Below are 131,806 nucleotides of genomic sequence, written 5' to 3'. Positions count from 1 at the left end.
TCTCCTCTGTACACTTGCGTGTATCCTCCAACCTACACAAAGCAAAAACATCTCTTCATTTATTTATTTTTTACTTAACTGACAGCCACAATAAAATAAGCGAAACAAAATCATTGATAGGAGTAGGATATTTATGAGATTAAACTAGAATTAATTGGGAGAAGAAAAACAAAGTAAAAATTGGAGTGGTGTAAGAAAAAGAAAAAAAAAAAAACTACCTCCCCTTCGAGGTACCAAGGATGCCACTCGGTTTTAACTTGAAGTTTCATCTTATTAATAGAATACTGAGTTGAAGTAACCGGTACCCTCGCATCTGTATCACCGCTGAAATTACAGGCAATGAAGATTTCCCGTTAGAAAGCAGGAAATCTTCAGAGATGTTGCAAAAATGGCAGTGGCTACAAATTAATTATGAAAATCTTACTTGCCTTTTGCCATTAACAAAACTTACGAAGTCTCATTGAAACTAATATATTAGTGTTGCTATTATCAAGTTAGGACAATATTACACTAACAATAATGAGAGATTGAAAACAGGAACAAAAAACACTTTATAATTATGATAATTATATATAAACTCATGATTACTTTACCTAAATATCCACACTCGAAGACCGTTTACCATGAGCTCTTGCAGTAGAGGAATAATTGTTGAAGGGCTATCTGACCAACTTGTTATGATATCACTACAAGGTTCCCAATCATGAGTGAGCTTGGTTACATTGGCATGCATGGCTTCTTGGACATCAGGTCGATTAAGATAAGCATACACGTAATAATCACTGCAGGGATCGAAGTTCACCAGCTGCCACACAAAATAATTTAGTGAATTAGAATTCTGAATGGAAGCAAAATCGGAGGGTTATTTGGTATGATTTATGAGATTTAGTAGAAGAGATATCGCAATTCCAATGAAAATATATTTAGCAAAATTATTAGTATAAATATATAGATAAATTTAACATTAAAGCATCAATATAATGAAGAAATATTTTGATAATTACTTACAGAATGTTTCTTGGGCTTTGCTGTGGTACTCTTATGAAAGCATGATGGAGCATAGATGTTGTATATATCGATATGAGAACTATCCTTTCTTACTTCATCTACTGCTTCATTGCACTCATCAGACTGAGGTGTTGCATTGAATGAGAAATTGCAATGTGTTCGTACTTTATGAACCAACTCATCTGAAATTATAGCATGGCTTCCTAAATAGTCATACATTCCTATTCTATCAGTTTCAGGGTTGATTACTGCATTCCCAATCTGCAATTTCCACAAGAGAATGCACCTTATAGTTAATATGTAGCCAACAATTTGCATTAGTGAGATGCATATTACTTGTTTTTTTCAAGTCCCATAAGATTTTCTTCTTCTTTTTTCTCAATTTCTTACAGCATCACTGTAAATGATTCCAGCAAACAATCTTCTACCACAAAAAATGGAATGTGGGCTGCCTCTGCCACATCGGGACCAAAGAACACCCCGGCCTGTCCATATCTATCTAGCTTTGCTTTGCATAAACCCAATGATGATCATGCCTAACATGTGCAAGTCACAAGTTCCAATCATATTGTAATTATTAAAAGAAAACACTAGCTGTTTACAAGTTGGCAACCTACTTTGTCTATTAGTATGTTAAATTCAAATTGAAAGGTAGAAATAGAACCAAATTGATTAGTCACATGCTTATATTTTTCAAAATATATAATTTATCGACGGATTGAGAGAGAAATGCACGTACAAGAATTCCTTTGAGATTGATAATGGTCTTCATGGCCTTCTTGTTATGGTATATAATAGTGTGAGCAAGTTCAGGCACATAATGTCCTGCATAGCTTTCACCTGATATGTAGAATTCTCTATCTTTGTACTCAGAAAACCTCTCCAGCCAGTTCACTAAGAACACATAATTATCTTCAGCTGTTCTCTTGTCTCCACTTTTCTCGTAATCTGATGTTGTGTTCGAGTATGAAAACCCCACTCCCGCAGGAGATTCAAGAAACAAAACATTTGCAGCTGGAAAAGAAAACCAATTATTTGTCACTTTAATTTACACATCTGATGTAAGTAGTAATAAACTAACACTCATTTATAAAAGTTGAAAACTTATACCGTAATTCCATGAGTATCTGTTTTTATAAAGTTTTTTGCCATCACTATATACTCGAAATGGTCCAAGTTCTTGCATTGCACTGTATGCCAGAGATGAACAACCAGGGCCTACAATAAAAGGAGTTCTTGTGTTAGAACTCTTATTAAGTTATTTGGCAAATGGAGTTGTTTTAATGGAGGAAGTCCCTGTGTCCATTTGGAATGTACTTCAAAATGATATTCTCTCTTTCCTCCGCCAATGAATGTTGCTGGCGCTATCCAAACAGACATCAAACTCTATCTTTTTATATACACACACATTGGTTAATTAGTTTTTGGAATAATGTTAGAGTACATTTTTATATTTTTAAAACAAAAAATTCAAGAAAACATGCCCATTCATGGTTTTCATCTCTTACATTTGGAAATAAAGATCAAGAGAAACAAAATAATGTATTATCTCCACTCCATTAATATTGATTTTTTTTTTCGTAAATATTAAGAAAATACTAAATGGTCCATTAATCAGTGTTATCTTTAATATATAATTTTTAATTTCATCCTCCCAATTGAATGATTATTAATAAGAAATGTAAAGTTATTTATGGATTAAATTTTGGTTTGTGCTATAAATTGCCTCGCGAAGGTGTCAAAATTCATCGTACAAGATGTGACTCGATTAAATGAATAAATAAATTGATCGTATGTGATCACTTGACGCAGCCCTATCCACTAATATTGAAGTAATTCTTCCTGAAGATTACTAAGATGATGATTTTGTTGACTATTGCGAAGGAAAAGTTTGGCGGCTCAAGCATTCTTTGTTGAAGCGTCAAACAGAGAAAGAGGGAGGCATTCTGTATAAAAGATTTTAGCAAATATATAGTAACTAAACACATCAGAAATTGACATTAAATCTCATGAAGTCATTGTCGAGTAGAGTGCAGATATATATTTGGTGGTCTTTAGGTTTGCGGTAAGACGATGTTTTCAGAATGGCTTTCTGATAACACAGACAGATCGACAAAGTCAGGAGCTACCTAAGGTACATATCTGCAGTAGTGATCCGACAGCCATATCCCCGGCCTTCACCGTTGAATGAGGCCAATATTTATTTATGTTGTACACCTCATCATTGTCTTCATTCTGACCAGAGGGATCGTCCATATCTGTCGCCGTTTGTGAAATCTAATTGTTTGAAGGTTTCTGGAAACCCCCCTCAGACCTGTCAGCGTCGCCGGCTGATTTCTCATTCTTCTACCGTTGGATTAACTCGAATTTTGGGTATGTTGTGTGTCTCTATAGTTCCCACATCCTGACCAGAGAGATCGTTCATATTTGAATCCACTAGAGCAATCTTACCGTTCGAAGATTTCTGGACAAACCACTCTCGGAACAGTCAGAGCCGCCAGCCTATTTCTCCCTTTTCTACCGTTGGATCAATCTGAGTTTTGGATATGTAATGCATATGGTTGCATTACACATTCGGAACGGTGGAGATGAGATGAAACCCTTCCAGCAAAGTGTTATGCACGTTAAACGGTGGCTCGTCAATCTCGGGTCAGTTTTGGTCTAACTCGGATCTAGAGAGATCCAACCGTTAACTTGAGCTGATATTTGGATATATGCTGCATAAGATGTGTTTTTACCTTAATATAGTTGGGATTTATTATTGTTTGAATTATTAGTGAGTAATTGTTGTTTGAAGCTCTGCCCAGAATCTGTCATGGAAATGCCTTGAAAGCCATGACAGATTCTGGGCAGAACTTCAAACAGCAATTACTCACTAACAAATTCAAACAACAACAAATCCCAACGATACTAAGGTAAACACACATCTTATGCAGCATATATCCAAATATCAGCTCAAGTTAACGGTTGGATCTCCCTAGATCCGAGTTAGACCAAAACTGACCCGAGATTGACGAGCCACCGTTTAACGTGCATAACACTTTGCTGGAAGGGTTTCATCTCATCTCCACCGTTCCGAATGTGTAATGCATTACATATGCATTACATATCCAAAACTCAGATTGATCCAACGGTAGAAAAGGAAGAAATAGGTTGGCGGCTTTGATTGTTCCGAGAGTGGTTTGTCCAGAAATCTTCAAACAATAAGATTTCTCTAGTGGATTCAAATATGAACGATCTCTCTGGTCAAGATATAGGAACTATAGAGACACATAACATAACTAAAAGTCGAGTTGATCCAACGGTAGAAGAATGAGAAATCAGCCAACGACGCTGACAGGTCTGAGGGGGGTTTCCCGAAACCTTCAAACAATTAGATTTTGCAAACGGTGACAGATATGAACGATCCCTCCAGTCAGAATGAAGACAATGATGAAGTGCACAATATAACCAAATATTGGCCTCATCCAACGGTGAACGCCGGTGATATGGCTATCGGAGCACTACTACAGATATGTACCTTAGGACCAGGTCTTCCAGAAAAGGTGCTCTGGACCAGGTCTTCCAGATATGGCTCTCCTTTAATCCCTCTTGATGATGAAACCTGGATATATCTACATGTTCGGTTGCTTGGAAAAGAGCAGCACTGTCAACGTTAGAATTTCCCTCCAACTAGGGCTTGTAGAGATGGCCAAGTGCTTCACTTTGCCTCATGCCAGCTTCGATTTGGGCAACAGAACAAGAAACAATAAGAAAGAAAACGAGAGGCAAACATGGGTTACTTTCCATGGTGTTTCTTTTTGCTACTCCCGTAACGCTATAAGAAAAAAAGAAATCACCTACGTTCACCACCTCAAGAGCTGTTGGGGGAGTTTTATACTTGCAAAAAGCTCACTACGAAGCCAGCAATGCCCCTGGATCAGAACATGAAATTTATATTATTATGTAATCATTGCCGCACTTAATTTTACAAATTCAGACTCAGGACGCAGGGAAAAGAATATCGAACTCGGAAAAGTCCAAATGCTTGAAATTAATGTAAATGAGATCTACGAAGGATTTTAATTGCAAATAAAAAAATAAATGTGTGTATTTAATAAATAAATCGATTCAAATACAATAAATTCTTCAAAATTACATGTTGGTTGTACCAATAATTTTTCATTTTTTCCCCCTAGCCACAACAATCATGTTATATATGTCCCTTGTGTTCCCAATTAGCAATATGAGGATACGAATCAAGGTTGTTAAAATCACGATTTTAACATGGCACGGAAAGCCGCACACAAACTCGGATCGTAAAAACGGATCGTAAAATTATCAGCTTGCCTTTTGACTTGATTATCATTCAATTTCAGATTGCACATTACAAATACCAAGTCATTCATTTTTTTCTGATGCAAACGATTTCTTCGTTTTGTATGAACCTAAATAAACAATTCAAATTTATAAGATTTTTATCAAATATTTTAATATTTAAAATAAAAAACAAAAAAAAACTCACCATTTCAAATGCACTCCAATTACGCTCACATCCAGATGAAGTACAAGTCAAGCTTAGAACTCGGATTGCAAACCTTTGTAATTCTGGACATTCATCCCCATAAGAATCCCACCATTGAGCTGGAGTTTTTTTATCTCTTGTTGTCTTGGCAGCGTTAATGCCAAACAACCCTTTTGCATCCTTGAATGATTCAAGTTGTAAGTCAATTTTGCACCTTTCATTTGCATTAGGCACCATCCTTTCTAAGCATTGATATAATCCAATTTTAATGTTGGCATTAACCTTAAAATTGGGATTATAATGATAATGAGGATTCAAATAATAAGTTGTTGCATGTAAGGGTCTTTGGAGTTGAAGTTCCCATCTTGCATCAACAATATTCCATATAGGTATATAACTATATATAAAAAAAACAATAAAAATATCATTACAATATAGGAATATCTCAATTGGAAAACATTCATATTAATAGATGACAATATTTGAAATAAAAATTAGCAAGATATATACTTTTTTTTCACAGAACCAAAATTCACTTGTATCTTCTCTTTTGCTTCATCCATTACTTTATATATAAAACCCATAGCTGGTTTCTCATCAGAATCAACTAATCGAAGAACTTTAATTAGAGGAAATGATGCCTTAATACATATAGTAACATCATGCCAAAACCTGCTGTCCAAAACACAATTTTGAATTCGTTTCCCTTCTTCTATTCTTGCAAACCTGCATGAACTCCACTGGTTGGAAGTAAACATATTCATTAGCTGTACTTTATGATCATTCAAACATCCTAGAGTCAAATATGCAATAGCAAACCGAGTGGCAGCAGGCCTAATCAAATCCCTTCCTTTCGTAAAGTGCCTTAGCATGGAAATAAGAATGGTTCTTGAATAAATATATGAGGTGATTCTCCTTCCCTTAGCAATAGTTACTTGATGAACCTCTAACTTCTTCTCAAAATCTTCTAATATCAAGTCAATACAATGGGCAGCACATGGTGTCCAAAACAAACTCCTCCTTTTTTTCATTAATAATTGTCTCGCTGCCTTATAATTTGCAGCATTATCGGTGACTACTTGGACAACATTTTCCTTCCCAATCCTCTCCACAATGGCATCTAACATCTTAAATACCTTATCAGCAGTCTTGGACATATTAGAAGTATCCACCGATGACAAAAAAAAAAACTGTCCCTTTAGGATTGTTAACCAAAAAATTACAAATACAACGTCTTTTTTTATCTGTCCATCCATCAGACATTATTGAACAACCTGTTTTTTTTTTCATTCTAGCTTGTACTCCTCAAGCAATTTCATTGTTTGATCCACTTCTTGCTTCAAATACTTCTCTCTAATATCATAGTAGGATGGAGGCTTGAAACCTGGCCCATGCTTTGCAACCATTTCAAGTGTCTTAATAAACTCAGGGTTTTTTTACACAATTAAATGGAATTGCACTAGTGTAGAAAAACCTAGCAATTTGTCGATATGCTTCTTCTCTAATATCCTTTTTTAGCAATTGATTTAGAGTTGTTTGTGTACTTCCACTCCCACTAACTACTTTCTTTCCTTTGTCCTTGGAGCTAATTTCTTTTATTTCATCATCATCATCATCATCATCATTTCCACTTTATTGAAGGGCCTTTCTTTTCTTTTCAGTTGCCTCTAGATTTTTCACCAATACACCTAAAATCATATGCTTAACATTTTCTTGCACTTCCTGACATGGCTCAACATCCTTATGAGTGCAAGCCAAATGCTGTTTGAAACGAAATATACCTCCACTAATAATTTTTTGACAATACTTGCACAAAACTTTTCTAGAATTTTTATTAACATCTATCCCATGCTGCCATCCCACATCAAGTCTATTACCAGAAGCATTTTTTCTAGATGCCATAAGTTCAACAATTCAAGAATCAATTCAAATCAGCCCTGTAATCAATCCAAACATTTTATGATTATAATTAATTTTGATATTAAACATCCAGCTATAAAAAAAATAATAATACTGCATTCAAAAACTAATACTGAATTCATAAACATTTTAGATAATACTGCATTAAAAAAAAAACTAATACTGCATTCAGAAACTAATATTGCATTCATCTAAAACTAATTAAAATCAGTAAACTAGTTAACAATTTTAAGAAGTAAAACACGGAATCCAAAACATAAAATGACAGAATATAACTCATGACTTACGTTTTTCTTCTCCAAATAATTTATTTGTTGTTTGTAGTGTTTTCCTCTCTGTCCCGTAAGCTCTGAAAAATAAACAAACCATCAATGATTGAATTTATGGTTAGATTTGGAATTGCCCAATGCTTTCTCATACAATTTAATTCAAAACAACAAATAGGGCCATAACCAAAATTTACTAAGTCAAAATTGATGTTTCACCTCAAGAATATTGGCACAGATTGTCGCAACAACAGACTTGTTTAACAGATGCATGGACTTGTTTAACAAACTTCGGTATCAGTTGAGAATAATGGAATGTGTTGGGTTGTGCCTTAGCCAACCTTCCTATTTATATAGAGGCAGCAGAACACTGCAGTAACTGTAATGATTACAACATCCTATATTAGAATCCTATTCTGATAGATACATGAGTAATTGTAATGATTACAACATCCTATATTAGAATCCTATTCTGATATATACATGAGTAACTGTAATGATTACAACATACTATATTAGAATCATATTCTATAATATGCCCCCTTAAGTTGAGGGTGGGGGATCAACTCGAAGCTTGAATCGAAAAGCCGTAAAAGATGCAACAGGAAGCAGTTTAGTGAAGACATTGGCAAGTTGATCCCGAGAGGGAACAAAACGAATTTGAATTTCTTTCTTAGCAACACGGTCACGGACAAAGTGATAATCCACTTCAACATGCTTAGTACGAGCATGGAAGATAGGATTCGCTGAGAGATAGGTAGCACCAAGATTATCACACCAAATGGTAGGGGTAGAGACTGAGGGAACCTGTAAATCTGTTAACAAGTATTGAAGCCAAATGACTTAAGTTGTACCATCAGCAAGGGCTTTATACTCGGCCTCAGTAGAGGAGCGAGCAACAATGCATTGCTTACCGGATTTCCAAGAAATCGATGTCTAACCAAAAAAGACAAGATAACCGCTCGTAGACTTGCAATCATCAATACTACTCGCCTAATCTGCATTTGTAAAGCCATGTAGAGCAAAAGAGGAGCCTCGAGTGATATGGAAACCATAAGATGTCGTACCTTTAAGATAGCGTAAAATACGTTTGACAGCGGCCCAATGAGAATCTATAGGAGCATGTATAAACTGACAGACTCTGTTAACAGCAAAGCATATATCTGGACCGGTGAAAGTAAGATATTGAAGAGCACCCACGATTTGACGAAATCGTGTAGGATCAGAGAATGAATGATCCGATAATAAAATGACTTTCGAAAGGGAGACTGGAGTATCAACTGGTTTGCAAGAAGTCATACCAGCTCGGGTGAGGATGTCAAGAATATATTTATTTTGACGCAACATTAAACCCATACTGTTAGACTGAACTTCAATACCCAGAAAGTAGTGAACAACACCTAAGTCACGAAGCTTGAACTTAGAGCTAAGTAACTGTATAAGGTGATGGAGCATAGCAGAGTTGCTACCCGTGAGCAGAATATCATCAACATACACCAGGAGATAAAAGATATTAGTACCATCAGATAAGATAAACAGGGAGGTGTCAACCTTGAAAGCTCAAAAACCGATGGAGAGCAAAAAATCACTTAGACGAGTGTACCATGCTCCCGGTGCCTGTTTCAAACCATACAATGATTTATGCAATCTGCATACATGAGATGGAAGAGAAGAGTCAACAAAACCTGGAGGCTGTTTCATGTAGACCTCTTTAGTAAGAACACCATTGAGGAAGGCATTATGAATATCAAGCTGATGAATCTTCCAATTTTGCAAAACTGCGATAGAGAAAACCAATCGGACAGTGGCTTGTTTAATAACTAGACTGAAGGTTTTAGAATAATCAATACCTTCCTGCTGGGTAAAACCTCTAGCAACAAGGCGCGCTTTATAGTGCTCAATACTACCATCAACACGATGTTTGATCTGATATACCCATTTACTGCCAACAACGTTCATCGAAGGATGAAATGGAACCAAAGACCAAGTGTGATTTTCACATAAAGTGGGGATCTCATCACACATAGCATTATGCCAAACTGCATATCGGTCAGCATCAGAGAATGCAAAAGGCTCAGAAGAGGGAGAATACAATACTCGTGTGGAGGTAGTAGTAGCGGCAGCGGAAGCAACCAGATTAGCTGTCTTCGGCTGCCGCGGTCTAAGAGTCATAGGATGTTTGCTGTGTGCTAGTGGAGACACAGGGGAAGACAGTTGTAACGAGGAGACCTGTGGCAGTTGATAAGAAGACAAATCAACCATAAGTTGCAGACCAGCGGGAGAGGATGATAAAGAAGCAGCGTCAAGCACAGGACTGTCAGCAGAGGAGGGGCTGGAGGTAAAGACTGAAGCTGAAGGAGTGCTGGCCAAGGAGGGCGAAGCAGAGGAGAGACTAGAAAGTGCCCCAAGACCATGAGGAAAGGAGACCAATTGACGATCTAAACTTGCATCATAAGGGTTAGATAAACAAGCATGGGATGATGGCCAAGGGATGGGTGGAGGTTGTGGTCGGGTGGCTGTTTGGAGTGGCAAAGCAGAGTGTTGTGGGCTGTTTGGGTGGCTAGTGAAAGTGGGTGGCGGTGAGTGGTTTAGCAAATTTGGGAGGGTGACAGTAGCGGGTGGGGTGGGGGTTGTGGTGGAGACCTTTGCAATCTGTTCAGAATTATCAAATGGAAACACATGTTCATGGAAGCGGACATGACGGGAAATATAAATACGATGAGATGCAATGTCAAGACATCGATAACCAAGATGTGAGGAACTATATATAAAAAAAAAACACATGGAGAGGAACGAAAATCCAATTTATGATTATTATATGGACGCAGAAAAGGAAAACAAAGACACCCAAAGGTACGTAAAAAATGATAATCAGGAGACCATTGAAATAAACAATCAAACGGAGAGTGATGGGCAAGAATAGGAGTAGGCATGTGATTTATAAGATAAACAGAGGTTTCAAAAGCATAATTCCATAATCGAAAAGGTGCTTTACATTGCCCTAAAAGAGTAAGACCTGTTTCCACAATATGCATATGACGACGCTCTAATGTTCCATTTTGTTCATGAGTGTGGGACAAATCAGACGATGATGAATACCAATGGTCTAAAAAATATGGATAGTTTTCGGTATTCACCGCCCCAATCAGTTTGAACTTATTTTATTTTTAATGAAAATTGACGTTCGACAAGAGTCTGAAATTGATGAAAAACAGAATAAACATCAGACTTGGCAACGAGAGGATAATACCATACATATTTAGTATAAGCATCAACAAAGATAACAAAATAACAATAGCCATCTGAAGAAAAAAGAGGAGCAGGGCCCCATACATCACTAAAAATTAATTCAAGTGGAGCAGAAGTTTTGTGACCAGTAGGTCCTAAAGACAAACGCAATGATTTTCCTAAAGGACAACTTTGACATTGAAAATTAAGACATTTGTTGTTACAAATGATCTTATTTTTTTAGATTAACAATTGAAAAATACGTGAAGTAGGATGACCTAGCCGACGATGCCATAAATCGGCAGAGGCAGAAGTGCAGGGAGACCAATAGGCTTGAGGAACTGACGTGACGGAAGACTTGGTCAGGGCATGGAGACCATCGTTACTCTGACCTGAGAGAAGGACTTCATGGGTGTTGAAATCCTTGACATAAAACACACGAGGGTGAAATTCAAAATAAACATTATTATCAAGACAAACTTTCTGAACACAGAGCAGAGGTTTTGTGATTGCAGGAACATGAAGAACATTAGATAAGGTGAAAGAACGATCTGGTGTATATATTTTTGTATGACCAAGATGAGATATAGGAAGGCCCTTACCAACATGTAAATTATCATTACCAAGATACAGTTCTGAAGCAGTCAAGGTGGCAAGATCAGGTGTGACGTGTTGATTGGCACCGGTATCTGGAAACCAATCAACAGAACCGGTTGAGGAGAGATTGCGCTGCACCAGGTTGGCAGTAGGTTGTTGGCCATAACCTCGCTGCTGGAATTGAGGGCAATGGAAAGCTGTATGGCCGAAATTCTGACACAGTTGGTAGCATGTATTTTGCCCCCTATTGCGCTGCCAAGAGCCCTGCCTATTGTCACCAAAGGAGGACTTTTGGAAGCTGCAGTGATCAGTTCTGGAGCTAGCAAATCGTTTGCCTCTGCTATTGGACTGGTTGGGATGCCAGCCACCGTTAAAGCGACCCCTATTGCGGCCAGAATTGCCAAAAGTCTGGCACTGCGCAACAAGAGCAGAAGATGGAATGTTGGGTGTGGGCAGTAGAGGAGCATGTATGGTAGCAGAAGATTTGTGAAGAAATTCATGTGTGAGGAGATGGCTGTGAAGATCTGCATATGATAAAGGTTCAGCCTTGGTAATAAGAATGGTAACTAAGTCTTTAAACTCTCCCCGAAGACCACGAAACTCATATAAATTGAAATCTTCAAGCGAAACTGGCCGACCAGCAGCGGCCAATTCATCAAATAAGGCCTTTGCTTTTTGCGTAAATTGAGTTACTGATTCATCACCCTGTCGAAGATCCTGAAGAGAGCTGTGAAGTTGCATAATACGAGAGTTGGAGGTGGAAGCGAGAGCTCGCTCAAGAGTGCCCCAAGCTAAACAAGAACTTTGACAGCCAATAACAAGATGCAAAACTTCCATAGATATGGATGAAAGAAGAGCACTTAGAATGAGTTGGTCCTGTTGTTTCTAGGTTTGAAAAAACGCATTTACCTGAAGAGAGATACCATTATGGGCAAGAAAATGTGTTGGAGCCATCAACAAAACCAAAAACTCCTTGGCCTAAGAGATAAGGCAGCATCTGCATACACCAATATAAATAATTGGTGTTTGTTAATTTGAGGGAGATGACTTGATGAGTGTGAGAAAGGGAGATAATGCTTGCGGCAACAGAGGCAGCAGACGTGGGCTGCAAGAGGAGGCGTTCACCAGCCATGGTAGAGGAGAATCCATGCGGTGAAGCAGCAAAGAAAAGCAAAGGAGGCGCTGCAAAAGAAGAGGGCTGCACTGTCAGAGAAGAAGAAAGCTGGACTGTTGGTGCTGTAGAATTTGAAGATGTATGTGGTGATTGTTCCATTGAAGAAGGGAGGCTGGGAGAAAAGTAGGTTTAATTTATTTTAGGGTTTTGTGGCTCTGATACCAAGTTGAGAATAATGGAATGTGTTGGGTTGTGCCTTAGCCAACCTTTCTATTTATATAGAGGAAGCAGAACACTATAGTAACTGTAATGATTACAACATCCTATATTAGAATCCTATTCTAATAGATACATGAGTAACTATAATGATTATAACATCCTATGTTAGAATCCTATAACGATTGAATTTATGGTTAGTTTTGGAACTGCCCAATGCTTTCTCATACAATTTAATTCAAAACCACAAATGGGGCCATAACCAAAATTTACTAAGTCAAAACTGATGTTTCACCTCAAGAATATTGGCACAGATTGTTGCAGCAACAGACTTGTTTAACATACGCACAAACTTGTTTAACAAACTTTGGTATCGAAACACTGTTATCAAAACAAATTCACAGACAAATTTAACAAAACGTACTCAAATCAAACATCATAAACAATTAGCAAACACTGTTATCACAAAATAAAAATTGAAGCAGTCGGTGAAAGACCCATTCACAGACCCATGAAAAAATCAAAATTCAAGCAGTCGGTGAGAGACCCATGAAAGACCCATTCACATACTTGTTTTCGGTGAGAAACCCATTCACAGACCCATCAAAAAATCAAAATTCAAGCAGTTGGTGAGAGACCCATGAAAGACCCATTCACATACTTGTTTTCGGTGAGAAACCCATTCACAAACCCATCAAAAAATAAAAAATTTCGGTGAAACAGGGGACATGGACATGTCTGCAATTTGACAAATAAATTACTCTAGACTCTAAATCATGATGCTATTCCCAGAAGGTGAAAAAAGATAAATAGAATAACTTACGATGGCTGGTGGAGACTGGAGACTGGTCACTGGAGAGTCACCGATGTTGTTGTCTGAAATCTGAATCTCACGGTGGCTGGTGAAAAAGAGGGTTGTTCGATTTGTTCCGGTTTTGTGTTGTGTGAATTGTGAAAGATTGAAAAAAGATGAAGAAAGATGAAGATTTTGGTTTTGTTCTGCGTGTTAGTCACACGGTGTGACTGTGTGTATTATGTAATAGTCAATAGGCCAATACTTGCTTGACATGTGGAGATGGAGGGAACAGTGGCGCCCAATTTCTATTTTGTTACAGACACGTAAAATCGGGTGTAAAATAGCGATTTTACGCGATTTCACCCAATTTTAACGATTTTACCTATTTCCGAGTTTTGTGAACGATTTAGCATGTTTAGCCTATATTAACTCGTAAAATCGTAGAATCGCGATTTTAACAACCTTGATACGAATTATTGGATACAATTAACAATCTAAAGTAGTCGGTCTTCATATTCTTCTTGGTCAATTTTCAATTCTAATATTGTTGCCATAAATATTTATATCTAATTTCTAATTATAGAGACTGTAAGGTCCACAAGCTCTTACAAAAAGGATATTCTTTTGCAAGGAACTTGCTAGTTGGGATCGCAATTCTAGGGAAGCTCTGAGGAGAATATTTGTTCTTTTAGGTGCCGTTTGGTAATGCGGTAGGAACTGAGGTGCAGTCAAAACGCAATGTTAAGGTGTTTGGTTACGTTTGAAACGTGGGTTGAAAATGGTGGGACCCATCACCCGTACAGCTGAAGCTGTGGTTAGAAAAAAGTAGCAAGCAGCTGCTGCTGACCACCAGCAACCTCAAGTAAAAAAAATTCACCGACACTTTTCAAACATTAAAAAAACAGCCGTTGGATAATTAAAAAATTGCTACTGCTCTCCCAGCAAAACTCCATTGTTACAATTTATTAATTCCAACGGCCTCACTTCTCAAAAATTCTCCTCCCCTCCTCCCCACTCATCCACTGTCAAAGAATTCAAGTTTCCCTATCTTGCCGTTCACTGTTCAGCATCCTTTCTTCCCACCTAGCAAATCCCTCCTCCATTGTTATCCTTTCTTCCCACCTAGCAAATCCCTCCTCCATTGTTATCCTTTCTTGCCAAGCTCCTGAGCTGGTGAGGTTGCAGCAAAATTGTCCAGCCGTTGCCACTGTGTCCCTCCTCCCTGTCACATAAAAAACAGGGTGAGCTCACAAACAACACTCACGGCAAAAAAAAGCTATCATCTACTGTCAAATAAGAATTGTCCCTTCTGTTTTTCTACCCGAAATGGCTTGCCATGCGACTGATGTTGTAGATCCACATCATATAAAGGTATATCGCCATTTGTTTAATTTTGAAGTTCATCTGCAGCATTTTAATAATTTTCCCGTTTGTATTTCTTCTCACAATTTGTTCGGGATTGTTCATGTTATGCCTGCAGATCCGATTCACTTGAGAGGCAAAATAACAAGGGGACACTGAAATTATTTGGACAAAACGGAGACGGTTATGCAGTAGAGAGTATGTTTTCTGTTAAAATTTTACGCCTCCCTACAGATAATTATAGATATGTATATATGTTTAGGTGTTGTGTATTGTTCTGGGTTACAATATTTATGAATATATTGTGCTGTAAGGATTGTGAATTAAGCATAGCATTCTGCCTGCATTGATGCTGATATGGGAAAAAAAAAAAAAAGCAGGATGTCCTCACGTTCACAAAACAAGGACAAGTTATCCTTACCCACAGGCATAGAGGCATCGCTTTCTTGCCCAACCCCCCCAACCGTGATGATGTTCGTTATTTTATTTTTGTTTCTGTTTTGTTTTTTAAAAGTTAGAAATTGTGATATTGAGTGTCTCCTTGTCCATAGTGAGAACAAATGGACTTATATATCGCTGAGATGGGGATGGAGAAATGTCTGCGTAATATTGTTAATACAGCTTGCTCAAGCTCTTCAAACGAATTTCATATTAGTCTTAAAGAGGCCTTTGCTTGATATACTATCCCGTTCATTAATTGATGGAAGAAGTCCCAGATCATGCATTTTAATTATAGGAAGATGTTTGAATTTCAACTGTTAAATTAAGCTCTTGGAATGGTGCTTCTAGCTGAGAATCTGAGAGAGAGACAGAGAGAGATGGAGAAGATAACATTCTCGTTTTAGGTTTTCCAAAACCTCATTCCAATATTGCCAGTTCGGCTGGAAACTGAGTTAACAGCTAATGGATTTCAATTATAATTATGATGCATGAAGATTTGCAGTATTGATGTGTGCTGTTTGTTGGACACATGCATATGGTATGGAATGGCTAGAATTGTTATATAGAATGGTAATCACTTGTTATAGAATGTTATAATAAGATCAAAAATTGCTCCAGACATACAGCTTTTAATTTTAATTGTTCTTTACCGTAGTACACCATTGCATGTCATATACACTTCCTTCCAATATTACGCAAATGATTAGCATATTATAAAAATGCATGATGTTTGCTTGCAAATATGTTATCCAAATAGGAATGGATAATCCAGAAACTATTGATAAAGCTGCTTGGAATAAAGAAATGTTGCATGTATTTTGTGACCTTTCCATCAAGGCCATCGACATGGGAATGAGACCGAATACGCATTTCGACAAGGCCGGTTGGAAATATTTGCAAACATCTTTCAAAGAAATGACTGGTCACGCATTCACAAAGACACAATTGAAGAACAAATGGGATGGCTGCAAAAAGGATTGGAGGATATGGACGAAGCTCATTTCAGAAACTGGTGTGGGCTGGAGTGCAGAATTAGGGACAATTTCTGCAAGTGATGAGTGGTGGAAAACCAAAATTCAGGTTATTTTGCTGCCTCTTTAATTTTTAATTTCTTTAAATATCAGTTTAGTAATTACCAAAATATTTAGACAAGCTGCATTAAATAATTCAATTTTTTCTGTGTAGGAAATAAGAGGTGCAAAAAAGTTTAGGCACGCCGGTATCGAACCGTCTTTACGGTTGAAGTTCGACAGAATGTTCTCCAACATTGTTGCTACTGGACAGTATGCATGGGCACCATCGGCTGGAATGCGTCGTGATGATAATGTTGGTGTTGCTGAGGATCCAAATGCCAATGACGAACAACCTGATTTGGAAGAAGGAAGCGGTGATTCAGAAGAGGATGGAATTCCAAATTTCACCGATGATGTGTGCAACATGGTTAGAGGGGTTAATATGTCAAGCAGTAGCAACACACGCAGCAGTGGAAAGAGAAAAGCAAGAGAGCTTGACGTTCAAGAAGGGAAAAAAAAAAAGAAATTCTGGAATTGGGATGCAACTACTATCCCGGTTTGATCACATGGTTGACAGCATGTCAAACTGTAGTGATTCCACATCTATATGTAGAGATAAGAAAGGGTGTAGTATTCATGAGGTTATGAATGAGTTACACTCAGTAGAAGGCGTTCAAATTGGTGATGATTTTCATGCGTATGCTACAATGTTCTTGGGTACGAGGAGGAATAGAGAAATGTGGTCAACTATGGGTAGTATTGAAAACAAGATGAAATGGTTGCAAAAAATGTTTACACTGCGTAAGGCACCTTAGCCGGGGAGGTATATATTGATCCCAAATGCATGATTTTATAAATTTGTTGATAATATTATTATCTAAATTGTTATGTAACATGTTTTAAAATGTCTTGACAATTATGTATTTTTGCAGATATCTGAAGATGATAATCGGCCATACTTGTTCGGGATCCTATTTGTAATTTTAACAATTCTCATCTGACATGGAGATGCTATGTGCAAGTTCTATTTTTCGGTTATGGAGCAGTAATATTTGTTATTTTTATGCTAAGGACTGTATATTAAAGTATCGAAAAGTTGTAGTGTTATTCGATACGTGCTACGTATTTGCAATTCAAGACTTTTCTATGTATTTGTAATGCAATATGATGTGGACAATGCTTTTAGAGTTTACGAAATATGCATGCTTTAATGCAACTTGTAGAAAATGCAAACAATTGGTTGTTAAATTATCGACATTAAAAATTGGAATTATAAAGTATAGCGCTCGGAAAAGCCAATCATATATCCATTATAAAAGAAAAATCAGCATTTTCTTGGTTTTAGTTTGGGTTACAAATATAAATTGTAGTCTAGCAGCTTGTTAACTTATTAATTTATATTTCTAATTATACATGTGATGCGCATTACCGGTAAGGGAAAAAAATTATACAAAATATTATACATATTACGACTTCTAGCTTCTCATCCATGGCACCACCCAATTCTGTGAAAATTCTGGAGCTCTGCCAAGTTGCCCCAGCCTGCAGCTCAATCCTTCAAACACTGAGTTCACTCTCCCCCTCACTTTCATAGATATCATTTGGCTCAAATTCCCCCCAGCCGAGAGCATTTTCTTTTATGAACTCATCGAGTCAAGTCCTACTGTTTTCAAATCAATTATCCTTCCAAAACTCAAAAAAATCACTCTCTCATGCGCTAGTCAATTTTCTTCCACTAGCTGGCAATCTCATATGGCCTCAAGATTCTCCTAATCCCATAATCTTATACACTCCAAATGATGCAGTTTCACTAACCATTGCCGAGTCCAGTGCAGAATTCGGTCGTCTCTCGAGCAATGAAATTCGTGAAGCTATCGAGTCACGTCCTTACATACCCGAGTTGTGTATATCTGACACTGGCTTCAGTTCTTGCTCTGCAAATAACATTGTTTCCTAATAAAGGGTTTAGCATAAGCTTCGTTACCCACCATGCAGTTCTTGATGGGAAAACTACGGCCATGTTCATTAAAGCATGGGTTTATATATGCAAACACCAAGAACTTGAAAAAAAATGATCAACCACCCTTGTTGCCTGATGAGTTAATCCCTTCTTTTGATAGGTCAGTTATCAAAGATGTGTAAAATAGTTGAAAAAAAAATGAAAGGATTCAAAATACAATTCACATAGTTAGAGACTGTGATAGAACCACTCCTCCCCTTGCACGCGCACTTCGATTATAGAAGATAAGACGTGACAATGCTCCCTGCACTTGGGTTACAGAAGATAAAAGTAAAGATACAAACAATTGCAAGATTCAAAATATAATTCACATGCAAAAAACAAGCAAGTGGTACACTGCAAAAAACGAATCCTGCACTTGGGTTACTGCAAAAAACGAATCTTGCACTTGGGTTACTGCAAAAAATGAACGAATCCTGCACTTGGGTTACTGAAAAAAACGAATCCTGCACTTGTGCACTTGGGTTACTGCAAAAAACGAATCCTGCACTTGGGTTACTGCAAAAAACGAATCCTGCAATTGGGTTACTGCAAAAAACGAATCCTGCACTTGTGTTACATAAGAGAAAACAGCATAGAAAACGTGACAATGCTCCCTACACTTGGGTTTAAGAAGAGAAAACGTGATAATAGCTGGAACCAAAACGAAAAGGAAAAGAAGAATCAACCTCACATGCACCTGCAATGCATCATCACAAGTCCACCACCGGCAACCAAAAGATAAACATTGGCAAGATAAAGATGGCAGCATGCTGAGACAGAGATGCAGGGGAACACACTCATTGGCGTCAACTGCAGTAGCACCATCATCGGGAGAGAAGCAAGCAACATATTCTGGAGAGTGAGAAGAGCAGGAACAGAGGAACACCATCAGTCAAGTCCACCACCGTTCCCCGCCGTTCCCATCGCCAACCACACCTCGCGCCGCCAAGGGTAACGTTCTCTGTTCTTCACCTTCTCCATCGCTCGCCTGCTGATCACTTTCATCGTCTCCACTGTTCACGTGAAATGTGAACAGTGGACAATGTATATATATACTTTCATTTAACAATTTCTTTCAATATTTTTGTTTAGTGTACATGGGTCATTGTTGTCCTGCAGCATTCAGGAAGCTTGCGTTTACATATCTTGGAATTAAAGAGCATGTCCTTTTCAAATGCATAGAAGATCTCATTCAAAGTCCTGTTATTACCCCAGCAGAGGTCGCACAGCAGCTAAGTAGTAGAATATAATCGTGCAGGTATTACATCAAACATTGTGTTTTATTTGAAAAAAAAAAATTGTTTGACATGATTCAAGTGTTTATTTATCTAGGATTATACATATGGAAGAAGCACGTTTAAATGCACTATTCAATGAAGCTCTTGATAATGATTATGATAATATAATGGATCGTGTTGTTGATCACATTCATTATCGTGGTGATGATGACAACGGTGGGTCGGGAGGGGATGGTGATGATGGTGCAAATGACGACGACGACAATGACGACGATGACAATGACGACGACGATGATGAGAATGATGATAGTGATGATGATGATGAATCATTTTGGAAGCGAGAATTTGATATGAAAAAGTTAGCTGTGTGCACAGCTGGGGCACTAAACATGTATTATGTTAATTATATATATAAAGAACCATGCATGGTTTCTTACAATACAGGCATGCGTTGGTTAACTGAAATTTTACGAGGACATTGGCAACGATGTGTCAACATGTTTAGAATGGACACATCAACTTTGTTGAGCCTATGTAGTGATTTAGAAACAACGTATGGGTTGAAGCCTTCGAGAAGGATGAGTGTGATTGAAAAAGTTGCTATATTTCTATATACAATAGCACTAGGAGCATCGAATAGGGAGGTGCAAGAGCGATTTCAACACTCAGGAGAAACTATTAGTAGATGCATTAAAGAAGTCCTCGAAACCGTATGTTTGTTTGCGGCCGATGTCATAAAACCAGATGACCCGAGTTTTACAAGCACACCACGAGAAATTGCAATGAATCCGAAATATATGCCTCATTTCAAGGTAAGAAAAATATTTGTGTTATTATTGTCAGTATTCAATGCCAAGAAAATTTTATGCATGTTGGCATTATATTATAAATGTTTTTTTTTTTTTCAGAATTGTATTGGTGCTATTGATGGAACACATGTGCGAGCTTGTATATCAACAGAAAATCAAATTCCATTTATTGGAAGAAAAGGTGTTCCGACTCAAAACATAATGGCTGCTTGTAATTTTGACATGCGATTCACGTTTGTGTGGGCAGGATGGGAAGGTAGTGCCCATGATACACGTATTTTTCATGAGGCCATTGAGAATAGAAATATAAACTTCCCTAAACCACCAGAAGGTAGTTATACAACATAACTTGTTATGTACTTATACATAAAAAATTTGGTTTTTATTTACTAATTACATGACGAATTTTGATGTTGTTTCTAATTACAGGTAAATACTATTTGGTTGATGCTGGATATCCAAATAAGTATGGTTATTTAGGTCCGTATAAAGGTGAGAGATATCACTTACAAGATTTTAGGCGTCGTGGACAACCTAGAAATCGGCAAGAAGTTTTTAATCGTGCACATTCATCGCTACGTAATGTCATAGAACGATCTTTTGGAGTATGGAAACAAAGGTGGAGGATTTTACAAAACATGCATGCTTATCCATACAAAATACAAGTAGAATTTGTAGTTGCATCAATGGCACTACATAATTACATTAGAAGAAGATCGCATGATGATGTTGCATTTGCGGAATTTGATCGCAATCCCAGTTATGTACCTGATGACATTTTACCAGATGTTGTGGCACGCCCTGAAAGCATTGGAAACAATAGGCAAAGCAGGATGAATTTCGTACGTGATGGGATTGCAGATAGTTTGATGGAAGAATGAAGCATAATTTATATAACGTCTTCTTTGATTAATGATGTAATAGCAGTACTTAACTCTACAATATTTTATATTGCAAAACAAGAATATTCATATATGTCTTTTATAGTTATTTTTTTACCTCAATTGCAAAAGCTTGCTTGTATGGGATTATAGAACTTTTCATTAACGAACCAGTAATATAATATTTTTTTCATGTTGTAAAAAATTATTGTTGCGACCGGCACACAAAAACGTTCTGAACACGTAGAACAATCCAATTAAAAAAATTTATTATGAAAAAAAAATTTATATTTTTTGGGAACGCAGTTTGCACCGCATAAACGGTTACCAAACACTATAAACTGCTTTTTGTTCAACCTCAATTTCAACCACAGTTTTAACCAAACACATATTTTTCCAAACCAACCTCAACAAAAAGTACTTTTTTTGAAACAGCTTTTTTAAAACCACAACCACAACAGCAACCTCAATACCAAACACACCCTTAGTTACCACAGCATCGACGTAAACCACAGGAACGAGGAAAAAAAAAAACAATAGGTTGTCGTTTTTAGAATTTTAATTAATGATAGTGTTTTAAGTAATTAATAAATTTTATTGACTTAGTCATTATTATTAAACTAATTTAATATATTTAAGTTAATAAACTTAGCTTTTATGATTAAATTAATTAATTTTTTTTTTATTTTTTTTTAAATGTATTTGGTAACTAATATCTTATTTAGTATATAAATATATGGCATGTGATTATGATGAAAAGTATATAATCTTCTCACTATTAGAAATTTTTGTAATTATATATACACACACCTCTCAATTTTTACCACAATTCTTTTTTATACTTTATTAACTAACTCAAGTGAGCAAAAATGATGATTAAAAGATTTGGAGAACTTTTGTTGCATCCAAAAATTCTATAGAATTGTTGTATCGTGGGATAAAAGCGTATTACATGTAAAATTATCCTTATATTAAGGGAGTATTTTTCTTTTTAAAGATATACTATCGATGATTATTAAAAAAAAAATTGTGAGCTACAGTCTCGAACTTCTTTTATATTCTTATTTTTTTCTCATATTTACTTTTAGTTCTAATTATTTTTATTATTTCTATTAGTTTCTAATTTGATATTAAAAAAAAACAAAACAAAATCTTGGTTGCATTTGTTTGTCTAGCTCTTTCCACTTTACTTATTTTTCCTAAAAAATATTGTTTTGTTTGCTTGATTGTTGTTATGGATATTATAAATTCATTATCTAGCAAACTTGAAAGAAAAATTAGTCAAAACTTTGTTGGCAACAACAAATGAGATTTTAGCTTTACTGAATTGAATCTTTTTTCTATTATTCTAAATGGTTATAAAAATAAAAGTGTTGAGAAATCAACTACTTTTAAAAAATCAATTACTTTATTTAAATGGTGCATTTTTCTCTAGTGGCCTAGATGACTCTACTAATAAAGATATTTTATGGCACGAAGAAGAAGTGGAGGAAAACTAGCAAAGAGAAGAAAATTAGGAATTAGGGGGGAAAGCTGATTTTTCTCCAACTTTAATCTCTGATTTCTTGTTGTTCAATGCCTGGAATCCACAACTATTTATAAGAAGTGGAAGAGAGGTGTTTTGTCTTTATTGAGGACCAATCTTGACCCTTGATTCAAGCGAGAAGGATCATAACCATTACTTCAAATGCATCATCATGGTCTATGAAAATGGCTGCAAAAAGGCTGGTCTAGCTGATCTCTTTGGAGCGACAGCTATACAAGCAACCAACCGGCAAGGATTGCACTAGGGTGTAGTACAATGTCAAGCCATCATAGTGTTGTAGGGTTTGTCCGGTTTGATTGAGAGATGAAACATTAAATGCGTTGAAAACGTAGTTATCCAAGCAACTTTTTCGGGTGAAAAGTGAAAAATGATGAACAGCAACCAAATGACTTATCGTCTAGTTTTTTTTTTTATTACTATTTGGTCAAAGCAATGCTATTTTGGTCAAAATGCGTCATTTCATTTAAATGAAATTGCATTGTTTTGGCTTTTAGGGTTTTAATTTAGAAATTTGATCAAAATTCAATTTAGTCCCTCGGCTTTTGATTTCTTTTAATTGCATCCTTAATTGACCCTAAATTTTTAATTTTATACAATTTAATTTGTCTTAGCCGAACTTTAATATCAACCCTGAATTTCAGCGTCTTTTTCATTATGGTTTTTTGTTTTAAATTTATGTAAATTGATCCTGATCAATTGTCCATTAAACTTTTATTTTCTTTAATTTTACCCTTGACTTCCACTGAATTAAATAACCACGAAAGAAAAAGATCGGGTAAACACCATTCTTTACGGGTGAATTTCACAGCCAATCTAACTCAACCACAATCTTGGGACCATAACAGACATGGCGTTTTATATATCATATACCTGGCTTTTGGAGTAAAAGTAACCAGGACACGTTTTACACAAATGAGCACCACTGCACTCATTAGGGCTAGGGCCCAAGGCACATTCATTTATTTTGGGAAAAATGTGAGCAAGCAGTGGGATTCAATGATGTCAAACGTAATATTTTATCCATTGTTGTCCCTGCCTGGAAACTTAGAACATAAAGTCACCGAGAAGCCTACAAGGTTGCGAGTAGCAACAACAACATGGGTCCCCAAGCATTTGGCACATAACCACCAGTAAAAGTTAAAACTTGAAGACTACAGGCACATGGAATAGAATGTGGAGTCAGAATTCCAGAGTGACGACGTTGGCTAAAAGGACGATAACAACACCGTTGGGGCGGCCATTCCCTTCGGTTGCGTTTGGAATGTGGTTATGGTTTGAACACTACCATTGAGAAAACACCAAATTTGCTCCAGTAGTATATACTGTCGGATTGGATGGAAGATATTCTTTGCCGTTCTCAGTCCTATCATCACAACTGAGACACGACATGAGATTAAAAGAGTGCGTATTAAACAGTATAAAAAACTTATGGCATCTATAGGCTATACGATGGCGTTCAAAGTCGTTACTCCTTATAATCCATCCTCGATATTTCGTTCAGTGACACCATTATATATCCAGCCAAGTTCTCCAGAGAAGCTTCTCCCGATAATTGTCAGTGTTGCCCGTCTTCTTTTTGGAAGTTTTCTAGAGGAATAAGCTCTTGTTTGCCAGTGCTTCTCACTGAATATTTCGGATTCAATTTGATTCCTAAGACCACTTTCCATCTGTTCCTGCCCATAAACCGCTGCTGTTAGTAAGGCCCTTCATATCGTATCAGCCTAGTTTGAATGAAATGAACTAAGATACCATATTAAATCAAAAGCAAATGAACTCAAGGGCCAGACCCAGTCGAAGTGACAACATGGGATGTTGAAGCTCTTGGAACCGAAATAGCGAGTCTGACTGTCAGCATCGTCATAGCCCCAAGCCCATGTTGAACCTTCCCTTTTCTTCTGAACTAAAGCAGTTGGACTTTTGTGAACAGGATAGGCATAGAGTAGAGATCCCCAAAATATTCAAGTTAAAAGTCTATATAACGAATTTTGTTTTTGTTTTAAGAAGAAGAAGAAGAATGTATCAGGGAAGGTATGTTATTTTTCTTGGTAATATGTATAAAACAATTTTTTTTACCATACAATTTTACTTCAAAAATTGAACCGAAACTTAGAGGTAAAATAGGAACAATAAGAGCATCAATATATGAAACGAATTGGATGGTTTTATAGCTCAAACAACACTAATTCAGAAATCTTGGGGGTTGAGCTCCTCTATTTAACCAAAATTTAACCCCAAAATTATAATTAAGTCAAACTGCAGTTATATATCATCCTTGGATGATGATATTAGTACACCTGAACGAATTGATTAATTTTCTTGACATAATTACCTTACATGCAAAGAATCCTACAATTGCACGATCGTTGATCAGAGCCCCCCAAAGCCTCGCATCTGCAGTCTTTTGGAGAACTGAATATGCTAAACGTGGCTGCAAAATCAGCTTTGCACTGTAGAGCACCATCTTGTTTGCAGTCTCCGGAGAATGTCCTGCTCATACCGCACCAATAATTTATTCGCCCTACATTTCAGAGAAAACCCAGGTCTGCTATCATTAATCTGAGTCTTCTTTTACTTCGTTACCATGACAAATTTTCTTTAGTACGAGGAAAAATAAAGGGAGAAAAAAAGACGTTCCATTTCTAGTTTCTTGAGAACAAGGTATATGTACCTTGAACAGGGGTGATCAATATAGAAGAAATTGTTAAGACACCAAAAATCAAGAAAAGGATGGCTGGTTTCTTCATCTTTAATCTCTCTAACTTGCCTCAACAAGTGAACGTACGTATAGTTGTTTGCTCGGCTCATTTGACAACAGCAAATCGATCTCCTAACGTGCTCCAATCGGTTATTTATGTAATTTAAGATATTTATATCTTGTTTATGTTATAAATTTTATGAGCGCTGCTGTTTTTAAGTTGCTGATTTAACCTTAAGAGACCAAAAGGAGTTATCGAAAAAGAGACAGAAGGTATGATTAAGAAAAAATAAATAAATGTCAATTTACCTTTATATACAAGAGGCAGTTTGGATATTTAAACGTGGCCCTATTGTATACCTAGCTAGGAAGATCTCTGATTCTAAGCAACGAAATATGCTAGAGCACTTAATTTTTTTCCCAAGTAATTCATGACCGGAGTGACATATCCTAAATAATACATTAAATTAATTAATTACAATAACAATTAAAACATGTAATTAATAACTTTAATTATCTAGCAAAGACTTTGTGATCACTGTGGGGGTTTTTTATACACTTACACACAACAAAAATAATAAATTTAAAATTTTTTTGGGAGTTCAAAGGATCCCTTTAAATAAATATAGAGTTGTTTGGGGTTTATGTGAAGATTATTCTTTTTTTCTTTGAATAATTGCTCCAAAGCTTGAGTTGCTCCAAACTATAAGTCGTTCAATTGTTCAACCTCTAACTATAATCTTCACAAACTACGCTTGAGAAATCTCCTAAATAATTTTAGGGGAGAGAGATTATTATACCTTAGAGTGCTAGTTTTTTTCTTTGTGTTTTAGGTGTTTTTAGGTCTAGAATTATAATACCCTGCATTAATTACATTCTAGTTCTTAATTTTTAAAATTTATTTACAAACAAGTCATACTTTATTAATCATTCCATTTTAATTCCTGACCAATGGTTCTTATATGTGTGACTTTAGGTTACTTAATAAGTTAGTCCAAATATAAATCATATCCTAAATAAAATAAGATTAAATAAATTAAAAAATTTAATTTATTATCAATTTAACAATTGATTGACTTATAGCAATGATTTCACAATCAATATTATTTGAGACAAAATAAAATATTTTTTCTAATTCATGTAAGGTGATGAATCTTTTATTAATTACTCAAATACCTTTATATAGTTTATGTTCTATCATATATCTGCTCATTCATTACTATTTATTAGAACAACGTGTGGTCAAAATCAAAGTATAGCACTCCCTATATAAGATAGCTTAGTAATCTCAAATTTAATAATTATTTACACAACTATCACAAAAGCTTTTTCATATAAATAAGTGATTTATCTATATGAAATTCTCTTATGGGTTAGTTTCATATACATGTTGTTGCTACCTAATTTTTTATCTAATTTTGATAAATTTTCAAAAAAAAAAAACCAGAAATAGCAAAAAACAACAAAAACAAAAAAAAATATGTTTTCGATGTCTTTGTGTCACTTGTAGTGTTTTTTTTTTCCTCTACTCATTCTCATTTGTTAATGACCTTTTTAAATCTACATAGAAGTTACACTTTTTCAAAAAAAATCAAAATACAAAAAATAAGAAAAATCAATATTTACAAGGGACCAATATGAAAAGAAAGAAGTTGAAGGATCAATTTATTTTTTAGCTTACTTAGTCACCAAGTTTGCTTGGGGATCAAACAATTAAAAATAATGAATTCTTTTTTATTTATAAATAGTTGTGTATATATATATAAAGAGAGAGAAATTATATGGAAGCAATTTAAAAAAAAAAAAAATCTTCAGCTCAACATTCTCTCCCCACTCACGAAAAAACACTAGATCCACAAAAAGACCAGTTTCCTTTCCAGTGTTTTCCTTCTCCTACAACCCTAAAACAACCTTCTCCAACCAATTATCGGAGCCAAAGAAATAAAGAACCAACAAGAAAAAACGTGACCACCCTCACTCTTTGAAAAAGAAAAAAAAGACGTGACATTTTGAAGCCAAAGTAATGCAAAATAATTAACCCTCAACTGTTCACCGTAACCATCTTCTCCAGCAAACCTCTCTACACCAGCACCGTGAGCAGCAGCCTTGAGTGACGGCTACACTTCTCTTCATCTATAGCCGTAGTAGCGCAACAACACGACCACGAGTTTCAGCATCAGCAACTCCACGCTCCAGCTTCGCAGCCCAGCCACACTACTAGCAAGAAGACCACTACCCTCTCCGCTTAGAACAGCCCCTTTAAAGTCGTGACCAGCAAGGGCTATTAAGGAAACTAAAGCAATCACAGCAATGCCACCTCCAATATAGCTGTCATCATTTATGTCAATACCATATCTGTGTATTCCCATGATTTTAGGATCAGTTTTTTTCTTTCCGTTACATATCTTTGATTGCCTAAACTTATGGTTTCGGGTTGTATAAAGATATGAAAGATGTATAGAGATAAATGTGCCTTTGTAGCAAGAATAATTACAATAGTTTTTGTATCCGCTTTATGGTACCAGAGCTATAATCTCTAATGAGTTTTTTTTTCTCTCTGTAAAATGGCTGCCATCTCTACACCTACCATTGATTCATCTATCATCACTCTCAATACTGCCACCACCATCAACGCAAAACTCACCCCTTCCACCTTTCCTTAGTGAAGAGCTCAATTTAAAGAATTACTTATCGGTTATGATATTATTGATTTTGTCACCGGTTCAAAAGTATGTCTTGTCATTGATACAACCGACTCTGCCTCCATAGCCGTGAACTCCCACTAGGTTCGCCAAGAAAAACTCATCCTCCATGCCATTCTTGCCTCCACCTCCACAAATATCACCCCACTTCTTACTTCATACAAAACATCTCATGAGACTTGGACAACACTTACCGGCCTTTATGCTGGAAAATCCAGAACACGAACGATGCAGCTCAAGGAAGATTTAACCTTGAGCACTCGTGGAAATCGCACCATTACTGAGTTCCTTCAAGCAATTAAAATGCTTGCTAATGAACTTGTAATCATCGATCATCCAGTTTCAGACGATGATCTAACCCTCTACATCCTTAATGGATTGGGTCCCAAATTTAGAGAAATTACAGCACCCATTTGCGCTCGTGACACCTCTCTGAAATTTGAAGATCTGCATGATCTTCTTGTAGATCATGAAAATTATCTTTGACGGCTGGACACTCAATCAGCAGCCAACTTTATTCCCACTTTAAATTACTCTCATCGGCGAGGAGCGAGGCAGTATAAACCAAGTAGTAAGCCTTTCTTTCCTAAGACTCGAAGCACAAATGGGTCTAGCAAAAAATTGGCCTTCTCCTTCTGGCTATAGGAAATTCAAGCCTAAGTGCCAGTGGTGTGATCAAATGGGCCATACGGCTAAAAATTGCCCAAAAATGCCTTTTGTTGAATTTACTGCAAATTGTGCAGTATCCGCTTAAGAGAAGAAACAAAAGTGGCTGGTTGATTCCGCGGCAACTCATAATATGACCACTGATCTCTCAAAATTGACAATTAATTCTAAATATGATGGTATTGATGATGTGGTTATTAGAGATGGTTCAGGTTTCCCTATGTCTCATATTGGTTCATTATCTATTGCATTGCCTAAACGTGTCTTTCAATTACGTATTACTCTTTGTGTTCCTATAATTCGGAAAAACCTTATTTTTGTTCATCATTTCACCAAACATAATAATGTTTATATTGAATTTCATCCTACTTATTTTTTGGTGAAGGATCGGATCACGAAGGCGACACTACTCAAAGGCAATTAATTATAAAGACGGTGTGTACCCATTTCCAGAAGATCTACCTTCAAAAAATATTGTTGCCTATGCCCATGAACGCATCACCACCAATGGTTGGCACAAAAGACTTGGTCATCCATCATCCAAATTGGTCCATAATTTAATTCACACTTTTTCTTTACCCACAAATAAGAATGAATCCTTATCACTTTGTTCTTCTTGTTCTCAAAATAAAGCCCATCGACAGACTTTTCATAATCATGGCCTCACTAGCACTGCTCTATTGGATTTGATTTATACAGATGTTTGGGGTCTATCCCATGTCGTTGGTATTGATGGCTCTAAATATTATCTTATTTTTATTGATCACTATACCAAATACACTTGGCTTTATCCTATGACTCATACATCAACAGTCCAAACAATTTTTCCGCAATTCAAAAATCTTGTGAAAAATAAATTTAATACCAAAATCAAGAGTCTTTATTTTGACAATGGTGGCGAATATATCGATCTCAAATCCTACCTATCAATTCATGGCATCAGTCATTATACAACTGCTCCCCATACCTCACAAAAAAACGGTATGTCTAAAAGACGTCATCGACACATTGTTGAGACTTGTCTCACCTTACTCACAGATGCTCACATACCCATCTCATACTAGCCATATGCCTTTCAATATGCGACCTACCTCATAAATCGAATGCCCACCTCCACCTTGCACAATAAATCCCCGTTTGAAAAATTGTTTCAACAAACTCCAAATTATCTCAAACTCAAACAATTTGGCTATCTATGTTATCCTTTAACTAGACCTTACAATAAACATAAGCTAGAACCCAAGGCCACACCATGCACATTTGTGGGTTACTCACTCTCTCAAAATGCTTATCTCTATCTTGAGCCAAAAACCAGAAAGTTGTTTCACTCCCGACATGTCTTTTTCCACGAAGGGACTTTCCCTTTTGAGACATCATCCTCCATCAACTCCATGCTCATCTCACCTTCATCGGCAACTAAAGACTCTTCTGTTCCAATTTCCTTGCCACTCATCTCCCTACCTTGTCCTCATCCAACAGAATCTCTAGAACTAGGTACTACTGCCTATCCATCGTCTGCGATTGAATCATCCCCTACATCTCTTCCTTCCCAGGTAAGTACTCCCTGCTCTCCTACTTTACTTTTTAGCCATATTCCTCCATTAAAAGTGTATGTTACCATTGCTTCTGAGCACACTGACGTGCGCACCCACACAATGACAACTCGTTCCATGAATGATATTTACAAACCAAAAAAATCCTTTGTTGTCACAAAACACCCTCTTCCACCTTGCTTGGAACCTACGACTATTTTTGAAGCACTCACTGATTCCAACTAATGCACTTTCATGTCCTCTGAATTGACTGCGTTGATGTCTCACAATACCTAGCATGTAGTTCCACCTCCCCCCCCAATGTAATATTGTTGGCTGTAGTTGAGAAATAATTAGGAGGCTTAACCTAATAGGTTAGCCAACCTTTTCTATATATATGAGTAGGGCAATATACAATAGTAAAGGTGGAGATTACCACATAAGAATATGACTACAATATTTCCTATATAATTACATTCTATAATACGCCCCCTCAAGCTGAGGGTGGAGGATCAACCCGAAGCTTGAATTTAAAAGCAGTAAATGAAGCAGCAGGAAGTGGCTTAGTGAAGACATCGGCAAGTTGATCCTGAGAGGAAATAAAACGAATCTGAATCTCCTTCTTCGCAACTCTATCTCGGACAAAATGATAATCAATCTCAATATGTTTTGTGCGAGCATGAAATATAGGGTTTGCGGACAAATACGTGGCACCAAGGTTGTCACACCAGATAATAGGAGCAGAATGAGTCGGAATCTGAAGATCCGTTAACAAGTACTGAAGCCAGATAACTTCAGCCGTGCCATCGGCTAAGGCTTTGTACTCAGCTTCCGTCGAAGAACGAGCAACAGTGCGTTGCTTACTCGATTTCCATGAAATTGGCGTCTGACCAAAGAACACAAGATAACCACCTGTAGACTTTCTATCCTCAATACTACCTGCCCAATCTGCATCTGTAAAACCGTGTAAAGCAAAGGAAGAGCTGCGAGTAATATGTAAACCATGTGATGCCGTACCACGGAGATAACGCAAGATGCGTTTCACGGCAGCCCAATGGGATTCTGTAGGAGCATGCATAAATTGACAGACCCGGTTAACAGCAAAACAAATATCCGGGCGTGTGAAAGTGAGATATTGGAGAGCACCAACAAGTTGCCGAAAACGAGTAGCATCAGAAAACAATGGATCCGACATAATGGTGGCTTTGGATGCCGAAATAGGAGTATCAACTGGTTTACAGGATAACATACCAGCTCGTGTGAGGATATCAAGTGTATATTTATGTTGACAAAGCATAAGTCCCAGACTAGTACACTGCACTTCAATACCCAAGAAATAATGAACATCACCCAAATCCCGAAGTTTAAATTCGGAGCTCAGTAGCTGAATGAGTCGTTGTAGCAGAGTTCCATTATTACCCGTAAGCAGAATATCATCAACATAAACCAAAAGATAACAAATGTCACTACCAACCGAGAAGATAAACAATGAGGTATCCACTTTAGAAGCACGGAAACCAATGGATAATAGAAAATCATTCAGACGAGTGTACCAAGCCCGCGAAGCCTGTTTTAACCCATATAGAGATTTATGCAATCGACATACATGACCTGGGAGTGCAGAATCAACAAAACCTGGAGGTTGTTTCATGTAAACCTCTTCATCAAGGACTCCATTTAGAAATGCATTATGAATGTCAAGCTGATGAATTTTCCAACCACTCGAAACTGCAATGGAGAACACTAAGCGGACTGTTGCCTGTTTGATAACAGGACTAAAAGTTTCTGAGTAATCAATACCTTCTTGCTGAGTGAAGCCCCTAGCAACCAGGCGCGCCTTATACCTCTCAATGCTACCATCAGATTTGCGTTTAATTTTGTAGACCCATCGGCTACCAACAACATTCATGGACGGATGAAATGGAACTAAAGTCCATGTTCTGTTTGCGCGTAAGGCCTGAATTTCCTCTAGCATAGCATTATGCCACGCCTCATATCTGTTAGCATCAGGAAAAATAAGTGGCTCATGCGAGGGAGGAGAAGATACCCGACTGAAGGAAGCAGCAGAGGTGGCTGCCGTGGTGGTGATCAGCGCTGTCTTGGGCTGTCTCGGACGAAGAACCATGGGGTGTTTAGGAGCAGCGGGACATGGAGTAGCAACACCTGTACCTGGAATGTGCTGAAGAGGATAAGAGGAGAGATCAACATAAAGTTGCAGACCAGGAGGTGAAGCCGGGGAGGTGCGGGGTTGTGCCGCAACTGAATCCTGCAAGTCAGAACCTGTTCCTGCACAATAATCATTGGAAAGACAAGCATGTGGTGAGAGTATGGCTGTGTGGGGTGGTGAGGCAGGGTCGGCTAAATCAACGGGCAGGGGAGCAAGCTGGGGGGTTGCGGCAAGGGGCAAAGGTGAGTTGTGTGTTTTGCCGAGTTGGGAAGGAAGGGGGTTGCAGTGATGGAAGATAGGTAGGTGGAGTGGGGGGAACCGGGGGTGTTGTTACCTGTTCAGACTTTTGAAAAGGAAAGACACATTCATGAAAACGAACATGACGGGAGACATAGACACGACCAGACTCTAAATCAAGACACCGATAACCAAGATGAGACGAGCTATAGCCTAAAAACACACAAGGAGAAGACCAAAAATCTAATTTATGAGCATGATATGGACGTAAAAATGGAAAACAAAGACACCCAAAAGTGCGTAGAAAATTATAATCAGGAGTGCGATGAAACAGACACGCAAAAGGAGATTTATTTTGAAGAACAAGAGTAGGCATGCGATTAATAAGATAGACCGATGATTCCATAGCATAGTTCCAAAAACGCAATGGGGCATTACACTGTCCTAAGAGGGTTAGGCCAGTTTCGACAATATGTCTATGACGACGTTCAACTGTGCCATTTTGTTCATGAGTATGAGGACAAATTAATCGATGATGAATACCAATTGTTTGAAAAAAATGTATTTAATTTACGATATTCACCACCCCAATCAGTTTGAACAGATTTAATTTTAAGAGAAAACTGACGCTCAACAAGTGTCTGAAAACGTTGAAACGTGGAAAATACATCAGATTTCGCAACAAGCGGATAATACCAGATATATTTAGTGTGCGCATCAACAAAGATAACAAAATAACGAAAACCATCAGAAGAAAACATTGGAGCAGGGCCCCAAACATCACTAAAAATTAATTCAAGTGGGGTAGAAGTTTTGTGACCCGTCGGTCGTAATGACAAACGGGATGACTTGCCTAAAGGACATGCTTGACATTGAGTAAAAGATCGTTTAGACGTACAAATAATTTTATTATCAGAAACTAAAAAATTTAGAATGCGAGGAGTTGGATGACCTAAACGACGATGCCACAAGTCGGCAGTCGCGGAAATGCAAGGAGACCAAAAAGCTTGAGGAACTGACGTAGCCGAGGACTCGGAGAGAACATAAAGACCATCATGACTCCGACCAGAAAGAAGAACTTCCTTGGTGACGAGATCCTTCACATAAAACACAGAATCGTGAAATTCAAAATAAACATGATTATCACGACAGAATTTCTGAACAGATAACAACGGTTTGGTAATGTGAGGCACACGAAGAACATTAGTTAATGTAAACAAGCGTTTGGGGGAATATAAAGTAGTATGTCCAACATGGGATATGTCAAGGGCCTTACCATCACCAACATGCAAGAAATCATTACCAAGATAAGGAGCAGAATCAGTTAGAGTTGCAAGATCAGGCGTCACATGTTGATTCGCGCCGGTGTCGGGAAACCAAGTCGTTGCAGCAGAATCATTCGCAACAGCAAGGTGAGCAGAGGGCTGTTGTGTGCTGCTGCGAAACTGATAGCATTGAAGAGCTGAATGGCTAGGAGTGGAACATAATTGGCAGCGGACATGTCCAGACCACTGCCCCTGATTTGGCCGAAAATCTGCAGCAGAGGTGCGCCTGTTCTGCCACTGATTTTGCCTCCAATCTGCAGCGGAGTGACCTCTGTTTGGGGCCTGAAATCGGTTGGTGTTTGAGCACCAATTACCTCTAGAACGTCCCCTGTTTCGGCTGTGATTAGTCATGGCATAATAAGCAGAATTCGGAGGTGTTGGCAGCAATGGTGGCTGCTGCGACAGAGAAGAAGAAGACAGCAGTGATGAAGAGGATGAACCGACAGCCATGGAGTGAAAAGAGTTCTTGTGCAGAAACTCATGGGTAAGGAGATGGCTATGAAGATCAGCATACGATAGCGGTTCAGCCTTGGTCATGAGACTAGTTACCAAGTCTTTGAACTCACCGCGAAGTCCACGAAACACATAGAGATTGAAATCTTCAAGGGACATTGGGCGACCAGCAGCAGCCAATTCGTCAAATAATGATTTGGCTTGCTGCATATACATACTAACCGATGCATCACCTTGCCGAAGGTCTTGAAAGGAGCCATGTAGTTGCATGATCCGAGAATTAGATGGAGAGGCAAGTGCCTTCTCAAGCGTGCGCCAAACACAATGTGAAGTAGAACAATCAACGACAAGATGCAGCACATCCACGGAAAGAGAGGAGAGAAGAGCACTCAAAATAAGTTGATCTTGTTGCTTCCAACGAAGAAAAGAGGGGCTGATGGCAGAAGAAGAATCAGCCGAAGCATCAATCATATGAGATGGAGGACACGGCAAGGAGCCGTCAACAAACTGAAAAACACCTTGACCAAGGAGATATGGCTTCATCTGATTCTCCAATAAAGATAGTTGGTGTTCGTAAGTTTCAACGACACAACATGGTGGGTGTTTGATAGAGGAACCATTGGAGATTGTGTTCCCATAAGAGGCAGAGGAACGGCAGAGCCAGCAGCAGGAAGAGGGCTGGCCGGTGATGATGCATCACCGGTGGAGGGAGAGGTTGGAGCAACGGCAGCAGGAGGAGAGTCCATGGGGGAGAAAATTAGGGCCGGCTGCAAAGAGAGAAAATATTAGGAGGCTCTGATACCAAGTTGAGAAATAATTAGGAGGCTTAACCTAATAGGTTAGCCAACCTTTTCTATATATATGAGTAGGGCAATATACAATAGTAAAGGTGGAGATTACCACATAAGAATATGACTACAATATTTCCTATATAATTACATTCTATAATAGCTGTAAATGGGTGTTCCGGGTCAAAAGGCATGCAGATGGTTTAGTTTATCGGTTTAAGGCTAGATTAGTAGCCAAAGGGTTCCATCAGAGACCAGGCCTGGATTACAAAGAGACGTTCAGTCCAATTGTAAAACCAGTGATAATTCATGTTGTCTTAACCATTGCAATTATGCATTGATGGTCTCTCAAGCAATTAGACGTAAACAATGCTTTTCTTCATGGGCATTACTTACTGAGAAAGTCTATATGCAGCAACCGCCTGGCTTCAAGAGTCTGGAACACCTCCATCACGTTTGTTGTCTTACAAAGGCAATATACTGACTCAAACCAGCACCTCGTGCTTGGTATTCTGCTCTCAAAATGGCCCTCTCAGAATTTGGTTTCGTCAATGCTAAATTTGATTCATCTATTTTTATGTTTTCTAATGGCTTAATACTTGCATATTGTCTTATTTATGTTGATGATTTGATCCTCACTAGAAACAACATGTCATTTGTTGCAAGTATTATTACATAGCTTGGCCAAAAATTCTCCATCAAAGATTTAGGGCCCCTGCTTTTTTTCCTTGGAGTTGAAGTTATCCTTACTGTAGATGGCTTGTTTCTCACTCAGCATCAAAATATTTGCACCTTACTTGCTAAAACCAGTATGGATGGAGCTAAGGATGTCACAACTCCTCTTTCTGTCTCGATTCCTTTAAAGCTGGCAAATGGCTCCCCACCAGTTGATGCCACATAATATCAACGAGTGATTGGTGCATTGCAATACCTCAGCCTAACTCGTCCTAATATCAGTTTTGCATTTAATAAACTTTCACAATTCATGCATCGTCCAACACAGATTCATTGGACCGCCACCAAACGACTGCTGCATTACCTTAAGAACATTATCTTTCATGGCATAAATATCAGGAACACTTCAACTCCGATCTTGACATGTTTCTCGGATGCTAATTAAGGCTGGTTGCTTGGATGATAGGAAATCTACTTTAGCTTATATTATTTTTCTTGGTCCAACCCCTATCTCATGGAGCTCAAAAAAACAACATGTCATTGCTAGGTCATCCATAGAAGCTGAATACAGGGCCTTAGCCACTGCTGCAACAGAGTCCATGTGGCTACTTTCCCTCTTTCACGAGATGAAGTTCTCTTTACTACACTCACCTACACTTCTCTGTGATAATCTGGGAGCCACTCAGTTAAGCTTTAATCCAATACAGCACTCACGCATGAAGCATACTCAAATAGACCTTCACTTTGTGCGTGATTTTGTAGAAAAGAAGCTTCTTCAGGTTCATCATGTTCATACTCATGACCAGCTTGTTGACTTGCTCACTAAGCCGCTGTCTAGACAACGAGCAAATTTTCTACAAGACAAGATCGGCCTAACTGATGGTAGCCCGTTCTTGTGGGGGCGTATTAAGGAAACTAAAGCAAGCACAGCAATTCCACCTCCAATATAGCTGTCACCATTTATGTCAATATCATATCTGTGTATTCCCATGATTTTAGGATCAGTTTTTTTCTTTTCATTACATATATTTGATTGCCTAAACTTATGGTTTCGGGTTGTATAAAGATATGAAAGATTTACAGAGATAAGTGTAGCAAAAATAATTACAATAGTTTTTGTATCCGCTTTAAGGGCAACCACCGAAGACACCATCAACAACCTTTTCATCAACCACAAGCCACGGCCAGCGCTGCCATTATTCATGTCCACTTTTTTTCCAGCTGTAACCTGCATCGGCTTCCTCCCTGGACCAACAATAACTGCTCCAGTAAGCATCGCAGCTCAGCCTTCCTTAGCAGCGTCTCTCAGCTTTTCTTGACAGCAGTAGTGGAAGCTCCTTTTCCCAGCAATGTTATCTCTTTTGCACTGTGGTCTGCCGTCTGCGCTAGCTACTCCTCCTGCACCAGTTACACCATTAGAAACACAACAACCCATGGCAGCCATCCCTTCATATGTCCTCCACTACCAGCGGCAAGAGCACCAAAGTTGCACCTCATCTCCTCCATTTCAGCTGCGAACAACAGCAGCAACGCTTTCATTCATCAACGTAAAACAACTTTTTTTTTTATTCAGCTGCACTGTTAGTTGTTCATAACCTCTACATCTCCTTCCAGTAGCAAGGCCAATACCCACAAACGACAGCAGCAAGGCACACCTCTGCACAGCCACTCGTAAGTCACTTTGTTAGCACCACTGACCTCGCCTCCAGATCCAATAGTACAGCGACTAACGTCTTCCAGCAGTAATGGCTTGAGGAAGAACCAGCAGCTTCAGCAGCACCAGCACAGTAGTTTGATATCACTTCTTTCACAGCTGCCAGCATTCCACACCTTGAACAGGGGCCTTCTTCCTAGCCACCTCCACCATGAACTCCATTACAGTTGAGCAACATATGATGTGAGTCAAAAAAAAGGAGCAGACATCTTTCAAAGAACCATTTCAACCCAATAACTTAAATTATTAGGTGAGATTTCAAAATATAATTTAAATTATTCTGTAACAAACTCACTCAAGTGAAAATCTTTTGAACTTGAAACTTGCACAGGAGCACTCTACTTTGTGCTTGATTTTTTTTATCAAATAAATGAGGATGGTGAGATTCGAACTCGTAATCGCTTGGTTATCAAGGCTCTGATAGCATTTCAAATAATCATCTCAATCCAATAGCTTAAACTGTTAGGTGAGATTCCAGGATATGATTTATATTATTCTCTAACAACATCGAACTTCAACGTAGTAGAGCTCCCTCTAGACAGATTCCTCTATACAGATTCATTTGTGGCACTGCTAGTGGGTATCCAATAGGAGATGTAGTAGTTTTATATACTATAAAACTTTCTTCCACCGGTAGCAGTACTAAAACACAGTAGTAGGGAAAAGAGACAAACATGGTATGAAAAACAAGAGCAGACATTAAACTTCAACATAGCAGAACTTCCTCTATAAAGATCTATTTGTGGCTCTATTGGTGAGGAGTTCAAGAAAGGATGTAGTAGTTTCAGACCATCTACAATTTTCTCCCACCAGTGTCAGCATTAAAATATAGCAGTAGGGAGAAGAGACAGACCTAGACTGAAAACAGAAAGAAGACTGAAACTTCAACAGAGTAGAGCTCCCTCTACAGGTGTTTCTTTATTGCATCGTCAATGAGGAATTAAAAAGGAAATAGAGGAGTTTCAGATTCATTAGGTTCTCCTCCTCTAGAAAAGATAGCGTGTGATTCCACATATCAACAGTGGCGATGTTGCATGATTCCACGCGCTGCCGAGATTGCCTAGTAGCCTTGAAAGGTTTCCAACAATTCCTAGATAACCAGAACAACCTTGGAAGGTCAATTCCTAAACCTAAACTATTTATTTGATAAATTGTTAGTTTTTTGGACAAATTATATTGCGTAGTATTTTCATATGAAAATTCAAAATACATATTTGCATGTATTTTAGGATTTAATAACCAGTTTATTAAATTCATGAAAATCTAGCCAATATTTCAATAAACCACTTTTGTTAATTCATGAGAATTAATGGTTAAAAATCCTAGTATAGAACACTGGACCTACAAGTGAGACTCATATTTGAAATATTAGAGTTGACTAAAAAATTCTCAGAGTTATTCTAAATATTTAACAATTTTAATTAAAAGTATTTTCACCGTAATACACAAATTACAAAGAATCTTTTTTCTAAGAATTTATTTGGGTACACAAGTCTATAATAAATTCTTAAACACCGTATTTATTCATACTAGTAAATCTCAATCTTAAATTATAGATAGACCACTAACTAGAAAATCATAAAAACATCTAAACCACATCAAACCACAAAGCAACTTACCTTAGGTAAAGTGTGCTAGGAGTGAAAATATATTCCCTAACCACAACTAGCCTCTTACTCTCGAATTTTTAATAAGACCAGTATACCCGGGTTTTCCTAACGACCTTGAACCAAACACCTAAATGGCGACTCCAAACAACCCCGTGACATCGCGTGTCTATGTGTGACACATGTCATCTAAAAATCATTTATATATTAGTTCTAAGTATCTCTCATACCTCAGTTTACGAGAACAACTGATTCATTTCATAAAAAAAAAAAACATAATATGCATCAGACTCAACAACTTCAATTAATGTCTAATATTAAAATAACATTGATCAAGAATAGTTAGGAACAATACTTTGATGCAATAAGAATCTTATAATTATAGCAACTTTATAATTTTCCTTACAAAATATTTTTGTTCTATGAACTTTATCTTTACTTTAGATTCATTAATTAAACATTAAATTTATTAATCAAATATAAATAAATATTAAAATAATAATAAAAAAATCCTTTACTAATGATAAATATATTTTATATAAATAAAATCAGTGTCATGTATAATCAAATGGTTGGCTACAAAGCATATTCATCAACAGTATTGCACTAAGATAAGATAAGCACACTTGACAGCAACTTTTTTTTTCTTGTATATTAAACATTCAAATGGCCACATAAGTTGCTAGTTTTTATTTACCCCTTTTTTTGTTGATTGTGCTTGGATTTGAGATTCGAATAAGAAATTATATCATTCTAATGGATTCAACAATGTTTTCTACTTATAACCTTGATCAATAAAGCTTTTGCAAAGCTAGTTGTGGATATAGACTATCATATGAGCAACTAGAAGTCTCCATCTATTGAAGAACATCTCAAGCATAGCTTGAGCTTGGTGGATCTTTTTAACTCTATTAGTTCTTATCTGTCTCATTTAAGACAAGTTAGGCTTTTTTTTTCTCATGTTTTAAGCCTTGTGGAGGGTTCGCCTTCTTCGGCAATTGACCATATCAAGGCAATCAAGTTTAACAATTCAATTAAGGAATTCAAATGCCAAGATAATAAAGAAAATGAGAATGAAATACCTTGCTCTAATGAGGAATGAATTATTAGTCAAACTTTGATGGAATTAAAGCATGTAGGATTCTGGGTATGTCATGTCATGTTGGCTACTTTGTCTGGTAATGCTAGGGCATATTTGTGTTGAAGTTCAATATCAACTAGGATTTAGAGTTTGTAAAAGTTGTAATATTAGCTAAAGGAGGAATCCTAATTAATGTAGGAATCCTTATTTAATAAGAATGTTAGATTCCTTATTAGATTAGGATTTCATTTGAGTAGTTTAATTCCTTGATCATCTAGAACTTGAGGCCTATAAATTGGCTTGTAATTAGAAGTATAATACACAAGTATAGAGAGATATAGAGAAGAGCTAAATAGGTGTATCTTTTGAGAAAAAACTTAATAAAAAAGCATCATTCCTCTCATTCTTCTTCTTGTTCTTTAGCTTTGTTCGAGTGTTTGTTCTTGTAAATTAGCTACCACACCCTATTCTTCTTTTCCAACAAGTGGTATCAGAGCTTAGATTTGATTATTTAACATGGCCAATTCAAACTTTCCATTTCAATGTCCTAGGTTGATAAAGGTCAACTATGAAACTTGGTGTATTCGAGTAAAAGCTTGGCTATGCTCCTAAGATGTATGGGAGACGGTTGAAAAAGGCTTTGAGGAGCCTATAGATGGAGTAACGTTGACTTCAGCCCAAAAAAAGGTTGTGCAAAAGGCACAAAAGAAGGATCATCTAGCACTAACAATGATCCACTAATGTCTAGATGACACCACTTTTGAGATAGTGGCCAACACAAGCACTACCAAGCAAGCATGAGAAGTTTTGCGAGAATCAAACCAAAGAGTTAACAATATGAGATAGAAAGTTACATATGCTTGAATCAAAGAATATTTCAAAATATTTTGCAAGAGTATTGGTCATATACAATCAAAAGTTGCATATTTCTTCTTATTGCAAAAGAAGTTTCGTTATATGATGGTTGCAATAAAAGAGTCGCAAAATATGGATATTCTTTCGATACAAGGTCTCACAGGAAAATACAAGCCCATGAAGAAAGAGTCAATGAGATTCAAGAGGATGGGGGTGCACAAGCATTTAGTAAGATGTTTTTGGATATTCCCAATAAGGAAGATTTGGAAGAGGAAGTCAAGGTAGCCTTAACAGATCAAACGATTGACCGAATGAAGGGAACCAGTCGACCGATTCAATTGATAGTAGCAATCCAAGATCCAGATTTGATAGCAGGTTTGACAAATCAAAAGTTAAATGTTATGATTGTCAAAAGGCAAGTCATTATGCTAAGGATTGCTAGAGTCCAGTCAAGAGGGTTGAGGAGAATGCAAGTCTTGTGATAGAAGAAAATAAGGAAGCCACTCTACTACTAGTGCATTAATGAGAGAATGCAAGACAAAGAGAACATGTGGTACCTGGAAAATAGAGCCAGTAAACACGTGTGGAGACAAAGACAAGTTTATAGAGCGCTTAATAAAGCAATTAGAGGTAATGTCACATTTGCAAATCATTCAAAAGTTGTCATCAAAGAAAAATATATGATTTTGATTAAATTGAAAGATGGAAGTCATCAATTTATTAATGAAGTCTATTATATACCAAATATGAAAACCAACATATTGAGCTTAGGACAATTGTTGGAGAAGAGGTATGAGATTAAGATGAAAGATCGTACTTTGACATTACTTGACATTAAAAAATATATGATTGCAAAGGTAGTTATGACAAAGAATAAAATGTTCTTGTTAAACATATAGACGGATATGCCTAAATGTCTAAATTATATATGAAAGATGAGACCTGGCTTTGGCATATAAAACTTAGGCATGTAAACATAGAGATGCTGCTCTATCTCTCTTCTCCCCTGTGACAACAACTCCAACCAACAACCATATCTAGTAGCTCTCCCCCATTTTAGCCATGAGAACATGCACACAAGCCAACTCACCAATCTCTTGCACCAGCTCCAACAACCGTGAGCAAGCTTAAGCCAGTAGTAGCAGAGGGATTTCCTCCATCTCAACCATAGGTCACGCTCTTCTTCTTCTTGGCTAAATGTTAGCCTCCTACCGATAATAGTAAAACCTCGTAAACTCCATTCAGTAGCGAGTTTTTCATCATAGTCTTGTGACCTCATCTCCAGCAACTGACGTCCTACACCAGGTAAGCTTATTTCCCTCGTTCATTTTTAATTACCCTCCCACTATGCAAACACATGTGAATTATAATTCATATATGCTTGTTGTTGCAAGCTTGGTCACAAGATTGGGCCAGTGACCAAGTTGGATAGACTAGATAAAGCCCAGCTTATATGGTGGGTTAAAAACTATTAAGACTAGGTTGGGCCTGGGCCTCGGGCCCAGCCGGCCTAATCCTTGGGCTAAGGTTGTGTTTGGCAATACACACCTTTATGCCTTTTTTTTCTTTTTCTTTTTTAACTTTTTTGCACTTTTGATATTTAGCCAAGCAAGCCTTTTGGATTTATTTGTGGGTCCCTCCTATTTTTTTTCAACTTTACTTAGCATTTGGTTGTAGACTTATATTGTGAAATGTGAATCTAGTATGCAATGCATATCTGTTTTTGTTTTCCAAAAATAAAAAAATAAAAATATGTGTTTTGCTTTCAATTCAAATTTTACTTTTACTTGTTTATTCACTAACGTCAGAGTCATGAATATTTGTATTCACCAATGTCAGAATTAGGAATACTCTCGATGTTTACTAGTGCCCAAATAATAAATTGAAACTCTAGAATTGAAATTTATTTAGGACCCCAATATTCATTTACATCAAAGTCAAGAATATCATACTTTTTCATAATATTCACCAACATCGGGGTTAGAAGTATTCATAGTTGAATATTCACTGGCGCTAGAGTCATGAATATTATAGGCAGACCATCAAAAGTATAATAGAACAAATCCTTAGTAATTTAAGACAAACCAGCAATGCAACTTACCTCGGGGAGGACGTTATAGGGGTGATAGTATCTTTCCTTTTACGTAACCAGCCATGTACCATAAAATCTTTGTTGACCAATTAGGGTTCCTAGTGGTCATAATATTAGGTGGCGACTCCTTAATATATTTTTCCCATTAAGAACAAGATGTCAGATATTTATTCTTTTCTTAAAAAAATTTAAGGTTACTGCGATGTCGAGTGCGACAACACATATGAAACTGAGTGAATAAAATAAAAAGAACAAAAATATTATGTAAGGCTGGACATATTAGAAATATTATTTCAGAATAAATTTAGTTTTTATAAAATAAAGCATGTATGTATAAAATCAAAAAAAATCTTTAAAAATTAAACACAAAATAAATGTTTTTTTAAAAAAACCTCTATTTAAAAAAAGTCTGGAAAACTCATGGCTTAGGCCATAAGACCGAAATAAACCAATAGAAAAGAAATTGAAGATAACCACAAAAAAAATATTTAAAAAAAAAAACAATGCATTATGATAAAACCGTAAAAGAAAAGGAGAGAGAGAGAGAGAGAGAGAGAGAGAGAGAATCCCTAACCACATCAACTCTTAAAACTCATGACTTGTATCATTAAATCGGAAGCATGACAAATGGAAAAACCACGAAGTCTAATCCCTAACAAATCAAACACTAAAATATAAAACTATGGAAAAAATCTATAATATAGAAAACCATAATTAAGAGAATAAGGGTGAAAATCAAAATAAAAAATAAATTATAGGGCATAAAAAAATTAACATTGAAGGGTTAAATTAAAAAGAAAAAAACTTTAACAAAAGAGAAAAATAATAATAAGGGCTAAATTGAAAAAACTAAAACAACATAAACATTCATTGAATGATGAAATATTTGAAAACAACAAAACTTTAACAAAAAGAACCAAGAAAAAACAAAAATAAAAAGAATAAGGACCGAATCAGAAATAATAATATATGCTAGATTGTAATTTAAAGACTAAATAAAAAACATCAAAAACTTTTCCAAAATGGCCAAGGACTAAAAGAAGCAATAAAAAATATAAGGACTGAAATTGAAAAATAAAAAGAAAAGAGTACAGACGCTCACTTTTGCAGGACGAGAGAGAAAAGAAGGAAGAAGAAAAAAACAATCATCGATGATATAACATCCATCAACCACCATCACGCACTACACCGAGAGAAAAAGGGTGAGGTGTCGCTTCCATTGACACATTGGAACAATAGATTTGACCACCGAAAGGTTTCGCAAGTGTCGCCCAAATGGTGCAGGCACCTCTAACGTGCCAACACTTGAGGGCTACGTGTCTACTGCTTTTTTATTTAAAAATTAATTATTTAGAGCTAAAAGTCCAAAACACCCTTCATGATTTTGGTATTGACAAAAAAACCTCAAACAAATCACCCCTAGACTCTTTCTTTATTTTTATTTTTTTTTTATTCTAAAGGTAGAAAGGTCCTTTCATAATTTTGCAAAAAACATAAAAGCATAAATACCCTTGGCCAGCAGTTAAATATATTTTTTTAGTATGGGAGTAAATAAGTAATTGTATTGATAAAAAAAACTGAAAAGATTAAAAAAAAAAAAAAAACCTGAAAAGATAAAAATAATCTTTGATAATTTTTTAATGACCAATTGGCCTTTAAAGAAGATGAGATCACCCTCAAAGCGAAGAGACCCCAAATTTTCTTCAAAAGACAACGCCGTAAGTTAACTGTCGTATTGCCCAGTTCTGTGCGTTTTATTGTTACTGTTAATCTGTTAAATTTGACAGTTTCTATTTGAGATCTCTCCTGGATCAGATTCTATTCTTCAAAGTTCAAAGGACAACTCCGTAAGTTAACTGTCACATTGAACAGTTTTATGCGTTTTATTGTTACCGTTAACTGTCAAATTTGACAGATTCTATAGGTTGAGATCTCTCCTTTTCTATCCTTTTTAGCAATAAACTCGAGATTCAATAGTATCCTCGTTACTATTCGAGGATACTAACGAGGTGGCGAAGAGAAACATGACTGGTGCTTGGCAGCGGGTTCATTCGAAGACACCTTAACATTATAAAGGGAACCAAGAGATGCAACACCAAACAAGTTTCACAATGAAATTCATGTCAAACAAGGAAGTTTTGAGCTAGAAACTTCTACAAAAGTGCCTATTTCACTGGCTTTTCTCCCGTGTTGAGATATCGTCCAACCCTTTTCAATATTGATTTGCACAACCAGCAGCTAAGTTTAAATGTCAAGGGGAAGCAACAACAGAATCTCTATTTTGAAACAAAAACTCAAAAGGACAACAATGATTAGTCCTTATGGTAGAATCAACATTAATCATACACAGAGAACATTAGCGCTTGAATGTAACATTGTCCTATGAAGCATCAGCAATCAATGGATGGGAGGATATATTACTCAGTTCTGTTGTTTCATCCATCTTTTTACACACATATATAAAGTGAGAATCTGGATCGTCCAAAACAAAATCTGCTGGAAGTAAGCCCGTCTCGGTAATGGGAACTGGTTCCAAATGTGAGTTTGATGAACTACCTGCTGGTTTTTTAAAACCTGGTCTAGCTGAAAACACATGGGAAAGGGCAAGAGAAAATTTTAGCTCCTTTTATCGAACTCGGTAACTTACTGTTGAGAAGCTCACAATAGGATCATGAAGTTGATGAAAAATTAGGATTCAGAACTCAAATGCATCTTACACTAGAAATCAGAGGACTGAAAAGAGATGCATCAATCAAAGATAAAAAAAAAAAAAATGCTCCTGAAAAGAAAATGCCAGCACATTCCTTGTGTACATATGGCACTTGAATGGGGATCATAAGTGTTATTGTAATATGAATTTTACACTATGACGCATTGCTTCAAAAATATTAAACTTTAAAATGAATAGCTCAAACAAGAAGGAAAATACCTCTTCCATTTCAAAAGACAATTCCTATTTATTTTGTTCATTACACCATGGAATATAATGAACAGGTACCTACAGTTGTATGCTGGTTTATTTTCCAGTTAGTATCACAGGAGTAATCACATTAAGAAATGCTTTGTTCATTACACCATGGAATATAATGAGCAGGTACCTACAGTTGTATGCTGGTTTATTTTCCTGTTAGTATCGCAGGAGTAATACACATTAAGAAATGCTCAAATGGTTAGACCAACCAAAAATTGATTCTATACTATCAGTTTGGAGGAGATCGCAAGCTGGCTGCAAGTTAGCCATGAGCTGACTCACTACCTCAGTGCTCCATCTTCAATAACATAATTGGTAACTTCACAGAATAATGCTACCAATTGTATATGCCTTACATGAAACTTCCATTGATGCTTTCAGAAAGAAAATAGAGGAGTCAATCTTTAGAAGCCCTCACATGAGTAATTTTTACATGCGTGCATTAATTAACATACTCAGATAATAGTCATTGGCCTAAAATTCCCCAATTACGAAGTTTATCATAGCCATTGAAAGTCAATCTCAAGTTCCTTCAAGAACTACCAACTTATACTATTTAAGGACAATTTTAAGCACTGCATGCAGCCTGCAACAATCTATTCCCCAGAGAAAAACTGATTCTTTATTTCACAAGAAAGAAGCATTCTATAAACAAACAGAATCCTTTGTGCATGGGAGGAGACGATGCTCAATCCCTGTTTAAAGTTCCTCAAGACACTGTACACTTGTGCATCACGACTATCCAATCTTTAGCCAAATTAATCACATAAGCTACCAAAATGGCAATTTATTTGACTACAAATCAACCATGAGGACAATTAAATATATAAAACGCCTAGCTTCGCTGCTGTGAACAGCTGATTTAAAATTGTCAAAAGTTATGAGGTATCTAGCCTCAGAGCTAATAATCAGAGTCTAACTGGCAGTTATGACAATGAAGACTGAAAACAAAGATTCTGACTTAGAATATGACTTGTCCTTTATCCCATTTTCTATACTTTTTTAACTACTTTAATTGCATCTTTTTTTATCATTTGTTTATTCAACGACTTCTTAGTGTTTTTTTGTCTGCTATGGATTTCACTTAAAATGGACACTTTTAACCAATAGTTTTAGTGTATGACAATCATATATGGAGATATTGGATTGCAGAATGAATAAATGTTGTGTTTTTGAAAAGAAAAATTGTAGCAACACATGAATGGATCACAATAACGATTTTGAACTTTTAAAATCAAACCTGGGTTCGCAAGTTGAACATATCAATTTCCGACCCAGGCTCAATGAACAGCACTTCAACATATGAAAACAATGAGGGCAGTGAAAATATTCTGTAAAGCACAAGGAGGAAAGCAAAACACACTTACGGATCGCATACAATACAATGTTCCAACTGTAAATGGACCGGGTCAAATGTGGCATCCTTACTTTAGGATCACCATAGGTTATCTGTTTATGAAAAATTTTAAATAGCATATTATTTTTAAGAATTTCCAGAAGCATATGGTAAATAATGAAAAGAATAGAAGAATATAATCTTCCATTAAGGTATGTGGTTACCAACATATAAATTCCTCCGGGTTTAAGAAGCCTACAAGAACAAAAGGAAAAAAATTTAGTGAAGGTAGTTGCAATTATAATGTGTAAGTACAGATACAAACATACAACAGTATGGTGTTAACAACATACACCATGAGAAATAAAACTTGTGCATAATACAACCTGCTTACTTCCCCCAACATTCTGGCAGCACTAATAGGAGCATCACTGCCACACTACACATACAGTTGTACAAAAGATCAACATAAGGAAATAATGATTCTAAACGCCTCAGGACTAAGAAAAGCAGAGCATTCAGATCTGCACCATACCATTAAAGAATCAAGAGTCCCTGGATTGCGGATTGATAAGCCATGCGTCCAAGAGGATGAAATTGAACAGGAAGAAAAAAGTTTGACATAGAAACCATTAAATTAATTGAAAACCCAGAAGCAGTAAAAAAGAAGATCTAATGAAAGAGGGTGGATTGTACCCTTGTCGATGACAGCATCAAAAGATTCATCTGGGAAGAAGCTCATATCTCTAACATCCATTTCCATGTCTATTATACACAAATCATAAAGGAAGCTCACAAAGTAGTTGAGGTATTTAATTAAAAAAAGAAGGCAAAGTTAATTCCACATAAGAAGATACATAAATTCTTCTAAAAGGATACAGTTGAGCTGAGGCATATGCTCGTATTTTCTTCTCATTAGGTCAATGGCCACTGACGAGATATCAACGTTCATTATGTTTTCATATCCATCATCAACCATGTCCTCCGACATAACTACAACGCAAACAATCCCATCAGATGCGTAATCGAATACACACACGCATGCATACATGTGTGTATGTCTCAAAATATACAGCGATAGGAACACCCCATTTTCTTTCGCAGAGGTCAGGTTCATTTGATAAGAGATGCCCATGCGATGAAGTTTTTCCAATTTTACAGTTGGAAGAAACAATAGGTATGAATATCATCAAGAGTAACAGTACATGCGAACTTTAATGAATACAACTTCTTTTATTTCTCACATTTTTTTCTTCTTCTACCAAAATAGCGTTCCAGTTCAGCCCACAAAAAAACGGAACAACACAGAGCTAATTCAAAACAAAACTTCAATTCTTTTAAAGAAACAAAAGAAAATAATCATTGCCCGAGTCCAATAATTTCGGTATAAAGAAGAAAGATAAAGGCTTAAAAGAAATACTAACAAGAACAAGGCTTAAAAGAAAAATAAAGGAGGGATAATTACGGGCATTGCCACAGCCAACCATGAGGACACGAGAGGAAGTGGGGATATAGCGACGAACAAAGGGGCGAAGAGAGGCGTAGCGCTGGTACCAATCGAAGCTCTCAGCCTCTTGGACATAACGGGCGTCCCAATACAAGGCGTCGCCATAGTTGTAAGTATTGCAGCTTGACACATCGCTGTACATCTTCTTGTTTTTCCTATTTGTGTTTGGAGAAACAAACAATTCGATGGTTTTTAATGAATATGGTGGTGTTGGTGACAGTTATGGTAGTAGTGGTGGTGGTTTTGGTGGCGGTTAGTTGAAGGTTTGGGCTTTTTTGGGGTTCGGTGTGTGGACTACGTCTACTGTTGAGTGATTTCTACTTCGAGAAATGATTGGCTGACACCAGATGTGTTTTAACAGTATTAACTCCACTGACATGTCATTAATTTTATTTACCATTTGGTGAAATTTCTGGTGACTTTACCACACGTTATTTTTTGTTTCGAAAAAAATAAATCTATAATAATAGAAAGAAAAGTAAATTCTCAAGATTTAATATACATACCTTAATATTTAATTGCTGAAATTTAATTTGAAACATGCATCATTAGTCTCTTTGAGTCTGTTTATTTATATAAAAAAAATTAAATTAATTAGTTTTATATAATTTTAAATTGTTTTAATATGTTAACATAGAAATAAATTTTAAAAAATAAAAATATTATTTTAATCTATTTCTCAAGAAAAACAATCTCAAAATACTAAGGTTGTTAAGCTATGCTACAAAGGAAAAATGGTATTCATTTGCTCAATTTATCTATAAATATTTAGATTTTAAAACTTGATTCAATTTAACAAATTAATTTGAAACTTAAATAATTCAAAATCTAAAGCGATATAAATAAAAATAATAATTTAAATTGATTTAATAAAAAATTTAAATCGATTTATGAACCAAATAATTCAGGTAAATTTAGTTAAAACCAAACTAGATTGTGCTAACTTTTTTCTTGATAAATGACGGTTAGAGAATAATATAAACACCTAACAGCTTAAACTATTGGGTTGAATTGGTTCTTTGACATGGTATTAGAGCCTTGATGACTAAGCGGTCACGAGTTCGAATCTTACCATCTCTATTTATTTGATAAAAATTAAGCAAATATAATGTGAGCCTGTGCAAGTTTTAAACCCAAAGGGCTTTCACTTGAGAGGGTATGTTAGAGAATAATATAAATCATATCCTGGAATTTCACTTAACAGCTTAAATTATTGGGTTAAGATGGTTTCTTGACAATGACTCGATCCCTTTTCATTTCTCTTCAATCCCATTGACACAAAAAAAACTAAGCAGAAATTGAAAATAGATTTTGAATGATTAAAAACTATTGAAAATGTACCAAAGAAAGGTGAGCCCGAAAAAACATAGCCTGCAAGAAGCAAATAATGATACGAGAAACCCTAAGGCTTTTGATTGAAAAGTTTATATTTGTCTCTGGAACAAAGTTGTCAAGAAGTTGATCCAGAATAGACCTGTGCTTTTGAAGCAATATATGATCGGTGGTTTTTTTTTTTTTCAGCAACGGCGTATTATGTACAGGGAAGGAGGTTGTAAGCATTGTTGTTAATATCGGGAGTTAATTTATAAAATTATATAATTTTATAAGTTAATATGTTTCTAACATATAAAATTAGATTAAAACTAGAAAATTAATAAAATCAGACTTAATTTATATAAAATCGATAAACTCGATCTGATTTTATAAATTTACTAAATTTATTATATGAACCAAGTCAGGTCCAAATTTAATCTTAAAATATCTGTTAACTAGTTTTGTAAGATTGTGCATATCTTTCAAACCGCACATTAGATAAAGCTGAAATTTTACATGGAAATATTGGACACATGAAAATATATTGTGGTAAATGTTCAAGTTAAATGGAGTTCGAAAACATAATATTTTAAAGGATCAAAGTTAGCAAATGAATATTGTCAAATATATCAAATTAAACATTTGTGTACTATTTAAGACATATCTAGAATTACCATATGCAAAAATTGAAGATTCGGGCTACAGGTGGGATTTTAACATGAAATGTTTTTTTAATTATTCTATTTTATTTATTTATTATTTTTAATTTGAATTTTTTTTTTCTAGCGCATTAGACATTGTTTAGGGGTTTATTTCATTACTGAATTTATTTTAGTTAGTTACTAGTTTAGGCTTATTAGTTTGCAACTCAAAAGTGGTTCATTAGGACTTTTTTATGAAGGAAACAATCAAGTTGTCACCTGGTTCACGTATATTTTCTACCATTTAGTGATTTTCCTGTATTGAGAAGTTTTGTTCTAAGACATTTTATTTTTTCATGTCATTAATTATTGATTCATATTATCTATCTCTCTCATTTTATTTAGATCATTCATTGTTTATAATATTATTGAGTCACTTTATTAGATGGTAATGTAATTTAATTTCTTGACTGGAATTGTCAATATATAATTAATTAAAAAAAATACTTATAATTTTACGATCCAAGTTTATATTATATTTTTCATGTCATGTTAAAAATGCATTTTGACAACCTTGGTTGTAAGAATAACTAAATCCTAGTATTACGGCCTTGACTTATCTTTAAATATTTTTTATATAATTCTATATCAAGGTTGGGCTTTGCTACATCGAAGAGCCCATATATCTTCTTATTCAATTACTAGTATGTTAGCTTGTGTTCTGTAGTGGGTCAATATAATTTTGTTAAAAAAATATTAAAAGTATAGAGAATGTTTTAAGCCCCTTGGGTTTGATAGTTATTGCAAACCCAAGCAAATTGGGTCTGGCAGCCATGTCAAACTTAAATGATTTGGGTGTGGCAACTATGCTAGATCAAAAGCCTTGGGCTTGGCTAAAATGCTAGACCAAAAAGACTTGGGATGTGACTTGATTGCTATTTGTTTTCAATAGTAATAAATTTTTTTTTCAAAATTAATAATAATAATAATTTTACCCTTCAAATTAAATCTATTTTTTTCAATACTAATAATATGTTTTTTTTCAAATTTATTAATATTATTAATAATAATATTAAACATGTCTGACTCAAGTTCTTATAATTTTTAATTTTACCCTTTAAATCACATATATAGTTTTTCTTCAATAGTAATAATATATTTTTTTTAAAAAATTAATAATAATAATAATTATTATTATACCTAAGTAACCTAGATCTGTCGCCTCTATTACTACTACTACTGTCAACCCCAATTAACATGGGCCTAGTACCCCTATCATACCCATGGCACTAGGGTTTGACAACTTTTCTAAACCCAAGGCGTTGGAGTTTGACAGTCATGCTTGACTTGAGCGCATGAGGTCTAGTAGACATGCCTACCTCCAACGCTAGGTGTTTATCGACTATACCATTTCCCACTGTTTAGGGCCTGCCAACCATGCCATGCCTCGATGCCTGCTGCTGTATTAAGACGTTTAGGTGGGGTAGCCACACGAAATGATGAAAATACTCCTACATGCAGCCTTGTTTTGTTGAAACTTAAGGGTAATTTCATATTTGAACTGTGTTCAATAAAATGAAAAGATGATGAATCATATATTTTCCCTCTCTTTGGGTTATGGATGTATCTTCACTCTTTATTTATTTTTTTAAAAGATAAAAAAAGCTCCAAATCCAAATGTTAAAAATTTATGCCTTGAAGGGCTAATCATTATATATACTATAACCCAAAAAACACGAATGAATTATTTTATCCCTAATTATTCTTTCAATGCCAAATGTATCATATGAAAAAGACAATCACACCTCCAACTGCATGCTTAGTAAGTTTCTTTGACAAGGACAATTATATCATTACACTGCTCCAATCAACAATGATCCTTCTCTTAGTGAACAATAAAAGAATAAACAATGAAACATTGATATCCTTTAGTATATTATATATTTTTTATTTTAACTCGGGTTAAACTTAAGCTAATCCTTTCAACTAATGAGCTGTACTTTATTCTAAGTTAGCTTTTGGGTTGAATTTTAAAACTATATTATTTTTAACTTTTGGTTGATTTGCATTGAAGTAAGAAAAAAAAGTTAATCATAAATATTTACTATTTAGAGTAGGAAGTGATTTTTATAAAAGTAGTTTAAAATATAATTATAAATATTTAAAATTCAACTAAATTTAATTATTTTTATTTTATACATATCGATTAATTAACTAATATTTGATAGTTTTTAAATATTTTTAAAATTAATTAACCTCAATTATTGTATTTAATTATATTACCTCATTGCTTTCATGGATTATAACTAAATTATTTAGTAGTTATATTTACTTAAAAAAATATGGTGTATTATTTTGATTATTTTTTTATCTACTTATATTTTTTAGTGATTTTGAATGAAAGAAGTAATTTTTTTAGAAATTCTTCTATTTTTTTAAACAATGTTTAATTTTAAAAACAATCAATTGAAATTATATTTTTTAATAACAATTTTAATTGAAATAACGTAATAATATTTTACTAAATAATTAAAGTGATTTCACTCGAAATTACAACATAATTATTTATTAATAAATAATTTGAAGTGTTTTATCTTACAATACAATATAATATAATAAAAGCTCGCCTGATATTGTGGTAGGGGTTGCTTTCCAAAATATTTTTTGTTTGATATCAAAATAATATTTAAAAAAATTAAATATTATTTTGATATCATCATATTAAAATAATCCAAAAATAAAAAATAATTTGAATAAAAAAATTCATTTTTTTTTCAATAAACACTTTTGCATTGTAAAAACAAATGGTGTCTAAATAAATCAAAGCAACACTTACTCATCATTTTGAATTTAAACCCAACTTGTTTAAGAATACAGTTGCACAACAAGTGTGTCTCTTTTCTTAAATTATTTAAGATCCTGTTTATTTTTGTAGATTAGAAATTGCAAAAATTGAGAATTTTTTTGTTTTAAATTTTTTTTGGATATTTTTAAATCATTTTAATGTACTGATATAAAAAATAATTTTTAAAAAATAAAAAATATTATTTTAATATATTCTAAAATATAAAAATAATTGATAACATAATGATAGAATGCCTCTTAATACACACATTGGAATGGAAACTGAAGAGGTAAAATGTTATTATTATTATTAATTTTTTTTTTTTAAAGTTATCTTGATCTAACGCGCGATCTGTACACTAGTCAATTGTATTTTTTCTTACTTGAGGAAAATAAAGTTCTGGTTACAAGAAAAGATGTTAGGCTGTTAATCAAATGGGTACCTGGGCTAAAATAGGCTTCTTTCAGGCGGTCCGAATCATGACGTTATATCACCCATCAATATCACTGGACCAAAATAAAAGTCTCGAATGAAAATCCATCGGCTCTTCCCATCAGCCCACGTCATACCGGTTTTTTTCCAGCAAAAAAATAAAAATAACATACTAAGAAATACCTACTACACGTGTCACCATGCAATTGGATATGTAACAGAGATGACGTCTCTTATAGACAAAAAGACCTCCATTCATCACACTTTCTCACCAGGTACAACCTCTACAGCACACAACATCCAACCAGTCACGATAGAAGTGCGTGGCCTATAAAAGCCTTCCTCTTCCGGGTACCCGGAAAAATTCGAAAAAAAAAAAAAAAAACTCGACACAACAAAAAACATCACTCCTTCCTCACACACAAACGAATGCAGAGAACGAGAGAGCGGAGCCAAGTGTGTAACGTCTATATAGAGAAAAATTAACTCTCAAATCTAGATCGAACCCTAAATTTTGTTAACCTATATAGAATTCTCTCATTTCTTCATTTATTAGATCCAATTATCGATTGACGATTTTGTAGTTACTTAGATTGATAGGAGGGAATTATGGCGGCCATTAAGTCGGTGAATAGATCGGCGTCGGTGGCGTTAGCCCCGGACTCGCCTTACATGGCGGCGGGGACGATGGCGGGGGCGGTGGATCTGTCGTTTAGCTCTTCTGCGAATCTTGAGATCTTTAAGCTTGATTTCCAATCGGAAGATCATGATCTCCCTGTTGTTGGTGAGTGTCAAAGTTCTGAGAGATTTAATCGTCTCGCATGGGGTAGGAATGGATCCGGCTCTGATACATATGGTCTTGGACTTATTGCTGGTGGCCTTGTTGATGGCAATATCGACATTTTGAATCCTTTGTCCCTGATCCGGTATTTTTAGAATTTTGCTTTATTTATCATCCATTTGAATTTGATTGAGATTGGTTTACTAATTGGGATGGATTGTTGGTTAAATTTGTGAGTGGAGGATAGGATTTCTGGGAAGTATAGTAAGATCTGATGCAAATCAGTAGTTTTGTTTTTGCGTGGATTGGTTTTACATTGAATGTAATTTGGATTGGACGGAAATGTTTTGATTGGAGTTGTCTGTTTAAGAGTCGGGAATATAGAGAGATGAGAACTCGGTTTTGTAAGATTGTGTTCTGATTTAAAACGGTAAAATTGGTATCTCAGGGAATTCTCTAGCTTGATTTAAGTTTTGCTTGGGGTTCTCCATGTTGGGATGGAGAGGTTTATGTGGCATGTGGGGAATTCTTGTTAGCACGAACCGATATGTACATTGTATGCTGTGCAATTGATAAGCTTCCACATTGAATTTTGATGAAACCTCGATTTTGAGTTGAGGTTCATAGTTTATATAGTGGAACTTCCAGGCGAGGAATTTTAATTGCTTATTGGAATTGCTGTTTAGAGGGTGATTGTTTTTTCATTTTTGAGCCAGCATTGATTTGATTTTTTTATTATAAAATTTTAAATGAGGGTTTTTCACATTTCTTTTCTGTTTTTTTGTGCCTTGATCTTTTGGTTGTTTTAACTGTGCTTCGAAGTTTGAGTTCCCTGTAAAGTTGGAAATCTACAAAAGTAGAGGGTTGACATTTTAATATGGCTAACGGGTTGCTGGACAGATGTAGATGGATAGCTTTTGTGGATTTTGAAGTTTCCCATTTTCTTGCTTTTAAGTACTATAATTCTTCTCTGCATGCAGTTCATGAAATATTAATTTTTTGTGTTAAAATGTAATAGAAATCCACACTGTAAATCTTGTCCAAATTCTGTCTTTTGTTTGATGTAGCGCTTATATTCTAATTTTGTTCGCAGTTCTGAGGCAAGTGAAAGTGCTCTTGTTGGTCATCTATCACGTCACAAAGGGCCTGTAAGTTTATTCTTTCATTAAAACCTTTTTATTTGCTGACACTCTTGTAGTTTAGACAGATGGTCAGACTTTATGCCTGTTGCTTTTGCCTTATGTTTCAGGTTCGTGGCCTTGAATTTAATTCCATCACCCCTAACTTACTTGCATCTGGTGCTGATGATGGTGAAATCTGCATTTGGGATTTGGCTGCACCTGCAGAACCTTCTCATTTTCCACCTCTCAAGGTATGCTACATTTGAAACTTTACCATTTTAAAGTTTCTTTGTGCTTGCACTTTGTTTCTAGATTGCCATATTCCCTTAATTGAACTCTCGCTGATGAAGAAGAAATTTATTATGATGTGCTCTAAATGCTAGATATACATATAAGGAGGTGTTTAAAATCGTTTTTGATCCTTTTTGTTTTGTGATAATCCTTTCATGTATACATTAAGCTTTGTTTGTTGCCCAGCAGCTCCAGCTGTTGCTTAGCTCCTCTTGTTTAGTGGTTTCTTATGAGTAATTGAGGAAACCCATTGCAATCAGGAACACTTCTCCAGTGTGGTTTCTTTAGTGAACAAAATTAAAGTTTATGTGAATTTATTGTGTAGAGCTAGGCTGGTGTTTAGGTTGAAATTTTGTATTTTCTTATTTTATGTACTATGGAAAACAAGGGAACACTTAGGTTAGGCTGTGGGGTTGCTTTGATATGGGATCCTTGCTGAAAGTTTTTGACATAAGACAGAAAAGATGATACTTTTTTTGGTTATCGGATTATTAGAAGGGTCAGAATAGTAGGAGAATCTGTTAATGAGGTGATGATACCTCTGAAAAGTTACAGGTCTTAATTAATTTGGTTACAAAGTGGTTCGAGGAGATTGTTTTGTTGGTATTGTTATGAAGATTTGATGGGATTGAACATGGGGCCATTGGAGCTTTAATCCCTTGAATCTCATTTAGGAGCTTACTGTAAGGTAAAAGGATGGGACTAGAGGCATATGGCATTTATTAATTACTTCCCAATCTCCTCCAACCCAGTAATGAATCCTGAAACAAGATATTGGGCAATTGGTGTATAATTTGTTATCTTGTGTTTGAAAATGAACCTTGTGATCTCCTCCATCCCCCAATGCTGGGATTTGTTTTTCTTCATATTTTATACTTTCTTAAATGTCTACTCTTCACCACCTAACCAACTATAAGGAGCTTTTATGTTCAAGAAGGGATATATTAACTGCGTAACACTTTAGTCTTCATTTTCCTTCCATCATTTCCTTCCATCCAGGTATAGCAATTTTCTTAGAAAAATATATGCAGAAGTTTTTTAGTGTTTCAACAATACCTTGGAAAGATAACATGGACTGAGGACTTACACTATGTGACAACTGGTTCAGTTTTACTGAAACACATTCAATCATTTGTTACTTTATGCTCGCGTACCCAGAAGTATATTCAAACTGGGTCATTCTGGAAATAGCAGCAAGAATTCATTTCCTTTATTCTTTTCTTTCCTAGGATACTCTCTGCTGACTTGTAGCTAACATGAGGGGTGTCACCAGTTAGTAAGGTAGGGTGGTTTCATAAAGAAGAGGGAAATGCTGCCAAGTTCGATATCATCTGTTAGGCCCATTTTGTCATTCCTAGCTGTTTCTCATAGTTCCATGCTTGCTTTTCTAATAGGAGTTTGACTTGGATTCGGCCAAGAATTTGATATCACCCTTTATCTAAGAAAGCTTGGAATTAATATCTACTTCTGTATTTTTGAAGTTCCATTGTTTCAAATAGATTGTAGTTGTTGCTGGAAGCCTAATTCTATGCAGTTTTTTTCTTGGACTAGCGGCAGTGGGGACTTAAGAGCCCCTCTGTTTACCTCCTTTTCTCTCCCTTTCCTGCTCACTATTGGTACTCAATGATTTTCTGCCCCTTATTCATGTTGTGTCTGGTGGGATCTTTATGCAGGGTACTGGTTCTGCCTCTCAAGGAGAGATTTCGTATGTTTCCTGGAATTGCAGAGTTCAACATATATTAGCATCCACTTCTTCCAATGGAATAACAGGTGAGATAGAAAAATGGGCTTACCTGTTATTGATGATGACCTAGTTATTTTCCTTTAGTGTGGAAGACTGACCATTTCATGCATTTGCAGTGGTTTGGGACCTAAAGAAGCAGAAACCAGCAATTTCGTAAGTTTCTTCCTTCTGTTTCTAAATAATACGAAACACACACACACACACACACACACACACCTGCTAAAAATCCTTCCATCTCAGCTGATTCTGGACTTCTACTAAACAGTTTTGGAGATTCAATTAGAAGGCGGTGCTCTGTTTTGCAGTGGCATCCCGATGTTGCCACTCAGCTTGTTGTTGCATCGGATGAAGATGGGTCTCCTTCTCTTCGGGTAATAACTTGACTGTTTCTAGATTTTTTTTTCAAGTATTAATTTTCATTGAATTTCCTAGTTCATAATTTTGTTTGCTTGCAGCTTTGGGACATGCGAAACATAATTGAACCTGTGAAGGAGTATGTGGGACACACTAAAGGTATGGCACAATATATAGTATTTCAACATGATTTTTTTTTCTTAAGTTATTATGAGAAAGAAACATAGAAGACAAACATAAACATAGAGAAATTCATAGCAGAAATACCATAAACAAGCTAGAAATACTATCCTATCCCACAATGCTTTTTCAAGGGGGAATAGTTTTTGAAGATGTGTGAGCTTTGCTATGCCCCAATAATCCAATGTCCTAACTATAGTGAACAAAGCACACCCCCATAAGACTCCAGGATCCTTTTCCTCCCAAAACATACAAAATGCTTGAGAAGAAATTCCTCTACCTTGGATCGTGTTTCAGCATGAATTTTAATTTGCAGATGTTTTATGGGTTCCATGTAATTCGTAGCAGTTTCAGATTCTCTTTTAGTTTTGTAGTATAAAATCTTGTAGGCTCACTAGAAACAGTGGTCCAGCTTGTCTAATTTTATGATTCTTTATAATATTGGAGGTGAAAGGATATGCTGAGTCAAAAAAATAATCTCTGGCCTAGATTCCATTATCCTTTTCATTGTGCTGTAAAAATGTGAGTGTTTTTGTTTTATGCATGCTTACTGATCCAGGTTTGTATTTGTGGAATATTTAATTAAATTTTCTTAGTCTTCATCCTGCATCTACCTTATCCTAGTTTCAGTTTTCCATGAGCTAATTCTCACATGGAGGCTCAATATTTATGTTCTTTTAAAACTTTTAGCAATCTCAACATTTTATTTGGATACTTTTTATGTTGGCTTATTATTTTTTCCGACCAATGGCTTCTTACACCAGGTGTAATAGGAATGTCATGGTGTCCCAATGACAGCTCATATTTGCTTACCTGCGCTAAAGATAATCGAACAATCTGCTGGGATACAGTAACTGCAGAGGTAAGGGAGTATCTTAGAGGTCTCTCTCCCTTCCTTTTTTATGAATAAAAATTTGATTCATAACCTTAAACTCAGCAGGAAATTCCTGCTTCAAAACTTGTTCAACTGAAGCATTATAAGCTTAGTTGTATCAGTTTCAGTTTTGGCAGCTGTGAGATGGTTTTAATTTGAATTTTTATCATCTTACTTTTATCTTGCAAGCATTCACCCTCCTTTTCTTTTCTTACTCTTGGTTGATGCTTAATGTTTAATTTTTGAGCAGATTGTCTGTGAATTGCCAGCTGGCACCAACTGGAACTTCGATGTTCATTGGTATCCCAGGATGCCTGGGGTTATATCAGCATCATCTTTTGATGGAAAAATTGGCATTTACAACATTGAGGTAAGCATCTACTTTGTGCTGCTACTGATCTTGTCTTTTCATCTTGCCGGTGAGTATGTAACGAGTAAGGGAAGGGAAAAATGTACTCATGATAAATCATGTCACCCCTTGAAAAAGAAAAAGGAAAGAACAAAAAAAAAACAATACCAAATGGGTGTTAGTGGGTTGAAACTGTACAGTGGTGGCTTAGAAGAGTAGGTTATATAATGGAATGCTAAAAAATGTGTGTGCGTGCATATATTTGTATTTTCACTACCATTATAGAGATGTTCTGTTTTGGATCTCTCTTTGCAGGGTTGCAGTCGATATACTGCTGGGGACAGCGACTTTGGAAGAGGTAGTGTAGTTTATTAGACAAGAGATCTCATGAATGTATTATCTGTTTTCTATGTAATTATTTGGGACCATGAACTTATAATCATACCATCAACTTTAGAAGTTGATTTGGTGCATTTCATTTGATTTTGATAAAAAAATATTATGCTCATGAATCATGGCTGGGATGCACCCTTTGAGCCTAATGGATTGCACATAAACAATTTTATTTCGTTACAACACCATCTTCTTCCTTCCATAATACAATATAAATTTTTTCTATTAGGGCATTGACTGCCATAAAATATTGTTTTTGTGTGAGCCAGTCATGGTTTTAGTTCTGCTTTTAGTTCCAAGATTTGGATAAAGCTTCGACTATGCTAAGGCCAGTTTAAAATGGTGCCATCATTTTTGTTCCACTCAAGATGTGCGACTCCATAGATCCACATTAAAAGATGATTGGGTTATCCTTGCATCTTCATTTTTTTTGTCTTTGAGATTGAAATAGTGTACACGTGATTATCTAATGAAAGAGTGAGATGAATTATTATTTTAGTGTACACTGGAAGCAAATTCAAGTTTCAGGACTTTGAAGAATGCTCTGACAAACCATTTTATAGTGGTCCTCTTTTTTGTTTACACCTTTATGTTTTCTTTTATGCTATGATGCTTGTATATTCTATTATAAGTTTTGTTTTAGAATATTTATTCTGCCATCTATTTTATGCAGCAAAACTAAGAGCTCCAAAATGGTGTGAGCGTCCTGTTGGTGCTTCTTATGGCTTTGGAGGAAAGCTTGTATCATTTCGCCCTAAGTTACATGCTGCTGGTGCTTCGGAGGTATCCCTTTTGGATAAGTTGCTCTTTCTTCTATATTTTCTACTTTTCTTTTCTACTTATTCTTTTAAAGTGTTTCTCTCAGGTTTTTTTGCATAACTTAGTTACCGAAGACAGTTTGGTGAGTCGATCATCTGAATTTGAAAGTGCCATACAAAATGGGGAGAAGTCTTTGCTAAAGGCTTTATGTGATAAAAAATCTCAAGAGTCTGAGTATGCATCTGTATCCTAAAAATCTCAAGATAAAAAATCTTTTCTTTTTGGAACCTCTCTTTTTATTCAAATAAATTGACCAATTGTTTTGCCCTTATGTGGTCAATCATCTTGGCAGATCAGAGGATGATCGAGAAACTTGGGGTTTCTTAAAGGTGATGTTTGAAGAAGATGGGACAGCAAGGACTAGGATGCTTGCCCACCTTGGTTTTAGTGTACCCATTGAAGAAAAAGATGCTGTACAGGAGAATGGTCTCAACCAGGAAATAAATGCCATTCGACTCGATGATACACCTACTGACAAAGTGGGATATGAGAATAATAAAGAGGCCACCATCTTCTCTGCTGATGATGGGGAAGACTTTTTTAACAACCTTCCAAGTCCTAAAGCTGATGCTTCTTTGGCACCGTCTGGTGATGATCTTGATCTCGGGAATTCTGCTCTTATTGCGGAAGAAATATCACAAGAACCAGAGACACTGGAGGAGAGTGCTGATCCATCATTTGATGATAGTATACAACATGCTTTGGTTGTGGGAGACTACAAAGGGGCTGTTGCACAGTGCATATCAGCAAATAAAATTGCAGATGCTTTAGTTATTGCTCATGCTGGTGGCACTTCATTATGGGAGAATACACGTGATCAATATCTTAAATTGAGTGCTTCACCTTACTTGAAGGTAGCTTAACTTTCTTTCTTTCTAGGTCATTAATGTCTTTGCTGATGTATATAGCTTCATTGCAATGATATATGCTTTTCCTGATTATCAATCAGCTAGATGTTGTCACCTCACAGTCAACCATTTTCATTTTCAGATTGTTTCTGCAATGGTGAACAATGATCTATTGACCCTTGTAAACACCAGGCCTCTCAAATACTGGAAAGAAACTCTTGCACTCCTTTGTACAGTAAGATCCTCAAATCAGAAGTGAATGTCATATGTCATATCTGATGGAATTCAGTTGTAAATTGTTTTTTTTTTTGTTTATCATTACAAGATACCCTGTTGTTATTATCTAAATATTGATTGATAGTTGATTTTGTTTTGCTTTTTCTATTTTTGTAGTGAAATTAAATATCTGTGCGTGAAGTGGTTCCTGCTTGTACCTTTAGTCATAGAAAAGTGCACATGTTCTTACAATTGCATCTGTATTTTTGGACTGTACTATTTATTTTGATTATGAAATATTAGATTCTGCAATTCTTACATGTGAAACTTGTGTGAACCTGTGATGGGAAAAAAGTTTAACATGGAAGTGTTTCTTAAAACAGATGTGCAAGATACTGCTGTTTCTCCATATTGATTTACTTTCATTATATTGATAATCAGTTCGCACCAAGTGAGGAATGGAGTATGCTATGCAATTCACTTGCTTCAAAATTAATAGCTGCTGGTAATACTTTGGCGGCAACTCTTTGTTATATATGTGCTGGCAATATTGACAAAACAGTTGAAATTTGGTCAAGGAGTCTGTCCACTGAGAGTGAAGGGAAATCGTACATTGATCTTCTTCAGGTTAGCTGAAAACAAAGTAGAACTTTGTAGTATTTCATGTTTTCATCAAGGAATTTTGATTTATATTCTTTGTTTGGCTAGGATTTGATGGAGAAGACCATTGTCCTTGCTCTGGCAAGTGGTCAAAAGCAATTTAGTGCCTCTTTGTGCAAGCTTGTTGAGAAGTATGCTGAAATTTTAGCCAGTCAGGGCCTCTTAACAACAGCACTGGAGTACTTGAAACTTTTGGGGTCTGATGATTTGTCTCCTGAGCTTACAATCATAAGAGACCGTATTGCTCTCTCCATGGAACCTGGTATGTTTTTCTGTTGAAAAATCTTTAAAAGAATTATAACACTTCCAGTCCTCAATCCTTAATTGTAGTTTATCATTCAAGTTCCTGGCACTATGATCATGAGAGATCATCCATTATTGTTTATTCCAACCATAGTTACATGAATAAGGGATATTATCTTGATCAAGGTCAATGAAACACAACTTTTGTGATAATTTTTGGTAGTTCTATTTATTTTTACTTGAGCATATAAAATGAGGGGAAAAAAAGGAAATAGCAACATGAAGGGAGAAATTTAGGCTTGAATACTTAGTTTAGAGACCAGGCAGTAAAAATACTAGATTTGATGTTGCTGCCTGACATGTTAGCTTGATCAGTCCGCTCTTCCCCTTTCTTTTCCAGCCTTGACCATACCATGTGGGGCAGGGTTTCCCTTACCCCGTGGTGTAGTTCGTTCTTAGCGAATTGACGAAGCAAATGGATTGTGGGAAAACCTCCATCTGCTTGAACCAGTGTGGTTAAAGTTGGGTCAGGTGTTTTTCTGGTGTTTAGTCATGTTCAGGTCATTATATGACATCTCTGTTATAACTCTGGTGTATTGTGCTAAAAGAAGTGTTTTTCAGTTGATGCAGTGAAAGGAGGTCTTCTAATTTTAAATCCAGTATTAACACAGTCCAGCATAACTTCTCCCATTGCCTCATTGCCTGAACTTAAGGCATTATCAATGCTATCTGCAAACTGAGTAACAGTTTAAGATATTAATTTCTGATGCAGAGAAAGAAGCTAAGACTCCAGCTTTTGAGAACACCCAACAGCAAGGTGGATCATTTTATGGTGCTCAACATCCTGGTTTTGGTGTGGCTGATGCCCCTCATACTTATTATAAGGTGGACATTCTAGCTTTTCATTCCTTTAATGTATCATATTTTTGAAGTGCTGTTTGTAGGGAATGTGATGTGTAGCTCATGTGGTTGACCACTTTATGCTTGTTTATTTTTTTAGGGAGCAGTTGCTCAACAAATGAACCAGAGTGTTCCTGGGAGTCTATACAGTGAAAATAATCAGCAACCTATTGACTCGTCGTATGGAAGAGGATTTGGTGCTCCTTCTCCCTATCAGCCTTCACCACCGCCCCCGGCATATCAGCCTGCACCACTGCCCCAAATGTTTGTTCCAACCCCTACACCACAGGCACCTGAGGTATTCTGTTTTCTTTATATTGATTTTTTCTGATGTAAAAGATAACTCATGATGTAGTTCACTTGCATGCATAGATGTATTTGATTGTATGTATATGCGTGTCGTTTTTGTTTCCTGACTTGATGATACCCTATATGTGCTAAGACATAGTTGATTGTAGGAGGTGCCATCAAATTGTGTTTTTTCAGGAAGAGATTGTTTGTTAATAGATCTTGATTGAAGCTTGAGTTTTTTCTTCTTTGTTCTTTGGGTTAGATGTTGCCAATGTATCAATAGTTGTGCTGGTTGTTTCTAGTTTCTACCACTCATAACTTCACCTTTTTTTCTTGCAGACAAATTTTGCTCCACCTCCACCTCATGCTGCTGCCTCTCAACAGCCTACGAGGCCTTTCGTCCCTGCAAATGTTCCCATGCTAAGAAATGCAGAACAGTATCAGCAACCCACATTGGGTTCTCAGTTATATCCTGTCTGTATATTTTCTGTGGATTACAATTTATTGTTTACTGGTTTATTTCTGAGGATGCACTAAAAGTTTTGCTTGCTTGTTTTAGGGGACTGCCAATCCTGCCTATAATCCTGTACAACCCCCAACTGGTTCACAAGGACCTATCACAGCTCAGACGGGTGCAATTCCTGGCCACAGAATGCCACAAGCTGTTGCTCCTGGCCCAGCACCAATGGGATTTAGGCCTGTGCATTCAGGGGTTGCTCAAAGACCTGGGATTGGTTCAATGCAATCGCCAAGTCCTACTCAGCCTGCATCATTGCAACCAGCTGTGGTTCCTGCTGCTCCACCGCCAACCGTGCAAACAGTCGACACCTCAAATGTTCCTGGTAATTACCAAAACAAAGTTGAATTTCCCTTGAATAGATCAATCTTGGTTAATGATTTTAATTCACAAGTAGTCTTAGAAAACTTCTGCTTGCACTAGGGTTGTCCTTCTGATATCAGTTGTGGTTGTGTAAAAAAATATTTTTTTGCCATGTACTAGCAACATTCAGGCTGCAGTTCCTGTCTGATGGGCAGTTCTAGTAATCAATTCTTGTAGAAGGCGTCACATGGATGTCTTAACACTAGAAATCACAACTAAAATGTGTGAAAAATCATCATTTGAAACCTAAATGTTGGTTTAAGCTGGATAAACAATCTGCTGGATTGCCACTAGTTTGGCATCCAACATTTGATCATAACAGTGGCTATATACTTTCTTTGTACTCTACAATGATTTATCAGGTGTGTTACTAGTTTATCTTGTTTTGCATTTGTTTCAGCTCACCATAGACCAGTCATTACAACATTGACAAGACTATTTAAAGAGACATCAGAAGCTTTGGGAGGTGCCCGAGCAAATCCGGCCAGGAAGCGTGAAATTGAAGATAATTCAAGGAAAATAGGTGCCTTGTTTGCTAAACTCAACAGTGGGGATATATCAGAAAACGCTTCTGATAAGCTTTTTAAGCTATGCCAGGCTTTGGACATGAATGATTTTAGCACAGCACTGCAAATCCAGGCAAGTGTTATGCAAGAGCTATTTATGTTTTCACACTTAAACGGAAATGAGTTATAAGCACTTCTAACTCTTTCTATTTCTAAGCGTGGAACAGGTACTTCTTACCACAAGTGAGTGGGATGAATGTAACTTCTGGCTAGCAACGCTCAAAAGAATGATCAAGACAAGGCAGGGTGTTGGTGTGAGATCAAGTTAAAACACAAAATTTCAAACTATATGATCTCTACTTAGCATTTCTCATTCGACGTGTGCTGTAGCTCTTTTAGCTGGTTGTCTTCTTCAATGTACACAAAAGCGGCTTCGCCAGACAGAACTGCAGGGCTTTGAATTATTTGCCCTAACTCGCTGTTACAGGAGCAATGCCCTTCTGCTACAACGAGTCAGCACGGATAGTTATCAGGACATTGATGGTATTCCCTTTTCTTTTTTTTTTCCTCCCTATTTTCGCTTTTAACATTTGTTTGTAGTGTTGAGAAATAGAGTTTTGGTTTTTAGTACACCAATGTTGCTACAACTCACATTTTTTTGTTGAAGTACAGTGGCATTTAGTTTATCTATTGCTGTCACCATCTGCTGTATCTCCCTCATGATACTATCATGTGTATGAGAAATGGAACTTCTAATAACATGATTGTTATTGAAGTATTTTGTTCCCCCTCGTCATCTTGAATCATTGATTTATGAAATCTTACTCCGCCCTACTTGTGTGAAGCCCTTGCTCTGTTCCCTACCAGGGGCCAGCTTTCTCCTCTCTGTTTTCCGATCACCTCCGACAGCGAGTCTGTTTTAACAATTAGTTGGTGTGGCTCGAGTTTCATTTTATCAAAATTTACAAGTTCAAGATTTTTTTATATTTAATTATAAATAGTATTCTCATATCAGCAGCTTGTACATTAACAATCAAATTTTTAATAAATCTCACTCAAAAATAGGAGCGCATGAATGAAGTTAGAGAACACGGAAACACTGATCATACCTTAATTATGAAGAATATATGAAATTTTTAGAACCATTATTCAATCTAAAAGCATCTTTATTTCTAGACTAAATGAATTTTCGGGACTTCATCAATTATCAGAAATAAACTACTAGAGTAAATAGACTATTGATGAAAAATAGGACTCTGAGACACAGGCAGATGCAATCGGTAAACTGTATGGAGCAATAAGGCCTTGAGTTACGGTGAGGAATATAAACTCTTCCCGTTTGCTAATAGCTAGGGACACCATCTCTCTGTCCTGTTTTTTGGAGTTTGAAACAAAATTCTTGGGCCACCTCTGCGTGGATGACTGGACTGAACTGCGATTTTTTGAACCGAACAGATTTTTCTTTTTGTCTGTGGCAATAAATATTCACTAGCATATTATCCGCGTTCCTATCATATTAAATGTCAATAGATCCAAGAATTTATAAAAAATAAAAAATAAAAATAAAAAAATTAATTAGAATTTATGTTTAAGTTATTCCAATGATATATAATTAATTAATTATAATTTCTGTTTAGAAAAACAAATATATAGAATTTATTTAGAATAGGGTAGTTTAAATATTTTTTTTATAAATAAATTATCAAAAAAATTAATTAGAATTTCTGTTTAGAATATGTTAAGAATAGTTGAAGAAAAATTGGATTGATTCATTTCATGTATCAATTTGATCTAGAAATAAATCAATTTAATTTTTTGTTTTAATTTTTTAGATGTAGATTTTTTTTTCTCTTTTGTAAGGGAAGAAATATACCATCCTTTACGTCTTTCTAGTTGAATAATAATAAAAAAATTGAATTGATTAATATTAATAAAATTAAAATTTTTTGAGGAATTGAAAATTATTGTGTATACCAAATTCAAACTAACTTACATTCTTATTTAATATTTCATTATTTATTAATAGTGATCAATAAAACTATCTTAAAAAGACGAGAGAAGGGCTTTTTCGCTCCACTCTTTGAGTGTCAAATCCTAGAGTCTTGAATCTGGCGGCCATGTTAGACTCATGAGACTTTAGTCAGGTGACCATTCATTGATCCAACACATGCCAATAATTTTTGAAATAAAAAATAGAAAAGACATCTTCATGCTCTTCTGAATATCTAGATGTAGTTCATAGTACAAACACTTTATATTTATATATTTATAATGGGATCTAAATGCAAATACCCTGTGTGTGTGTGTATATATATAGTACCATTATAGTAATTTTCCTATATATTTTAAAGTATAGTATGATATAATAATGTGAATGGACCACTTGGATGCATATTAGTCCTTGTTGGGACAACAATTTGAGGTATTCAAAGAAAAATGTGACACGTTGAAATTCAATGTAAGATTACTTAGAATTAAACTAGATTCTATCGTTTTGTGTCATGACAAATTTTAAATGTAACAAAAAATATATAGGTTTCATAAAATTTTTCGGTATTTTGTTATTAAACCTGAAAATATAATTATTTAAAATTTTTTTATTAAGATAATTTTTTATTTTTTCTATTTTATTTCTTAGCTAGTATAATATTTTTAATTGAAATATAAAACTTCAATGAATTTTCATGAACAATTTACTACTAAGATATATAATAATTAAAAAAAAATTAAAATTCAATCAAAAATTTATAATAATATTTAAAAACCAAGTCAAAACTAAAAAGTAAATGAATCATAAATTGCTCTTTGAGTATAAAAAAATAAAAAATAAAAAATAAAAAATAAAAAATAGGGGAAAAAGAAGAAGAAAGATTGCAAACAACCAAACCCAACGCTTGACTTGCTCACTCATAGCAAGGCATGCTAGACCCTTTTTATTTTTTATTTGTTTTATTAAAGGGTCCGCTACTTATTTATTTTTTAAAAAGTGTTGTGCTGCTACCCAATGCTCTCCCACATGATCTCGAGACTCTCCCAGTGCTAACCAACTCACTTACAGCATGAGAGTGTGATAACATGGTTAAGAAGATATATTAAGCTTATTTATTGATTATATGAATAGTAAAATAACATAAAAGCCTCAATTCTCTTTTGAGTAGTAACATAATTTCTCCAGCATTACTATGATTAAATTGAGGGAAGCTGCTTATGTTCTTTTCGTGTTTCAACATGGTGTTTAGCCCTTAATGAAGATGGAGCAATAAGCACAAGAAAGTGAGGAAATTTGTTTTATTATATGCATGATTACAGGTACAGGAAAGACAACAATGGAGTTGTTTTTTCTAAAGGAATTAATGGCAATTGATTGTGGCAGGTTAATATCAATCATGGCGAAGGAGTTCCTTCTTGGAGTAAACACAACACCAGTAAGTTAGCCAATAATTGAAACAATAACAGCTGCATGCTGTTTATCAAGAATAACAATGCTCGAGTTTGGTTTAGAATTACAACTGTTTATTAATCAAGGAAAATCAAGATAAAAACATCGGGATTTTGTTGTTTTTTGATATTAGCCGGATAAAACTCTGCCGGAGACTCTGGCCACCAACCTAGCCAATATCAATGCTCTACATGACAAATGTCGAGCTCAAGGTAGCAAGAAGACTATAGCGCTACACAGCTGCTAGATTTTCTGATACGAGTAATGGGAAGACTGAATAATTTTTCTCTGGAAGGTGCGCTGCAGACAATTTCCAGCATATTTGCAGGAACTTCAAAGCTTAACTGAGAATTTCATGTATATTTCTCTGGATGTGCCCACAAGAAAAGTTTTTTCACCAAAAAAAATGCCTTTGTTGTCAAAGCAATTCCAATCTGATGCAGTGTGTTTGTTTTGTGTTGGGAAATGATTAGTTGAATGTCCACGTACAATTCTTTTGGAAGAAAAAGGCTCCGGAATTACTGAAGAACATATCATAAACCACGCAATTAACTACTTTAGAATAGAGCCTTGATCGACGTCCTGCTTCAGATTACGCTTCCAGCGCTCATTTCTTCCTCACCCGCAAGTTTTAGGGTTCGAGTTTTCTTGAAACAACGCAATTTTCGGCTAGGTTGGTAGCCAAAGTCTTAAGCAGAGAAAGAACCAAACTACTTGCTTAAAAAATATACTTCGTTCGCACTGATTTTACTAAAACCTGACGAATTCAGAAGCAAACATCATGGACCACCAACATTCCTTCATTTAATTCTAGATTCCAGTAATGTCTCAATCTAATTCGAAGATACTTTCGCCTTTAAGATACAGAAAAAACTCTGGCCAATAATAAAGACAACGGAAATTTGGCATAATTTACTTATTCAACAGAATTCTTGACCATACATCGGCTTTGCATAACAAAGGCGTAATAAATGAAAAGGATCAACAACCTATGCAAGGGATATGAGCCCTTGATCTAAATGTATGTGGAATTTAACAGCACAATAACATTTCGACAAGCATTGAAAACTGAGTGAAAACCACTGATCAACGAGCTACGAAAAAATCTACAACAACGTAATTCTCAATCAAGAGAAGCTTATAACCTCAGCCTCGCTCCACCATCGAAACTTGAATGAGCAACCGTGTTATTCCTTTTTGAGAATAATTCTGAACCATCCCCAGCTGATTGGTGTTTTCTCACTTGAAAGAGACCTTTATTATTATTATTATTATTATTATTATCATCATGAGCCCGGGATTGAGCTCTTCCTTTGGTGCCATATCGTGCACTAACAGATCTAGAACTAGAAACCCGATTTACAGGTTTCAAACTAGATTCAACCCATCAGTCTCCGCATCTGTCCCGGCCATGAGTTCCATCAAATTGCTTCGAAACCCCAAATCTGAATACACTCTCCGTGTATCCATCACTGATTTCCTTCCCATTTTACCATATATTCCTTCCAGAATCTCTTCTCCATCATCCTGTGGTCTGGAACCAAACTGTGTATTTCTTAGTTCAGTTGGACGCCCCATTGTCTCCACCATCATGCATGGATTGTTAAACCCATTCCATGAATGAAGCGGAACCAATTTACTCAATGCAGCTAACCAATCAACCACTTCCTTCATGGCAGGTCTCCGCTCCCGACAAGACCTCACACATTTGGAAGCAATCAAAGCCAACTGCTTCCTAATCATAGGATCCTTAAGCGGGACAGTTCTTGGATCATAAATAGCACCAAGTTTCCCCTTTTTAATGAGTGGAATTGCCCAATCGACAATAGAAGAAGGAGAATGCCCCACATCAATAGCCTTCCTCCCGCTAATAATCTCCAACAGAAAAATCCCAAAACTATACACATCAGTTTTAGTACTCAAATTATCTGGTGTGACATAACATGGATCAAGATAGCCAATAGTACCAGCAGGTGGGGTTGACTTAATTCTATAATCATCATCAACACCGCACCTAAGTGCTAGACCAAAATCACCCAATCTCGCATTGAAATTCCTGTCAATCAAAACATTTGCAGACTTAATATCTCTATGAATTACCGGTGGGTTTTGTGCGTGTAATGTATCAACAGCCTTAGCAATTTGCAAAGCCATTCTAATCCTTCTACCCCAATTGGGTGGTCTAGAATTTGAGTGAAGAGTATCATAAAGAGTACCATTACTCATAAACTCAACAACAAGCAACCTATCCTTAGTATCATTAGCAAAGCCTAATAAGTTTACAAATCTCGGGCTGTGAATTTTGGACAAGATCTCGATCTCGTTATCGACTTCTTGGCCAATTTCAAGATCCTTTGAGGGTTTCTTGACAGCAACATGACGGCCACGTAAAACAGCCTTGTAGACACAGCCATGGCTGCCTTTGCCTAGGAGTTTCTGGTCAGAGAAACCATCGGTGGCAGCTTCAATATCACTGTAGTTAAACTGTCGGATCTTGATGGGTTTTTCTTGTTTGGTTCTTGAAGTAGAAGTAGAAGGAGACGATGATGCTTGAGATGATGGTGTAGTAGAGATTATGGCAATGGCTGAGTCTGCCTTGCAAGAAAGGTATCCCATCAAGAAAAATGTTTTATTTCTTTTCTTTTTTTTTTGTGGGAAATTATGGTGAAAGATGAATCCTTGATGCTCTTTATTTACTTATTGAATAGAGATATAAACGAATTCAAGAATACAAGACAAATCAATGGCTTTCCTGCACGAAGAGGAGGGATGTTCTTACAAAGGGTAGTTTGGTGGTAGATGATGGGAACGGGATTGATGGAGTATCTGAGAAAGTCTTCTTGGGTCTTGGACAAAGGACCCCACTGACTTGGAATCCCTAGACTATTTTGATAAATTAAGCGAGCAGAGAGAGAGAGAGAGAGAGAGAGAGATTTTTGTTTTTTAAAAAATATTTTATTATTTTAAATATAATGCCGTTGTATTACGGCATTGACGTTATTACGATACGGCAGGGGCTGTTAAATTTTTTTATTTTATTTTTTTTTATTAATGTGGATATTTAGATAATTTATGTTGAATTTTAATTAATTTTACAAATTTTAAAATTAAAAATTATATAAATTTTTAGTAATCATCATATTAATAACTATAAAACTTAAATAAAAAATAATTTTTTTAATTTTTAATTTTTATTATTGTATCTACTAAATAGTTGATTAAATGAATGGGAGGAAGGAGTAAGACGACCTTTTCTTTTATGTGTTTTTTGGTCAAAAGATGATTTGTCCGGATCTTCAAAATCTCAGTGGATTTGTGAGGAGAACCGTATTATCATCCAATACGCAAGGGAAGTAGACTCGTGTCATTTGCTACACGACAGCTACACTTTTGTTGATTTATGATCCAAGTCAAGAATCAAATAATAAAATAATAAAACAACAAATCAAACCTTCTGCAGCACGTATGCCGCAGAAGGCCCTTAAGGTAAACCCATCACCTTCCACCGCAAAAAACCTTTTTCTAAAGGGGACCAAAGCTACAAACAAGAGATGAAAGGTAAGTTGCAACGGGCAACTCCTCTTGTATGAGACGGGACTACTGATGCACCCTTTCATTGCATTTAACATCTTTATAGTGAAATATCACTATCATTCTTAATATAGAAGTTAGTGCATTCATAAATCACAATCTTGATCTGATTCGCTCTCCTGCCGGATAGCGGCCTGTGCAAGGAGGCACCATGCTGATCGTTTCCTTCCTTCCACATGTCATCGTTGATGTAGTTTATAAAAAAAAAAAAAAAAAATTGTATCTCATATTGAAAAGAAACACTTTCTTTGAAATTGAAGTGAGTATGGGTTTCTAAAAAATTAAGTGAAAGTAATGGTGGATGGGCAATCCTAATAAGCTTTTTAGTGTTATTATATGAATATTTATAATATTAAAAAAAAATAACACTTGAAACTTAATATGTTAGTAGCTTTTCAGTTTCATTTAACAGATATAATGAATTCTATTTTATAAACATTTTAAAAATAGTATTTTCACACATTTAAACCAACTCTTTATTTGTTTTCATTTTTAAACAGATTCTTCAACAATATCTCCTCCTCACATCACGAATTGATTAGCATCACTTAATATGAGTAACGATAACCAAGATTCTGTGTGTGTGTGTTCTCTCTATGTCTTTAATGCACAATAGGATGTACTAGATAGATGGTCCATACATTGCTGCGAATCGATTCTTAATCAGTATGAACCATTTGGCTAATGGCAATTAGTGATTAGATTTGTGAAATTTTGAATATAGAAGTTTGCTAAACACGGACAAACAATGTTGAGATTCAAAAGCGGCTTGTCATTTTTAAGAGAATCAATGTATTTGCTAACATTGTGATGAAGTACTTTAACAAAATGATGGGTGTTGGTATGAACAATGATCATCGCATTTACACACGTTCTGCATTGAAGCTTAGAAAGCTAGCGATCCAACATTTTTTTGTTAGAATTTTCTTAGAAAATAATGATGCATAAGCAAGATTGAAGGAAACAATTTTTTTTTATTGTGATATAAAAGGCAAAAAAAAAATAAAAAAATAAAGAAGGGATTGAATATAAGAGCATGCTATCTTTGAGCCGCATTTTAGAAAGTAATTGAAATGCATATTAAAGGCAATGAGAAATTAAAATGGTAGTTGCTTTGACTAACCGATAAAACATTAACAAACACATCAACTAGAAACTATTGGTACAACCAACCACCCCTGATGATGGTGTTTTCGAACCCTTCCTTCTTGTTTATTAGGTGATCATAATAAGCTTTCATTGCAACCCTTTGGTGTTTTCTTTATGTTTGGTGGTCATTGTTTGCAAACATAATGTTGTATTGATAGCCATTTTTGCAATAAAGAAACAAAAAAAGATATTGAAGAGCCATAACTTTGGATGCAACTTTGATATCCTCTATAAAGAACCAAAACAACTTTCAACAACAATGTCACGCTCAATGTAGAAACTCCCAATATCACCAACAACCAAACCACCAACATCATCTAACAATGGATCATCATATTGCCTTGAGTCATTGTCTTTTTTGCCAAGTCAACACAATGTGTAGTTTGGACCTCCATCATTTGCGAGCATTGGCTTTACATTTTGAAAGAGCTTGACTAAGCCATTTGTTCATCAGGCATTCTAATAAGACCATGACCCTCATCCAAATTCGAAGTTGAATTCCCTCTTATAAACAGTGACAACCTATAATAGCTTCATCCCCAACATTATAAATATAAAAGCTGTGAGAATTTTGGCTAATCATCACCAAATGATAAAAACGAGCCCGTTAAATGGTGGCAATGACTATTAATCTTAAAGACATATGCGTTTGGTTAGTTGTTTAACAATATGATCGACCTTTGCACCTATCAATATAAAGGGAAACATTAAATTGTAAGCCAAAGATTGGTCCAAAATTTCTTAGAAAAGGTTCCATTGTTAAGGTTAAGCAATTTATCAACAAATTTAGGCGTGTCGTATGGCTGGCAAGGAAAATTTTCCATTAAGAAAACAGGGTGAGAAAGCAAGTCGAATCCTTGAGGATTGTGTAAGGCACTCTTGGACCCAAGACGCACGTTCCTTTATTTCATTGAAAAATGAGGATACACCCTATTAAAATGTTTCTAGGCTTCATTATCAAAAGGGTGGACCATCACTTCATTCATTGCATCATATGAATGATGTCATGTCATGTGTTCAATAGTCTTTGGTGACATGAATAACCTTTATAGTTTATGCGTGATTAGAAAGTATCTAAATTTTCTATGTGAGATAAGAGTCCTTTCTCTGTTAGTTTTAGGTTTATAACAAGCATACCCACATGTTTTGCACTCGATCAACTTTATATTTTTAGGATAGTACAACATGCAGAAGTTTGGACACTTGTTAATTTTCTAGTATTCTATGTCGAGTGGTTTCATTATGGATTTATCAGCATTTAAGTTCTCTTTTAGCCTATTCCCTTCAAGTAAAATACTTCTCGCTTATTCAACAATTTTATTGTAATCGACTTCACTCAACCCATAATCTGACTTGATGGTGAACACATGTGTAACAACCGATAATTTACTGTGATTTATGCATCCATCCCATAATGGTTATTCAGAGTCTTTCAAAATATTAAAAAATATGACCACATCTGCATTAGGTTCTTCATCTACGATTGAACATTGATTGGGATAACCTGATTCACTCTTATCGCATCAATAACTATCTTCCTATAAGGACTACTATTATCATCTATAACTCTATGCATGTTGCTAGAATTAAAAATTAGCATAACCATCATTTCTACCATAGTCTCGTGAGGAACATATAGTTCTTTGTGTACAAACTAACACATGTATCTCTCTATAAACTCTTTTTATAGAAGATGCATTATTACAACATTTAAGTCGATAAATTTTTTATTTAGCATCTCTTACATGAACATCTAGCACCGTCTCCACTAATATTTCTCAGATTAGATAAAACATAATTAATAAAACCTTGAACCCTACTACAACAATCCATCATACGCAACCCTTGAGGTGAATTTTGATACATTCATGAACGATCATCCATTACTTATATCAAACCTATATAGAATATTGATGACAACATATATTACTTAATTAATTGCATAAACTAAATAAATTTATAAATATTGGTTTAACTCAAATTTATTCAACCTATTTTAATAGTACTCTTAATTCATTGTCAATTGTCTATATAAATTGAATTTCTATTTATATATAGTAATGAAATAATCATCTTATTCCATTCAATTATATATATTTTTTATTGAATTACATATAATTGATTATACTATAGTACATTACATCATACCAAATCAGCACCAAACGGTTGTGTTTTTTTTCAATATGTACAATCAGGTGCCTAATCCACATGGTTGTCACATAAAATTCTCGGATTATGTGCTTCAGCTATCTTCATCAAATCCAGTTTGAGCTGTATAGTACTGTTAAACACGTTCATTAATTTTAATTATTGCATCCTCTTTGTACCTTAAGAAAAGAAGAAGAAGGTTGAAACCTAAAATTAATGCTTGCTTGTACAAATAATTATGACCTTTGCAAAAGGAATATTGTTTTGCATAAATCCATTCCACAAAGCTTGAACTTAAAATGGTTGCAAAGTTATAAATTAATCTCTAAGATATTTTCAAGATAGGACTTATTTACTAAAAAATAACCAATGGATCTTTCACAAATTATTAAATTTGTTTTCATAATATTGTGATTGTTGTATTTTAAATCATTTCATTTCATAATTAAAATTATTCTATTGGATGAGAAGATATTTGCATTCAAAGCATATTTTTCAGACTCGATCCAGGTTCCGGGTTTTGATCGTGTTACCGGGTCATCCAGGTTAATTCCTTTTTTTTTTTAAAATTAAAATGATGTCATTTTAGTAAAAAATTAAATAAAAATCAACGGGTTGCAACGAGGTTTTTAACCGGGTCTTGTCGGGTCATCCTGTCGAGTCAATCGGGTCACTGGATTTTTCCTTCCCTTATTTTTTTATCAAATCGGCCTAATTTTAGTCCTGAGTCAGCCGGGTCTCAGATCGATCTGCTAGACCAGACCGGATTTCAAAGCTACGATTCAAAGTGTCATTCACTATGATTGATAATATAAACAAATTTAATGAATTGTGATAATTTTACTACTTAATAAATTATTAATTACGAGGAGTGTTTAACTGTCAAATCCTGAGTTTCGAGGATGGGAATTCAGCATTTTAGCACATGAATTTTCCTGGCTGTTCAAAATCTATTACTTTATTGAACAAGTCATGTTATTTTATTATACGATATGTCAATGGCCTTGCATCCATCACAAAAGAAGTTTACGTGTAAATATGTAGATAAGGGAAGAACGGAAACAAATAAAATATATAGCAGACACAAAATGGAGAATGAGACTATTAACTTTAGAAATTTTATAACGAGTAACGTGTAAGCTTGTCCTGATATTTACAGTTATATATATAAAAAAAACAGTTGGCTGGCCGGAAACCCAGTCGAAGTCACCAACCAAAACTCCCCGGAAAAAAAAAAAAAAAAGTCCCTCAATCATGTGTGATGGTCAATTTGGTTGCAATAGCTAACAGTAACACGAACTACAAATCAATTGTTGACCAGTCCCCCTGTTCAAAAAAGGATATATATAGAAAAGTAGATCATGATGAATTACAGAAACATTTGCCATCAGAGACAAAATGGCGAATGAGATCGCTAACTTTATAAAGGTTTCGTTCTCGGTCCTTGCCTCCACCTGCTACTGCTATGCTGTTGGTCGGATAGTTCCAAAAGGAACTGCAAGACTCCTTTGTTTGCTACCAATCGTTGGCCTCTTTCTCTATCTTCCTCTCCACCTGCACACCATCTATCTTTCAGGCCTTACAGCTTTTTTCATTGCTTGGCTTGCAAATTTCAAGATCTTACTGTTCGCTTTTGGTGAGGGTCCTTTGTCTTCAGATCCATCAATCTCTCTTGCAAGTTTTGTGTTTGTAGCTTGTTTTCCCATCAGGATCCAACAAAAGCCATCTCCTAGGTCCCGTGACTCCCATCTACAGGACAAAGAGCCTAAAGATGGTAGAAAGCATATGAAGTATGCAATCAAGGTGTTGCTTTTCGCTATATTGGCTAATGTTCCAGGGTATAGGGAATATATTCATCCACAGATCGTTTCCTTCCTCTACTTTCTCCTTTTATATGTTGAACTTGAAACACTATTCGGTGTGGCCGCGGTTGCGGCTCGAGTTTTGATAGGGCTAGAGCTTGAGCCACCATTTAATGAGCCATACCTCTCAACCTCATTACAAGATTTCTGGGGTAGAAGATGGAATCTCATTGTTTCAAGTATTTTACGACCTGCCGTGTACAAACCAACACGCAATCTTGCTTCACGAGTTGTTGGCAGAAAGTGGGCACTAATTCCTGCCTTCATGGGGACATTTCTTGTGTCAGGACTCATGCACGAGCTGATCCTTTTCTACTATGTGGAGTGTGATCAGAGGTCCCCATGGGAGGTCACATGCTTCTTTCTCCTCCATGGAGTGTGTCTATTAACTGAGATTGCTTTAAAGAAGCGATTTGGTGGCCGATGGCAATTGCCACGGCTGGTAACAGGGCCTCTGACAATAGGATTCGTGTTGTTTACCGGCTTTCAGCTGTTCTTGCCCTCGTTGGATCGGTGTAAAGCTTTTGAAAAGGCGTATGTGGAGCTGGCTGCATTAATGGCGTTCCTAGGGAAGGAGAGTCAAAGGCTTGCTGATTATTTGGTTCGTATTCCCCATTACAATTGAGGATTGAGTGTTGTACTCCTCCATTAATTGATTGTACTGTATTGACTGAAAATTTTCAGAACCCTCTGAGAGTTGTAATTGAGGAAATTAGTGCAGGGGTAGGCTCTTCAATGTGTCTCGTTTCAGTGTACTCTTCTTTCTTGTCTTGCTTATATTTTTCAGAAGGGGAGGGGGGGAGCAATCGATTTCGTTAGTCACTGAAGTGAGAAAAGATGTTGATGTTCAAAATTGATGAATTTCCCAATTCCATCTACGTTCAGATATGAATTTGATTATCATGTTATAGGTCAGGGGGTTGAAGGCTGGCATGAGAGAAAAAAGGTTTGGAAAAAAGGTAAGGAGTACACTGGTACAAGACTGGCTTCCAATCCCACATGGTTGGTAGTAAGTAGGCTTGGAGTTGAACTCGAATGTTAACTTTAAACAAAGAAGCGAGTTTACTTTTAGAAAGCAAACGCATTTTTTTTTTTATCAGAAAAAAACGTGTAAGAGTATGATAAAAAAGAAAGAAAGAAGGCATGTAAAAAATTATTATGAAGAGAAGAACAGCTGAAAGCCGGTAAACAACACGAATCCTATTGTCAGAGGATTTGACTCGTCTCCGAAGGGGAGGCAAGTTTTATTGTTGGAGATGGGCTCAGACTAAGGGAGTTAAGAGAAAAGGTGCATCTTCATGGACATCTTTCAATTCAACAACTTCAAATATTTTATGGCGCGCACTGAAGATGCAAGAGTAGCCAGTTTGGAAACTAATCATGGCATTAATAAGATAGATATGCAATGGACTGATGGATTCTGCTGCACACCCAAAGAAAAGGAAGAAAATCTTATCATCTTATTGTTGCAAACTCTTAAAAATCTGTAAAAGCTCACACTTGCGTTATATGGTGCTATAGAATTCCCATCTTGTACTGGTAATCCATCCCAAGTCTAATAAGGCTGGATATCCGTTGTTGTAGATAATGCACATTGTTTCCATTCACTGCGTCAATTATCCACACTCAGACACTTGATCATAGAGGCGCAGATAGAGTTCTATCTGTGGGTAATAAGTTTTATGGGCCTGGTTCTCCTTTCAAGCCTTTCCAATCTCTAGAAACTCTACCGTTCAGGAACGTGTTGGATTGAGAAGTCTGGACTGCTCGTGATAAGTTTTTCTTGTCTCCATAAGCTTTTGTTAGAAAACTTGTCCGAAGATCTTTACATTTCTGCTTGTCCACAGTTAAGAGATTCGAATAAGACTATCCCATCTCCGTCTTTTCATAAACTTCACATAGAAGTGTAATCAGATGCATGATTCTCGTATGACTAATCTCCCCTCCCCCTTACCTCCTTCACATTGTTTAGGAGTTTCAGGCTGGCAGTGAAGGAGTTGTATGGTCATTGGAAGCACTTGAGCAGCTTAGCTGCTGGAGACAGAAGGATGCAACAAACTGACAACTTTGAGGCAGATGGGACTCATATAGACAGCTTGTCTGCACAGGGTAGTAACTGAGACATGCCATTAGCTAATTACCTTTCCAGTAACTTCATGCACACTGACATACTCCGATTTCTGGATCCTTATGCTTGGAAGTTCCCTCTGACTCTTCAAAAGAGGGAACAACGCAGATTTATTTTTCAGATTGCTAGCAACCGGAGTCATTCATACAGATTATGGAAGGTGATAATCTCAAATGCGTTACACTAGCAGACCACATGAATTGGAAATGCTGTGAAGTCTCAATGTTAACCTTGTCAGTATTTGGACTATAAATGGTTATGTTACTTTGAAATACTGCTTAAGTGGCTGTCAAATATCAGAATGGGAACTTCACAGACTCCTTTTCTCTTTAACACCACCAAATCGATTCAGTTGAGATGGTTTCATTTCCAGATGACCCATTGTTTCTCACATTCATAAACTATCTTTATACTGTAGGAAACAATTATCTGGAATGCATATCCAGGGAGCATCTAAACCTTACCACTCTTGAGCAACTGGTTATATTTCATGAATACCTCACTAATTTCTATAAATGTGCAAAACTTCTTCTCTTTGCAATAATTTCACCACTCTTTCCTTCTATCATTTCACATGGATGCAATTGGAGTCACATTGAAGGAAGATATTGTGAATACAATGAAAAGAATATATTGAATTGTGTCAAGTGTAAGTATACAATGATCAAATCATAGTAGGAGTGGTATGCAATAGTGTATCACAAAGAATACAATATAACTTAAAATGTGTCCAACGTGATTGCATATTATCAAAATCAGAAAGCATTCAATTTCCAGTCAATTTCTAGGTGATTAAGATCAAATGAACCTTTAACCCTATTGAGGGCAGTCTTCCTATGTTGCAGGAGTTGGTGCGAGTCCTTGCTGCTCTGCTTCATCTGGTCATCGTCTATCCTTTTTCGAGGCAATTTCCTTGAAAAGCTTTTCCATTTTGATTCAAACTTGCAAGCTACAAAATAGAAAATAAAAGGAAGAAAAATCAATAGATTAAACAAATTCATGCCACAAATCAAAATATCAAGGAGAAAAATCAAGAACAGGAGTATGAAAATAACTCTCATTGGCATTTGTGAAAGTGGTATAAAGAAGAAAATTACCTTCACTTCGGTCATTAAAACCGCGAATTATGCATGCACAAATCCACGGCCTTCCTGCACGGGATGCTTTTGCACCTCCTTTAAGCTCGCCATTATGTTGTTTCAAGCTGCATTAAAAACCGCCAAGTTCAACAAGTATGCATTCGTTCATTTCTATATTGCACATACTTGAGCAAGAATAACACAACCCATTTGTGAAATTCACAAGTGAGGCAATCGGAGACCGTGCTCAATACAAAAGTCAATACATCTGGTTAAAAGGCATCGGCAATTACCAAATTAACTAGCATGTTATCAAACTTGCCATTGCAGACATGATTAGAGAACTATTTTATTTACTTATTCAAGTCGTGAAATGATTCGTCACCCCTTTAATTTGTAAGAGACAAATTGAAATTGACCCAGATAAGCATTTGCATTGAATTTCAGAAAATAAGAATTGAATCAAAGAAATAAACGCACCGGCGAGAGAAATTGGTGGAGACACCAACGTAAGTCTTGATCGGGAGGTTGGTAGAGAGAATAAGATACACAGACCATGATCTCGATTTCGAATTTGATCTCGATTTTGCTCGTGTTTTTCTTGATCGGGGCAATGATGAGGATGAGGATGGTTGTTGTTGTTGTTGTTGTTGTGGTGGTGGTGGTTTAGATGAGGATGCTTTAAGTTTTACAGACCGGAACGTCTTAGACAGCAACCTCGTCATCTGGTCCGATGGGATGGATTTGGTTGACCAATGGACCAACCGTTATGTTACGGAAACGTATTCGGTCTTGTAATCTTGTTTATTGCACTGTAATCTTGGTTGACCAACGGACCAACCGTTATTGACCATAGATGCTGCTGTACCGGCTTCATCCCTCAATAATTTTTTTTTCTTTAAAAAAATTGCTACTAACGTTGTACCCTTGTTTACTTGTAGAATACCCTTGTTTACTTGTAGAATGCATGAAAAAATTATGAAGTAAAATTTTTAATTATAAAAAAATTAAAAACAAAAAAATAGTAATAAATAAAATAAAAATCAAATTTAATGTAAAAACTAAATGAAAGAAAATAATTAGAAATTAATTTTTTTTAAAATAAATTAAGAAAATATCAATAAAAAGAATGAGGATCAAAATTGGATAAAAAAAACTAAAGGAAATTAAATGATGAGAGATGAAGTTGAAAAAGGTAAAGTATAAAAAAATAAGCAATCAAAAAAATGAGGATCAAATTGGATAAAAAAACCAAATGAAACAAAATGTTTAGGGATAAAATTGAAAACAATTTAAACATAAAAAAGCATAAAAAATCACTAGAGCCTAACCACATCTCTATTGTGATGATTTTGAAACTTTCCATATATATAGAAATAGAAACAGATAGACTAGAAACAACATCTCTTATGTCAATGATACCAAAGAAAAGGGATATTAAATAAATGGAATTGAGATATGGATGGAATATAATGAAATAGAGCCACTTTGAGGTTCCCTATGAAATGAGGCATGGAACGAAGACACTACGAAGAAGTTCTGGGAGTCACGAAGGAAACTTTGAGCTCATACTTGTCAGGGTTTGAAAACAGGAATTGAACTCTATGAGATCTAATCTCCCGTTGTTCCTCAATAGCTCAGTGGTAGAGCGGTCGGCTATTAACAGACTGGTCGTAGGTTCGAATCCTACTTGGGAAGATTTGATTCATTCTGAATTCTTTAATTCAAAATTTGAAAAGAGAATAAAATGCCACTCCAAATGTCATTGTGGACAATTGATTTTGGTAATTAAACAACTCGTCACGTGTTACCTTAATGACACGGAGTTGTCATGCATCAACAACTTTGTTTTATAATAATATTACAATATTTTTTAAAAAATACCAAAAACCCTTATCTCTACCAAAAAAACATAAAAAAAAAAACATAAGGAAATTATGAAATGCCGTTGGAACAATGCTTCTATTTGTTTGAATTTAAGGGTAATTATGTAACTTAAATGTTCATAAAAATAAAAAGATAAAAACATCTTTTTTTATACAAGTTTAATTGTTCTTTGCTTTTAAGATATCAACATAATTTTACTATGCAAATAATATTTAAAAGACATAAAAGCCTTAGGACCAAAGACATACATTTATTTTTACTTTTAAAGGCAAGAAAGTTTTTTTTTTTTTTTTAATATATATATATATATATAAACTGATTTATCCCCAATCAAGCTTGTAATGCCCAATTAATCCTTAAAAAAAGAGAGGAAAGTTATGTTTTGATGAGAAAATTTATAAAAAAAAAATATACACACCTTGTCAAGAAATTCTCTTTTGAAATACCATTTTATAAAATCCTAATTTTATTTAATTTTCGTTTTTTTAGTGGGACGAAATCTCTTGCCGTTGTTCATTTTCAATTTCATGCATTGTATAAGGTATTTAACAATAAAAGGGGCCATTAGAGAAGCCATGTTCTTGAAAAAACAAAACAAAAATAAATAAAAAAAGAAGAAAAGGAAAATAGTAAACTTCTTGGAAAACTTGATGATTCGAGGATGCCTTAAGATTTCATTATCCCCTTGCAGAAAGGATTTTATTGCATTAACTAATCCTAGAGAACCTTGTTGGGCGAGCTAGAAAATTAAATTTGAGACCACTGCAAGGATGCCATGGAATCTAAAATGTTCTCATTATCTGTCTCTCTCCACAACAAATGGAACTAATTTTTTCATGCTATCTAGTACCAATGTTATGTCCAGGTAAAAAGCAAGTGTGTTGGGTATTATGGTAGTTTTCATGGTTGTGGTTTGAAAAAAATTGTTTTATAAAAAGTATTTTTAGTTGAGGTTGGTTTGGTATTTATGTATATTTGGTTAAAACTGTGGTTGAAATTGAAATTAAATAAAAAATAGTTTAATGTGTTTGATTAATAATGCTTTTGAAATTGAGGTTATAAAATAAAATAGTTTATTGCTCCTAGCTGCTTCCCTTTTTCTTGCGTTTCAAACGCAGCATTCTATGAGACCCATAAACAGTAACCGATGTTTTTTTAATTACCAAATAGGTTGCTTCTGTGTTTTTAACAAAATGCAGATGCAATCTTGTAAACAAACGCTGCCTAAACTCTTGTAATTGCAGCAGCTATACATGTAAATGTTACTTGTAGTATCAAATTGATTCATAACAGCAAGATTCTTGTAAATTATCCCCATTGGATTAGTATGGGCATTGAAGTTTCAACGACTATTCTTCACAGCATGATCTATGGGATGGGCAACAAAAAGTGCCACAGAAAGTGCCATTAAGCTAATAATAAGCAATGAGCTGCTGCATACCTCAGGAACTTCATCATGAGGACAATGACCAGCTGGGCTAACCTCGTAATACGGAGCTGCTGTTTCACCTGAGGGCCCCAGACAGGCTTCACCTAGGGATCTGTCAAAAAACCATCTCAACCCAAAAGTTTAAGTTATTAGGTGAGGCCTCAGGATATGATTTATATTATTCTCTAACAAACTCCCTCAAGTGAAAGCCCTTTGAGCTTGAAACTTGCATAAGCCCACTTTACCCTGTGCATAATTTTTATCAAATAAATAGGGATGGTGTGATTCGAACTCGTGATCACTTGGTCATCAAAGCTTTGATACCATGTCAAAGAACCATCTCAACCCAATAGCTTAAGTTATTAGGTAAAGTTTCAGGATATGATTTATATTATTCTGGTTTTCTTTTCCATACATGAGACAAATGGGAATACGGCTCATTTTACACCTAGAAACACAAATAAGCTACGAGCCTTTCAGTTGGAGCAAGAAAAAGGAAAGAATATGAGCGGCTTATCAAGAGAAGATAAGAGATATGCAGTGCCTGCATGCAGGGGCGGAACAAGAACAAAATATTAGGGGGGGCCAAATTAAAAACCTTTAGTTACTTTTATTAAAATCATAAATATTTACAAGGGAGAGGCTGGAAAAAACATATCCTTGCAGGGGCCCCGGCCCCTGCCAGCCTCCCCCTACCTCCGCCACTGCCTGCATGGCTGAAGTTACCCTGAAGGATAGCTGTCCCTGAGGAGCAAACATAATCGAGGCAAAGGATGCAGCAGCAGCCGGATGTTGTGTAATCTCAAGAATACGAGACAACACTTTGTCGATATTTGTATAATGATCTGTGTAAACATGTTTAATTATCTGTGCAATACTTTTAGGATCACTTATTTTCTGCCAACTGGGAAAGAATTTAATAACATTAGTAAGTTGGAGAAGATCGATGCATAATTGTAGTAGTAGTGACGATGGTGGTGGCAGCAGGAATTAATCAATCAATAATAGCTTTGGAGAGACAAATGCAACAGCTTATTTCTTGAGACAAGTATGTTAAAACAGAAAAAGCAATCCACACACACACACACACATATGCATACGTACTGTCATAATTCTTTACAATTTCCCATCTAGTCTCCTTTTAATGCTTCTAGATTTATCCCTTCCGGGTTCACTAAACATTTCCCTTTTCCTCCCAAATTTCAACAATATCATATGTTAATGCTGAAGGAACAATTCCTTTAAAAATAGTGATACCGGCCATTTCACTGATATCATCAGCCAATCTCCACCGAGATTACTAATCAAACCACTTCTTCCCAAAACTTTAGGATGGTAATGCCGACACTAATGATTCTTATTAGTATCATTAGTCGTCCTTACCGGACTGACTAATCAAGTTTGTTGTAAATATCGATATCAATGCAATCTATTGATGTCATTGACTATTTTTAACTCGAGATAGTTAATTAATTTTCCATAACACTTTGAAATATCTCCGGGAATGCCGATGTCAAGAATTCTTGACATCATTAGCTTTCACATCAGAAATAGCTAATCAAGTTTTATGGGATTACCAAAATCGACGTCGCCCATCGACATCATTACCTAATCAAGTTCAGTATTTCTCATTCTCTGGGATGGTCATGCCGATGTTAGTAAACCTTACTAACATCATTAGCTTCCCATACTCAGGATCGGCTAATCAGATTCAAGAAACGATTATCAATGAAGTTCATTAATATAGTTCACTATTCCTAACCAAACCAATTAGTCAAGTATGTTTTCATTTCTTATTTATTTCATCTGATCTATTCTCCTTTTGGCAACATCAATATGTATACAATCTAAGAATTAAACAAATTTCCAAGGTTACAAATATTTAAGAAGGGTATAGGTATATGACACCTATCTGCTGCAGAAGCTCGGCTCACGCTCCCTTGCTTCTATCGTGCCCCTCCCGCGATACCTCCTAAATCAACATGCATATCACATTATTTCTTACTCAAGTTACATTTCACATAACAACAACAATAACAATGTACAACAACAATCTTGACTCTGTTTTTACAATTGCTTCCTTTACATTTGCATTTCTATTACATCCCTTAAGATTATGGTTCATTATCAAATCATAACTAACATCAAAAATTCAGTTTTGAATATGGCTTATTTCCTTTCGAACACCAAGACATGACACTACACATTTTCCGATGGAAGGAAACCTAATTCTGCCCCTAACATGACTAAATTTCATGTTTTGACAACTTGTTGAAATTGCGAGCAGAGGTTGTAGCTCAACCTCTCCTCATATATTTATCTATATCTAGAGTTTTAGAGCTCCAAATTAATCAAGGTTGGCGCATTGGAAAGCTAACATCCTTGGCTATAACTTCTATGAAGAAACTTTTCCCAAACTTTATCATTTTTAGACTCGAATTCTCTTTGGAATCATGGTGACAAATCTGTCCAGTTTTCATCAATGGTTTAAATGAACCTTCAATTATCCCTATTTCCCCTTCTTCTCTTAATACAACTATTTCTATGCTATAAGCATGGTAACCTTTCTAAATATGAACTCCCAAGGGCTATTTAGCTAATTTGCCCCTTTTATGTAAAGTGGTCAAGAACTATTTCAAAAACATCCACATCCTTGAATTCCATGTTTCTCCTACATTTCACAACTCCTCCCAAGACAAGCCATAAGCTATACATATGGCCAATAAACTCATTTTTACCACACATAACATATGCATTCGATCTACAAAGTTTCCCATTATCAAGTTATCATGCTTCCCCTATTAATAAACTTCACACCACACCTAATTCACTCATCATTAACATTATCAAAACTAGAAAATCTCAAAGACCCGCTACTGTGATCAGTCCTAGCAACCAACATTTTGCGCTCTCTACTAGCAGGGAGCTTTAACAGGCAAGAATTCGATACATTTTCAGCTAATATCGACCTCAGATTTACAACAAGACGGCATGGTACCGTGCTGGAAGTAAGAATTTCCATACCCCAGAAAGGTTGACCTGCAGTGATTAGGTAAATCAAATTGATCTGTGTAGTTGAAGAGAGAACTCCGTAAGAACAAGGAAAACAGAGATAAATAATTAAGACGAGAATATCATGCTTCTATACTGTCATATCTTCCAAATGTTTAAGAAACCATCATAAATACTACTTGGCACAGTTTTTAATTCTCATCTCAAATTAATCAGCTCAAAGAAATCAAATTTACTTTATTTTGTTTTCTTTCCCATCATTTCCAAGCTACCAAACAAAGCTCAAAGGAAGAAAACAAAGTAACACAAACAGAACTTGATAGACTGTTCTTCAAAAAAAATAAAATCCATGCCTCATGATCTGATATAATTCTATGAAACCATAAACAGTGAACAGGAAGGTTCATTACTTAACAGATGACGCCCCCACACAAATAAAGAACTTACTAATCTATTGGAAAGATGTCTCTTACCTTTAATTCGCAAAGAAAACTGTCATTCAAGTTTGATACTTTATGGAATCTCCAGTAATCTCCGTAAACTTTGGAGACTGAATTAAAATCTATCTGTCTAGAGATAGATAAAGACCCTGACTGAGATATAGGGGACTTGGGGGTTGCTTGAGCGTTGTTTTTTTTTTTTTTTTTGGTAATTGTAGGTATTCGACTTAGTTTACACGTATATATCTCAATTAATCTTTTGAGATCCTGAAGTTATGACAAGCACTGGGGTTTAGTCCCCTACTAATTATGTTTTTTTTTTTTTTTTATTATTTCTATTTCAAATAAACCCATAGGATGACTTGTTCTTAATTATTTCCTTTTTACACGTTATAATGTCTCTATTAATCGTGGGCTGTAATTCTATATAATAGCCAAAGTTTTTATTCAATATATTAAGTTATTTTTCCAGTTTTGTTGTGTTTCTCTCTATCATATATTTTTATTCATAACAAGTTAACAATCAGATAAGTTTTCAGTGATTTTAAGATTTATAATCTTTAAATTAGTAATTTTTTAAAGAATAAATCTAGAATCTAACCAATCAATTAATTTACTATTGTTCTTCTTGTAAGAAGCCAAGAAAGGCCAACCTTTTTTCTTTCTTCATTTCAAAATGGTTGTGTTGTCCATTCATTGAATTTATCGATTACCTCGGGAATTTTTGTTTTCTTCCATTTCTTTAGGTTTCGTGTCCACTATCGGTAATGCCCAATTCTTGAAAATGAAAGGGGCAGTAATGGAACGTGTCCTGATGATATGGTTTTGTTTTGGCACATGTTTTTTTTTTTCCTTTTTTTGTCATCATACTATTTTCTGACTCTGTGATGCTCATTATTAAAGATTTTCGAAACATCATATTGGCTCGTTTTTCTTTCCCCTATAATATATAGCGGATTATTTGATGAAAAATTGTATGACATCATTCTATAATTTTTTTAATAAAAGTTTAACATTAATCTAACATCACTCAATATTGTGATATTAAAGATTTTTGTTGAATTTACCATTGATATTGGCGCAAGTAAGCACAATCCCTCCTCGCTAGTGTTTGATTAGTGACAGTAGTAGGAGGGGGTATCATTCATCTGCTTTCATGCGTTTAGTGGTTTTTTTTTTATAATAATAAAAATGCTACTTAAATTTGGAAGAATTTACTCATGAAAATGCTAATTCAAACTCAATTCTAAGGTAAATTAATCAACTTAATCACAAATTCAAAACTTATTATTATGAAGAAAGTATTATGGGAATATTTTCTACATCCAAGGTAATCATATACATAAATTAATAAGGTAGCAAAATGATTTAATATTGTCATGCTACTAATATTATGGGATCATGTATTTAATTATGCGAATACAATCTAACTTGAATCACAAATTAATAAAACATTGCCTTCGTATCTGATAGAACTCAGAATAATGTTGCAGGTTTTAATGACTGAAAAAGATAGTCTTATTGTTTGCATAAACCATGGCTTTATAGCCTGTTACAAGGAAAGGAAATATAACAGAAAAACTAACTCCACGTATCCCACTCCTAGGAACGTGTAAGTGAATGGAAGACTGAATCAAATAGCAACAGAGTTTCCTAGAAACTAGGACATTATTAACAGAACAATTAACTAACTGAAACTTCAATATCCTCCCGTAAACTGAACTGCATCAGTGCATTCAATTTACTTAAGGCATTAAACACATCCCAAGCTTGTCTCTCAGCTTCAGAAAAGCCTCTAGTTTGAGAGGTTTAGTCATGATATCAGATACCTGCTCTTGTGTACTGCAGTGCACTAATTCCACCACTCCATCTCTTGTAAGATCACGTAAGAAATGAAACCGCACGTCGATATGTTTACTTCGCCCATGCAACACTGGATTCCTTGAGAGTTTAATGGCAGAGCTGTTGTCACAGTAGATAGTAGTGCACATACTTTGAGCATGACAGAGTTTTTCAAGAATTCTTCGTAACCAGACCCCTTGACATGCACACGAAGCTGCTGCTATGAACTCTGCCTCTGTTGTAGATAAAGTCACCACTGGCTGCTTTCTTGAAGACCATGAAACAGCTCCTGTTCCTAGCATAAACACATACCCGGATGTACTCTTTCGATCATCAATGTCTCCTGCATAGTCGCTGTCTGCAAAAGCTATTAAGCTTCCATCACCACCTTTTCTGTAACCAATTCCAAGCTCCATAGTGCCCTTTAAGTATCTTAGTATTCTCTTGCCAGCTTGCAGATGTAATTCAGTTGGTTTCTCCATGTATCTACTGATCAGACCAACAACATACATGAGATCAGGTCTTGTGGCTGTCAAGTACAACAAGCTTCCAACCAATTTCTTGTACTCTGTAGCATCCACGTTTACTGCACTGCCTTCATGTTTTGACAACTTACATCCTGGAACAATTGGATTCTTCACAGGATTGCTCATTTCCATGCCAAACCTTTCAAGCACCTCTTTAGCATACTTGCGTTGACATATGAAGATCCCATCTGAATTTTGTACCACCTCTACACCCAGAAAATACTTCATCTTACCAAGATCAGACATATCGAACTCCTTCTGCATTGACTCCTTGAAATTCCTGAACATCTCCTCATCATTGCCTGTAAAAATAAGATCATCTACATACAGACTCACAATCAACAACTTCTCTTTGTCACAGTGCTTTATAAATAATGTGTGCTCACAGAAACATTTTTCAAACCCTTCTTTGGCAAAGTATGCCTCAATTTTGCTGTACCAGGCGCGAGGGGCTTGCTTAAGCCCATATAATGCCTTCTTTAGCCTATAAACTTTGTGCTCCTCTCCTCTCTTTTCATAACCTTGAGGTTGATCAATGAACATTGCTTCAGTTAATTCTCCATGCAGAAATGCGCTTTTTACATCCAACTGAAAAACACACCAGCCTTTGTGAGCTGCGAGAGCCAAAATTGTTCTAATTGTATCCCACCTAGCCACCGGTGCAAAGACTTCATTGTAATCAATCCCCTGTCGTTAAGAGTATCCCTTTGCTATAAGTCGGGCTTTATGCTTGTCCACATCTCCTCTTTCATTAAACTTTGTCTTGAACACCCATTTCACTCCAATTCTTTTAGCTCCAGCTGGCAACTCAGTTAGTTCCCATGTCTCATTTTTATTGATAGCTCTTATCTCCATATTCATTGCCTCTCTCCACTTCATGCTCTTGTATGCTTCTTCAAACGTGTCTGGATCTTCAGCTGAAGTAAACATTACCAGACTGTGCCTCTCATCATCATCAGATAAACTCTTACTGGTTACATAATCTTGCAGCCATGCTGGCTGCCTTCGAATTCTGCCTTGATTTGAACTCAGTAGTGTTTCCTCAGATAAGTCAGTTGATGGTGCTGGCTGCCTTCGACTCCTTCCTTGATTGAAACTCAGTGGTGTTCCCTCAGATAACTCAGTTTGTGATAAGTTATCTGTGTCTTCATGTTGTTCAGGTTGATCATTTTCAAAACCTTCTCTGTCCTTGTTAACAGCAGCATCATCATTATCACCTTCACATTCTAACACATCATGTTTCATTTCTTCTGCACTTCTACCCCAGTTCCACTTCTCATCCTCAACACACACTATATCTCTGCTGATCACTATCTTTTTTGAAATGGGATCATAAAGCCTGTATGCTTTCGATTCCTCACTTACACCCAAAAGAACACATTTGAAACTCTTGTTATCCAGCTTCTTTCTTTGGCTGTCAGGCACATGAACATGAGCCACACATCCAAATACACGAAAATGATCAACACAAGGCTTTATTCCACTCCAAGCTTCTTCAGGAGTAATATCTTTGACAGCTAGAGTGGGACTTCGATTCAGCACATAAACCGACCATTTTACTGCTTCTGGCCAGAATTCTTTTGGTACTTCTTTTCCTGATAGCATGCTACGTACCATGTTCATTATGGTACGATTCTTTCTTTCGGCAACTCCATTCTGCTGCGGGGTGTAAGCCGTGGTAAGTTGTCTATTAACTCCATGTAAGTTGCAGAAACTCTGGAATTCAAGTGAAGTAAACTCTCCACCTCTGTCGGTTCTTAAGCAGCAAATGTCATTCCCAATCTCCTTCTCCACAAATAACTTATACTTCTTAAACATGGCTAATGCTTCAGATTTTTCAGACAGAAAATATGCCCAAGTCTTTCTACTGTAATCATCAATAAAAGTGATTATGTACCTTTTGCCACTGTTTGATTTCGGTAGAATGGGTCCACAAATGTCTGCATGGATCAGTTGCAGCTGCTTAGATGCCCTCCACAAGCTCTTCTTTGGTATTGCTTCTCGATGTTGCTTTCCAATCATACAGTCATCACACACTTTCGATGAAGCTTTGAGCATTGGCAGACCTCTAACCATCTCCTTATAGTGCAAAGTTCTCAGCCCCTTGAAATTTAAGTGTCCATACTGACAGTGCCACAATTGTGTGTTATCTTCAGATGTGATTTGAAGACAGGTTGAAGTTGGAGAGATTATAGAAGCAAGTACTACAAACATTCTGTTAGCTGACATCTGTGTTTGTATAATTAAGCCTCTGCTAGGATGATAAATGTTGCACATGCCATGCTGGATGAGAATAGATAAGTTCTTTTCCTGAAGCTGACCAATGCTTAAGAGATTATTTCTTAATTCAGGTATAAAATAGACTTCTGTTATCACCTGAGTTAATCCATTTATATGAAGCTTGACATGTCCTTTTCCCATAGCTAACATCCTGGAATTATCTCCAAGCTTCACCGATTGTCTGAACGTTTCATCAAGATCAAAAAACCAATCCTTGATTCCACACATGTGGTTGCTGCAGCCTGAGTCAAGAAACCATACATTCTCCCTCGTTGATTGGTTTTCTTCCACATATGCCATCAGAAGCATCTCTTCTTCTTCATCTAATTCAGCGTAATTTGCACCTTTCTCCCCATTAGGACATTCATATTGAAAATGTCCTAGTTTCTGGCAATTATAGCACTGAACCAAGGCTTTGTTGAAGGATTGCCTACCCCTGCCTCGGCCTCTGCCTCTGAAGTTTCCACTGCCTTTGAAATCTCCACGAGATCTTCTTCTCCCTTCTACTCCGTGTTCGTATCTTCCTCCACTCCTTTCTGAATTGGTGATGTTTAAAGCATGCTCTTCCTCCTTTTGGCCTTGCATCCTCTGTTCATGAACTAGTAAGCTACTTTGAAGCTCATCTATAGTCGTGATAGAGAGGTCATTGGACTCTTCTATGGAACAAACGACATAATTGAATTTGAGAGTCATTGACCTTAAGATTTTTTCGATGATTATGATTTGCTCCATCCTTTCTCTATGCGCCTTCATCTTGTTTGCAATAGTCAATGTCCTGGCAAAATACTCATCAACTTTTTCACCCTCCTTCATGCCAAGAATTTCGAACTCTCTCCTCAAGGCTTGTAGCTGAGCACGTTTAACCTTGGTAGAGCCTTGATACTTCAGTCGTATTGAATCCCAGATGGCCTTCGCAGTGGCCTTATTGAGTATGGTCTCAATAATAGTCCTATCTATAGCTTGGAATAGATAGTTCTTGACTTTCAAGTCTTTCAATTTCTGATCATCATTACTTTTTCGTTGTCCCTCTGTTAGCTCTGTCCCGTCCACTGTTCCAGGAATCCCATTCTCTATCAATTCCCAGTATTCTTTTGATCTGAGAAAATTCTCCATGAGCATGGCCCAATGGTCATAATGACCATCGAATCTTGGTATTGCTGGCTGAACAAAGCTGCTGTTGTTCTCTGTTGCCATGAGTTTCTAACACTTCTTGCTGTTGCTAAGCTCTTACTCTTGCTTCTGCCTCAAGAAACTGCAGTTTCTTAAAATAACTCAATCAGGCCTCTACGATGAGGGTTTGATACCAAATGATAGAACTCAGAATAATGTTGCAGGTTTTAATGACTGAAAAAGATAGTCTTATTGTTTGCATAAACCATGGCTTTATAGCCTGTTACAAGGAAAGGAAATATAACAGAAAAACTAACTCCACGTATCCCACTCCTAGGAACGTGTAAGTGAATGGAAGACTGAATCAAATAGCAACAGATTTTCCTAGAAACTAGGACATTATTAACAGAACAATTAACTAACTGAAACTTCAATAGTATCAACTCTAATATTTAAAAATTTAGCAGCAATGACAATTCAATTTGGATCTGATGTTACTATGCGGTTCAAGTCGTGTTTTGTCCATCCTTGTTGTAGGTTTTGACTCTTGTATTCTATTTTTGGTATTTTTTCCATTTTTATTTTTTAGTTATATAAGGATTTGCTGCCAGAGCCAAAATTCTTTGTTTAACTTGTAAAATACATACTAATTTTTTTTTATTCATTTATATTTTTCAAATATACAATGGAATTGTAGTTTTTATTTTTTATTTTTTTATTACATAAACAAATAAACTCTAGTAATTAGAACTTCAACTTTGTTTTCTAAAATAAGTTATCGAATACATAATCGCTATCTAATTTTAATTAATCACATCTAACTCCTTTTGGTTAGCAAATCATTGTTTATCCTATTATATTAGGATTCATTATGTTGATTCCTTTTGATTTAGCAATCGCTTGTCTGGACATGATTGGGGTTGCTAACCTTTTGTTGTAAGTTTCTACTTTTGGTTTTATTTATATAGCTATCAAAATGCTTAAGGAGTTGATTTGATTAATTTCACATGTTTCACTTAAAACTATTTAATACAATCAAAACCTTATTAATTATAACTTTCTACTTATGGTTCTATTTAAATAGCTATCAAATCCTGTAAAAATTCAATATATCAATATGAAAATTTAGTGACTTATAATTTAACTATGATATTAAAATAATTAAAGAGTTGGCTTGATTAGATTCGAGCAGCTCAATTAAAACTTGTTTGATTTAATATGGTAATGTCCCAAAATCCAAAATTATCTAGCAATAAGTTATTTAGTGTTTGGATAGTGGTAGATCAAGGTGTTTAAAAATACAATTATCTTCTTCTTAGCTAAAAAAGTACCAAACTAATGGTAAAAACTTAAGTACCTGAAAAAATAAAGTCAATAATTTTATGGGAAAAGCAATAAATAACTTAAAAGAGCCTTAAGTTCTAAGAATAAAAATGTTTGTTCTTGTATTTTAGAATAATTAATCCTTAAAAGTATATACAAGCTATTTAGAGTCGAAAACGTTATGAACTTTTACCTGGATGGTTCAAGGGATATTTATAAACCTTAAACCTTGTTGTTTTCAAAGAAGAGAGAGACTAAAAAGTTCTTTGCTTTCTGTTGTATTAATGAGAGATAAATATTCCTTACACACCATTAATGAGAAACAAATATCTCTTACATATTATTAGTGAGATAGTACGTGTGGTGGACTCCCTAAGTGACCTTTTGCACATTTATAAATATGGAGAAATCATTACCTTTGATATGAATAAATCATGTAACCATTCTAAAAGTAGGACTCTTTAGCCTTGTATGCTTAAGACCTGAGATGTAGCCAAACTTAGATAAAAAAAGGTGTGATGGTTTATCTAATCTGTTGCACCTTTGGTTTAATTAATCATCTGGATATGACATATTGCCATACTTAAGTTACCTTGCATTCAACTGCTAACTAAACCAAAGCGTATTGGGTCTGGTATTTTATCAGGTCCACGTTGCCTTGGGTTCAGCTAATTGTTGAACCCTAGTGTGTTGAATCTTGTAAACAGCCAGACCTATGTTTTCTTAGGTTGAGCTGATTGCTAAACCCAAGTTTCTTGAGTCTGGCATTTCACCTAGCCTATATTGCCTTAGGTTCTTTAGTTGATTGTTGAACCCAAGCTTTTTGGGTTTGACATTTCACCAAGCTCATGTTGCCTTGGACTCAGCTAATTGTCAAACCTAAGTGTCTTGGGTTTGGCATTTCATCAGGCCCATGTTGCCTTGAGTTTAGCTGGTTCGTGAACTAATATGTGTTGGGTCAGGCATATTGCCAGATCCACATTACTTTGGGTTCAACTAATTGCCGAACCCAAGTGTATTGGGTCATGCATGTTGCTAAAGCCACGTCGTCTTAGGTTTTTTCAAGCAATAAAAATATAAACAAAAAATATTGACTTATCACAATCAAAGCTTTTCTTCTCGTTGTTTCTTCTTCTTGTTGTGATGCTTTTATTCATGTACAATTTGTTTGAACAATTTCTTTTCTTATAATAAGCAATATTACAAAAACTTCATGAATTGTTTTTTTGAAAGAATTGTATTAAAAAAAGAATTCAACTCTCTTGCATTATAATCCAGTATCAATTCAAAGTTTGTAACCTAAAATGTGTCTAATGAATCCTCTTTTGAGATAGTTTAATTAGTTCTAACTAGTTTAACTTGCTTGCACTTTCGCTATGGGTTTAAACATAAAAAAGACACATTTGGATCGTTAAAAACTTTCCAACATTGTTATTAAACTCGGTACAATAATTTAAACTTGAAAAATCCCTACCTAACTTTTTAATTGATATTTAGTCAGTTTGTCAACCTTATGATTATAGTCAAGGACTACACCAGTTCAAATTGCTTTTTTTATTTTATTATATCATAGAAAATGTTAAAATTAATTTATTTTCAATCAACCCAATACTGAATGATAAAATTCAATAAAAAAACCCACATTCTTATAGACAGTCTATGCCCACATTTAATAATTTATTAAAATTATTATAAATAAGGGACCATATATTACACATACAATTAATTATATATCAAAATAATTATAATTAAGTTCATAGACCTGGAGGTCCAAATAATTGAGCTTTTCACATGGGGAAAGTCTTCAATGTATATAGGTAAACATTGTCCTAATAACTAAATTCTCTTTTACTATTTTTCTCCAAAGAAATTAGATGAGTAAAAAGTTTAACAATAAGAAGTGTAAAATAAGGTAATTATCATAATAAAAGACATTCATTTAGTATTATAATGCTTTTTAACAAACATAATATTTTCCTCCACATTATCCATATATTATTACAATAACTAACGTTCTATGATATTATTTTGGCATGATTGATGGAGCACAATTGACTTTTCTTCAACTGTTTACATTTTCCATACATGCATTATCTAATATGTAGTCTCTTCAAAGAAACCCACCGCCATCATTAACCATATATAATCTGAAAAAGAAATTGGAGATTAATATTGGTAACAAAATAAAATTAAAAAAAGAACCATGTTATCGAAATAAATTATCTATTAAAAAGAAAGTTAAAAGAACTCACCAATTTTGTAAGATATTTTTGAATGAGATGGAGGTTAATTATTGGATGAAGGAGGTGATGAAGATAAAGGAGGTGGGGATTTAAAGAAAAAGGGTACGTGGAGGATAGAGGAGGTGGTTAATTATTGAATGAGATGGAGGATTTCAAGGTACGTGGAGGGGAAGAAGAAGATGGAGGTGGCGGGGATTTAAAGGGAAAGAAGGGAGGAAGTGTAAACCTTGGAGGAGGTGGAGATTTGAGGATAGGTGGAGGGGGAGAAGGAGATGGAGGTGGCGGGGATTTAAATGGAAAGAAGGGAGGAAGTGTAAACCACGGAGGAGGTGGAGATTTGAGGATAGGTGGAGGGGGAGAAGGAGATGGAGGTGGTGGTGGTGGGGATTTAAAAGGAAAGAAGGGGGGAAGTGTAAACGTTGGTGGAGGTGGAGATTTGATGATAGGTGGAGGGGGTGGAGGAGAAGTATAAGGAGGTGATGGAATTGGTGAAAGTTTTGGAGGGTATGTCGGAGGAGTATAAGGATGCGATGGAGATAAATTGGGAGTTTCAGATGGGGATAGTGATGGAATGGGTGAAATCTTTGGAGGGTGTTTTGGTGATATATAAGGAGGTGATGGAGATAAGTTAGGATTCGGGGATGGAGAAAGTGGTGAAAGTGGTGAGATTTTTGGAGAAGTATAAGCAGGTGATGGAGATAAATTGGGATGTGGGGATGTGGATATTGATGGAAATGGTGAAAATTTTGGAGGGGATGTCGGTGGAGTATGAGAATGTGATGGAGATAAATTAGGGGATGGGGATGGTGATGGTGATGGAACAAGTGAAATCTTTGGAGGGGATGTTGGGGGAGTATAAGGATGTGATGGAGATAAATTAGGGGATGAGGATGGTGAAATTTTTGGAGCGGATGTCGAAGGAGTATGAGGATTTGATGGAGATAAATTAGAGGTTGGGGATAGGGATGGTGATGGAAAAGGTGAAACTTTTGGAGGTGATGTCGGAGGAGTAAGAGGATGTGATGGAGATAAATTAGGGGTTGGGGATGGTGATGGAAAAGGTGAAACTTTTGGAGGGGATGTTGGAGGAGTAAGAGGGTGTGATGAAGATAAATTAGGGGTTGGGGATGGTGATGGAAAATGTGAAACTTTTGGAGGGGATGTCGGAGGAGTATGAGGATGTGATGGAGATAAATTAGGGGATGGGGATGGGGATGGGGATGGTGACGGAAAAAGTGAAACCTTTGGAGGGGATGTCGGAGGAGTATATGGATGTGATGGAGATAAATTAGGGGATGAGGATGGTGAAATTTTTTGGAGCGGATGTCGAAGGAGTATGAGGATGTGATGGAGATAAATTAGAGGTTGGGGATAGGGATGGTGATGGAAAAGGTGAAACTTTTGGAGGTGATGTCGGAGGAGTAAGAGGATGTGATGGAGATAAATTAGGGGTTGGGGATGGTGATGGAAAAGGTGAAACTTTTGGAGGGGATGTTGGAGGAGTAAGAGGGTGTGATGGAGATAAATTAGGGGTTGGGGATGGTGATGGAAAATGTGAAACTTTTGGAGAGGATGTCGGAGGAGTATGAGGATGTGATGGAGATAAATTAGGGGATGGGGATGGGGATGGTGATGGTGATGGAACAAGTGAAATCTTTGGAGGGGATGTTGGGGGAGTATAAGGATGTGATGGAGATAAATTAGGGGATGAGGATGGTGAAATTTTTGGAGCGGATGTCGAAGGAGTATGAGGATTTGATGGAGATAAATTAGAGGTTGGGGATAGGGATGGTGATGGAAAAGGTGAAACTTTTGGAGGTGATGTCGGAGGAGTAAGAGGATGTGATGGAGATAAATTAGGGGTTGGGGATGGTGATGGAAAAGGTGAAACTTTTGGAGGGGATGTTGGAGGAGTAAGAGGGTGTGATGGAGATAAATTAGGGGTTGGGGATGGTGATGGAAAATGTGAAACTTTTGGAGGGGATGTCGGAGGAGTATGAGGATGTGATGGAGATAAATTAGGGGATGGGGATGGGGATGGGGATGGTGACGGAAAAAGTGAAACCTTTGGAGGGGATGTCGGAGGAGTATATGGATGTGATGGAGATAAATTAGGGGATGAGGATGGTGAAATTTTTGGAGCGGATGTCGAAGGAGTATGAGGATGTGATGGAGATAAATTAGAGGTTGGGGATAGGGATGGTGATGGAAAAGGTGAAACTTTTGGAGGTGATGTCGGAGGAGTAAGAGGATGTGATGGAGATAAATTAGGGGTTGGGGATGGTGATGGAAAAGGTGAAACTTTTGGAGGGGATGTTGGAGGAGTAAGAGGGTGTGATGGAGATAAATTAGGGGTTGGGGATGGTGATGGAAAATGTGAAACTTTTGGAGAGGATGTCGGAGGAGTATGAGGATGTGATGGAGATAAATTAGGGGATGGGGATGGGGATGGTGATGGTGATGGAACAAGTGAAATCTTTGGAGGGGATGTTGGGGGAGTATAAGGATGTGATGGAGATAAATTAGGGGATGAGGATGGTGAAATTTTTGGAGCGGATGTCGAAGGAGTATGAGGATTTGATGGAGATAAATTAGAGGTTGGGGATAGGGATGGTGATGGAAAAGGTGAAACTTTTAGAGGTGATGTCGGAGGAGTAAGAGGATGTGATGGAGATAAATTAGGGGTTGGGGATGGTGATGGAAAAGGTGAAACTTTTGGAGGGGATGTTGGAGGAGTAAGAGGGTGTGATGGAGATAAATTAGGGGTTGGGGATGGTGATGGAAAATGTGAAACTTTTGGAGGGGATGTCGGAGGAGTATGAGGATGTGATGGAGATAAATTAGGGGATGGGGATGGGGATGGGGATGGTGACGGAAAAAGTGAAACCTTTGGAGGGGATGTCGGAGGAGTATATGGATGTGATGGAGATAAATTAGGGGATGAGGATGGTGAAATTTTTGGAGCGGATGTCGAAGGAGTATGAGGATGTGATGGAGATAAATTAGAGGTTGGGGATAGGGATGGTGATGGAAAAGGTGAAACTTTTGGAGGTGATGTCGGAGGAGTAAGAGGATGTGATGGAGATAAATTAGGGGTTGGGGATGGTGATGGAAAAGGTGAAACTTTTGGAGGGGATGTTGGAGGAGTAAGAGGGTGTGATGGAGATAAATTAGGGGTTGGGGATGGTGATGGAAAATGTGAAACTTTTGGAGAGGATGTCGGAGGAGTATGAGGATGTGATGGAGATAAATTAGGGGATAGGGATGGTGACGGAAAAAGTGAAACCTTTGGAGGGGATGTCGGAGGAGTATATGGATGTAATGGAGATAAATTAGGGGATGAGGATGGTGAAATTTTTGGAGCGGATGTCGAAGGAGTATGAGGATGTGATGGAGATAAATTAGAGGTTGGGGATAGGGATGGTGATGGAAAAGGTGAAACTTTTGGAGGTGATGTCGGAGGAGTAAGAGGATGTGATGGAGATAAATTAGGGGTTGGGGATGGTGATGGAAAAGGTGAAACTTTTGGAGGGGATGTTGGAGGAGTAAGAGGGTGTGATGGAGATAAATTAGGGGTTGGGGATGGTGATGGAAAATGTGAAACTTTTGGAGAGGATGTTGGAGGAGTATGAGGATGTGATGGAGATAAATTAGGGGATAGGGATGGTGACGGAAAAAGTGAAACCTTTGGAGGGGATGTCGGAGGAGTATATGGATGTGATGGAGATAAATTAGGGGATGAGGATGGTGAAATTTTTGGAGCGGATGTCGAAGGAGTATGAGGATGTGATGGAGATAAATTAGAGGTTGGGGATAGGGATGGTGATGGAAAAGGTGAAACTTTTGGAGGTGATGTCGGAGGAGTAAGAGGATGTGATGGAGATAAATTAGGGGTTGGGGATGGTGATGGAAAAGGTGAAACTTTTGGAGGGGATGTTGGAGGAGTAAGAGGGTGTGATGGAGATAAATTAGGGGTTGGGGATGGTGATGGAAAATGTGAAACTTTTGGAGAGGATGTCGGAGGAGTATGAGGATGTGATGGAGATAAATTAGGGGATGGGGATGGGGATGGTGATGGTGATGGAACAAGTGAAATCTTTGGAGGGGATGTTGGGGGAGTATAAGGATGTGATGGAGATAAATTAGGGGATGAGGATGGTGAAATTTTTGGAGCGGATGTCGAAGGAGTATGAGGATTTGATGGAGATAAATTAGAGGTTGGGGATAGGGATGGTGATGGAAAAGGTGAAACTTTTAGAGGTGATGTCGGAGGAGTAAGAGGATGTGATGGAGATAAATTAGGGGTTGGGGATGGTGATGGAAAAGGTGAAACTTTTGGAGGGGATGTTGGAGGAGTAAGAGGGTGTGATGGAGATAAATTAGGGGTTGGGGATGGTGATGGAAAATGTGAAACTTTTGGAGGGGATGTCGGAGGAGTATGAGGATGTGATGGAGATAAATTAGGGGATGGGGATGGGGATGGGGATGGTGACGGAAAAAGTGAAACCTTTGGAGGGGATGTCGGAGGAGTATATGGATGTGATGGAGATAAATTAGGGGATGAGGATGGTGAAATTTTTGGAGCGGATGTCGAAGGAGTATGAGGATGTGATGGAGATAAATTAGAGGTTGGGGATAGGGATGGTGATGGAAAAGGTGAAACTTTTGGAGGTGATGTCGGAGGAGTAAGAGGATGTGATGGAGATAAATTAGGGGTTGGGGATGGTGATGGAAAAGGTGAAACTTTTGGAGGGGATGTTGGAGGAGTAAGAGGGTGTGATGGAGATAAATTAGGGGTTGGGGATGGTGATGGAAAATGTGAAACTTTTGGAGAGGATGTCGGAGGAGTATGAGGATGTGATGGAGATAAATTAGGGGATAGGGATGGTGACGGAAAAAGTGAAACCTTTGGAGGGGATGTCGGAGGAGTATATGGATGTAATGGAGATAAATTAGGGGATGAGGATGGTGAAATTTTTGGAGCGGATGTCGGAGGAGTATGAGGATGTGATGGAGATAAATTAGAGGTTGGGGATAGGGATGGTGATGGAAAAGGTGAAACTTTTGGAGGTGATGTCGGAGGAGTAAGAGGATGTGATGGAGATAAATTAGGGGTTGGGGATGGTGATGGAAAAGGTGAAACTTTTGGAGGGGATGTTGGAGGAGTAAGAGGGTGTGATGGAGATAAATTAGGGGTTGGGGATGGTGATGGAAAATGTGAAACTTTTGGAGAGGATGTTGGAGGAGTATGAGGATGTGATGGAGATAAATTAGGGGATGGGGATGGGGATGGTGATGGTGATGGAACAAGTGAAATCTTTGGAGGGGATGTTGGGGGAGTATAAGGATGTGATGGAGATAAATTAAGGGATGAGGATGGTGAAATTTTTGGAGCGGATGTCGAAGGAGTATGAGGATGTGATGGAGATAAATTAGAGGTTGGGGATAGGGATGGTGATGGAAAAGGTGAAACTTTTGGAGGTGATGTCGGAGGAGTAAGAGGATGTGATGGAGATAAATTAGGGGTTGGGGATGGTGATGGAAAAGGTGAAACTTTTGGAGGGGATGTTGGAGGAGTAAGAGGGTGTGATGGAGATAAATTAGGGGATAGGGATGGTGACGGAAAAAGTGAAACCTTTGGAGGGGATGTCGGAGGAGTATATGGATGTGATGGAGATAAATTAGGGGATGAGGATGGTGATGGAAAAGGTGAAACTTTTGGAGGGGATGTCGGAGGAGTATGAGAATGTGATGGAGATAAATTAGGGGTTGGGGATAAGGATGGTGATGGAAAAGGTGAAACTTTTGGAGGGGATATCGGAGGAGTATGAGGATGTGATGGAGATAAATTAGGAGTTGGGGATGGGGATACTGGTGAAATTGGTGAGATTTTTGGAGAAGTATAAGAAGGAGATGGAGATATATTGGGATGTGGCGATGGGGATAGTGATGGAAATGATGAAACTTTTGGAGAGGATGTTGGAGGAGTATGAAGATGTGATGGAGATAAATTAGGAGTTGGGGATGGGGATAGTATTGAAATTGGTGAGATTTTTGGAGAAGTATAAGAAGGCGATGGAGATAAATTGGAATGTGGAGATGGGGATAGTAATGGAATTGGTGAAACGTTTGGTGGGAATGTCGGCGGAGTATGAGGATGTGATGGAGATAAATTAGGGGATGAGGATGGTGAAACTTTTGGAGCGGATGTCGAAGGAGTATGAGGATGTGATGGAGATAAATTAGAGGTTGGGGATAGGGATGGTGATGGAAAAGGTGAAACTTTTGGAGGTGATGTCGGAGGAGTAAGAGGATGTGATGGAGATAAATTAGGGGTTGGGGATGGTGATGGAAAAGGTGAAACTTTTGGAGGGGATGTTGGAGGAGTAAGAGGATGTGATGGAGATAAATTAGGTGTTGGGGATGGTGATGGAAAATGTGAAACTTTTGGAGTGGATGTCGGAGGAGTATGAGGATGTGATGGAGATAAATTAGGTGTTGGGGATGGTGATGGAAAATGTGAAACTTTTGGAGTGGATGTTGGAGGAGTATGAGGATGTGATGGAGATAAATTTGGGGATGGTGATGGAAAAAGTGAAACCTTTGGAGGGGATGTCGAAGGAGTATATGGATGTGATGGAGATAAATTAGGGGATGGGGATGGTGATGGAAAAGGTGAAACCTTTGGAGGGGATGTCAGAGGAGTATATGGATGTGATGGAGATAAATTAGGGGATGAGGATGGTGATGGAAAAGGTGAAACTCTTTGAGGGGATGTCGGAGGAGTATGAGAATGTGATGGAGATAAATTAGGGGTTGGGGATAAGGATGGTGATGGAAAAGGTGAAACTTTTGGAGGGGATATCGGAGGAGTATGAGGATGTGATGGAGATAAATTAGGAGTTGGGGATGGGGATACTGGTGAAATTGGTGAGATTTTTGGAGAAGTATAAGAAGGAGATGGAGATACATTGGGATGTGGCAATGGGGACAGTGATGGAAATGGTGAAACTTTTGGAGGGGATGTTGGAGGAGTATGAAGATGTGATGGAGATAAATTAGGAGTTGGGGATGGGGATAGTAGTGAAATTGGTGAGATTTTTGGAGAAGTATAAGAAGGCGATGGAGATAAATTGGAATGTGGAGATGGGGATAGTAATGGAATTGGTGAAACGTTTGGTGGGGATGTCGGAGGAGTATGAGGATGTGATGGAGATAAATTAAGAGTGGGAGATGGGGATGGTGATGGAATGGGTGAAATTTTTGGAGGGGATGGTGGTGAAGTATAAGGAGGAGATGGAGATAAATTGGAAGCCGGGGATGGGGATTGGGATGGAATTGGTGGAACTTTTGAAGAGGGTGTAACTGGAGAAATATTAGAAGGCAATGGAGGTAAAATGGGAGCTGAAGATGGGGTTGGAGGTGAAGCTGATGGCAATGGTGGAGATTTTGGTGGCGGAGGTGGAGATTTTGCTCGTGGTGGAGGTAATGGTGGCTGATGGTGATGGATTTTTGGAGGTGGTGGGGGCGTTTTCTTCTTATTTGGAGGTGGTGGTGATCGAGGCGGCGGCGGCGTTCCTCGATTAAGAAATCTTGATGGCAGAAATGGAGAGTTTTTGTGATTATATGGTAATGGTGGGTCTTCGTGATCATGAGGTGGCCTAGGAGGTTCCTCATTATCATAAATATTGGCCGCCACGTTAATTGCTATTAAGCCGAAAACCATGGCATGCACAAGATGACGCCAAGATGGTGACGCCATCCTTTCGAACACTTCCTGATAATCAAACTTGCTCTCGCTATTTAGCTTCTGAACAAGGAATGGACGTGAACATTTGCTTTTATAGTTGTGTTTTTAGTGTATAAAGACGAGTTGATCCCCTGTGTATTTCGGTAATTAAGGAGGCCTATCTAATTAATGGAACAATAATCATAGATAGGGGTTGTACCCTTCGGGTAATTAACATAGCATAACTGTAATTTTAGTGGACTTTTTAATTGAAGGGACCATTTAATCCTATGGTTTATTAGGTGTAACCACAATATTTAGAAATCTTCTTATAGAGACGCTACAAGTCAGTTTAATTTAGTGAACCATCTAATCCTATATATCTTAGGAGGTATGCTAAAACCTCTCCAATATCGGTCCAGTCAGTTCTTAGCATCTAGCACCCCATCCTCATCACAAAACGAAAATGAAAAGAAATTGTAAAGGTACTTTTGAAATGATATTTTTTATTTGAAATTGTTGTAAAGGTTCTTTTATTTGATTTGTTTTTGCTTATTTTTTGTTATCAATACCATAAAAACACTTATATATATATATATATATATATATATATATATATATATATATAAAATTTTAATGCATTTCTAAGTGAAGCAATACTTTAGAAAACAACTAAAATCATATTCTTAAACACTTGCATAGTTATTTTTGATGAAATAATTGTAGTAGACGACACGCCCTCCAACAAGGATGACATGTCTTCTCACTTTTTTTTTTTTTTCCATATATACTAGTACATTGGCTTACGCTCTGTAAGGGGTCAATATCAATTTTTTTTTAAAATGTATAAAAAAAATTAAGAATATAGAAAATATTTTAAGCACCTTGAATCTAACGGATATGCCAGACCCAAGCACCTGGGTCTGCGCCCATGCCAGACCCAAGAGACTTGTGACTGGTGCTCATAAGCCTTATGTCTAGTAGGCATTCTAGATCCATAAGCCTTGGGTCTGGCAGCCATCCTAGACTTACGAAACTTGGGTGGCGGCATACAAGACCCATGAGTCTCGGGTCGGACGGCCATGCGAGACCCAAGTCCGAGCAGGTGATAATTAAAATGTTGAGACTTATATATATATATATATATATATATATATATATATATATATATATATAAAGAAAAAACATTTTAATTATCATTAAAGTATCCGAAACAGAAATTCAAGTTTAGAAATTATTTATAAATAACAAATTATCACAAAAATCTAATTTAACATTTTAGATCTAAATATTCGAATCATATCTTCCTATTGAAATACTTTATTTTTCTATATTTATGAATTTTTTATTCATTCAATAAAAATTCTATCTTCTCTCTTTCTTTCCCTCTCTCTTTTTTTTCTCTTTTTAATCAAACTCAATACAAAAAAAAAACATTTATTTAATGGGTGGTCCTTCGTGATTTTTCATCGATGACAACATTATTTTATATATTTTTTAAACAATACTAGACTATATGTGCTTAATTTCATGATATATATTTTAATCCACTATTCACACAAAAAAAAAAGTTTATTTTTGAAGACTTGAAATAAATCATTTAGTACTCAATTTTTTTTTCCATTCTTTTTTCTTTAAATATAACAAATTTATAAAATAAGTTACACAAACAAAAAAGAGCTTGTAGTTAAGTTTTACTGTATATGAATGAAAAATTTTACTTAAATGAGACAATGTTTGTTTTTGGAGTTTGATTGTACTTTTAAAAAAAATTAATTTTTTTAACCCAGGCACACAGGTTTAACAAGCTTTGGTGTGGGTCTAGCAGACTTGCGCTTATGTTTGGTAACATTGTCAAACCCATGCTTGGGTTGCCAAACCCAAACATAGTTGCTATGGCTAAAATGTTTAGATTTATCTTGATTGTCAAACTTGGAACACTTGTACTTGACGTGTCTATCAAACCCATAAAACTTTAAAGATTCGTAAAATCAAATCCAACGTTAGAAAAGGCACCACGATTTAAATCACATGGCTCCATAAATTTGTAGTTAGTACTAGCTGAAAGACCAGCCTCTAAGCTGCGGGGATCAAGGCATTAATAAAGAATTATAAATTATATTATGAGCGATTTTTACATTAGAAAAAAAAAATTATCTAAATATTAAAATAATATCAGGTTAGGTTATTTTTTAGGCCTTCGAATGCAGGCTAAATTATGAAATTAGTTTTTCGATGTATTTAGTTGAACAACGCAATATGATTGGTGTTTGGTGTGTTTAAACATTCCAATATGTTGAGTTCGTGTGCTCAGAAATTAAGGGGAAAAAATAATTCTTCCAGATTTTGTCTCTCTTAAAAAAATAATTAAAAATTACACCCTGTGTATGGTCACACGTTTATTTCCTTATGATTTTCAAATTTCCACTTCAATTTAATGCTCCTGCTAAAACATTATTCCTTAATTGCTTAAAAAAAGAGCTTAAATTGCTTCTGGCTTGACCCAGATTGTAGAAAAAACTAGAAATTTGAAAGCACCCAACTAAACCTTAGAACCCATTCTCATCCCTTCAAAAAGATTAGTTCAATCAATCTGTAAATCACTTCAAGTTATAATTATTATCGGAAGTTAGAAAGAAAGAGAAAAGACAGGTGTAGAATTAGAAGAATGGGAAGAGAAGAGAAGAGCTGTAGACGGGAAGACTAAAGGGATATAGAAAAATATATTTTCCTTGATACTATTTACTATTACATGATGGTCTTATATAATACCATCTCAAATTCAAAATAATCCTATAATCAAGGATACAATTAATGATAAGATATACACTTATTTTCTAATATTTGTTGTAGATGTGATCACGTTATCTTCAGATTCAAATACCTCTTGTGCAGGTATGATCAGGTATGGTCAGGTATGATCAGGTATGATCAGGGATAACAATCCCTGATCATGATCTTTCCAGTATCCAGACTTTCTGATAATTATCGTAATCCCTGATCATGTTTATCTTCAATATCAATATTATCTTTATTGTAGATATGATTAGAGATCACGATTATCTTCAGTAGTAGTGATCCTTGATTCTGACAGTAATCTCTCTTGTTCAGGTATGGTCAGGTATGATTAGGTCAGGTCAGGTCAGGTCAGGGATATCAATTCCTGATCATGTTTATCTTTAGTATCAGTATTATCTTCAGTAGATTGGATAATATCTTTAACACGCCCCCGCAATCTTGATGGGAGGTCACGAACGTGAAGATTGGAGCACAAAAAATTGAACCGTGCAGTAGAGAGTGGTTTTGTTAGGAGATCGGCTAGCTGATCACGAGTAGATAAAAACTTGACTATCAATTTTTGTTGAGAAACCAGATCTCTGACGAAGTGAAAGTCAATTTCAATGTGCTTTGTGCGGGCATGGAACACTGGATTTGAGGATAGATACGTGGCACCTATATTGTCACACCAAAGAGTGGGACTTTTGGAGAGTGGCTGTTGCGATGTCGCGGTCGCACAAATTAATTACCCTAGCTTAAAACACACAAGATAGTATAGAGCAAGCAAGGGGTCGATCCCACGAGGAAGTTTGAAGTTAGATTTTTATGTTGTACGTTATGTAATTGGGGGGGATTGATTTGAAATGATTTATACTATGGCAGAAATTAAACTAGCAAACAAAATCAATTGAAACTGAAATATATCAAGAAAACAAACCTTGGTTGCAAGCACACATCCACCAACGGAAATTAGAACTGATCCTTGAAACGAAACTCCAGTTTATATTATGAATTTTATCTTTTCTTAATATTGGTTAATTAACGGATCCGCCGTATAACTAGCCCTAACCAACAAATAATCACAGTGTCCGCACTAATGATTTAATCCAATGGCAGCTTTAAGATCTAGATAAATTCATTAATCTTAACAACCAAGTTGTCAATTTGTGTTGCTATGATCGAATGTTCTCCCTAAGTTTAATAACGTAGTTCCGCTACAATTATCAAGCTTAGTTGCTTCACAAGTTTATATACCACAACTCCGGTTTTGATATCAAACTTAGCAATAGATTGTTCACAATAATAACTTAGAGTCCGCTCTAGCAATTAAGATAAACAATCATAGGAAATATGCATAGGAAAACAAACATACTTATTCATAACATAAACTAAACATAAAAGGAAGAATAAATCTCACAGTTCTTGAAATCCGAAGGTTTGTTGTGTCCTTGCAACCAAGAAAACGAGCTTAGCCTTGCATATCTATTGAACAACTACTCCTAAAGATGAAAGAATACATAATTTCTGATTTGTAGAGAGGAGAGTTTGTGTTTCTTCACTTCTTCTTCTTCTTTTTTTTTACCTCCTTCTACTCACCCTCTATTTATACACAAATTGTAAGTAAGAAAATATCAAAGCTCAAGTGTGAACATCAATAGATGGTGGTAGTGTGAAGGCTGCTGGCTGCTGGCTGCTGGCTTGAGGTTGGTGGCTGCCATGAGGTTGGTGGCTGCCTTGAGGTTGGTGGCTGCCTTCCTTGACCTTCTAGAATATTTACTAGAGGAGCTAAATTGCTGGTCGGTTTGGATGCTTCTAGATGAAATTTGGATTCGTTTCTTCACGCAACCTGCTTGCTGGCAGAATTCAGCTGTCATCTTTGAAAACTCATATATCCCTTATATGACATCGTTTTTGGCTGAAATTTGGAGCGTTTATAGATCTTTGAGTAAGGAATCCAACAAAATTGAGTTTGCATCAATTGGACTTCTGAAGCTCCAGATATTGAATTTTGAATGGGAAAAGGTCAACATTGGCAGACTGCGAGATTTGACTTTGAAGGATGTGATTTCCATGATATTTCTCTTTTTATTTTTCTTGCATTACATTTCCAAAAAGGTATGGATGTTAGCTTTTTAATGCCACTGGAATCACTTCATTTCGATCTCTGGAACTCACGCTCTGCACAAAATACCGACTGAACGTCAAATCTGCCAATTACCTCCAATTTACTCCTTTTTGTATCTTTCATCCAAAAGTGCCTTCAAAACATAAACAAAGAATATCAAGGCATTTTATATAAATAACATATGCAAAACACTAGTTAAATGCGGGTGAAACTATCGAATAATATGGTTACATCAGTGGCAGACCAAGTTCGGCAGCTAAATATTGTAACCACTGGAGTTCAGCTGCAGTGTCCGCGAGAGCCTTGTATTCAGCCTCAGTACTACTACGAGCGACTGTAGCTTGTTGTTTGCTTCGCCAGGAAATTAAAGTGGATCCAAGAAATATACAGTAAGCACCAACAGAGCGACGATCATCTATGTCCCCTGCCCAATCTGCATCAGAGAATGCCTGAAATGTGAAGGAGTTGGAGCAAGACAACAGTAAGCCGTATGAGATGGTCTGCTTGAGATAACGCAGGATTCTTTTAACACATAACTAGTGGGACTGCTTTGGTTGATGCATGAATTTGCTAACACGATGAACGACGAAGGCAATGTCAGGCTGAGTGAAAGAAAGATAATGCAGGCCACCAACAATGCTTCTGTACAGAGTAGGATCTTCAAATGTTGCTGTATCAGTTGCTGTCAAGTTGACAGAGGTGGACATTGGAGTAGAACATGGCTTGGCACCATCCATTTTTGACTTTGTGAGCAGATCAACAATGTACCTGCGTTGAGTTAAGTAGAGACCTGTAGCATCACGTAAGGCTTCAACACCTAAGAAAAAACTGAGAGAACCAAGGTCAGTGATAGCAAATTCTGTGTGTAGGCGCTAGATAATATCCTGGACAGCAACATCATTAGAGCCGGTGATGATAATATCATCCACATAAATAAGGACGTAGATAATGCTGGTGGTGCCAGTGAGAACAAAGAGTGACAAGTCAGCCTTGTTGCCAACAAAGCCGAGTTGCAGCAAGGCGAGAAAACCACTGATGAGGTGCCTGTTTAAGGCCATATAAAGAGCGTTTGAGTTTGCAAATAAATTCAGGGAACTGAGGATGTTTAAAACCTGGTGGTTGATCCATGTAAACCTCTTCTGAAAGAGTGCCATGAAGGAAGGCATTTTGGACATCCAACTGATGAATTTTCCAATGTTTGCATACTGCAATTGACAGAACCAACCGGATAGTTGCAGGTTTCACTACCGGACTGTAGGTTTCATTGAAGTGGTTTCATTGAAGTCCACCCCGAATTGCTGATGAAACCCTTTAGCAACAAGGCGTGCCTTGTATCTTTCAATAGAACCATCAGCCTTCCTTTTTAGCTTGAAAATCCAGCGACAGCCAATGACATTTACTTGGCGAGATGGAGGGACCAGTTCCCAGGTTTGATTCCGGAGCAAGGCATCAGATTTAGTGTTCATGGCAAACCGCCAGTGACAAGATTTGGAGGCTTCAGTAAAGGAAGTAGGTTCTTTGTAGGGAAGAGAGGCAGTAGCCTGCAGTGCTCGGGGCAGGGGATACAAGGTGTGGCCATCAGGGGTTTTTTTTGGTTTGGAAATGTGGTTCTTTGATCTGGTAACCATCAGGTGATTATTTGAGGGAGCTGGTGGTGTTTCTGTGTATTATAGAATGTAATTATATAGGAAATATTGTAGTCATATTCTTATGTGGTAATCTCCACCTTTACTATTGTATATTGCCCTACTCATATATATAGAAAGGGTTGGATAACCTATTAGGTTAAGCCTCCTAATTATTCTCAACTTGGTATCAGAGCCTCCTAATTTTTTCTCTCTTTGCAGCCGACCCTAATTTTCTCCCCCATGGACTCTCTTCCTGCCGCCGCCATTGCCATCTCTCCCTCCACCGGTGCTGCATCATCACCGGCCAGCCCTCTTCCTGCTGTTGGCCGAGAACAACTTCCAACACCTCCGAATTCTGATTTTTCTTCTCATGACTCTGCCGTTCCTTTGCCTCTCATGGGAACACAATCTACAACAATGGTTCCTCTATCAAACACCCACCATGTTGTGTCGTTGAAACTTACGAACACAAACTATCTTTATTGGAGAATGCAGATGAAGCCATATCTCCTTGGTCAAGGTGTTTTTCATTTTGTTGACGGCTCCTTGCCGTGTCCTCTATCTCATATGATTGATGCTTCGGCTGGTTCTTCTTCTGCCATCAGCCCCTCTTTTCTTCGTTGGAAGCAACAAGATCAACTTATTTTAAGTGCTCTACTCTCCTCTCTTTCCGTGGATGTGCTGCATCTTGTAGTAGATTGTTCTACTTCACATTGTGTTTGGCGTACGCTTGAGAAGGCACTTGCCTCTCCATCTAATTCCCGGATCATGCAACTACATGGCTCCTTTCAAGACCTTCAGCAAGGTGATGCATCGGTTAATATGTATATGCAGCAAGCCAAATCGTTATTTGACGAATTGGCTGCTGCTGGTCGCCCAATGTCCCTTGAAGATTTCAATCTCTATGTGTTTCGTGGACTTCGCGGTGAGTTCAAAGACTTGGTAACTAGTCTCATAACCAAGGCTGAACCGCTATCGTATGTTGATCTTTATAGCCATCTTCTTACCCATGAGTTTCTGCATAAGAATTCCTTTCACTCCATGGTTGTTGGTTCATCCTTTTCATCACTGCTGTCTTCTTCTTCTCTGCCGCAGCAGCCACCATTGCTGCCAACACCTCCGAATTCTGCTTATTATGCCATGACTAATCACAGCCGAAATAGGGGACGTTCTAGAGGTAATTGGCGCTCAAACACCAACCGATTTCAGGCCCCAAACAGAGGTCACTCCGCTGCTGATTGGAGGCAAAATCAGTGGCAGAACAGGCGCACCTCTGCTGTAGATTTCCGGCCAAATAAGGGGCAGTGGTCTGGACATGTCCGCTGCCAATTATGTTCCACTCCTAGCCATTCAGCTCTTCAATGCTATCAGTTTCGCAGTAGCACACAACAGCCCTCTGCTCACCTTGCTGTTGCGAATGATTCTGCTGCAACGACTTGGTTTCCCGACACCGGCGCGAATCAACATGTGACGCTTGATCTTGCAACTCTAACTGATTCTGCTCCTTATCTTGGTAATGATTTCTTGCATGTTGGTGATGGTAAGGCCCTTGACATATCCCATGTTGGACATACTATATATTCCCCCAAACGCTTGTTTACATTAACTAATGTTCTTCGTGTGCCTCACATTACCAAACCGTTGTTATCTGTTCAGAAATTCTGTCGTGATAATCATGTTTATTTTGAATTTCACGATTCTGTGTTTTATGTGAAGGATCTCGTCACCAAGGAAGTTCTTCTTTCCAGTCGGAGTCATGATGGTCTTTATGTTCTCTCCGAGTCCTCGGCTACGTCAGTTCCTCAAGCTTTTTGGTCTCCTTGCATTTCCGCGACTGCCGACTTGTGGCATTGTCGTTTAGGTCATCCAACTCCTCGCATTCTAAATTTGTTAGTTTCTGATAATAAAATTATTTGTACGTCTAAACGATCTTTTACTCAATGTCAAGCATGTCCATTAGGCAAGTATTCCTGTTTGTCATTACGACCGACGGGTCACAAAACTTCTACCCCACTTGAATTAATTTTTAGTGATGTTTGGGGCCTGCTCCAATGTTTTCTTCTGATGGTTTTCATTATTTTGTTATCTTTGTTGATGCGCACACTAAATATATCTGGTATTATCCGCTTGTTGCGAAATCTGATGTATTTTCCACGTTTCAACGTTTTCAGACACTTGTTGAGCGTCAGTTTTCTCTTAAAATTAAATCTGTTCAAACTGATTGGGGTGGTGAATATCATAAATTAAATAAATTTTTTCAAACAATTGGTATTCATCATCGATTAATTTGTCCTCATACTCATGAACAAAATGGCACAGTTGAACGTCGTCATAGACATATTGTCGAAACTGGCCTAACCCTCTTAGGCCAGTGTAATGCCCCATTGCATTTTTGGAACTATGCTATGGAATCATCGGTTTATCTTATTAATCACATGCCTACTCCTGTTCTTCAAAATAATGGGAAGAGAAGAGCTGTAGACGGGAAGACTAAAGGGATACAAAAAAATATATTTTCCTTGATACTATTTACTGTTAGATGATGGTCTTATATAATACCATCTCAAATTTAAAATAATCCTATAATCAAGGATACAATTAATGATAAGATATACACTTATTTTCTAATATTTGTTGTAGATGTGATCACGTTATCTTCAGATTCAAATACCTCTTGTGCAGGTATGATCAGGTGTGGTCAGGTATGATCAGGGATAACAATCCCTGATCATGATCTTTCCAGTATCCAGACTTTCTGATAATTATCGTAATCCCTGATCATTTTTATCTTCAATATCAATATTATCTTTATTGTAGATATGATCAGAGATCACGATTATCTTCAGTAGTAGTGATCCTTGATTTTGACAGTAATCTCTCTTGTTCAGGTATGGTCAGGTATGATTAGGTCAGGTCAGGTCAGGTCAGGGATATCAATCCCTGATCATGTTTATCTTCAGTATCAGTATTATCTTCAGTAGATTGAATAATATCTTTAACAACAGGCAAAAGAGAGTTACCCTGGAGAGTAGATGATCTACAGGAGCAAAAAGGCTATCACAGAACCTGCATCTATAACAAAGATGAGGAGGCTGATGGATTAAGAAATTTCTGATTATATATCTAGAATGGAGCATAGGATAAAGCAAAACTACACATAAAATTGACACAAAGATGAGAAAGAGGTTGGTAGGTTCCGACCCCTTATTTGTCGTTAAAAAGATCATGAAGATCTTACATTGTATTACTCCAGAAAATATTGTCCGATTTCCTTCTGTCATTTTGTATTCTCAAAAGAAGGAAGAGCAATGGAACATATGTTCTTTATGTGCATCATAATCTAGTTTTAGCAAATCTGCAAGAGTTGTTCCTTACATTTCAGTTTTTCATTAAAATTAAGGTGTACAGACAGGGATACTATTTTCTATGTAACATGAAACTCACTCACAACTGAGGGAAGAAGAGACTTGTTTGCAATGTCAGCCTCTTCAAGTGTAGATAGAGCAAAATCAACTAAGTTATACATTTGTGAGTCAGAAAATTACAACAGGAACCTACCCTTCCATATAGGGTTTATTAAGAGGGTAGTTCTGTTAAGACATTAAGGTTAGCAGGCCGCCATATAGAACTCTGAAAGCTCATCTCTCCGTTCATTCAATTGGGTCAGTCCCATCACCAACCTGCAGTAAGCAAGGATCAATCCCTCAGCCATTCATTCTTCTTTACACTCCACTTGCGGATGCTCTAAAGGAACTGTACTATAAATGCGAGAGACTTCAAATTCGAAACAAATTCTGAGTTAATACACGACCAATGCTTCTATTCAAATAATTCCTTATTCAACATTTCGAAACTTGTTTTTCTAGCACAACGCTACAGGATCACTAAAAATACTTCTTCCACTTTCGAGTCCATGTCAAACGATCATATGACTATCAGCATGCCATATCCTTGTCGTGTTAACTTGATCAGTGATTATGATATGAGGTCATACATCTATGACTTTAAGAGCTGATCTAAGATTAAGGTACAAAAATGTTCAACTTATATAATTTATGAAGATCCAACAACTTCCACCTCATAAACATATGGTTTATTAGGACATTCCTAGTCAAAAACAAAAAATTTAATTTGATTATCACAGCATTATCTTTAAAGGAACCTCCTCTGCACCCTGGTTACAGGCATCAACTATAGTATCTGCAAGTATAAGTTTGCTTTCATCAACAGTTTTATTAACCTGCAACAAAAATGTTGGTGTAGTTTGTAAGTGAATAAAGAAAACATGTTTATGCCACATTGGAAAGAAACACTCCCTCCTAATGTTTCTAAGTGTGGGTTTCTATTGTGTTGTAAATTAAGTCATGGTGGACAAACTCTCCTATTTAGCTTCCTAATGTTATTATATGCATATTTATAATATAGAAAGATAGCATTTGGAACTTGGAACTTGGAACTTGAAACTTGGAACTTAATATGAACAATTATACTATTTCATGAATAATCACACTATTTGATGAACAATCATATTATTTCATCAACAATCACATTGTTTGATGAACAACCATAGTGTTTCATCAACAGTCATATTGTTTGATGAACAATCATATTGTTTCATTGTTATGTTTCAAGTCTATAAAAGCATGTTACTATACAGAAAAGAAATAACAAAAAAGGAAAGACATATTCTTTTCTTGGTCTTATTTTCTCATTCTTTTAGAGGTTTAGAGGGCTTAGTTGTATCTTGGAGGTGTTGTCTCTGTGTGGGACAAATAAACACCTTAAAGATAGTGTTTTCATGCCTCTAAGCCAACTCAATAATTGTTTCCATCCTAAACTTTCTTAACAATTTTAAGGTGTTTATTTTGATGGAGACAAATATGAATTCTAGCTTCAAAGTTGCTAAGGATATCAAAACCTAACTAGATCGGTTTGATGGTACGAATTACACAAGATGGATGGACAAGATGATATTCCTGCTTACTTCGTTAAAGATTTACTACATTCTTGATCCAAATCTATTTGCATTATCTGAACTACAAGAAGATGAATCTGTCACTATTAAAATTGCAAGAGTAAAATGTGAAGAAGATGATGTGCTTTATTGAGGGCATATACTAAACACTTTGACTAGTCGACTTTATGAAATCTTCTCCAAATTAAAGTTGCCAAAAGAAATTTGGGCTGCCTTGGAGACATTACAAGCAGGAAAAATCAGGTTCTGATCGTTTTCTTGCTTTACAATTTTTTGAGTATGAGATTACTGATAATAAGCCAATCATGGATCAAGTCCATGAAATTCAAATGCTGATTTCAAAACTTAGTGATTTGGATATCAAAGTTCTTGATTCACTTCAAGTGGGGGCTGTTTTATCAAAACTTTCTCCATCCTAGAATGAATATAGAAAGAAGATGTTGCATTCTACAGACAATTATACCTTTGAATAGTTTCAAACACACTTGCAAATCGAGGTTCAATATCGTATGCGTGAATTGCAAGCAACAAATTCTAAAGTGAATTTGGTTACTAAAATTGGTTTTGATAATGACTCAAAACAATCTAAAAGTGCAAAAGAAAGGAAACAAATTCAAAAAGAAACAAAATGCTAATAAGAAACATAGAGTTTATTTCCATTGTGGAAATAAAGAGCACTATATAAAAGAGTTCAGATTTAAGAATTTCAACAAGAAAGGTGGTGAGCACTATAAAAAAGAGTTCAGATTCAAGAATTTCAACAAGAAAGGTGGTTCTTTCAAAGTGAATATGGTTGAAAAGGATGAAATCAGGGAGTTAGTTGCCATGGTTTCAAACATTCAAATTGGAATGATTACCGAATTAAATATGGCAACTAATGTTGTAAAGACTTCAGATTGGTGGTTGGATTCTAGTGCAACAATTCATGTTTGCAACAATAAAGCATGGTTAAAGACCCATGAAGAATTGAAAAAACCTGAAAAGGTCTTGATGGGCAACTATAATTCTGCCAAAGTTTTGGGAAAAAGAACCTATTGAGTTGTACTTTACTTCTATACTAAAAATGTCTTTACTTAATGTGTTTCATGTTCTTGAAATTAGAAAAAAACCTTATATTTGCTAGTCTTTTGAGCAAGAAAGGGTTCAAGATTGTTTTGGAGTCTGATAAGGTTATTGTAACTAAGAATGAGATGTTTTTGGGAAAGGGTTATTCATATGATGGCATGTTTAAGTTCAATATTAATGAAATCAATATTATTTTTACTTATATGGTTGAATCTACTTCTCTTCTTTGGAATGCTAGATTAGGACATCTAAATTATAGATATTTGAAATATATGTGTAAGCATGGTTATATTTCATATCAACATAATAATAAAAACAAATGTGAAGTATGTATTCAAGCAAAGATGAAAAAGAAGCCTTTTCCTTAAGTAGAAAAGAATTCTCAATTACTTGAGTTGGTCCATTCTGATATATGTGAAATAAATGGTATGTTAACAATGGGTAGGAAAATATATTTCATAACTTTTATTGATGATTATTCTTGTTTTACTTATGTTTACTTGTTAAGAACTAAAGATGAAGCCTTTGGAAAATTCAAAGAATTCAAGAAAATGGTAGAGAATCAAAAGGAAAGGCAAGTTAAGGTTCTTATAAGTGATAGAGGTGGAAAATACTTTTTTAAGGAGTTTTCTACATTTTGTGAGGAAAGCGGAATAATCCATCAAATGATAGCACCCTATACACCACAATATAATGGACTTGCTGAAAGGAAAAATAGGACCTTAGTGGATATGGTCAATGCCATTCTTTTGAATGCTAAATCACCAAATAATTTATGGAGTGAAGCCTTGCTGCATGTCACATTCATAATAGAGTACTATCGAAAAAAATCAAATGTTTCTCCTTATGAAGCATGGAACGGTATAAAACCAAATCTGAATTATTTTAAAGTGTGAGGGTGTGTAGCTTTTTATAAAAGTTATAATCCTCAAAGAACAAAATTAGGACCTAGAGGTCTTAAAAGTGTTTTTGTTGGTTATGCACAAAATTCAAAGGCTTATAGACTTTTGGATTTAGAAACTAATGTGATTGTTGAATCCATACATGTTGAATTTATCAAAAATAAATTCATAAGTGATTCAAATGTAAGAACCAAATCTAAAAGCAATGACTCCCAGCTCAACGTTAAGTGAAAAACATAAAAACCTGGAAGTAATAGGTTCAAGTAAACCTAGAAGAAGTCAAAGAGTTAGAAAGGAAAAATATATAGATACATATTTTATTTCTACTAATTCAATTGATTTTTAGTGAAAGGTGATAGAAATACAATAATGAAAAAGACACCTATGATCCTAAATATAGAAGATGATCCAAAGACATTTGGTCAAGCTATGTCTTTTAGGGATGTTGCTTTTTGGAAAGAAGCGATAAATGATGAAATGGATTCAATATTGTTTAACAATACTTGGCTCCTAGTAGATTTACCTCCAAGTTCTAAGCCAATAAAATGTAAGTGGGTGTTTAGGAGAAAATACAATACCGACGGTTCTATACAAACCTTCAAGGCAAGATTGGTTACTAAAGGTTTTACTCAAAATGAGGGTGTTGATTATTTTGACACTTATTCTCTAGTGGCAAGAATTACATCAATTAGAGTTTTATTTTCATTAGCATTAATTTATATATAAATTGTATGGTCATCAAATAGATGTAAAGATGGCTTTCCTAAATAGAGATTTAAAGGAAGAAATGTATATGGAGCAACATGAGGGTTTTATACTTCCTAGAAATGAAGAAAAAGTCTGTAAATTGATAAAATCTTTATATGGTTTAAAACAAGCTCCGAAACAATGGCATGGAAAGTTTGACAAAGCAATTTTGTTGAATGGTTTTCATCACAATGGTGCTGATAAATGTATGTATTCCAAATTTACAAAAGATTTTGGTGTGAGTATTTGTCTCTAAGTAGATGACATGTTAATATTTAGCACCAATATGATTGGAATAGTTGAAGCCAAAAGGTATCTCACTTCTATCCTTAAAATAAAAGATCTTGGTGAAGTAGATACAATTTTAGGTATCAAAGTTAACAAACATAGTATTGGCTTTGCACTTAATCAATCACATTATATTGAGAAAATGCTCGATAAGTTTAAGCATCTCAATATAAAAGAGGCTAATATCCCATTTGACTCTAGCATAAAGTTAAATGATTATTGTGATAAAGCAATAGCATAACTAGAATATGCTAGTGCCATTGGAAGTCTTATGTATGTTATGCATTGTACAAGACCAGATATAGTTTTTGCTATATACAAGTTATTAAGATATACAAGCAAGTTGAATGCAGATCATTGGAAGGCTATTGCAAGAGTCTTTGGTTACCTAAAAAGAACGATCGATTTAAACTTGTTTTATTGTGATTTTCCAGCTGTAATTGAAGGATATAGTGATGCAAGTTGGATAAATAGTTCAAGTGATAATAAGTCTACATCAAGATGGATTTTCTCACTCGGAGGAGGTGCAATATCTTGGGCATCTAAGAAATAAACATGCATCTCTCATTCTACCATGGAATAAGAATTTATTGCTATAGCTGCTGCAGGTAAAGAAGCATAATGGCTAAGAAATATGTTGTTTGATATTAAGTTGTGGCCACAACCTATGTTAGCTATTTCTTTATACTGCGATAGTGAAGCAACTATGTCTCGAGCTTATAGTAACATTTACAATGGTAAGTCAAGATATATAAGCATTCGACATGGATATATTCGAGAGTTGATTACAAATGGTGTAATCACCATTGTTTATGTGAAGTTTGTGAATAATTTAGTGGATTCGCTCACAAAAGAACTATCTAGAGACATGGTACGAAAAACAACTAATGGAATGGGGTTGAAACCCGTTATTAAAGATACCAATAATAGGAACCCAACTTCGGATTAGCAAGAAGCTTATCTCTTAGTTTAATGGGTAATAACAAGTTACTGTTTTGTATCTGTTGGACACTGATAATTAATTTGAGTCCCTATTCTGATAGTATTCAATGTGTTATATTACGAAAAGTAGGATGAGTATGGGCTCTTAATGGAATTTAAAGTTCGTATCTAATGTAATAAAGACATTTATAATTCCACCTATATGAATATAAAAGTGGTGTCGTTTTTTACAAGAGTTAGGGTTTTCTCTTATAAATATTCAAGAAAAAATTTATGATTTTAGCATATTGCACGTGTGCGGCGTCGCGGTGATCTCCCTCCACACTCATGGTGTGTGTATCTGGAAAATATAGGAAGACAAGGAATTCTTGTCTCTTATCAGTGAAAAAATAGAATGAGAGTCGCCACTTAGTATTCTGGTCACTAGGAACCCTAACTGGTCTCAGAGATTGGGTACAGAGACTGGTTGCATAAAGGGAAGGTATTAGCACCCCAAATACACCATACTTAAGGTAAGCTGCATTGTTTTATTTGTCTGATCAAAATCTAAGATTTGGTTGCATTTTCTAATTGTTAGTCCTATCTGTCTAAGATTTGGTTGCATTTTCTAATTGTTAGTCCTATCTGTCTAAGATTCAAGAAAAGCCCTCCTAAAAAAGGAGGTTCTTATCTTAATGGGGTAAAACCTAACCGTTCTATCGTCAAATAAAAAAAACTACCTTTTTAATAGCGAGAGTATGTTTTACGTATAAATTCGTAATCCCAGATATTAAAAAAAACAAAATAATTTTTTTTTAAAATTATTGAAATATTAGCCAAGTTCTCATGACTTTAATAAACTAGTTATTAAAGCTAAAAATGCATGCTAAAACAATTTTTTTTTTTGAAGTTTTCTTTGTTGTATGAAAATATGATGTAGTTTTTTTTTTTCTTTGAGAGACTTGGCCGTATGCATGAAAATAAAAACTTTTTTTTTTAATTTTTCAATGTTTTGGTGAAAACCGAGTATTTTAATATCGGATTTGTATCTTTACTGTATAAAAATACAGACCGATATTAATCAAAATGTTTTAGTAAAATAAGCGGGAAAATCTCAAATTTTCAACAATGATTTTTTGAATATATTTTTTTTGACTGGGCCGGGCCAGATCCAGCCCCAAAAAAAATAAAAAATTAGGCCTATTAGCTACAGGGCTGGACTCAGCCTAGCCGCGTGGGCTGGGCTGATGTTCCAACCCGAAAGAACAAAGAGCTAGTTGTTGGTTAGTGTGCTCTACACAGTAACCACCTAATTATATTTCATTTACTGCAGAATGTGAATTGCTCACGTTCTGCATGCAAATGAAGACGAACCAAAAAATGACATTAGAGGGGGAAAAAGCTTACCTGGAGTGAGGGAGAGTGGTTGTTGTCTTCGGTGGCTTGTGGCGGCAGCAGCGGCGGGGAACCCCTGTGATTCTTCTTCCAACGCGGTGTCTGTGTAGTGCAGAGCTGCTGCGCCGGTCGATCTCTTCTTCCTTCCTTCTTTTCTTTTCTTTCGTTTCGTTCACTCTCTCTCTTTTCAGTTTCTATTTTCTTTTCTTCTTCTTCCCTCTATGTTCTGTCTCCTTTGTTCTATTCCCCTTCTCTGCTTTTTTTGTTTTTGTTTTTCCCTCCTCTCTCTGGTCTCTTCTCTCTTCTTCCTCTCTCCCTTATTCTCCTTTGTTTTTTTTTTCTTGAACTCTACCTCTCTGTTCTGTTCAGTTTTCTTGTTCTTTCTCCTTCTCTGTTTTGTTTCGGTTTCTCCTCTGTTGTTGCTGGTGGCAGCTGTCACAGCGGTGGTGCCCAGGTGGTGGGGAACGATCCTTCTCCTTCATCGTGTAGAGACCCCAGTCTTTGTTTTTGTTTTTTCTTTCTTCTATTTTGGCTTTCTCTCCTCTGTCTCTCAAACAAATCTTCCTCTCCTTTCCTCTGTTTCTCTGCTGGTTTAGGCTCTCTGTTTTTTTTTCTTTCACTCTCCTTACACCCTCCGTTTCTGCAGCTTTCTTCTATCCTTCTCAAAACTTTGCCCCCCTCCCTTTGGCTGGTTCCTCCTTCTATTTATAAGCAAGCGGAGAGGGACCCCCTGCTCTCTCCCATTGTGGTGCAGGAGGGAGTTGGGCTACCTTACCTTTGTAGGGTAAGGTGGCCGGCATTTACAGGGCATGGTGCCCATTTCTTGGCAGGGCATGGGTTTATAGGTATGGGTCTTGTGCAACTGGGAGTGGAAAGAGAGAGGGGAAGAATAGCGGGAAAAATTTTAAAAATCCTCTTCTCCCCTGTCTTTGCATTTGTAGGGGAGAAGAAGCTGCACAGTGCCATTCAAAACGGCACCGTGCGGTTTGTTTATTTATTTATTTTTTTTGAAGAAAAGGAAAATGAATTTGATAGTGACCCAAAAATGGGTTATGACATAGTACATGGCCATAATAGTGCTAAACAGTTGTAAACCTCTTTAAGAGTTTGGATAGTATTATGTGTGTATTATCTTTTATTCTACAACAAAAGTTTTGGTTTAATCTGCAGACACCAATAACTTTAGTAGGATTCAAGTTCTAACACTAATTGAAGATTTAAATTGCAAAATACCTTCTTGTAAGCATAATTCTATCAAGTGAAAAGACCTTCATTACAAATTAGTGGGGGATTGTTGGTGTAGTTTGTAAATGAATAAAGAAAAGATATTTATCCCACATTAGAAAGAAACACTCCCTCATAATGTTTCTAAGTGTGGGTTTCTATTGTGTAGTAAATTAAGCCATGGTGGACAAACTCTTCTATTTAGCTTCCTAATGTTATTGTATAGATATTTATAATATCAAAAGATAATATTTGGAACTTGAAACTTAATATGAACATTTATACTATTTTATGAACAATTATATTATTTCATTAACAATCATATTATTTAATAAACAGTCATACTGTTTCATCGTTATGTTTCAAGTCTATAAAAGCATGTTACTATGCATAAAAGAAATAACAAAAAAAAAGATATATTCTTTTCTTAGTTTTATTTTCTCATTCTTTTAGAGGTTTAGTGGGCTTAATTGTATCTTGAAGATGTTGTCTCTGTATGGGGCAAATAAACACCTTAAAAATAATGTTTTAACACCCCTTAGCCAACTCTATATTTCTTTCTTTCCTAAACTTTCCTAACAATATCCAGCAAGATATTACATTAATGGCTGAAAACTCAAGGAACTCAGTCCGGAGAATAAGTAGAAGCAACTGAGATCTTGTTTTGCACCTGTTACATAACAAAAATTTGCGGCCGCCACACCACTTGAACCGGAGACCTTACATCAATCAGCACCACACGTCAACCAGGTAAGCCACACAACAATTGTTATCTAAAGATTTGAATAATATATCAAGATGATTAAATGTTCAAATGATCTGCCAACCTTCAACTTTTTTAGTTTTTGTTAATAGTAGCTGTACGTGTATTCCCTGTTATAGCTGGGCCTCTGATGGTCCGGTCCATCGTTGAAGCTAGTTGCTGCACACATATTCCCTGTTAAAACTGGGCCACTTTCTAGTTTATTTTTAAAGCTTCTCATTTACAAATTACAATACCTGGTGATGGAATTATGAGCTTTCTCTCGCTGTCCAAAAAACAAATAATATACCCATTATTGAGCGGCTTCATGCATTTGTTTTGCATTGCTTTCATAGTTTTCATACTTGATTTTTTTAAAAAAGACTTGGATGACTGAGTTATTATATTTATTCAGCTTAATCAATTAAAATAATAATAATATTATTATTTCTTTTATTTAACATTGGTCAAGTTGACTTTAGTTGGGTTAGAGAATAATATAAATTATATTTTAAGATTTCATCTAATAGCTTAAGTTATTTGGTTAATATGGTTATCTAATATGATATTAAAATTTTGATAATCAAGCGATCATGAGATTGAATCTTATCTTCTCTATTTATGTGATAATATGTGATAAAAATTAAACACAAAGTATTGTAAGTTTAAGCAAGTTTCATGTTCAAGGAATTTTCATTTTAAAAATATATCAGAGAATAATATAAATTATATTTTGAGACCTCATTTAATAACAAAACTTATCTGAATCAACCAAGTCTTTTTTCATCAATGTTTTTTTTAGTTCAACTTGAGACTTATTTTGAGTAGGGGGATTTATGGGTCAAACTAAACCAAGTGGGTTTGATCAAATAAAATGAATAGCTAAAAATTTAATTGAATCATGATCTTCTTTAATCAATGTTTTTTAGTTTAACTTTAAACTCATCTTGATTACTTGATGTTATGGGTTAACTATCAAGTTAGACCGGATTAATTTAACACCATGATTAATCTCAATACTCCTTACTTCACTTAGAATTAATTGCAAACATAATAAAAAGCCTCTTAATATATCTTAAGTAGTCCTCTGGAACGGGATCTCAGTGCTGATAATGATATGACATTATTTTGGTTGCCAGAGAAGAAGCAATAATACTGTCGATAAGAAAAAAAGAAAGAAAGAATATATGATAAAAAAAATTATAAGAAATTAAATTCGCCTAGCTAGTTCATCAACAACTCTTGCACGACTCACATACTTATTTTTTTTTCTTTTTGTAGTCGGTTACACGCTTTTTATTCTTGCAACGTATTACTCCATTGAATAAGACTAGGTTAAATGTTCTTGGTGGCTATTTGGAAATATAAAAAATTAACAACTAATTTTCATTTAATTATTTACATTGTCTGGATTGATTTTTTATATATGAAATATCATAATTTTTTTTCATACTTCCGTTAGCTTTTCTAATAAAACTAAATTTTAAAACAAGGTGATGATGATTCTATGCAATTTGAAACTGAAATAACTCGTTCCTTCACCTATGCCTCAGTTTCATACTTCAGTGATTTTATGGAAGGGCGTGGCTGGCCGATTCCCTCTGTCAGCATCTTCTTACCAAGCTTACTGCTCGAGCCGCTAACCAAGACCTGTATCATTGCTGTGGTACTAATAATGTGACTGCAGGTGAGGTTCATCTACAATCACACATATTAATGTTTGGTAAAGCAAATAAAACTGATTTTGCTTGCTAGGATCCACTAATTTTTGCTGTCCAGCCGCATGATTGGAGAAGCAGCATTTTGCTACTTCTCGTGGGTATTTTTAAGGAACAGTGGAGCCATTGAACAGAGGAGCCATGCTCCACTATTGCACTGTTTAGCTTTTTTTCTTTGAAAAACCAGTGAGAAAAGTTTAGTTTTTTTCCCTGAAAAACCAGTGCAGTTAATCGTGAACAATATATATATTTTTTTAAATTAGTTTAAGGTGAATTAAATTTACTTGTATTGTAATCTCAATTTTATTCCTGATAATATTTTACCTAATTTTATTGCATGCTTAAAAAATCATGGAAACTATAGTTCTTGTCGAATGAATTTTGTATGTAATTAAATTGTAATTTTTTTTAAAAAATTGTGTTTTACTTGAAAAACTAGTATTTAATATTATTTAATAACACTACATAAATTAGAAAGATATCGCATAATGACGTAGCATTTGTGGAATTTGATCGCAATTCAAATAATAAAGATATCACAATCTTTATTATTTAATAACACTACATAAGTTAAAAAAATTCAGTTTTTGTTATGGGCTTATGAAACCATGAAAAATATAGTCCTTGTTGGATATATTTCGTATATAATAACATTGCACATAGTTTAATGGAATAATAAAAAATATTTGATATTAATATTATTCATTTCATGATGTAATAACAGTAGTTAAATTTACAATATTTAAATTAAAAATAATTAATATTAATATATATATATATATTAATATTAATTATTTTATAACCTCAATTTGATAAACATTTTTTTAACCAAATACATTAAACTATTTCTTGTTCAACTTTAATTTCAGCCACAGTTTTAACCAAATATATATTTTTTCAAACCAACCTCAATTAAAAATATTTTTTTATAAAACAATTTTTTTAAAACCATAATCACAACAACAACTACAATATGAAACACATCCTAAGTACATCTAAGTAATGAGGAAGTTGGCTACTTTGTAATATAATCTAACTTTTTTGGATAATGAATATGATCTAACCTAATATTTTAGGCTTTCGGGTCGGGTGATTTCTTGACAATTTCCTTACAAACCAATCTTGATTTCTTTGAATTCTTAAGGAACTTCGTATTTTAATACCTTAAACTCGTTTCTACGTTCCATGGAAAACATGGTTCTTAATTTTAAGAAATTCTAAAACAGGAAGAAAATGAAAATAATGAAACCATGCACAAGGCCAGCCACATCATACTATATAGGGATGACAATGAGTTGCATAGTTGGGTTTAGCACTATACATGCTTGAATTCAGATCTAAAATAACTATTCATACTAAAAAAAACCTTACTGATATTCAAACATGACCCCATTAGGTTTCGAGTTATAACTTGAATCTAACCCGATTGAAAATCAATAATGAAAATAAAAACAAGAAGAAAGAAATTTCAAAATCAACCCAACATCCATGTGATAAGAAGCTTTAAAATTTTGAAAAAATGACAACTTTACATAAAATGCAAGAATAAGAATAATTTACATGAAAATCTAAAATTTAGACAAAATAAATAGTAATCAAAACCAAGTAGAAGAAAGGAAATACAAATGATGATATAAAATTATTTTAAAAGCATAATAGTCAACTACATAAAACTAATTTTACTAATACAACTTTCAACTCATAGTGTAAAACAACATAATACAATATACTATATATATAATACAATAATCAAAGCACAATAATATCAAACAGATGTTAATTAGTTTTTTTTTTAAAAATAAAAATTCTAATGTAAATAGTATTGTTGAGTCGCTCTATCCACAAAATAGAAAACAAATTACAGGTGATGAATAATAAGAAAGGCTTTATATTGTAGCTATCATCGATTACTACAGTTTTTAAGCTGCAAACATAAGAAAGAAGAGAAATAAAGCACTTAACACATGGTTTACTAAAACCCCAGCAACAAAAACACATAAAGTTTCTCATTCTATAAAGTCACAATAGAAAAGAAAAGAAAAAACAATTTTAAAAACTTGACAAATTATATTGATTAATAGTTTTATTCACCACTCATAATAAATCAATTAGTGCTTTTCATTTTCGTTTTGTGATGAGGATGGGGTGCTAGATGCTAAGAACTGACTCCGATGGAGAGGTTTTAGCATACCCTCTAAGATATATAGGATTAGATGGTCCACTAAATTAAACTGACTTGTAGCGTCTCTATAAGACGATTTCTAAATATTGTGGTTACACCTAATAAACCATAGGATTAAATGGTCCCTTCAATTAAAAAGTCCACTAAAATTACAGTTATGCTATGTTAATTACCCAAAGGGTACAACCCCTAGCAATGATTATTGTTCCATTAATTAGATAGGCCTCCTTAATTACTGAAATACACAGGGGATCAACTCGTCTTTATACACTAAAAACACAGCTATAAAAGCAATTGTTCACGTCCATTCCTTGTTCAGAAGCTAATTAGCGAGAGCAAGTTTGATTATCGGGAAGAGTTCGAAAGGATGGCGTCACCATCTTGGCGTTATCTTGTGCATGCCATGGTTTTCGGTTTAATAGCAATTAACGTGGCGGCCAATATTTATGATACTGAGGAACCTCCTAGGCCACCTCATGATCACGAAGACCCACCATTACCATATAATCACAAAAACTCTCCATTTCTGCCATCAAGATTTCTTAATCAAGGAACACCGCCGCCGCCTCTATCATCACCACCTTCAAATAAGAAGAAAACGCCCCCACCACCTCCAAAATCTCCACCTCCGCCACGAAAAGCAAAATCTCCACCTCCGCCACCACGAGCAAAATCTCCACCTCCGCCACGAAAATCTCCACCTCCGCCACCACGAGCAAAATCTCCACCTCCGCCACGAAAATCTCCAAAATCTCCACCTCCGCCACCACAAGCAAAATCTCCACCTCCGCCACAAAAATCTCCACCATTGCCATCAGCTTCACCTCCGACCCCATCTTCAGCTCCCATTTTACCTCCATTACCTTCTAATATTTCTCCAGTTACACCCTCTTCAAAAGTTCCACCAATTCCATCCCAATCCCCATCCCCGGCTTCCAATTTATCTCCATCTCCTCATACTTCACCACCATCCCCTCCAAGAATTTCACCCATTCCATCACCATCCCCATCTCCAACTCTTAATTTATCTCCATCACATCCTCATACTCCTTCGACATCCCCGCCAAATGTTTCACCAATTCCATCACTATCCCCATCCCCAACCCCTAATTTATCTCCATCACATCCTCATACTCCTTCGACATCCCCTCCAAAAGGTTCACCATCTCCATCCCTTAATTTATCTCCATCACATCCTTATACTCCCCCGACATCCCCTCCAAAGATTTCACCTTTTCCATCCCCATCCCCATCCCCTTATTTATCTCCATTACATCCTCATACTCCTTTGACATCCTCTCCAAAAGTTTCACCATTTCCGTCACTATCCCCATCCTCACATCCCAATCTGTCTCCATCACCTGCTTACACTTCTCCAAAAATCTCACCAATTTCACCACTTTCTCCATCCTCGAATCCCAATTTATCTCCATCACCTCCTTATATATCGCCAAAACACCCTCCAAATATTTCACCCATTCCATCACTATCCCCATCCCCAATTCCCAATTTATCTCCATCACATCCTTATACTCCTCCGACATACCCTCCAAAACTTTCACCAATTCCACCACCTCCTTATACTTCTCCTCCACCCCCTCCACCTATCCTCAAATCTCCACCTCCTCCGAGGTTTACACTTCCCCCCTTATTTCCTTTTAAATCCCCGCCACCTCCATCTCCTTCTCCCCCTCCACCTATCCTCAAATCTCCACCTCCTCCGAGGTTTACACTTCCTCCTTTCTTTCCATTTAAATCCCCGCCACCTCCATCTCCTACTCCCCCTCCAAATGTCCTCAAATCTCCACCTCCTCCGAGGTTTACACTTCCTCCTTTCTTTCCATTTAAATCCCCGCCACCTCCACCTCCTACTCCCCCTCCAAATGTCCTCAAATCTCCACCTCCTCCGAGGTTTACACTTCCTCCTTTCTTTCCATTTAAATCCCCGCCACCTCCATCTCCTACTCTCCCTCCATATGTCCTAAAATCTCCACCTCCTCCGAGATTTACACTTCCTCCCTTGTTTCCCTTTAAATCCCCGCCACCTCCGAGGTTTACACTTCCTCCCTTCTTTCCCTTTAAATCCCCGCCACCTTCGAGGTTTACACTTCCTCCCTTCTTCTTTAAATCCCCGCCACCTCCGAGGTTTACACTTCCTCCCTTCTTTCCCTTTAAATCCCCGCCACCTCCGAGGTTTACACTTCCTCCCTTCTTCTTTAAATCCCCGCCACCTCCGAGGTTTACACTTCCTCCCTTCTTTCCCTTTAAATCCCCTCCACCTCCGAGGTTTACACTTCCTCCCTTCTTCTTTAAATCCCCGCCACCTCCATCTTCTTCTTCCCCTCCACGTACCCTGAAATCTCCACCTCCTCCATGGTTCTTTTTGCCTCCCTTTTTCTTTAAATCCCCGCCTCCTCTATCTCCATCACCTCATTCATCCAATAATTAAGCTCCACCTTATTAAAAAATATCTTACAAAATTGGTCAGTTCTTTTAACTTTCTTTTTAATAGATAATTTATTTCTATAACAATGTTCTTTTTTTAATTTTATTTTGTTACCAATATTAATCTCTAATTGTTTTTTTTTTCAGATTATATATGGTTAATAATGGCAGTGGGTTTCTTCGAAGAGACTACATATTAGATAATGCATGTATTGAAAATGTAAACAGTTGAAGGAAAGTCGATTGTGCTCCATCAATCATGCCAAAATAATATCATAGAACATCAGTTATTATAATAATGTATGGATACTATGGAGGAAAATATTATGTCTGTTTAAAAGCATTATAATACTAAATGAATGTCTTTTATTACGATAATTACCTTTTTCTTACACTTCTTATTGTTAAACTTTTTACTCGTCTAATTTCTTTGGAGAAAAGCAGTAAAAGAGAATTTAGTTGCTAGGACAATGTTTACCTATATACATTGAAGACTTTCCCCACGTGAAAAGCTCAATTATTTAATTGGACCTCCAGGTCTATAAACTTGATTATAATTATTTTGATATATAATTAACTGTATGTATAACATATGGTCCCTTTATTATAATAATTTTAATATATTATTAATTGTGGGCATAGACTACCTGTGAGAAGAATGTGTTTTTTTTTTTATTATTGAATTTTATCATACAGTGTTGGGTTGATTAAAGATAAATTAATTTTGACATTTTCTATGATATAATAAATTAACAAAGTAATTTGACCAAGTGTAGTCCTTAACCTGAATCACATGGTTGACAGACTGACTAATATCAATTCATGAAGTTTTTGTAATATTGCTTATTGTAAGAAAAGAAATTGTTCAAACAAATTGTACATGAATAAAAGCATCACAACAAGAAGAAGAAACAACGAGAAGAAAAGCTTTGATTGTGATAAGTCAATATTTTTTGTTTATATTTTTATTGCTTGAAAAAACCCAAGACGACATGGCTCTAGCAACATGCATGACCCAATACACTTGGGTTCGGCAATTAACGGAACCCAAAGTAATGTGGATCTTGCAATATGCCTGACCCAACACATATGGGTTCACGAATCAGCTAAACTCAAGGCAACATGAGCCTGATGAAATGCCAAACCCAAGACACTTAGGTTTGACAATTAGTTGAGTCCAAGGCAACATGAGCCTTGTGAAATGTCAAACCCAAGAAGCTTGGGTTCGATAATCAACTGAAAAACCTAAGGCAACAAAGACTTGGTGAAATGCCAGACTCAAGAAACTTGGGTTCACCAATCAGCTCAACCTAAGATAACATAGGTCTGGCAGTTTGTAAAACTCAATACACTTGGGTTTAGCAATCAGCTAAACCCAAGGCAACGTGGACCTGATAAAATACCAGACCCGATACGCTTGGGTTTAG

At 36.1% G+C, this 131,806-nt stretch overlaps 9 protein-coding genes and 1 non-coding gene across 18 annotated transcripts in view; 5 read left to right on the top strand and 5 right to left on the bottom strand.

Annotated features, from left to right (window-relative positions):
* Positions 1-2,194, bottom strand: part of LOC118047102 (serine carboxypeptidase-like 40) — a 2,318-nt gene extending 124 nt beyond the window's left edge. The window contains exons 1-6 of the mRNA XM_035056296.2: positions 2,119-2,194; positions 1,748-2,022; positions 1,009-1,269; positions 594-805; positions 219-324; positions 1-32 (exon numbers count right to left, since the gene is read on the bottom strand). The exon at positions 1-32 is cut by the window's left edge and continues 124 nt beyond it. Coding sequence (XP_034912187.2) covers positions 1-32; positions 219-324; positions 594-805; positions 1,009-1,269; positions 1,748-2,022; positions 2,119-2,194 — 962 coding nt within the window. The remainder of the gene's footprint in view (positions 33-218; positions 325-593; positions 806-1,008; positions 1,270-1,747; positions 2,023-2,118) is intronic.
* A 12,743-nt stretch (positions 2,195-14,937) lies between these two features.
* LOC118047122 (L10-interacting MYB domain-containing protein-like) lies at positions 14,938-17,631 on the top strand. 2 transcript variants are annotated; one of them, XM_035056318.2, is made up of 5 exons: positions 14,938-15,020; positions 15,130-15,209; positions 16,210-16,532; positions 16,638-17,288; positions 17,398-17,631. In XM_035056318.2, the coding sequence occupies exons 3-4, from the start codon at positions 16,212-16,214 to the stop codon at positions 17,025-17,027; spliced, it is 711 nt and encodes a 236-aa protein (XP_034912209.2). In that variant the 5' UTR covers positions 14,938-15,020; positions 15,130-15,209; positions 16,210-16,211; the 3' UTR covers positions 17,028-17,288; positions 17,398-17,631. The 2 variants fall into 2 exon arrangements, with proteins under 2 accessions (XP_034912209.2, XP_073263974.1); XM_073407873.1 differs by having other exon boundaries at positions 16,290-16,532; positions 17,398-17,630.
* Positions 17,632-45,790: 28,159 nt separating this feature from the next.
* LOC118047124 (uncharacterized) lies at positions 45,791-49,655 on the bottom strand. Of its 2 annotated transcripts, none has more exons than XM_035056320.2 (8): positions 49,303-49,655; positions 48,717-48,830; positions 48,534-48,602; positions 48,373-48,392; positions 48,224-48,276; positions 48,062-48,092; positions 47,869-47,950; positions 45,791-46,113 (listed from the first exon to the last, which is right to left on the bottom strand). In XM_035056320.2, the coding sequence occupies exons 1-8, from the start codon at positions 49,484-49,486 to the stop codon at positions 45,911-45,913; spliced, it is 756 nt and encodes a 251-aa protein (XP_034912211.1). In that variant the 5' UTR covers positions 49,487-49,655; the 3' UTR covers positions 45,791-45,910. The 2 variants fall into 2 exon arrangements, with proteins under 2 accessions (XP_034912211.1, XP_034912212.1); XM_035056321.1 differs by lacking the exon at positions 45,791-46,113 and adding an exon at positions 46,120-46,875.
* A 5,190-nt stretch (positions 49,656-54,845) lies between these two features.
* Positions 54,846-66,814, top strand: LOC118047083 (protein transport protein SEC31 homolog B). The gene is made up of 22 exons (XM_035056258.2): positions 54,846-55,502; positions 56,451-56,505; positions 56,607-56,729; positions 58,443-58,539; positions 58,630-58,666; positions 58,779-58,884; positions 58,969-59,026; positions 59,812-59,909; positions 60,172-60,291; positions 60,586-60,628; positions 61,337-61,446; positions 61,529-61,656; positions 61,775-62,336; positions 62,473-62,565; positions 62,988-63,173; positions 63,255-63,468; positions 64,222-64,334; positions 64,450-64,647; positions 64,980-65,114; positions 65,200-65,482; positions 65,921-66,159; positions 66,254-66,814. Exons 1-22 carry the CDS (start codon positions 55,186-55,188, stop codon positions 66,353-66,355), a joined length of 3,417 nt encoding a protein of 1,138 aa, XP_034912149.1. The 5' UTR covers positions 54,846-55,185; the 3' UTR covers positions 66,356-66,814.
* A 3,537-nt stretch (positions 66,815-70,351) lies between these two features.
* Positions 70,352-72,333, bottom strand: LOC118047114 (serine/threonine-protein kinase-like protein At3g51990). The gene has a single exon (XM_035056308.2). The coding sequence runs from the start codon at positions 72,079-72,081 to the stop codon at positions 70,834-70,836; it is 1,248 nt and encodes a 415-aa protein (XP_034912199.1). The 5' UTR covers positions 72,082-72,333; the 3' UTR covers positions 70,352-70,833.
* A 5,163-nt stretch (positions 72,334-77,496) lies between these two features.
* LOC118047120 (acyl-CoA--sterol O-acyltransferase 1) lies at positions 77,497-78,965 on the top strand. Its single transcript, XM_035056316.2, has one exon. It carries the CDS (start codon positions 77,752-77,754, stop codon positions 78,838-78,840), a length of 1,089 nt encoding a protein of 362 aa, XP_034912207.1. The 5' UTR covers positions 77,497-77,751; the 3' UTR covers positions 78,841-78,965.
* Positions 78,966-80,951: 1,986 nt separating this feature from the next.
* Positions 80,952-82,257, bottom strand: LOC118047121 (structure-specific endonuclease subunit SLX1). The gene is made up of 3 exons (XM_035056317.2): positions 81,903-82,257; positions 81,441-81,547; positions 80,952-81,292 (listed from the first exon to the last, which is right to left on the bottom strand). The coding sequence occupies exons 1-3, from the start codon at positions 82,145-82,147 to the stop codon at positions 81,099-81,101; spliced, it is 546 nt and encodes a 181-aa protein (XP_034912208.1). The 5' UTR covers positions 82,148-82,257; the 3' UTR covers positions 80,952-81,098.
* A 791-nt stretch (positions 82,258-83,048) lies between these two features.
* Positions 83,049-83,120, top strand: TRNAN-AUU (transfer RNA asparagine (anticodon AUU)). The gene has a single exon. It is a non-coding gene; the product is annotated as a tRNA-Asn (tRNA).
* Positions 83,121-97,210: 14,090 nt separating this feature from the next.
* On the bottom strand, positions 97,211-105,277 carry LOC118047123 (uncharacterized). The gene is made up of 3 exons (XM_073407137.1): positions 104,198-105,277; positions 97,525-98,913; positions 97,211-97,419 (listed from the first exon to the last, which is right to left on the bottom strand). The coding sequence occupies exons 1-2, from the start codon at positions 105,275-105,277 to the stop codon at positions 97,642-97,644; spliced, it is 2,352 nt and encodes a 783-aa protein (XP_073263238.1). The 3' UTR covers positions 97,211-97,419; positions 97,525-97,641.
* Positions 105,278-128,149: 22,872 nt separating this feature from the next.
* LOC118047129 (uncharacterized) lies at positions 128,150-130,757 on the top strand. 7 transcript variants are annotated; one of them, XM_073412412.1, is made up of 4 exons: positions 128,150-129,986; positions 130,128-130,172; positions 130,221-130,417; positions 130,527-130,757. In XM_073412412.1, the coding sequence occupies exons 1-3, from the start codon at positions 128,302-128,304 to the stop codon at positions 130,381-130,383; spliced, it is 1,893 nt and encodes a 630-aa protein (XP_073268513.1). In that variant the 5' UTR covers positions 128,150-128,301; the 3' UTR covers positions 130,384-130,417; positions 130,527-130,757. The 7 variants fall into 7 exon arrangements, with proteins under 7 accessions (XP_073268513.1, XP_073268507.1, XP_073268504.1 ...); XM_073412406.1 differs by adding an exon at positions 130,035-130,079 and having other exon boundaries at positions 128,151-129,986; positions 130,128-130,417; XM_073412403.1 differs by having other exon boundaries at positions 128,151-130,172.
* The last annotated feature ends 1,049 nt before the right edge of the window (positions 130,758-131,806 follow it).

Source organism: Populus alba, chromosome 1, assembly GCF_005239225.2.
Source record: "Populus alba chromosome 1, ASM523922v2, whole genome shotgun sequence".
NCBI classification, from domain to species: domain Eukaryota; kingdom Viridiplantae; phylum Streptophyta; class Magnoliopsida; order Malpighiales; family Salicaceae; genus Populus; species Populus alba.
The sequence above is the reverse complement of the archived record's forward strand: the minus strand, read 5'-3'. Positions and strand labels throughout refer to the sequence as shown.

Excerpts from the sequence above, each read along its gene's own strand:
- LOC118047122 (XM_035056318.2), top strand. The coding sequence starts at position 16,212 with ATGGATAATCCAGAAACTATTGATAAAGCTGCTTGGAATAAAGAAATG. Across the intron at positions 16,533-16,637 it reads GGTGGAAAACCAAAATTCAG|GAAATAAGAGGTGCAAAAAA; the intron begins GTTATTTTGCTG and ends TTTTCTGTGTAG.
- LOC118047124 (XM_035056320.2), bottom strand. The coding sequence starts at position 49,486 with ATGTACAGCGATGTGTCAAGCTGCAATACTTACAACTATGGCGACGCC. Across the intron at positions 48,831-49,302 it reads GGTTGGCTGTGGCAATGCCC|TTATGTCGGAGGACATGGTT; the intron begins GTAATTATCCCT and ends TTTGCGTTGTAG. Across the intron at positions 48,393-48,533 it reads TGATGCTGTCATCGACAAGG|GGACTCTTGATTCTTTAATG; the intron begins GTACAATCCACC and ends TCCGCAATCCAG.
- LOC118047083 (XM_035056258.2), top strand. The coding sequence starts at position 55,186 with ATGGCGGCCATTAAGTCGGTGAATAGATCGGCGTCGGTGGCGTTAGCC. Across the intron at positions 63,174-63,254 it reads CGTACATTGATCTTCTTCAG|GATTTGATGGAGAAGACCAT; the intron begins GTTAGCTGAAAA and ends TTGTTTGGCTAG. Across the intron at positions 64,648-64,979 it reads CTACACCACAGGCACCTGAG|ACAAATTTTGCTCCACCTCC; the intron begins GTATTCTGTTTT and ends TTTTTCTTGCAG.
- LOC118047114 (XM_035056308.2), bottom strand. The coding sequence starts at position 72,081 with ATGGGATACCTTTCTTGCAAGGCAGACTCAGCCATTGCCATAATCTCT.
- LOC118047120 (XM_035056316.2), top strand. The coding sequence starts at position 77,752 with ATGGCGAATGAGATCGCTAACTTTATAAAGGTTTCGTTCTCGGTCCTT.
- LOC118047121 (XM_035056317.2), bottom strand. The coding sequence starts at position 82,147 with ATGACGAGGTTGCTGTCTAAGACGTTCCGGTCTGTAAAACTTAAAGCA. Across the intron at positions 81,548-81,902 it reads TCCACCAATTTCTCTCGCCG|CTTGAAACAACATAATGGCG; the intron begins GTGCGTTTATTT and ends TTTTTAATGCAG. Across the intron at positions 81,293-81,440 it reads TTTTAATGACCGAAGTGAAG|CTTGCAAGTTTGAATCAAAA; the intron begins GTAATTTTCTTC and ends TCTATTTTGTAG.
- LOC118047123 (XM_073407137.1), bottom strand. The coding sequence starts at position 105,277 with ATGGCGTCACCATCTTGGCGTCATCTTGTGCATGCCATGGTTTTCGGC. Across the intron at positions 98,914-104,197 it reads CTCTGACATCCCCTCCAAAG|TTTCACCTTTTCCATCACCA; the intron begins GTTTCACCTTTT and ends CACCTCCAAAAG.
- LOC118047129 (XM_035056327.2), top strand. The coding sequence starts at position 128,302 with ATGGCGTCACCATCTTGGCGTTATCTTGTGCATGCCATGGTTTTCGGT.